Here is a 144,179-nt window from a genome sequence, read left to right on the forward strand (position 1 = left end):
ATCTAGAGGTCAGTATGACTGCAGGACAGTTAGTATGGCCACTTATAGCTAAATAGAAGCTGTAGACAAAAAATAACCCAAAATTTAAATTAAGACCATACTCAAAAGCTCATAGTATTTATTGCACAAGCCCACTCCTAGTATAGCTAAGGAACTGAATCTTCCGGAATATCAAGAATCAGCATTTTCCACCAACTTCCTCTATTCTTTCTACACATTATCTGATTTTTATTATTTTCACTGCTTACAGGAAGTCCGAGAGAGCAAATGGACATGGGATTGGGCATGTGATGTATTTGTGGTTCAGAGGTGAGCAAAATCCCTCATACAGAAGACAGTAAGTATCAGAGGAGGCATAGCGGGCTATCACTGGAAGCAATGAAGAATGTTTATGAGCACTCGTTGGATGAATCCAATACAGGTAACAAAAACTATATTTAAGAGACATGATTTTGATGTTGTGGGAACCAAAGGTAGAGTGAAAGGTAATAATAATAAGAAAGCCTATTATGTGGCTAACCAGAAGGATAGGACTAAACTACTCACAACAGACCATAATAAGACACATGATGATGGGACACGGTCTATCATCACTTTTAATAATGGTGCTAAGGATATCCGCTCTATTCTTGATAAATACTGGGCGATTCTTAAAATTTATAGTGAAATTGGTGACTGTATTGCTTCCTATCCCCAAATTACTTTCAGGAAAGGGAGATCATTGGGGGACAGAGTAGTGCACAGTCACTACACCTCTCCATCTGGACTCACTACTTGGTTGTCCTCCAATACCACTGGATGCTATAGATGTAGTGGGTGTTTAGCCTGTGCTTTCCTAAAAGTGACCAAAAATTGTCACTGGTAATCACTGCATTACCTGTATGCTATATAGTATATACAGAGCTCCTGTGTATAATGTCACTGGTAAGTCGCTGTATTACCAGTACACTTACACTATACACTGTATACTATGTACAGAGTTCGTGTGCATAATATCCCTTATGGTAATATCAGGATTGTGTTTTTTTATTAATGATCAGTATTGTAGTATTTGATCACTATGTGGTGGTAATATGTGATTTGGTCATGGTGTGGTGGTATTTGTTCCTTGTATGTGGTATTATTCGGTCACTATGTGGTGGTAATATGTGGTCTGGACATGGTGTGGCGGTATTTTTTCCTTGTATGTGGTATTATTCGGTCACTGTGTGGTGGTAATATTTGGTCTGGTCATGTTGTAGTGGTATTTGTTCCCTGTATGTGGTATTATTCATTATTTTAAAAAATGTATGTGACACATTCCCTTAAATAAAAATAAATAAAAATATGCCTAAAAAGAGTATTGGATATTTTAAGAAATATTTAATAGGTTAGAGTGGAGTGTGGCCCGGCCAAAAGAGTCTATCTTGTCGTGGTGGTGGCGTCTTAAAAAATCTTTTGTCCGAAACAAAAGCTGATGGCTATGTATATAATCTGGTGTTCAATGGAAACTGTTAATGTGTGATTGGTGAGGACGTGGTGCAGAAGTGGAGTTTTTCCAAGAATGGGCGGTGGCACTGTGGAAGGTTCGAGGGGTGAAGGTGTAGCTGCGGTGGAACCTTGGCAGAGTCTCAAGGGGGTCCAAAAATGGGGCCCTGAAATTTCCGTGGAAGGCCTTCTTGTTGGCACCTTTTTATGCATTTAAGCCAGCATACTTCATTTGTTTGCAAGATTTTATTATCCTGATGAAGGGGTCAACTCAATCCTGAATAGCGTAAATGTAGACTTAGTGAATAAAGACATTTAGGTTTCATATATTTTTCAAAAGGAACTACCAGCAGTGCAGAAACTTTAAGTCTGGTTCTTTATGCTGAGACTACGAATATTTCTGCACTACTATTAGGATTCCCACTAGTCTACATTTGACAGGCAACAGCAGCTGGATGCACTCTTTGTGCAGACATGTATTGTGTTCTCTACACAAGGCCGGCCTTAGCGATGTGTAACGCTTTGCAGTCGTACAGGACACCGGCTGTATTGTGGGGTTCTTCATACTGTGTAGGGTAGGGAAATTGTGGAGGTGCCATGTGTTGGACCCCCACTAAGGATAGATCATTAAGCACTGTTGGGGCTTCATATTGTGAATGGGGTATTGTAGGGGCTTCATACTGTGAAAGAGGCATTGTGGTGGGCTTCATACTGTGTAGGATAGGGATATTGTGGAGGTGCCATGTGTTGGACCCCCACTAAGGATAGATCATCAAGCACTGTTTGGGTTTCATATTGTGAATGGGGTATTGTAGGGGCATCATACTGTGAAAGAGGCATTGTGGTGGGCTTCATACTGTGTAGGATAGGGATATTGTGGAGGTGCCATGTGTTGGACCCCCACTAAGGATAGATCATCAATATCTAACTAAAGTGGCTATCTGGCCATACTAAAAACTGTACAGGCACTATAAATGGGATAAAAATAACAAATATGCACCATCATATTTCCTGAGTAGAAAAACAATGGGCTTGGGCACTCAAGTATAATTATAATGAGCTACCTTAGAGGGGGGTGATATACATTTATATATTCTTCACGCACCCCTTCCATCTGTGTTTACATACAGTATTGTCCTGAGAGCTTCCTCTCCTTATGCTCCAGTTTTTTCAGAGTCCAAGACAATGAAGCTGTTCACATTGATCGTGATTCACCCCCATACATTTATATCTGCACATCTGGTCAATTTTTTAATTTTTGAATCTGAGAAGACTCGATAAAAAAGTCCTGGGAGAAATCAAAAGGGTAGAAAGGGATGTAAAATTGCAAAGTAGAGCACAACTCAAGGATGCTATTAACTCCTTGAATTCCACCTCCATCATGGATGTCAGTGGTTTCCTTGCTGTGGGGCCAAATGTTCAGAATTCAACAGAACATAAATAGGAAATTCCTCTAACCCACAGTTTCCTTTCTTTTATCTCACAACTGCTATCACATTTTTTTCATACTCGAATTTACTTCATACTAAGTTTTTGGTTTTGCTGAGCGAAGTATTTACTCCTAAATCCAGAGATGCCATTGCAGCACGCACAATGTCCCAAAGGGCTCAGAGGCTGTCATCACCTTAGAAAGGAAATATCCGAGTTGCTTTTAGACGTTTAGATGTCAGGTATGGGGCGACACAATGTTTTCACGGGAAAAATGATCTCACGGTTGAGGATTCTAACGGATACAATCAAATGTATCAGATGCCACAGAAATTTTGACAAATTTGGCAAATCTGCATTAATTTGCAGGCTATGTTTGTGAATGCGGTTTCTGAAATAATTTTCACATGCATTGGAGGTTTTGCCTCTGTAGTAAAAAAAATTTGCTCAGGAAATAAGTGTTTTATATATTTACTGTGGTTTACTAGGTTGAAAAGCCAAAAATTAGTCCCATTCAATGACAATAGGGATAATTTTTGGGCGGAAATTATGTGTCAGATTTTAATCCAACACGTCTTTAGGAGTTGATCCGTGCAATTAACCAAATAGATGTTGGGGACTTCTGCTGCATGTGTCCATCCCGGTATCAAAAAGATAAAATAATGACCTAGAATTCGTTTGTGCTGAATCTTGGTTTCCGCACAACTTCTTGATTTATTTTTATTTTTGGGGAGTAAGATTAATTGTAGACACATCCTCTGTATCTCCTTCCGTCTGTAGATGACCAACCACACCAAGACTCCCCAACCAATGATCTTAAGATAAAAAGTAGACATGAGGGGAAAATCCAGGCCTGAAAGCCCTCTGTCCTAAACATCCCCAGGAGGATCCAGAATTTAAATTGTTCGTAAGCCTATACCAGTGGCATCACTAGTCTCAGTATTAGGATTACCACTTAGTCATATATTTCATATATGCAGAGACAATACATAAATAAGTAGATATCCTGATATTTGGACCTTTTTCTTTTATTTCACAGGGTCCACTTGATGCAAATGCCAAATATGCAAAATAAAACATAGTTGTCCCACCATAAGACTTTGTACCCACTGCTCCTTGTATATAACCCGTACCAAGTTACTGTTCAGTAAAAGTTTTAGAACAAGAGTCTCCTTTATTAAACTTTAAAACCTATGGTCTTGGCCGGCCAACATTATCGGACACAGGCGGCCTGCACAGGTGAAAGGCCCTCACATCACCAACATCAGCACCCAGTCAGGACCCCCTCTTTCATGTAGCATGCCAGGGCATAGTAGGAGAAGACCGGTGCCTCACCTGCGTCTACCACCCCGCACCGTGCTGCATAGTTTTAGTATAGAAAATAACGTGTATCTCAAAGAGGTTATTCCAGTATCCAACGGGGTTTAGAATTAAAATCTAATTCATTAGGTGCTCATACATATGGGCAAATCCTTTGGTCTGTAGGGCAGATTTAATGGCCTAATGAAAAGTTACAGTAACTAAGTCCCTGGAGATTCAGCAAGTCATTGTTTCCTCTTCTTTAGGGTCAGAGGTCTAGCACTCAACCTTAAGAAGTAGGAGTATAAGATAAGTTCTTATTCTCTAATGTAAAATTGTTCTATATTCATATTTGTCATCCTCTTTCCTTACAATCATTTCCACAATGCTCTTATCATCAGAGTTTCTAGATAGCTTGTATCCTTATTTTGCTTAGTATGTTATTTTTGGCTAAGAAAAGGGCAATCTTTCCTGACACAGACTTAAGACCATAAAACGTCTTAGATATGTTGCTGATCTACTTATAATGAAGCATCTGCTACACTCATGTTTCCTTCAAAACTTTAATATTTTCTTCTGCCATGTCATGTATAATAAAGTATCTAATAACCAATGTAAAGAGAAGTGTGTAATGAAACCTTAAGCACAAAATGTCTTTGGAGTTAGACTTTGTGCTGGCCAATCTTTTAGACACAGTCTAAGGAGTACCTTGACTGGGATCTGGACTTCACTTTATGAATCCTAAGTGTCACGATACTGTTGTCTGATAACCCGGGACCAGGGGCTCCTACCTTTTCCCTAACAATAGGGGCGCCCTAGCTATCCTTGCTCCGCAGGTTACTTCTGATGGTGAAAATGATCGGGCCACGTACCTTGCTGTTCTTCTGAGTCAGCCCTTATCTGTCCAGATAAAAAAAAAAAAGGATGTATAGGGATAAATTAAAATATCAAACAAACAAAATATGCCCTCACAGGCAACAGAGGGAAAACACCAAAGGGATTAGGAAGGTAAACAAAAATAGAAAAGGAAGGGACTACGCACACAGCCAAAACATCAAGCAACAGTCACAGAACAACTCTCCTTAAATGCCTCTACCGAACACCGAATCCTCCACTCCTAACCAGGCATTGCAAGACTTAACACTGTCAATCCAGATTGTCAGAGCAGAGACTGTATAGGAGAAGGGAGTGGCTGATACTGAACAGATGAGAACTTCCAGGAAGGAAGCTACAGAGACTTTATGCTAAGAAGTTTAACTCCTGCACTGCTGAACGAACCAGCACCATTTAATAAGAGGGAGAAGTGCTTCTATTCAATGCAGGAGTACGTGTATTAAGACACTGTGGTTTTCTGGCTCCTCTCTGTCATGGTAAACCCGTGATCCTAAGTTCCTGAAAAGAAGCTGACTGGTGCAGCCAGATGAAGGAAAAACTAAACTAGCCATCGTCAAACCCAAAGAATCAGTAAAAGGACAGAATAAGATCCTAAAGTGTAGTCAGGGATAGCTGGATCAGAATCCAAAAATTTCAGAAGAATTAAAACAGTCCAAGGCCCTATAAGAATGGGCATTTATTTCAGAGACATAGCTGGGTTACAACTTACAATACTAGGTCAAAACATGGCACAAGATAGTATAACAAATATACGAAAAAGGGGGATTAAAATAGTGTGCAAGAACCTCTGGCATATTAATGTAGGAAAAATTACCTTAACATAATTTTTATGTATCGCAATCACGTCAATGTCAAGTTTCCTTGTCCTGGTAGATTTTGAAAATAGGAAAGACCTTTCAGTATCAATTAATCAAATTAATTTTTTCTTTCCACTTAGATATGGACGCATCTTCAGCTAACTTCAACGAAACATTTTTTAGCCATATAGGTGAGAACAAAACCAGAACGTTACCTATATGTATATTTATAAATGTAGCCATTCAGATAATCTCTTATTCCCATTTTATAAAGTGTTGGCAGGTGTCCCAGAGGTTGGATCCCAAACGATGATCAAGTAATGGCATTATCTAGCAGATGCCGCTACTTTATAAGATGGGAATCCTCCTTTACATCTTATCAATATGAACCTTAGAAATCCATTCCTAATTCTGAATATTGTGACATGTTCCCCAAAGTGAAATCACTGCTACTCTCATTATCTTTCCTAAGCTCTGTTCCCTCTGATCTTATGTCTTCTATAAGGAATACAAAGGTTTTTTTCTAAGATCTGTTAGGGTCACGACATAGATTAAAAATCAGATCTTTATTGTGAGTATGGTCCGTTTCTTCTCATGTTTTAAACAGGAAGATATCCAAAGAAAAGTCATGGTTGGCTGTCCCTGGCTTTGATAGTTACATTGGGCATCATATTTATCATCTTGGGCATCCTCACCGGCATCCTGTTTGGTCATTGTAAGTATTGAAGATGCGTCACAGTGGTATGCATACCAAATATCTTTGGCTAAAAGATTTGCCCCTTATATGGCAGTTTTCTAGGCGGTTTGGTGTCCTATTCTTTTATGTCTAGTTTCCTTGGGCCACAGTTCCTAGGACGCAGTGTCCCATGATTTGGTTCCAGTTAAATAAAGCACTATGGACCCGATTCATTATTGCATTTATCCCTGTTTTTTTGGTGAGTATTTAGAGTTTTGCGCCTATATTTTGTTTGCGCCATATCCATCTTTCCAGTAGCGCCTGTTTTTGAAGTCTGTTCTATGTGTTTCATAGCTTTTAAGGTTCAAGGTAGACACAAGTCCATTGAGTTCAACCTATAACCTAACATGTTGATCCAGAAGACAAAAACTTATTGAGGCAGATTCTAATTGTCCCATATTAGGGGAAAAAATCCTTCCAGACTAGTTCCCTGGATCAATGCTTCATCACAGAATCTAATACCCAAAATCTGTAGTATTATATTTTATGAGAAAGGCATTCAGGCCCTCCTTGTACTTTTGTAGTGAATCAACCATTACAACCTCATGTGGCAGAGAGTTTCATAGTCTCAATGCTCTTACAGTAAAAAATCCATAGCCTCGCTGCTCGCACAGTAAAGAATCCATAGTCTCACTGCTCTAACAGTAAAGAATCTATAGTCTCGCTGTTCTTACAGTAAATAATCCATAGTCTCACTGCTCTAACAGTAAATAATCCATAGTCTCACTGCTCTAACAGTAAAGAATCCATAGTCTCACTGCTCTAACAGTAAAGAATCCATAGTCTCACTGCTCTTACAGTAAAGAATCCATAGTCTCACTGCTCTTACAGTAAAGAATCCATAGTCTCACTGCTCTTACAGTAAAAAATCCATAGCCTCGCTGCTCTTACAGTAAAGAATCCATAGTCTCAGTGCTTTAACAGTAAAGAATTCATAGTCTCACTACTCTTACAGTAAATAATCCATAGTCTCACTGCTCTTACAGTAAAGAATCCATAGTCTCGCTGTTCTTACAGTAAAGAATCCATAGTCTCACTACTCTTACAGTAAAGAATCCATAGTCTCACTGCTCTTACAGTAAATAATCCATAGTCTCGCTGTTCTTACTGTAAATAATCCAAAGCCTCACTGCTCTTACAGTAAAGAATCCATAGTCTCACTGCTCTTACAGTAAAGAATTCATAGTCTCACTACTCTTACAGTAAAGAATCAATAGTCTCACTGTTCTTACAGAAAATAATCCAAAGCCTCACTGCTCTTACAGTAAAGAATCCATAGTCTTGCTGTTCTTACAGTAAAGAATCCATAGTCTCACTACTCTTACAGTAAAGAATCCATAGTCTCACTGATCTTACAGTAAGGAATCCATAGTCTTGCTGTTCTTACAGTAAAAAATCCAGTCTCACTGCTCTTACAGTAAAGATTCCATAGTCTCACTGCTCTTACAGTAAAGAATCCATACTTTCAGTGATCTTACAGTAAAGAATCCATAGTCTCACTGCTCTTACAGTAAAGAATCCATAGTCTCACTGCTCTTACAGTAAAGAATCCATAGTCTCGCTGTTCTTACAGTAAAGAATCCATGGACTCACTGCTCTTACAGTAAAGAATCTATAGTCTCGCTGTTCTTACAGTAAAGATTCCATAGTCTCACTGCTCTTACAGTAAAGAATCCATAGTCTCACTGCTCTTACAGTAAAGAATCCAGTCTCGCTGTTCTTACAGTAAAGAATCCATAGTCTCACTGCTCTTACAGTAAAGAATCCATAGTCTCACTGCTCTTACAGTAAAGAATCCATAGTCTCGCTGTTCTTACAGTAAAGAATCCATGGACTCACTGCTCTTACAGTAAAGAATCCATAGTCGCGCTGTTCTTACAGTAAAGATTCCATAGTCTCACTGCTCTTACAGTAAAGAATCCATAGTCTCACTGCTCTTACAGTAAAGAATCCAGTCTCACTGTTCTTACAGTAAAGAATCCATAGTCTCACTACTCTTACAGTAAAGAATCCAGTCTCGCTGTTCTTACAGTAAAGAATCCATAGTCTCACTACTCTTACAGTAAAGAATCCATAGCCTCGCTGCTCTTACAGTAAAGAATCCATAGTCTCACTGCTCTTACAGTAAATAATCCATAGTCTCGCTGTTCTTACAGAAAATAATCCAAAGCCTCACTGCTCTTACAGTAAAGAATCCATAGTCTTGCTGTTCTTACAGTAAAGAATCCATAGTCTCACTACTCTTACAGTAAAGAATCCATAGTCTCACTGCTCTTACAGTAAGGAATCCATAGTCTTGCTGTTCTTACAGTAAAAAATCCAGTCTCACTGCTCTTACAGTAAAGAATCTATAGTCTCGCTGTTCTTACAGTAAATAATCCATAGTCTCACTTCTCTTACAGTAAAGATTCCATAGTCTCACTGCTCTTACAGTAAAGAATCCATACTTTCAGTGATCTTACAGTAAAGAATCCATAGTCTCACTGCTCTTACAGTAAAGAATCCATAGTCTCACTGCTCTTACAGTAAAGAATCCATAGTCTCGCTGTTCTTACAGTAAAGAATCCATGGACTCACTGCTCTTACAGTAAAGAATCTATAGTCTCGCTGTTCTTACAGTAAAGATTCCATAGTCTCACTGCTCTTACAGTAAAGAATCCATAGTCTCACTGCTCTTACAGTAAAGAATCCAGTCTCGCTGTTCTTACAGTAAAGAATCCATAGTCTCACTGCTCTTACAGTAAAGAATCCATAGTCTCGCTGTTCTTACAGTAAAGAATCCATGGACTCACTGCTCTTACAGTAAAGAATCTATAGTCGCGCTGTTCTTACAGTAAAGATTCCATAGTCTCACTGCTCTTACAGTAAAGAATCCATAGTCTCACTGCTCTTACAGTAAAGAATCCAGTCTCGCTGTTCTTACAGTAAAGAATCCATAGTCTCACTGCTCTTACAGTAAAGAATCCATAGTCTCACTGCTCTTACAGTAAAGAATCCAGTCTCGCTGTTCTTACAGTAAAGAATCACCTTCTTTGATTATGAATCTTCTTTCCTCTATACGTAGAGGATGCCCTCTTGTCACAGTCACACAAAAGATCATTATAAAGATCTCTGTACCGTCCTCTCGTATATTTGTACATTGTTATAAGATCGCCCGTAAGACTTCATTTTTCCAAACTGAGAAGCCCCAAGTTTAATTACCTGTCTTGATGCCTGCAGTTTATTAAACAGGATGCCTTAACAACCTTTGTTGCTCTGCACCCGCTCTAGTTCAGCTATATCCTTTTTATACACTGGAGACCAGAACTGTACACAGTATTCTAAGTGCGGTCGCACTAGTGACTTCTGTAGAGGCAAAACTATGTTCTTGTCATGAGCATCTATGCCTCTTTTAATACATCTTATGATTGTATCTGCCTTGGCAGCAGCTGCCTGGCATTGGTCACTAACATTGAGTTTGCCATCCAGCCATACGCCCAAGTGTTTTTCAGTGACAGTTTTCCCCAGTGGTCTACAATTTAGTACATAATTATACATTTTATTTCTTCTGCCCAAGTGCATGACCTTACATTTATCTACATTAAACTTCAATGTGATCTCCTGTTGTTTTTTTAGTTCGTCAATGTGAAAGGAGTTTAGGGTTTCTCAATGTTTTCATTAGATTGATTTTGCGACTTTTGAAAAAGTTGAAATTTTTTTCCCATTTGTACTCCAGATCCATCCTGGAGTGATTTTATGTACGTCAGTTTTTTTTTTTGCACAATTTTTGCGCCACTTGTGTCAAAGTGTAAAGACATGAATGAATACCAGTTTTGAGTTTCATGAACTTCGTGCCCCATTTTGAAGAATTTAGCTAAAAAAACTTAAACAAATATGGCCAATATTGAAAAGTGACTAACCCCTCCACCCCCACAAATGATGAATCAGGGCCTATGTCCCTGCACACAAGGCACCTCCGATGTCAATATTAAGGGAAGGCCATTGGCATTGGTGGCCTCGGCATTCAGATACTGCACCAAATCCCTAAGCTACGAAAAACCACTGGGAAACCTCACAGGCAGCTGCCTGGCAATGTTATTTTGGCACTTTATGGCAGTGTTAATGTATTGAGCAATGTATTGTTTGGCCATAATATGGTGCAATGTAATGGTGGTATAAATTACTATGCTGTACACCAGCCAACCTAAGCCTTCAGAGATGTTTCTATTAGAGATTAGCACTTTACGAGCACGCTTTGCTTTGTATGCAACATATTTTCCATCTATATCATAGTATTTCCATCCAACATTGTGAATGGCATTCTACAGAAATAGACTAACCTATTTTTTTTCACCTTTGGCAATGCAGCCCAGCATTTCCGCCATGATATCCACTGATCTTGCCTCTGCATATTTCACTGCGCAATTTCGGCCGTGATAAGTTCATGGCAGTCCATGGTGAAAAATTGACCAGTGCTGCGGATAGGAAATCTCAATCGATGCTGTGGATTTTCTCTGTGGATCCACTTAAAAATCTACATCCAAGAGTATTTGTAGCATATTTGAAGCAGTTTTTGATGTGGACTTTGAAGTGGATCTGCTTCAAAGTCCAGGTCCAAAAACTTAATGTGTACGTACTTTTACAGTAATGGAGACACCTGTATCCTATGTGTCCACCTCTCCTGACTTCTGATCCTTTATTTTTGAACTTTCAGGTTTGCCTTTTCATGTGGCCTGTAAATCACTTGATAGGATCTCACACTTTTCCTTCCTCCTCCAGATGCAACTCTGAGCAATGAACTCACAGTTCTGAAGTTTAATGGTAAATACTTTTCATTTGGTAAAACTTTTCACAGCATTGTAAAATAATATATGATGTAGAGAAACAGCATACGGCATGTAAATAAATATACGGGTGCATCTCACTAAATTAGAATATCATCAAAAAGTTAATTTATCAACATTAACAGAAATAAACACTTGAAATAGATCACTCTGTCTGTAATGACTCTATGTAATATATGAGTTTCACTTTTTGTATCGAAGAACTGAAATAAATTAACTTTTTGATGATATTCTAGAAATGAGAGTCTGCTAAGACACTTTAAATATTCCTTAAGAGAAAGGTCGGCTGAGATCTCTTATTGAACGGACATGCGCAGTGACTATTTAATAATGGGAACTACCTATTTGGACAGATGCCTTTTACAGAGTACAATAGGCAACCCTACAATGCTGTCATGGACAAGAGAACTGGAGGGGGGGGGGGCTTTTATTTTTTGCTCCTTGCCTTCTAGTCATATTTTTGCTATCTATTTTGATGGTTCAGGACCAATTTGAGTTGGTTTTGTTCTTGTCCTGTTGATATAATGAGTTTAAAATCTTTCCCTCTCTGGTGAAAGAGGGGAGGGGGGATGAAAAGAACCACTGCGAGATGTACGGATGTTAAATTTGAGCCCTTGGTGAAGGGCAAGGCGGTGGCGGGGGGGAAGAATATTAATTATATTAAGAATATTTGATACTTAAGATTTATGATACTGGTGGCAAAATTTATAGAAAGTACCTTTGGGAGCGGCGGGCGGGGGGGAATTATAAGTGAAGTAGTTAGGGGAATCTCTAACTTAGGAGCCCAAACAGGAATGGAGAACCCACAGCTTCTAGAGAGCACTCAAAGAGGGGAGGAGAGGTAGAAAAGGGGGGTGCGGGGGAGGGCACCGACAGCAAAGGAGAGAAACAGAGGAAAAGGAAACATTGTTAAGTGTATTTTATGGGTAGTTTTAAAGTTATAAGCTGGAATGTTAGGGGTTTATCGGAGAAAACCAGAAGAGCAACGATATTTAAAAGCTTGCAGGACCAAGGGGCATCGGTAATTTGTCTTTTAGAAACACATCTACTAAAGGAAACAACCCAGATTATAAATAGGAGGTGGATAAAGAAAGCATATCACTCTACATTTTCTAATTACGCCAGAGGGGTCTCAATTCTAATTAATAGGTCCACACCTTTTGAAGAATTGGATGTTTATATTGATCCAGAAGGGCAGGGAGTAGCAATTAAAGGGATCTTTTTTGGGGTCACAATGTGTATAGTGGCACTATACATCCCTCCCCCCTTACTCTAGCACCAAAATTAGACTAATGCGAGAATACGCTGAACGAGGAAGAATATTACCGTTTTTGATGATGGGAGACTTTAATAACGTAACTGATAATTTTTGGGACAGGAGTAAGAGGCAATCAAACATACAGGAAAGTACTAATACAGTTTTTGGCCACTTCATAAAAGAAATTGGAATGATTGATACATGGAGGGTTAAGAACACAGGGAAACGAAGCTATTCGTGCCACTCCACATCATATGGTACGTTATCACGTATAGACTTGGCATTGGCAGATGAACTAGCAGACTCCATGATAAAGGAGGTAAAATACCTCCCTAGAATAATCTCAGACCATAGCCCAGTTATGGTAACCATTGGGTACGGATCTCAAAAAGGAATAGTCAGAGTGGGATGGAAAATGCACCCTGTATGGTTACAACATCTTAATGTTCAGAGTATAGAAGAAGAATTGAAAGAATTTTTTATTAATAATGATGCTAGTACTGATAAATTAATAGAATGGGACGCGATGAAGGCCTTTCTGAGAGGATTATTGTTTAGGGACATTTGTAGGCGTAAATCACAAACCCAAAAAGAAGAAAAAGAAGGCCTAAAAGCATTGAAAAGGGTGAAGGAAGAAGCCACAAATAGTAATACTCCTGAGGTACAACGCAGTCTAAAAAATGCACAGGATAAGATAAATAAGATCCTAATTGATAAAATGACAAAAATGCAGGCGTTTCGGAAAGTTAACTTTTATGTTGAAGGGGAAAAGGTTGGGCATCTATTATCGGTTATAGCATCGGCACAAAGGAACAGTTCCTTTATCCATGAAATGATTGACGATAAGGGGAAGATCACTACTGAATTAGAGGGAATATTGGGAATCTTTAGTGACTTTTATAAAAAACTTTATTCACCGGAAGGGATGGGGACTTCTGAGGAAATAGATAATTTTGTTAATCCAATTACGCTCCCTAAACTAAATTCTGAAAACAGAGAAAGGCTGGACTCTCCCATTACTGTTGAGGAAATGGAGAACGCTCTGCATGGCATGGCTAGTGAGAAAGCCCCAGGTATAGATGGGTTACCATTAGAAGTATACAAACAATTTTCTGAACTTCTGCTGCCTAAACTGTTGAAAGTATTTGAAGAGTCAAATGAGGGGGGAATACTACCGGCTTCTATGAGGGAGGCGGTGATAGTGGTAATCCCTAAGGAGGGGAAAGACCCTAAAATACCTGAATCATACAGACCAATCTCGTTACTGACCGCTGACGTTAAAATTCTGGCCAAAGTCCTAGCTAATAGGTTAACCAGGGTAATTTCCTCACTAATACATCCAGATCAGTCTGGCTTCATGCCCAATAGATCCACTGCGGTTAACATTAGAAGATAATATCTTAATCTTCAACTTAAAACCAATAACCCAGGCCGTAGAATAATCACCTCACTGGACGCCCAAAAGGCATTTGATAGTGTACAATGGAACTACTTATGGACAGTTATGCAAAAATTCGGCTTTGGACCAAAATTTGCTGAATGGGTGCAATTACTGTATTCACAACCTACTGCCAAGATAAGAATTAATGGAGCAATATCACCCTCATTTCATTTAGGTAGAGGAACCAGACAGGGGTGCCCACTGTCGCCGGTTCTGTTTGCCATGGCAATTGAACCTTTGGCTGCAATTATTAGGGAAACAAAGGAGATCCAAGGGTTCAAATATGGAATATTAGAGGAAAAAATTGCTCTATATGCAGATGATCTATTATTATTTCTGAGTGACTCAGATAAATCATTGAGCCATGCCATGCAGATAATTGAGAGATTTGGGACGATATCGGGGCTGAAGATTAACTGGTCCAAATCAGTCCTATTTAAGGTGGATCAAGATGCTGAGCTGACAAATAAAGGGGAAGATGTTGATAGCTTGCAGAGTAAAAAAGAGTTTAAGTACTTAGGAATACAAATATCTTTACCGGTTACAGATTATCTTAATACTAATTTATCGCCACTACTTCAAAAATTGAAAACTAAAATAGATATATGGAATAAACTACATTTAACGGTGGTAGGGAGAATAAATCTTTTTAAAATGATTTTGATGCCCAAGTTACTATACATCCTACATAACGCCCCTATTTGGATATCTAAAATGAGATTTAAGTCCTTAAATGTAATAATCAGAGCCCTGGTATGGGGGAAGAAGCAGGCGAGAATAAAGCTAGAAACTCTCCAAAGACCCAAAGAGGAGGGTGGTTTGGCACTACCAAACCCGGAGATTTATTATTTGGCAGCGCAGAGTCAACAATTTAGAGGATGGTCATGTTTGGGATCTGGTGGATCTACAAAAAGAATTTTGGAACATTCCATTGGAGAAAGGCAAATACTTGAGGGATTGGAGGGAGGAGACATAAATAGGTTGGGAGAAAAAATGCCTACAATGGACCTTATTCATAAAACCTGGAACCTGGTAAAGAGAGTGAGGGGAATAAAGGGATTGACTAAATTTACCCCTATATGGAATAATAATAATCTTCCAGAGATGCAAAAGATTGGTATCATAAGAGAATGGACAGATAAAGGAATTAATTATATGTATCAAATAATGGAAGGGGAAAATGCTAAATCCTTCTCACAGCTACAGAAAGAATTCTTGTTGACAAATTCAGAATGGTATCACTATAGACAGATTAATCATGCAATCCAGACCCCAAAAATCAGGAAACGTATGGTAGTGGAAACAGGTCTAGTTATGGAATGCATCTGTCAAGAGGGGACCACCAGGGGAGTAATCTCGGGCACGTATAAGGACTTGATGCATACTTTTCTGCTGGAGTATCCAATAAAATCTAAAAATAAATGGGGAAAAGGAAGTAGGAATCATAGGGGATGATATTTGGGAAAACATATTGAAATATATACCTATGCTTTCGATGAGCGAACCTGCTAGACTGTCACATATTTATGTAATCCACAGAGTCTATAGATCTCCATTAATTATGCATAAAATGGGGTTGAAAGATAACTCGGAATGCCCAAGATGTGGAAGAGAGGAAGCGGGCATATATCACATGATATGGGAATGCCCTAGACTATTAAGATTCTGGTCTGTGGGCTTTGCCGAGACTGAAGGCGCGTATAGATGCGAAGTCCCAGGAGACCCTGTTACATGTCTGTTGGGCTATGTAGAAGAAATACTAGCTGATAAAAATATAAAAATAGCCATTGCTAGATTACTCTATTGTGCTAGGAAAGTTATAGCAAGAAAGTGGATAGGAGCTGATCCCTCTTCTGAAGAAGAGTTCCTTAGACAAATGGAATTTATTATACAAATGGAAAAGGGAATATACGAAAAAAGAGGGAAGTTGAGCACATTTGAAAAGATATGGGAGCCATGGATACAATACAAGGGAATTTGAGAACACTGACTCCAAACTTATAGAATACAGTACAAATTAACACTTAAATAATACACCACTGGTTTTCTACCATAACTGATTAATAGAAAAAGCTTCAAACAATAAAGAAATTTCTATTTTCCTCTCTACCGGTTAGGGGAAGGGGTGCTGTCGGAAAGGGGTGGGGGGAGGAGGGGATTGTTGGAATGTTCTTGTTCCTTGTTCACCTTTTTAAAAAAATTAATGCCTTGGAATTATTGTATGTCTAAATATGATCAATAAAAATGTATTTGATTAAAAAAAAATTTTTTTTTGATGATATTCTAATTTAGTGATGATATTCTAATTTAGTGAGATACACCTGTATATTGTGTATGTGTGTGGGTATATATTTATAGTCATATATTCATAGTTTATAGTGTTCCAATCTATTACTGAATATACATAATGTAATGCAGCGACTTGCGGCATTACGGTAATGGTCCAGGATGTGTTTTGGCTGACCATGTACCTCCCCCTCAGGTGACTGGTCACATGACTGTGACATCAGCACAGGTCCTGTGTGTGTGTACTGCAGAATATATAAACCCTGGTAGTCTTGAGACAGGGTGTGTAAGGCGTGAGGCTTGTTCCTGTGTGGGACACCGCTAGAGTGTGAGGCCTAGTGAGGCCCATTGAAGCCTGGTGAAGCCTGAAAGGCAGAGGCTGGATCCTTAGGTGTAAGCGATACCAGTAGCCTTGGAAGGCAAGAGTCCTGGAAGGCAGAGCCTGGGTGTTAGGTGAGACAACATACCAGTAGCCTTTGAAGGAACGAGGGCTGGAGACCCCCATCTGGGAAGCCGCAAAGCCACAGTGGTGGCAGAATAAGTCTGAAGCAGCTAAAACCCGGCGAAGGTAAAAACACTGTTGATGTGGACATTTCTATAAGTGACTTTGCTGGGGGCTGCAACTGGAGCCAAGTGGGCCTGTCTGCCACTTGAAAGGCTCCTGGACGTTATATGTAATATGTCGGCGAGCCACTGAGTTGGACTCTGTTATAGCAGTTAGGTTGTATAATAAACTGCTGGAGTGTGAAAACTGAAAAAACGTGGCTGGTGTGCTTTAATTGACCCGGTGCAGCGAGTGTCCCCCAGTATGATGACTAGCGCTGCCTTACAATAAAAAGAAAAAAAAAACAACAGCCTATGAAATGAAATCAGAACTATCTAAAAATGGTGGAAATATCTCAGAGCGGGACTACAATTCTTAACATACAGTATCCCCATCATGGAAAATAAAAATGGGAAACGGATAAAAGGGAGTTGGCATCCCTTTAAAAGTCCCAGTGGTCCAGAAACAGGTGAGCAGAAGTCGGGGTAAATCTGACAACTAGAGTGTAAAAGTAGTTCTGTCCTCGTCGCCTGGTAGCTCGGTCCGTGACTTCCACAGACAGGCTTTGGGCTAGCTAATCCAACTATCAATGTGGCGCCCCTGAGGGTTCAGTCGCCACAGAGGTACTGCACCTCACCCAGAGGTGTGGCATCTCCTTCTCTCAGGTAAAGATGGAGTGTGGCGCCCCTGAGGGTTCGGTCACCACAGAGGTACTGCACCTCACTGCTCTTACAGTAAAGAATCCATAGTCTCACTGCTCTAACAGTAAAGAATCCATAGTCTCACTGCTCTTACAGTAAAGAATCCATAGTCTCGCTGTTCTTACAGTAAATAATCCATAGTCTCACTGCTCTTACAGTAAAGAATCCATAGTCTCACTGCTCTAACAGTAAAGAATCCATAGTCTCACTACTCTTACAGTAAAGAATCTATAGTCTCACTACTCTTACAGTAAATAATCCAGAGCCTCGCTGCTCTTACAGTAAAGAATCCATAGTCTCACTGCTCTTACAATAAAGAATCCATAGTTTCGCAGTTCTTACAGTAAATAAACCAAAGCCTCACTGCTCTTACAGTAAGGAATCCATAGTCTCACTGCTCTTACAGTAAAGAATCCATAGTCTTGCTGTTCTTACAGTAAAGAATCCATAGTCTCACTACTCTTACGGTAAAGAATCCATAGTCTCACTGCTCTTGCAGTAAAGAATCCATAGTCTTGCTGTTCTTACAGTAAAGAATCCAGTCTCGCTGTTCTTACAGTAAATAATCCATAGTCTCGCTGTTCTTACAGTAAATAATCCATAGTCTCACTGCTCTTACAGTAAAGATTCCATAATCTCACTGCTCTTACAGTAAAGAATCCATAGTCTCACTGCTCTTACAGTAAAGAATCCATGGACTCACTGCTCTTACAGTAAAGAATCCATAGTCTCACTGCTCTTACAGTAAAAAATCCAGTCTCGCTGTTCTTACAGTAAAGAATCCATAGTCTCACTGCTCTTCCAGTAAAGAATCCATAGTCTCACTGCTCTTACAGTAAAGAATCACCTTCTTTGATTATGAACCTTCTTTCCTCTATACGTAGAGGATGCCCTCTTGTCACAGTCACACAAAAGATCATTACAAAGATCTCTGTACCGTCCTCTCGTATATTTGTACATTGTTATAAGATCGCCCGTAAGACTTCATTTTTCCAAACTGAGAAGCCCCAAGTTTAATTACCTGTCTTGATGCCTGCAGTTTATTAAACAGGATGCCTTAACAAGCTTTGTTGCTCTGCACCCTCTCTAGTTCAGCTATGTCTTTCTTATACACCGGAGACCAGAACTGTACACAGTATTCTAAGTGCGGTCGCACTAGTGACTTCTGTAGAGGCAAAACTATGTTCTTGTCATGAGCATCTATGCCTCTTTTAATACATCTTATGATTGTATCTGCCTTGGCAGCAGCTGCCTGGTATTGGTCACTAACATTGAGTTTGCCGTCCACCCATACGCCCAAGTGTTTTTCAGTGACAGTTTTCCCCAGTGCTCTACAATTTAGTAAATAATTATACATTTTAGTTCCTCTGCCCAACTGCATGACCTTACATTTATCTACATTAAACTTCAATGTGATCTGATGAATGAATACCAGTTTTGAGTTTCATGAACTTCGTGCCCCATTTTGAAGAATTTAGCTAAAAAAACTTCAACAAATATGGCCAATATTGAAAAGTGACTAACCCCTCCACCCCCATAAATGATTAATCAGGGCCTATGTTCCTGCACACAAGGCACCTCCGATGTCAATATTAAGGGAAGGCCATTGGCATTGGTGGCCTCGGCATTCAGATACTGCACCAAATCCCTAAGCTATGAAAAACCACTGGGAAACCTCACAGGCAGCTGCCTGGCAATGTTATTTTGGCACTTTATGGCAGTGCTAATGTATTTGAGCATGGTATTGTTTGGCCATAATATGGTTCAATATAAGGGTGGTATAAATTACTATGCTGGACACCAGCCAACCTAAGCCTTCAGAGATGTTTCTATTAGAGATTAGCACTTTACGAGCACGCTTTGCTTTGTATGCGACATATTTTCCATCCATATCATAGTATTTCCATCCAACATTGTGAATGGCATTTTACAGAAATAGACTAACCTATTTTTTTTCACCTTTGGCAATGCAGCCCAGCATTTCCGCCATGATATCCACTGATCTTGCCTCTGCATATTTCACTGCGCAATTTCGGCTGTGATAAGTTCATGGCAGTCCATGGTGAAAAATTGACCAGTGCTGCGGATAGGAAATCTCAATCGATGCTGTGGATTTTCTCTGTGGATCCACTTAAAAATCTACATCCAAGAGTATTTGTAGCATATTTGAAGCAGTTTTTGATGTGGATTTTGAAGTGGATCTGCTTCAAAGTCCAGGTCCAAAAACTTAATGTGTACGTACTTTTACAGTAATGGAGACACCTGTATCCTATGTGTCCACCTCTCCTGAATTCTGATCCTTTATTTTTGAACTTTCATGTTTGCCTTTTCATGTGGCCTGTAAATCACTTGATAGGATCTCACACTTTTCCTTCCTCCTCCAGATGCAACTCTGAGCAATGAACTCACAGTTCTGAAGTTTAATGGTAAATACTTTTCATTTGGTAAAACTTTTCACAGCATTGTAAAATAATATATGATGTAGAGAAACAGCATACGGCATGTAAATAAATATACAGGTGCATCTCACTAAATTAGAATATCATCAAAAAGTTAATTTATCAACATTAACAGAAATAAACACTTGAAATAGATCACTCTGTCTGTAATGACTCTATGTAATATATGAGTTTCACTTTTTGTATCGAAGAACTGAAATAAATTAACTTTTTGATGATATTCTAATTTAGTGAGATACACCTGTATATTGTGTATGTGTGTGGGTATATATTTATAGTCATATATTCATAGTTTATAGTGTTCCAATCTATTACTGAATATACATAAAAGGAAAAAAAAAACAACAACCTATGAAATGAATCAGAACTATCTAAAAATGGTGGAAATATCTCAGAGCGGGACTACAATTCTTAACATACAGTATCCCCATCATGGAAAATAAAAATGGGAAACTGATAAAAGGGAGTTGGCATCCCTTTAAAAGTCCCAGTGGTCCAGAAACAGGTGAGCAGAAGTCGGGGTAAATCTGACAACTAGAGTGTAAAAGTAGTTCTGTCCTCGTCGCCTGGTAGCTCGGTCCATGACTTCCACAGACAGGCTTTGGGCTAGCTAATCCAACTATTAATGTGGCGCCCCTGAGGGTTCAGTCGCCACAGAGGTACTGCACCTCACCCAGAGGTGTGGCATCTCCTTCTCTCAGGTAAGGATGGAGTGTGGCGCCCCTGAGGGTTCGGTCGCCACAGAGGTACTGCACCTCACCCAGAGGTGTGGCATCTCCTTCTCTCAGGTAAGGAGGGAGTGTGGCACCCCTGAGGGTTCGGTCGCCACAGAGGTACTGCACCTCACCCAGAGGTGTGGCATCTCCTTCTCTCAGGTAAGGATGGAGTACTGCCCGGGACCCCAACACTCGCATTCAACACTACACTACTCCAGGCCGGCTGGAAGGGCATTATGCACTGATTTTGCTGCCCTGTCCCTGGCTGGAGTGGGGGGAACCAAAAGTGAGAGGGAACCAGTAGTGGGTGTGGGTGGAGGACGTAGACCAGGGGAGCACTTGAATAGGAGGTGTATATAAAGGGGAGCCATCTTAGAGTAGCAGGTCAGTGAGTAGTAAGGAGAGAGAGGAGGAGAGGAGCAGAGTCTCTTCAGGAGCTCTGCTCCAGAGTGGGGCCTAGTGAGAGAGGCCCAGGAGTGAGAGGGGAGCAAGGGAGGAATGCTCCAGGAACAGAAGGTATCCCATGGGGTACGGCGAGTGCAAGACAGCACCCGTATGCCCGAATCTGCCAGGCGTCAGAGGGATCAGACCGCAGGAAGGGATCCGGTCCCTGGACCAGCCGTGTTACTCCAGGTCTCGGCTCGAAATACCGGAGGCTTCTGCACTTCCAAGGTGCAGTTGCCACAACCGCACCTAAGCCGCCGTGAAGGGCACCAAGTAGGTCCGGGAACTCCAAGTTGCCCAGAGGGATCTCAGAGTACCCGATCGGGACTTTATATGGCGGGGCGCAGGGCAGGAGGGAGAAGACCCAGCGCGGGAAGTCAGTCAAGTAAGGAACATAAAGAAAGGGGGTCCCGTTAAGTGCTTCTGATATACTTGAGGGAGTGCTGAACCCCGGCCTGGCAAACGCAGTGCGACGCGGGAGGCTGACACCTGGACAGTGTACCCGAGGAACCTAAAGAACTGTGAGTAAACTCGGATAACTGCACTCCACTGTCTCTGTCAGTTATTTCTACCACGCTACCGCTCCTGCACTACAACGCCCAGCATCACCATCTGCATCTACACTGCCCTGGAGCTGTGCTCTGCCTGTGGAGAGCGGCACCAACCCAGCGGCCCTAACATCTGCTCCAGAGGTCTGCTGCAGCGCCGGTACTCATTACCGGGAACCACAGGTGGCGTCACGAGATAAAAACTGTTAACAAACAAACCCCTTTTAAAGAGTGACCCCAGGGTACGGGCCCGGGAGCCGACTGCCGTGACATCCCGCAGAAGGTAAAGGCCCGGGTACCGAGTCTCCCCCATATTCCCCCTGGGCGTGTCAGGAGTACTGCCCGCGACCCCAACACCTGCACTCAACAGTACACTACGCCAGTCCGGCTGGAAGGGCATTATGCACTTCTTTTGCTGCCCTGTCCCTGGCTGGAGTGGGGTGAGCCAAAAGTGAGGGGGAACCAAGTAGTGGGTGTCCTGGGGCGATCCCCATGCTGTTCCCATGTCATTTGAGCACTGTCACTATTGTTTTGGGCACTTGTTAGGCTTTTAAAAGACTGCCGGGGTGCCGCCGCAAAAATGCTTGGGTCTCCCAAAGACTTACATTGGGCTCGTTGCTCGGGTCGAGCACCCGAGTATCACAGCGAGCTCGGCCCGAGCTTCGAGCACCCGAGCATTTTAGTGCTCGCTCAACACTAGTTGCTCGCTCAACCTTCACACATTACAGATAGAGGGAGCTTTAATGTGCTGAGCCACAAGCTCTAATGACATAATAAGCAGAATTTCATGTACTTGATCTATACTGCAGAATCTGACTAGGCTGATAGGGATACACTGCTGTGTACAATATATGTATTTTTATTCTACAGGGAGAATGAGGGTATGTGCCCACGATGTGTACCAGCCCGCGGGCCCGACTCTCCGGGATAGCCGCCAGCGGCTTCCGCTCAATATGTAAATGAGCGGCGCCATTTTTTTTCACCTGCGGACTTTCCTCATAGAGGTTAAGTCTACGGAGAAAGGCTGCATGCGGACCCGCAAGAGAAATTGACATGCTGCATGTCAGTTTCCGCGGGTGATCCGCAGGTGCACGGGGACGCACAATGGACATGGGATTTCTAGAAATCCATCCACTATGCTGTGACATCTGTCTGCTGCGGGTTTGACGCTGCATAACCCACAGCGGCTCTGGATCGTGTGCACATATCCTAACAGATTTTTTTCATCTTATAAAATTATTAAAAAAATAATAATGAAATACACTTGATAATGAAAAAAAAAGTTATTTTTAATGCATTTATTTTTAAATAATAAACATCACAAATCAGCAAATAACATGGACATATTTGGTGTTCCTGTAATCGTAACGACCTGCACAACACAGCAATCAGATTATTTACAGGGATCGGTAAAGGACGTAAAAAAAAATGGCGTAATTTATATTTTTCCCTATTAAATCCATAAAAATGCAATAAAATGGTAATGCTGAGGCCGTGTTCACACGTAGCGTAAATGCTGCGTTCTTTCTGCTGCTTTTTTTCTGCAGGTGTCCGCACCACACAGTAACAATCTTCTCTGATTATTGCTGGTTACTGCGTTTCTTTTATGCGTTTTCCTCTTTGATGCGATTTTGGGGCAGATATGAAGCAGAGTTTTTAACGCTTTTTAATAGTACAGAAAAGCTTTGATTCTTATTGTGGAGTTTGGGGCGGATCCTGCAAAAAAGAAAAAACACAGTATTTCTGCACTGTGTGAACACGGCTTAACAGACACAAAAAAGCCGGATGTCGTATAGTGAAGCTACATACAGATGAGAAAGTTCTGGCTGCTCTGACTGTGAACGAGGGAGCAAAAAATAATCCCCAACTAGAGATGAGCAGGACTCACAGATGACGTCGCGCTTCCCTGGGTGATCAAAAGTCTCCGGGGATGCCGGATGGTTAGAGATTCGTGGCCTCCTGTCCAGCCACCAGGTAGCACTGACCTGGTCGCTGGACTAGAGACTCGGGAATCCATCCGCTCATCTCTAGTCCCAACTGTCCCGGATACAGCCGACAGTCCTGGATTTGGGTCTACGCTCTGCAGTCTCGGGCATCTGCTGACTGCCCCTCATTACCAGCACCCCTCTGACAACTACTCCTGCCTGGGTAGAAAGCAAAGGTAACTGGGCGTGGATTGGGATGTGGCCAGGGCATGGCCAAAATTTGCCATGCGCGCCACATGATGTGTCTATTACACTCTCGCCGCTACGTTCAGATAGGGGTGAGACAGGTTACATGAATTCTTTGGAATCTTGGGGGAACCGTTACTCAGGGCGACCATAGGCTGCAGCTTCTCTCAGGCACACAAGAGTATTAACCCTCAGGCACAGACACGTAGGTTGTTTCACTTGCTGACCAGACACACTTGACAAGAGTCCTCATAAACGGTAGAACAGTAGCATTTAATAAGAAGCCGCACAGCCAGTGCAAGTTAAGTCTTATGAGCAACAGGCTCCAATGACAATCAGTACAGTTTCCTTAGCAGCACAGCAGTTCACAGTCTTCCCAGTAGTACAGGACAGCACAGTTCTAACGCAAAGGCACATTAATGAAAACAGCATTCTTTACAGCACAGTGAGATGGAGGAGGGGGGGGTTGCTGAGGGAGATGAGCCCTGTGACACTATTTTTTCCAGTCCTTGTCTTTATGCCTGACAATACTCTGCACAGCTAGTTCAGAAACTCTACCTGACCTGTGTTTAGCTTCACTCCTGACTTGAATCCTTTTCATTTGCAGGGGCGCTTCTGTGAGATACAGAACACACACACCACCTTTCTCTTCCACTCCAGCCAGACAGTAAACAACTTCCCCACAATCCCCTTGGGGCTCTGCTAAAATACTCCCCTTCTCCTGTGACTGTGTTAACCCCTCTAGTTGCTGGATGCTTTTAAAGCACCAGCACTACTTCTGCATGTCAAATGTCCCTCTTTCTATTCTTCAAAAGTAGGGAGGTATGGATATAGTGACAATTAGTTAGCTAGTTGCTAGTGGTCATAGCCATGGATACCTAAGGTCCTGCAATGCCCTGCACATGAGGAAAGAGACCTAGCAAATCAGAAAAACTGTACTACATGCCTATTTGGAGGTATTTGCTAATATTATTATTATTATACCTACTAAATATTGGGATAGGATCTTGGAGATGGAAATCTCCCTTTAAATCCAGGCTTTTCACATAGAAGAGAAAATCCTGTCCTGTAGGGTTGTGATCTGATTAGCTGCTAATGACAACCTCCCCAATTACCTTTTTCACTAGGTTTAATAAATTCCTCCATGTGCCAACTGTAATATTGAGCTTTAAGTCCTAAAATACAAAGCCAAAAACTGACCATCTCTCTCTTCAATGGTTCTCTCCTAGTTTCAGAGCCAGTGATGAAAAATGATGTCTCGGAGCTCTGGAAATCAGGTAATTCTCTAAGCACCAAGGCCTGTATGTATAATATATCATCATTATTGCAGGGGCAATGTATAATGGAGTTAGTGGAGATGGAAAATGTTGTTACATCGTTATAGGGGTTGCCAAGGTTTGGGGCTCAAGTTCGCAGTCACTCTATGTGACTGTTGACTTGTGAATCCGCTCAGCGTGCACTGTCAGGATTCTCCTGTGCCAGGAACGGCGGTCATGTTACCGCAAGTATGTGATTTGCATAAGTCCGGTCATATTCCGACTAGACGTGTCTGGCCTCACTCAATACCAATACACTTGTATTGAGCGAGGCCATGCACGTCTAGTTGGCATGTGACTGCATGTATGCAAACAAATCACATACTTGCGGTCATGTGTCCATTCACTCACGGCACCAGTGTGGCGCCCTGCTGCGCATGGTGCCACAGAACCCAGAAGGGTGCACGGACGGATTTCTCCACAAGAGGCCCTCACTACATGCAAACACCTCCACCTTCCACCTCATACCAGCAGAGGGAGCCTGATAGGGATATATAAAGGGAAGGTGGAGCCAGCGTGCAGTTAGTCTACAGAGAGTTTAGAGTGTGCTCAGAGAGAGAGCAGCACGTAGGCTGCTGTGTGAGGCAAGCTAGGCCTCCAGCAGCACTGAAGCCTAGTGAGGGCCCCGAGCGTGGCCGAAGGTGAGAGGAAGGAAAGAGTGACAAAAAGGGGCGCAGAGGAGCACACCAGGCTCACCCCAGTATATACACCGGACACCGGGTCCGAGCCTACAGAGACCATTTACACCCAGTAGGGATAACCGGAATCCCAGGAGGACTACAAGTCCCTGGCAAACCTGAAGCTAGACACATACAGGACCAGGAACCACGAAGGCCCCGACGTCCAGGGAAAGTGGTTACCAACCGGAGGTCCTACTTCAGAGCAACAGGTGGAGTAGAAAAAAAGCAAGACACATAAGCTAGGCACAGTTACAGGCTGGCCAGGAGCTTACACAAAGGCAGACACAGATCAGTAGGCCTTATACCCGCTCCCTGGGGAGAAGACCAAAAGTGCGTCCTTCACCTAGAGTACCCTGGATCGTATCTACCAGCTGTACCAGTAAAGGTAACGAAGCAAAACCCCCTGTCTCTGTCCGTTACTCCTGCTGCGTTCTCTACCTGCACAACAACGCCCAGCGCACCCACCATCTATCGATCTACACTGCCCTGAGGCCCGCTCCACCTGTGGTGAGCTGTAACATCTTTAGCTGCCTTGTCACCTGCCTCAGAGGACTGCTGCAGCGCTGATGATCTTCACCAGACACCACAGGTGGCGTCACAAATTTCTCTGAACTTTATTAGTAATCGCTACCCCTTTTGTGCACTGTCCGCCCTGAGCCAGCCACCGTGACATATATATACTGTCCCCTAACAGTAAGGCCCCCGGGGGCACGACACCAGCACCGGAGAATCCTGACAGCATGCACTGTGCGCTCTGCAAGGATTCACAAGTCTGCAGTCACATAGAGTGACTGCAGACTTGGGCCACAAAACTGGACACTTTATATTGGCGGTCATATACTGGCCTGTAGACAGATCGCGAAACAGTCTCTGCCCATAGAGTATCTTGTTATCGGCAGCACATTACCAGTTTTCATGGGGCGATGTGGTGCCATAACAATGACGTGGAAATCATTGTACTAACCGAACAAGCATTTTACTCTTTTATTGCGTGATTTCCAGCCTGCTTAGGGTATGTGCACACATTAACTATACACGTTAACTATTTGCTGCAGACATTCCTGCGCCAAAAACATGTCTCTTGATGCGTTTTTTTCCCCCATTCACTAAAATAGGTGAAAAACGCTTCAAAAACACAGAAAGAATTGACATGCGGCAGATTTAAAACTGCTTCAAATCTGCAAGGAAAAAATAAGCAACATGTGCATGACACTTCAGAAATGTCATTCACTTTGCTGGTATAGTTAAATGTGGTAAAAACGCAATGTGTGCACATACCCTTAGGCTATTTTCACACATTGCGTTTTTTCAGTTTTTAATTCCTGTTTTTTTTTCTGCAGAAAAGAAGCTGTTTTTCACAGTACCAGCAAAAGCTATGAGATTTCAGAAATCTCATGCACACATTTAGTTCTTTTTTCTCGAATAAATTAGAGAACTTCGGCATTTTTTAAATCTGCAGCATGTCGATTCTTTCAGCATTTTTGCAGTGTTTTTTCACCCATAGAAAGCAAGGAGAGTCCAAAAACCGCCGAAAACAGGCCTTGTTACTTTATTGCAGCGTTTTTTACTGCATTTTTGGTGAATAAAACAAACTTTATTAAACACGTATTGTAGACAAATCACACATGTAATCCGTGCCAAAAAGACACAGCGAAAACACTTCAAAACCTGTATTTTGAACGCAGCGTTTTTACTGCCTAGAGGGCAGGTTTTGGCTGCAGAAAAAAGCGCTTCAGAAAGGCTGCATGTGAACATAGAATTAGACTGGCTGACTGTCTGGAATGAGAGTTTCTACAAATGCTTCCTCCCCTAGTTTTTAGCTCATCCATAAGGAAAGTTGTTAGGTAGTGATAATCTCCTGCTGATAAAACACTGATTGTATTAAAACAGCAAAACACAGTCCAGTAAGTGACACCTCGTTGGAATCAGGCTCTATTCCACTACATTATGGTGCTCTCAGATTACATACACTCATGGCCAAAAGTGTTGGCACCCTTGATGGTGTTCCAGAAAATTATTGCAATTACACATGTTTTGTTATACACGTTTATTTTCTTTCTGTGTATTGGAACAACACAAAAAACTGAGAAAAAAAAGACAAATTGGACATAATTAAATGAAAAAACCCAACAATGGGCCGGAAAAAATTGTTGGCACCTTTCTAAAATTGTGGGTAAACAGCTCTGTTTCAAGCATGTGATGTTAGTTCAAACTTGCCTGTGGCAAGTAACAGGTGTGGGCAAATTACACCTGAAACCAGATAATAGGGGAGAAATTGACTCAATCTTTGCATTGTGTGTCTGCGTGTGCCACGCTAAGCATGAAGAACAGAAAGAGGAGGAGAGAACTGTCTGAGGACTTGAGAACCAAAATTGTTGAACAATATCAACAACCTCAAGGTTAAGAGTCCATCTTCAGAGATCTTGATGTTCCTTTGTCCATGATGCGAACCATAATCAAGAAGTTTACAACCCATGGTACTGTAGTTAATCTCCCTGGACGTGGACATTAGAGAAAAATTGAAGTTGAAACGTAGGATAGTCTGGATGGTGGATAATCAGCCCCAATCAAGTTCCATAGAAATTTAAGCTGTCGTGCAGGCTCAGGGTGCATCAGTGTCAGCGCAAACTATCCATTGACATTTGAATGAAATGAAACGCTATGGCAGGAAACCCAAGAGGATCACACTACTGACACAGAGACATAAAAAAGATAGACTGCAGTTTGCCTAAATGTACCTGAGTAAGCCAAATTTCTTCTGGGAAAGAGTCTTGTGGACAGATGAGACCAAGATAGAGCTTTTTGGTAAAGCACATCATTCTACTGTTTACTGAAAATAGAATGAGGCATACAAAGAATAGAACACAGTACCCACAGTCAAATATGGTGGAGCTTCAAAGATGTTTTGGGGTTGTTTTGCTGCCTCTGGAACTGGGTGCCTAGACTGTGTGCAAGGCATCATGAAATCTGAAGATTGCCAAAGGATTTTGGGGGGCAATGTGGTGCCCAAAGTCAGCAAGCTGGGTTTGCATCCTAGATCATGGGTCTTACAGCAGGACAATGACCCCAAATCTAAATCCCATTGAACACCTGTGGGGAGATTTTAAAATTGCTGTTGGGAGAAGGTGTCTTCAAATATGAGAGCCCTGGAGCACTTTGCAAAAGAAGAGTGCTCCAAAATTTCAGTTGAGAGGTGTAATAAGCTTGTTGATGGTTATAGGGAGCGATTGATTGTGATTATTTATTCCAAGGGATGTGCAACTAAATATTAAGTTGAGGGTGCCAACAATTTTGTACGGCCCATTTTTGGGGTTTTGTGTGAAATGATGTCCAATTTGACTTTTTTTCATCAGTTTTTTTGTTGTTGTTCCAATACACACAAAGGAAATAAGCATGTGCATAACAAAACGTGTAATTGCAATAATTTTCTGGTAGAAATACTTCACTTTCTGGAACAATTTCAAGGATGTCAACACTTTAAGGCAATGACTGTATCAAAACCCTGCTGACAGGTTCCCTTTAAAATACAATTTCAAAATTGCATTGTTTTTCCAGTAGCCTGATCACTTGCCTTCATATTTGCTGCTGCATTGTCTGGTTAAGCTTGCGCAAATATTTTCTGTGATAAAGGGGTTAAGGGTGCAGAGACCCACTGTGAGTTATGTGTGTTCCCCAGTCCTGCACCCATATCCCATTTATTACAGAAAACATTTTCACGTGCTCCTACCAGACCAAGTGGTCAGGCGTAAACCTGTAATAGGTAAACCTGTAATAGAAAAACAATGCAATTTTGAAAGTGAATTGAATTTCAAAGATTTATTGTTTTTCCAAGATATTTTGTTCAGAATGGATATACAATTATGGTAAAACCCCTATAACCTCCCGTAACATTGTGCTTGATGGCAGGATGTTTCGCCATTAGCTGAAACCTCTGCATACAAACATGCACTTAAACAAGTGAAGATGGGCAGTGGCTTCAAAAAGGGGGTATCGTTAAAAATTTACAAAACTCTCATATTTATCCTTGTAGGCAAAGTTGGGAAGCTTGACTACACTACGTAACGTGGTCCGGGGCAGTAGCTGTGTGTGAGGAACATGTGTTTCACGTCCTGGCATGCTACAGAAAAACAGGGTCTTCATTTGGTGTGTGCGGCGTTTCTGCTACAGACACCTCCCAATCCTGCTCTGCCATACTTTCCATGGCGTCAGTTCCCTTCGACCCCAAGATAAGGAAACCACATCAGTTCATAAAAACAAAGTTCTCTTTACTAACAATCTGGCTTGTGCACATAAAGTAGCAAGAGTTGCAGTTATCATGTTCTTTTATACAATATAGTGCTACACTTAAAATAGAAATGAATAGAGTCACCGTAGGAGAATTGCAGCTTAAGTCGGAACCTCCATCTTCCCAGTATAGTGCCACATGGGTCAATGTGTTGCGCTGTAACTACTACACTTTGGACAACTTCTAGGGAACCATGTAAAAGGTTCACCTCTGGTTGTCACCTCACTGAGCGTGTCCCCAACCTCGCTGACTCTCTTTCGGACCGCAGCTTCCATGGCCTGGCCCTGGCCGACACTATTCCGTCCCTTGTTGTCCCTTAGGAATAGTGTTGAGCCACCCCCGTAGTGTTCGAGTTCGGTTCGGTACGTCGAACACTCGTATGTTCGCCGAACTGTTCGTCGAACTGTTCGTCGAACACCTTCGAACACCGTTAAAACCAATGGCAGGCAAACAAAAACACATAGAAGCACATAGAAAACACCTTCAAAGGTGTCCAAAAGCTGACAAACTGCTCAGAAGACACAACTAACACATGGAAAAGTGACAAGTACATATAGTCATGCGAAAAGAAAAGAGGTGGAGGAGTAAAAGGAGGGGGAGACACAGATATAAGCATGTCATGCCCTTCTAAAACCAAAAAAGTGCGAAGCCGACACGGCCAGTCAGTTCCTGCCCGTGCGACCTCCGTGTCGCCGGGTTTGTGCCAGAGCCGCGGTGGACCCTGACGGCCAGCCCCCCTCTCCCAATACTGGTGCCTGTCCGCTGGTGGGTCGTGCGAGCCCCCCTGCGGTGGAGGCAGGTCTAATCTTTTTAATTTAAATTGTCTCTCTAATTTGAATGAATACACTTTAAATCCTTTTACAAGGATCTATTGAAGGGCAAGTCTCATGCCAGCAGCCGCGGTAATTCCAGCTCCAGTAGCGTCCACTAAAGCTGCTGCAGTTAAAAAGCTTTTATAAGGATCGAGCTTGGCGGTCCACCGCAAGGCGTCCTACCGCCAGTCCCAGCCCCTGTGCCTTGGGGTGCCTCCCCGATGCTCTTCACTGAGTGTCCCGGGGGCCCGAACCATTTCCTTTGAAAAAATTAAGTGTCCAAACTACAGGTGGTGTAGCTTGCTTAACAGCTGGGATAATCCACTGACTAGCAGACACTGCTACTAGGCACAAAGTATTTCCTGGGCTAGATGCAGTTAAAAATTTGTAATTAGATACTCTCGTTGGATGCTGAGAAAGCATTCCATAGAGTCTCCTGGCACGCCATATATTATTCTCTTAAAAAGCTTGGGGTAGGGGTCTAGGGGACCCTTTTATAGGCAAAATCACGGCCCTGTATCGCAATACGTCACCTAGGCTGAAGATAAATGGAACATTTTCATCACCTTTCATAATCACCAATGGGACAAGGCAGGGATGTCCTCTGTCCCCTCTCTCATACATCCTAGTGACGGAGCACCTGCTCTCATCAATTCGCCATAACCCCAATATTAGGTGGATTGAGGTGGGAGGCACCGAGTACAAGTGCTCTGCATTTGCTGATGATGTCCTAGTATATATCACTCAATCACATATATCCATCCCTGCTGTTATGGCTGAAATAGATCACTTTGTTACATGGTCAAATTTTAAAATCAATGCAGCGAAGTCTGAGGCCCTCGATGTCTCCCTCCCCAAATCCATACAGGATTCCATCCAGTCCAACTTTCCCTTTGCCTGGCCCTCACAGGGTATCAAATACTTAGGAATTCGTATTCATAGAGACCTCTCCCGTCTATTTTATCTTAATTTTGGGCCCTTTATTGAACAACTCCATACAGACCACGGTTGGCAAGTTAGAACTGTAAGATTCACTACGTGAACCACAGGTGTTTTGTGGAAAAGCACATGTACACTGTGTTCCAAATTATTATGCAAAAAGTGTTTAGGAGTGATAAGGTAAGAATTTTTTTGTTTGTCAGTTAAACTCATTGATGGTGATGTGTGTCAGGGCTCTTTATATCACTGTAAGCAATTGCAGACACCTGTGCTAATTAGTTTGGCAGGTTTGTCCAATGAAAGGCAAGACTACTTAAGAAGGCTGTCCCACATTATTAAGCAGCCTACATTTTCTGCCAAAATGGGAAAGAAAAAGGATGTGTCGGCTGCTGAGAAGCAACAAATTGTGGAGTGTTTAGGTCAAGGCATGACTACAATCAACATTGCCAAGACACTTCATCCTGATCATCGCACAATCAAGAAGTATGTAGCTGATTCACAGTACACATGTGTGCGTGCTGATAAGGGAAAATTGAGGACTCTTTCCTACAGGCAATTACGTCAGGTTAAAAGAGCAGCGGCAAAAAAGCCTTGTCATAGCAGCAGACAAGTTTTTGAAGCTGCTGGTTCCTCCAACGTCCCCCGAACAACAAGATGCAGGGTCCTTCAGAGGTTTGCAGCTGTGCGTAAGCCATCCTGTCGACCTCCTCTATCCACTGTACGCAAGCAGAAACGGCTCCAGTGGGCCAAACAATACATGAAGACTGACTTCAAAACTGTTTTGTTCACCGATGAGTGCCGTGCAAGGCTCGATGGTCCAGATGGATGGAGTGGAGGATGGCTGGTTGATGGACACCCCATGCAAACACGGCTATGGCGCCAACAAGGAGGAGGTGGAGTAATATTTTGGGCTGGAATCATGGGGAGAGAGATTGGAGCTTAGTATAGATGGCCTAATAGAATCAGTACTGCACACTGCTACAAGGCCCAAATTATTTTCCAGCCAAGATACAGATAAACATGATTAGTAATTTTAAATCTGGTGGAGTTTAGTATAGATAGCCTAATAGAATCAGTACTGCACACTGCTACAAGGCCCAAATTATTTTCCAGCCAAGATACAGATAAACATGATTAGTAATTTTAAATCTGGTGGAGTTTAGTATAGATAGCCTAATAGAATCAGTACTGCACACTGCTACAAGGCCCAAATTATTTTCCAGCCAAGATACAGATAAACATGATTAGTAATTTGAAAGCTTAAAACGGTTGGTGAGGTGATTTTAACAAATCATCAAGCTTTTACTCTCCCCAGGATGACACAGGGGTAGAAAAGTCGTTTTGGATCCATGATTAGTTCATCTTTATGAACGTGAGTCTGTCTACATTATCAGTGGAGAGCCGTGTGCGCTTATCTGTCAGCACACCACCAGCAGCGCTGAACACACGTTCAGACAGAACGCTGGCTGCGGGGCATGACAAGATCTCCAAGGCGTAAGTGGCGAGCTCCGGCCATTTATTAATATTTATTAATTTATTAATTTATTTATTAATTTATTAATACAGGAAATCGTTTGTTCCAACAGCTATGGGGGTGTTTAACAAATGTCTGAAAAGCAATGTCTAAAGCATTCCAAATGTTATGTTATTATATGTGTCATGTTCGAGATCTGTGTTCTGCTGCTGTGATACCGCAATTTCCTCCGGGATAAATAAAGTATATCTTATCTTATCTTATATTATCTTATCTTATCTTATTTATCCAGATTGGAAGCCCAAAAAGAGCAAGGGTCCAGTGACACAGTCATGGCTTCAATATTTACTTGGAGATACTCCTGTACCAACGTCTGTAGGCGTTGACTATGTGTCAGACTTCTTGTCTCCTGTGGCCTTGCAAAGGATGGGCTAAAAAAGTGGTGAAATGATTCCGCAAAATTGTTGTTACCAGCAGATACTGTGTTTCTGTTACGGTTTGAGTGCTGAACACTCGACGGTCCCACGGTTGGCAAGTTGGAACTGTGAGATTCACTACGTGCACCACTAGTGTTTTGGGGAAAAGCACATGTAAGATTCTGCAACAGTCTCTGCTGATACTCCTGCATGCGTGCATCTCTTTCTATGGCAGGAATAATTTCTGCAAATTTACTTTTGTACCGAGGATATAACAGTGTGGCAACCCAGTAGTCAGGATTATTTCTAATTCTCACAATTCGAGGGTCATGTTGCAGGTAGTGCAGCAAGAAAGCACTCATGTGTCTTGCGCATCCAGGAGCACCAAGTCCCTGTTGTGTTGGTGGCGAGGTAACAATCATGCTTCCTTCCTCTGTCCTCTCCCCCCAACCTCGCACAACAGAAATGTGATCAAGGTCTCCCTCATCTGATGAGTCTTCCATCAGTTTGTCCTCCACTTCTTCCTGGGCTCCTGCACCTTCCTCACTAGTTTGGCTGCTACCATGCGCCCTGGTAAAACCATCTCCCCCACCCTCACATGCCTGCCGCCTTGATGATGCCGACCGTCTGGACCTTGCAGATGTTAGCCCTTCCGCATACAACTCCTCCTCCTCTACTTCCTCCACCTCCTCTTGTGCCACCACCTGACTCCGAATTTTGTTTAACATGTGCTCCAGCATGTAAATCACCGGAATAGTCATGCTGATAATGGCATCGTCAGCACTAAACATCTTCGTCGCCATTTCAAAACTGTGCAGAAGGGTGCATAGGTCCCTGATCTGAGACCACTCCTCCAGCGTGATTTGCCCCACCTCTGGATCTCGTTGGCCCAGGCTATACGTCAGAACGTATTGCACCAGGGCTTGTCGGTGCTGCCACAGTCGCTGCAACATGTGCAGAGTTGAATTCCACCGGGTAGGCACATCGCATTTTAGCTGGTGAAGTGGCAGGCCCAACGACTTCTGTAGAGATGTAAGTCGCTGAGCTGCGGGATGAGAACGGCGGAAGTGAGCACACAGCGACCGTGCCCTCTGCAGAAGACCATCTAGTCCGGGATAGTGGGCTAAAAATTGCTGGACAACCAGGTTCAACACGTGAGCCATACAAGGCACGTGTGTGACATTGCCCCAGCGAAGGGCCGCACCCAGGTTTTCAGCATTGTCACACACGGCCTTCCCTGGTTTCAGGTCCAGTGGAGACAACCATTCATGAAACTGGTTCTCCAGAGCTGACCACAACTCCTCAGCTGTGTGACTCACATTTCCCAGACATTTCAAAGTAAAAACCGCCTGATGATGTTGAGCCCTGCTGCCAGCATAGTAAGGAGGTGTGCAGGATCCCTTCTGCGCAGTAAGAAAACTTGTGGCATGACCAGACAGGCTTTGGGTGCAGGTGGAGGACCGAGAGGAGGTTGAGGAGGCAGAAGCAGTGGAGGAACTTCGAGATAAAGAGGATTGACGCACAACTCATGGGGACGGCAAGACTTGGACAGCAGCCCCTTGTCCTGCTGTCACCATAGTTACCCAGTGCCCAGTCAGCGATATGTAACGCCCCTGTCCATGCCTACTCGTCCAAGTGTCTGTGGTGAAATGCACCCTGTCACACACAGAGTTTCTCAAAGAAGCGGTGATGTTGTGTGCGACATGCTGGTGGAGCGCAGGTACACCTTTCTTTGAGAAGTAGTGCCGACTGGGCATCTGGTACTGGGGCATAAGGTCTCGAAAATCCTCTGTGTCCACCAGGCGGAAAGGCAGCATTTCTGTAGCCAAGAGCTTGCAGATGGTGAAATTCAACCTCTTAGCTTTCTCAAGGCTAGGAGGAAATGGTCTTTTACTTGTCCACATCTGAGGGACCGAGGGCTGGCTGTTGTGCTTAGACGGGGTTGAGAAGGGTGTCCCCGGCAAACTGCCGGTCTGTGAGGAAGATGCAGGCGGACATGTTAGGTTGCCTTGATCCAAAGGTGGTGCTATCGATGTCGGACAGCGCTCAACACCAGCTGGTGTTTCCACCTCCAAAGAAAATGATGACCTACCAATCACGCTGGCTTTTGCGGGTAAAGAGGTGGCAGGTCTGTGTCCCTAAACAGGTGTGACTGCTGTCCCCCCTGTCACAGAGGATGAAGAGGCCGCGGATGCACAAGATGTGGCAGACGGTGGTTGGCCCGGCCGACTAAGCCGCATTGTAGCACAGTGAGCTTCCCACTGCAACTTATGCTTCATATCCATGTGCCGGTTCATGCATGAAGTACTCAAACTATGTATTTTTTGGCCTCTACTTAGCTTTTGCTGACAAAAGTTACAGATAACACGAGTTGGGTCATCTTTATCGATCTGAAAAAGTGCCCAGGCTATGCAAGGCTTAGCACCCATGCGACCTGGAGAGCCACCACGACTTGTGGTCAGAGGCAGAGTTGTGTTTGAGAATGCAGTTGTTGACGTGCTTCCAGTACTATGTCTCTGTCCAGGAAGGCGCAACCTGACCTCATCATCACTAGCATCCTCCTCCACCTCCTCTGCTGACCTCATCGACTGGCTGACTGTGGGTTGACAGTAAGTGGGATCTCCAACCTCGTCATCAGCACCTTGTGTGTTATCGCACCCGTCATCCTCAGAGCCAACCTCTTCCTGCCCTGACAAAAAACTAAAGTTGTCGCTCCAATCAGGTATTTGAGTCTCATCATCGTCTTCCTCATTGTCTCCACCAACAGGAGTTACAGTTTGGGAACAAGGGTCTACATTATGGTCAGAACCTTCTGAGTCTGGTCCTGGATCTGACTCATAAAGATTCTGGGCATCAGTGCAGATCATTTCCTCGTCTGGATTCACAGAAGCTCTGGAGCCGACCTCTGATTCCCAGGCTATAGTATGAGTAAACAGCTCTGCAGACTCAACCATCTGTTCTACCCCATACTCAGACGGGCAGCTGGAGACTTGGGAGCTGTGAGGAAGCAAGTGCGATTGGGGTGACACCTCTGAGGACTGGAGTATTTGTGATGTTGAAGTTGAGGTGGAGGAGAGCCCACTTAAAGGAGCACTTGATATCCGTTGAAGCACCTGCTGTTTTTGTGCCTCATCTGGAATTTGTAACGATTGGCGTGGCCGTAAGAAAGTGATCTTATCACATTGTCCGCTAAAAGAAGTAGACATTTTAGTTTGGCTGGAAGATGGTCTTTCTTCTGCAGATGTTACTGTTGCTTTTTTTTTTCAAATTCAAGTTTTTTTTTATTTTTTGTGTTGAAAAAGTACAAGAAAATACAATATACATAGTAAAAGGGGTAACGTAACTATAAATCTATGCATAACTACAGTACATTAGGGGGGTACAGGGAGGGTTTTCCATCAATATCCAGATCAAGCATGTATTTTTCCATATGATAGAGAGAGAGGGAGCGGACCACGGCAGACCACCAATCAATAGAGTGCGATTATGATCATTGTTGTGACGACATCCCGGATAACTTTAATTGGGGGCTAGATGGTAGGCGTCAGAGTTTTGGAAATCCATCCAATCCCTCCAAATCACACAGTATCTATCAACATCAGCCGGTGAGATGGCAATCAGATGCTCCATCCTATTAAGGAGGGAGATCTCCGCAAACCATTCCTCCACAGTGGGTGGGTCTCTGCTTTTCCAGTGTCGTGGAATGACATTCTTAGCCGCCTGTATTAGGTAGCCTATTGATGACCTTTTATAACTACGTTTACTTATTGGTAACATTGATAAAAGGAGGGCTTCTGGCGTATTAGGGATAGTCAAACCAGTTATTTTCTCAATCATGGGAACCACCTTTGCCCAAAATGCATTTATTATAGGGCACCCCCACCATATGTGTGACATTGTCCCTTCCCCCTCCCCACATCTCCAACATCTGTCTGAGACCACTGGGTACCATCTATGAAGGACTGCTGGTACCCGGTACCATCTAGAGATAATTTTGAAGGAGGTTTCCTGAGCTTTGGACCCTATTGAGGTTTTATGTGTTAGGAAGAAACATTTATCCCATTGTGAGCCAGAGAAGGACTTCCCCAGTTCCCTTTCCCATGCACCGCAGAATCCTGGCCTATTGTCAGCTACCTGGGCAATGAGTAGATTATACAGTAGGGAGATGGAGTGTGTAGGGGGTGACAATGATAGGCACAATTTTTCAAAGTTTGTGAGATCTCTATGAAGATGTGTGCACTTCTTCACAGTTGAATAGAAGTGTTGTAATTGACTATATTCAAAATTAGCCTTCGGGGAAGTGGCTCTTCTCTGTAACAAGTCATTGAGGGGGAGCAGCGAAGTGTTGGAGATGACATGAGAAAAGAATATCGGATGGGATTTGTTTGAACCGAGAAATCTATTTGCAGATAGTCCTGGTGGGAAATCCAGATTATCTGAAATCGGGAGCAAGGGGCCCTGGGGATCGATTAAGGATAAGCTTTTTTTATGGGATCTCAAAGCCAGAGCAGTGGCATAAGTACTATATGACATAAGGCCAAGAGAGGGGACAGTTAAATGGGCGCACCATGGGAGAGTGGTAAGAGCTTTAGGACAAATGGATTGAGCTATTTTGACCCATAACTTCCCCTTCGAATAATGGAAGAAGTCCAGGATTCTAGCGTGTACTGCTGCCATGTAATACCTTCTACAATCCGGAAGGCTAAGGCCCCCCTTTTGTTTGTGTCTGATCAGAACATCTCCCCGAATGCGTGGACGCCCACTTGCCCAGATAAATCTGCAAAAGCTACTGCGCAGTCTTTTCCAAAAATTTGAGGGAATTACCACGGGAATGGTTTGGAAGAGGTATAAGAGTTTAGGTAGGACGTTCATTTTTAGTATATTTATTCTGCCGAACCAGGAAAAATCCTTCACCGTCCAAGAAGTAAGATCTCTATGGAGTTGTTCAATAAAGGGCCCAAAATTAAGATAAAATAGACGGGAGAGGTCTCTATGAATACGAATTCCTAAGTATTTGATACCCTGTGAGGGCCAGGCAAAGGGAAAGTTGGACTGGATGGAATCCTGTATGGATTTGGGGAGGGAAACACCGAGGGCCCCAGACTTCGCTGCATTGATTTTAAAATTTGACCATGTACCAAAGTGATCTATTTCAGCCATAACAGCAGGGATGTATATATGTGGTTGAGTGATATATAGCAGAACATCATCAGCAAATGCAGAGCACTTGTACTCGGTGCCTCCCACCCCAATCCCCCTAATATTGGGATTATCGCGGATTGATGAGAGCAGGTGCTCCATCACTAGGATGTATAAGAGAGGGGACAGAGGACATCCCTGTCTTGTCCCATTGGTGATTATGAAAGGTGATGATAATGTTCCATTTATCTTCAGCCTAGCTGACGGATTGCGATACAGGGCCATGATTTTGGCTATAAAAGGGTCCCCTACCGCAAGCTTTTTAAGAGAGTAATATATGGCGTGCCAGGAGACTCTATCGAATGCTTTCTCAGCATCCAAAGAGAGTATCAGTAGAGGGATACCTCTTGATTGGGCATGATGAATAATGTCAATTGTCTTTAAAGTGTTGTCCCGAGCTTCCCGCCCAGGGAGGAATCCCACCTGATCCAAGTGTATGTGTGCAGTTAAGAAAGGTTGCAGCCTATTCGCCAATATTTTCGCGTAGATCTTCAGATCCACGTTCAGCAGAGAGATTGGTCTATAGCTAGAACATAAGTGTGGGTCCCCACCCTTTTTTGGGAGAACAGTGATATGTGCCTCTGTAGTTTGGGGAGGGAAGGCGTTTGTGCAGGATGCGTGATTAAATCCTCCCAGCAGGAGAGGTGAAAGGAGCGGAAGGAATGTTTTATAGAATTTGACTGTATATCCATCTGGGCCTGGACTTTTTCCACTCGCTAACGACTGGGTAGCTAACTGCAATTCGGACTCTGTTAAGGGTTCATCTAGAGATGTGGCGGGAGACATTTTTAAAGGGTTCTGTGCTTGTGTCTCAGGCGTGTCTGTCCCAATCAAGGAAGTATTAACAGGGGATGTGTTGTTTGGTATACCATCGAGATTGTATAGTTGAGTATAATATTTATGGAATTCAGTTGTAATATCTTCCGTTTTGTTTAGCATTTGACCCGAGTTGTCTTTTATCTTTGGGATGTGATTTTGGGCTTGTTGGGATTTTAGAGCTCTCGCTAGCATGCGTCCACATTTATTGCTATATTCATAGAACTTACTGCTACAGACCTGGAGATAGCGCCTATATCCCAAGTCTAATAGTTTTTTGGCTTCCTGTCTGGCTGCTAATAGGTCTCGGAGTGTTGCTGTGGAGAGGGCATGTTTGTGGGCTACCTCAAGGGTTTCTACTTCACGCAGAGCGAGATTGAGGTTATGTGCCTTCTCTCGCTTCAATCGGGAGCCATGTTTAATAAATAGACCCCTAAGAACGCATTTCAGTGCCTCCCATTTGATTGTGGGGGGAGATACGTCAAATTTGTGGTCTTCCTCAAAGTTTGATATTGTGTTGGTTACATCCTGGGTGCACACCGGGTCCAGTAACAAGGATTCGTTTAGTTTCCACGACCCTGAAAGCTTGGGTAGATTGGGAATAACGAGAGAACAGAATATGGGAGCATGGTCAGACCAAAGCATAGTCCCTATCTCCGTCTCCGGCTGCCAAGATAGGGCTCGGTGTTGCACCAGGATAAAGTCAATTCTGCTGTAAGAATCATGAGGGGAGGAATAAAAGGTATAATCTTTGACAGTCGGGTGTGTGAGGCGCCAAACGTCACAGAGCTGTAGTTGTAGAAATGCCCTCTTTACTTTTTTGATAGCTGAATAAGATAGAGATGCTTTACCTGTTGAATTATCTAATGTAGGATCTAGTGTTAAATTGAGGTCTCCACACAGAATGACTGTACCCTGGACAATGGGAATGGCTTTGTCTATTAGGTCGAGAATGAACTGAGTTTGACCCTGGTTAGGGGTATAAGCATTGATGATTGTGAAAAGTCTGCCTTCAATTTTTAAAATTAGGAGCATATATCTTGCATTTGGATCTTTAATGCATTCGACAAACTCGTGTGTCAGGCTTTTGTGAATGAGGATAGCAACTCCCTTACTCTTAGATTGGGTGTTATTACACAGGTGCCAGTGGGTATAATATTTGTTTTTAGGGGTAGGGGTATGATGTTCTTTAAAGTGTGTTTCCTGTAAGCACGCAATCTGTACCTTTTTTTTTGTGAAGTAATCTAAGAATTTGGGCCCTTTTTTCCGGGATGTTAAACCCCTTCACATTGAAGGAGGCATACTTAAGTGTCGCCATTGGGTTGAATCTCTCGGCGGTCCGCTCCCCTCAGAGTGAAATGATTGCAAGCATCGATGGACATTTGAAGAAACTGTGGGAAAAAGACAACAGGGTGAAACAAACATAACAAAAGAAACAGTAAGTAAAGAACTACTGTTCGGGGTATAAGTAACCATTTTAAGTAGAACCAAGCGTATGGGGGTACCCGATCGCCTGGCGGTGTCCCTTCAGGGGGAAAGTGACAGCTAAGCATCGTGAACACTAACACTCCTTTTGAGAATTGCGTTGCAGGAAAAAAGACTAACCAACCGACTATGAAAAACATTACTGAAACTTACTGAAAGGCAAAACCATTAAACTCCCACAGGGTTACAGTGGGGTCAACAAATCTAGGTGAATATTCTGTTGATAGGTGCTAGCAAGGTTAAGGCATTAAGACCTATACATTTAATCAGATATTTGTATGTGCTCCCCAGTGGAGCTACCCGTTTTTCCCTCCTGACTCCTTTCAGGAGAAGACGTTAGGCTATCTTAAGACTAACAGGTAGTTCAAATGAAGTACACCACTAAACATGGGCCTCCAGGTTCAGGGTCCTTTTCTGGGCATCTGCGGCGGTCGCTGGGAGCGCTTGGTGACTCTCTGGGGGAGATTAATAGAAGATGAAGCCTCTCTGTCCCGCCTACGGCGAGTTCCGCCGTCCTCTAAAGCCGAAGACAGTGTGAAAAACTGGAACCACTGTGGGATCGATATTTGTGGGAGATTGAGTTGTTTTAAAAACTCCGGCAGGTCACCCGGGGTGAGTAATCTCGCCGAGCGTCCATTGTGTCTAACTTGAAGGGAGAACGGGAAACCCCAACGGTAGGGGATATCCCGTTCCCTGAGTGCATCTGTGAGTGGTTTCAAAGCTGCTCTCATTGATAATGTCCACCTAGACAAGTCAGGGAGGATCATCAACTGCTTGCCTTTGTACATTGTTGCAAAGCTGTCCCTGGATTTGAGCAGGATCTCCTCCTTAGCTTTGTAGTAGTAGACTCGACAGATGACATCTCTTGGTTTATTGGGGTCTAAGTCCATAGGGCGTAATGCCCTGTGAGCTCTGTCTAGCTCTATCACGGAGGAAGGGGGGGCCCCTAGTATTTTGTTGAATATGTGATTAAGAGTGGAGGGTAAGTCCGCAGTAACCACCGATTCCGGCAAGCCCCTGATGCGTAGATTGTTTCGTCTTCCGCGGTTCTCCAAGTCGTCCAGGTGAGATTGGAGGTTGATGATATGGGCAGATTGGACGTGTATTGTATCCTGGAGCGTTGTGATAGTGGCAGAGGTAATAGTCATGTTCTGTTCTATGGTGTCCACTCTCATTGTCAGGGTAACCACATCAGATTGCAGTTTTGCAAATTCCTGTTTGCACTCCTCTACAATGTATTTTGCAAATGAGGTCATATCCTCTTTAGTTGGGAAAGATTGCAAAAGTGTTTGAATGTCAGCCAAAGTCACTGGTCGTGAGTTCGCGGCCCATGATGGTGCTGGTTGTGGTGCAATTGAGGGTTCTGTGGAAGTAGGATATTTAGTGGCATCAACCATGGATTGTTCGGTTTGTGTTCTTAGAAGTTGTGGAACCCCTGTTAGAGGCTCTGAAGAGAGATCCATGAGATTCTGAGCAGGCTCCAAAGGGGTTAATATATGATCCTGAGCACACAGTGAGCTGTGATTAAATGCTTTTTCTAAGCCAGCTGTATTTCCCTGTGTGGATAGTTGACTCAAAAGGGCCCTCTGTGGAGGTATGTTATCAGGAGGGATAGGGTTAATTAATCTTCTATGAGGAGCTGCTAGATCCTGTTCTGTTTCAGATGTACAGACTCCACTTTCACTTTCCACTGTATCTCTGTGTAGGGGCTGGTCTGCATTCACTCCCTCCTGTGTCCTGCCCCCTCTGTGCCTGTCTGTCTCTGACTCCACACAGGAGGCCAGCGCCATCTTGGACATAACATGTGTACTTGTAGGAGATGTAACTGCAGTAGTGATTACCCTGCAGAAGCCACGATCTTCTGCAGAGTGCATACTGTGGCTGGAGTGAGTCTCCAAAGCAAGCATTTGGGAGGGGGAGGCAGGAACTGATTGCATATTACCTCCATGTGTCCAGGTCTCTGTTGTTGTGGTAACTGTTACAGGTGCTGATAAGCTGCTGCGCAGGAGATAAGCTTGGATATTTTCCTGCACAATGGCTGTTGGTGATGCAGAGACAGTACTCCTGCCTTTTTTGGCTTTTCCCATGCCTTGTAGAGCCGGTTAATCAGATCTTTTCACAACTGATGTGGAGGAGCTCTGGTGTGTGTGTCTTCACAGATCCATAGCTGGCCACGCCCCCCGTTACTGTTGCTTTAACACCTACCCCATGGACACAACCTTTTTTTCCCTTCCAAACACGCCTATTCCCCTTTCCACCAGCAGCAGGCCTTTTTCCACTCATTTTGGTGGTTAACTAATTCACAACTCTGGAGTTGTTTGCACAAAAAACAATGGATGGGAACCGAGCAGAGCTGAGTGGCCAAACTGTGGTATTAGCCCAAAAGTATTGGCTGGGTTAGATGCAGATAAAAATTATTTTGAATTTGCAACCTGGTGGAGGTTAGTATAGATGGACTAATAGAACAAGTCCCACACACTGCTACAAGCCAAAATATTTTTTCAGAGCTAGATGCAGAAAAAAATTATATTGATTTGCAACCTGGTGGAGGTTAGTATAGATGGACTAATAGAACAAGTCCCACACACTGCTACAAGCCGAAATATTTTTTCAGAGCTAGATGCAGAAAAAAATTATATTGAATTTGCAACCTGGTGGAGGTTAGTACAGATGGACTAATAGAACAAGTCCCACACACTGCTGCAAGCCAAAATATTTTTTCAGAGCTAGATGCAGAAAAAAATTATATTGAATTTGCAACCTGGTGGAGGTTAGTATAGATGGACTAATAGAACAAGTCCCACACACTGCTACAAGCCGAAATATTTTTTCAGAGCTAGATGCAGATAAAAATTATTTTGAATTTGCAACCTGGTGGAGGTTAGTATAGATGGACTAATAGAATGATGCTATGCCCAAAAGGTTTTACTTCACTAGGTGCAGTAAAAAAATTTGTATTCTACACACAGGTGGTGTAGCTTGCAACACAGATAGGCTACTCCACTGACTAACACACACTGCAAGAGGCCAAAGAGGATTTGCTTTGCTAGATTTAGCCAAATGCTGTGAAAAAAACTTGCTCAGCACTAAAACAGACCTGCCTGGCAAAAAGTCATAGGAACTGATGTAACCTAGCCCTCAAAAGGACTGCAATTACAATTAGTCTTTACTCCCAACCTATCTATTTAAGAGCACAGATCTGCCTGATAAAAGACATATAGGAAATGTTGTAACCTAGTCCTTAAAAGGACTGCAATCACAAGTATAGCGCACACAGCAACAGCGGTGCCGTCTAACACGCAGCTGCAGCAGTGAAAAAATGGTGGCGACGGGGAAAATGGCTGGGTCTTATAGGGCAAGGACATGTGACATACACTGCCAATGACACATGCCCTTGCTTGTATGAAAAAAAGCAGTTCGCTCCGTGTGTGCGCTGCTGATAGGCTGACAGATTGCACCACCCCACTGTAAATGCGGGAAAGAGAAAAATAAATGGAGATCTTCATTATTTCTGCAGAGATCCATCCCCTGCCCCCCCCCCCGCCCCGCTGTACACTCAAACTGCGTATTAACATTAATTTTCAGCATTACTGAGAAAAAATCCAGTTATGATTTTGGTGCACGAACAGTTATCAAACATAACCTCGAACAGCCGAATTTTTTTCAAATTGTTCGTGTTCGCCGAACGTCTCGAACACCGCCCAAAACAGCTCGAATTTGAGATTGGCGAACAGTTCGAGTCGAACACCGCTCATCTCTACTTAGGAACTCTTCTAAAGTTACTTACTGTAGGTTTTTCCCTGACTCGCCTGCTTATAGTAGACTGCTGTCACCAATGGGATTCTCTTGCGTCCTGTTCTCTTCGCCCACACACATACTCTGTTCTGAGCACCTTTTTCTGAGCATGTCCTCACTTCTTCTTTTCTCTCTCTTCACTCTCTAACTACTCCTCAACTCAAATTAAGCCTCAGGTCCCTATCACTCTACCCCAACCTTGGGCCGGTCGTACAGTTAACCCTAACATGCCTGAATAGAAGGAACTGCAGCTTCCAGGAGGATAACACCTAAAAACAGTACATTTTCCATACATTAAAATAACAGGAGTTTTCCAGAGAGGTGAAACGTCATCCTCTCCACCCTTACAACTACATCACACATTTTTACGTAGGGTGGATAAGGCATTTGTAGATAATAACCTGCAGGCAGCATTTAGGTCTATGAAGAGGATAATGTTGATATCCTCTATTTGTGGTGGTCTAGGGTAGGCACATAGGTTAATACTCAAATCAATTAGCAGATGGCTGCTTATGTTGCCTTTCTCTATATTCAAGTTTCTTGAGGTTCCCTCCATTTACATGGAGAGAGCTATGCCTGCCCAGCTGCTGGTCATGTCGTGCCCCCGGGGCTGTGGGGTACTAGGCAGCCGGGCCCTCAGATGCTTGGGGGATATCACGGTGGCTGGCCCCGGTCCGTGGCCCAGGGCGGACAACTGAAAAGAGGGGAATGTATATTGGGATAATAGATTTGTAAATGTTCGTGACGCCACCTGTGGTTTCTGGTGAGGACCACCAGCGCTGCAGCAGTCCTCTGAGGCCGGTGTTCCGGCAGCTAAGATGGTGTAGCTCCCCACAGGTGGGGCTGGGCCTCAGGGCAGCGTAGGTATAGGGAATGCAGGGATGCAGGACAGAGGTGACCCAGCCGGGTCAGAGTAAGAATAGGGACAGAGACGATAGTCACTTCAGTACCTTTTACTGGTGGTATTCAAGGCACAATCCGGAGCACTGTAGGGTGAGGGGTGCACATCAGGACTCTCCCCAGTGAGCGGGTATAGGGCCTCCTGTTTCCTTTGTGCAGTAAGTTTCTAACCTGCTTGGAGCTAGGCCTAACTTAATCTCTGTCTTGCACCTGCTGACCTTTGTGGTAGGGCCTTCTCTTGGAGTACACACTCCCAGCTTGCGGGGCCTCCGTGTCTCCTGGCTCTGGTACGTATCAGCTTCTGGTGAACCTGGGACCTGTAGCTCACCAGGAATTCCGGTTGTTTCTTACTGGGTCATAGAGATCCCTGTAAGCTCGGACCTGGTGTCCGGTATATGCTTTCGGGGTGAGCTGGTTAAGCTCCTCTGCCCCCTATGTTACTCACTTTCCACTCACTTTCGGACGCTCGGGGCCCTCACTAGGCTTCATGGCTGCTGGAGGCCTAGCTTGCCTCACACAGCAGCCTGCGTGCAGCTACATCCTGTCTCTCTGCAGACTGAACACTGACTGAGCTGCCTGGCTCCACCTTCCCTTTATATATCCCTATTAGGGCTCCCTCTGCTGGTATGAGGTGGAAGGTGGAGGTGTTTGCATGTAGTGAGGGCCTCTTGTGGAGAAATCCATCTATGCACCCCTCTAGGATCTGTGGCACGAATGCGCAGCACAGGCGCCACATTCCCTCCTAGCAAAGCTCAGCACTCCCGGGCTGAAGTACATTTTGAAACAACAATAACATTTCTTCCCTTTATGGGAGGCACTTTTCTTGAACATTGCAAAAACATAATCAATAATACACATATATACAATAGTTAAAGTTTTTGAGCAAATGTCAGCGAGTGCCCTAACAGGGTGTCCATTTCACTGCATAGGTAGCTTTAGAGGCACTCCAGGGAGTGCAATTATGTACAAGGAAACAGTTTGTGGGCTGCACATGCACATTAGCAGCAACACAACTTTACGTTCTGCAATGACCAGTTTTGATGAGATCCCTCCTCGGGTGTGTCCCTCTCATCCGGGTAAGCTGGCTTGTGGGGGACCTGCTCCAAACCCCCAACGAAGGTCCTGGGCGGGCTGCAGGACTGGTGTAGGACCACTGGTTTGGCCACGCCAAGCAGGTTTTAGTGGTGGTGGTCTTGTGAAAACCACCAGGGGGCACCTCAGGAGGTGCATACTATGTACAATGGTGGGACCGCTCATAGTTCACGGACTCCAAGTTCAGGTTACATGAGAGCTACCGGGGAACTAGTAGCTCAAGGGCGCCCCCTCCTGGGCTGCGCCTGGTTATGGGAGGTGGGTGACCCGTCCTGGTCATCCTCCCGTTCAGTCAGGGTGTCCTGTTCCAACAGTTCCCTCACCCTCTGAACATTTAGGGCATGCTGTAGAGCCATGGGCAACATCCGTGCCACAGCTCCTGCTGGTGCGGCGACTGCTTCTGCCTGAGCAGCACCGGACGAAGTTACTCCTGCGGGGGCGTTGTCGAGGGCCGCGGCGTTCTGCTGGGCTTCGGACATCGTTGCGCCCCCCTAGTGAACCGTGGCCTACCTTCTTTACTTTTCTTCCGGTAGGCCGCAGCTGCGCAGGTGACGGTCTCCTTCCAGGACCTTGCGTCGTTCGCGTCTGACGTCAGGGCGCTCACTGGACTCCTTCCAGGACCTTGCGCTTCCTGGTTCGTCGTCGCGGCGTGGGGCGTGTCCTGGGCTTCGCGCGCTTCAGCAGGTACGCCTCTCAGTTTCCCGCGGTTACGCCTTTCTTCCCGCGCGGCAACACAGTAATGGCGGCGATCTTCGCCACAGTCAAACACACAGTTCTTATTAAAGGTGCACAGTACCTGGTGGCAATGGGCACAACTCTCCATCGTTGCAGCGGGCACGGAATCCTGTTCGTGACGCCAGAAGTTGTCGCGCCCCCGGGGCCGTGGGGTACTCGGCACCGGGCCTTCAGAAGCTTGGGGGGTATCACGGTGGCTGGCCCGGCCCGTGGCCCAGGGCGGTCAACTGAAAGGGGGATCGTTAGATGGATAGGGAATAGGAAAAAGGGGAATGGAAATGTCAAAGTTCGTGACGCCACCTGTGGTGTCTGGTGAGGATCACCAGCGCTGCAGCAGTCCACTGAGGCTGGTGTTGTGGCAGCTTAGATGGTATCACTCCCCACAGGTGGAGCAGGGCCTCAGGGCAGTGCAGGAGGGGGGGGGATGCAGGACAGAGGGGACCCAGCCGGGTCAGAGCAAGAATAGGACCACACACGAAAGTCACTTCTGTACCTTTACTGATGGAAATGCAGGCACATCCCGGGGCACTGTAGGGTGAAGGGTGCACGTCCGGATTCTCCCCAGTGAGCGGGTGTAGGGCCTCCTGTTTCTTGCCTCTCTGTAGTAAGTTTCTGACCTGCCTGGAGCTAGGCCTAACTTTGTCTCTGTTCTGCACCTGCTGACTTGGTGATAGGGCCTTCTGTTGGAGATCACTCTCCCTATTCTTTGGGGTTTCCGTGATTCCTGACCTTGGTACGTATCAGCTTTTGGTGATCCTGGGACCTGTAGTTCACCAGGGATTCCGGTTGTTTCTTACTGGGTCATAGAGATCCCTGTAAGCTCGGACCCGGTGTCCGGTATATGCGTTCGGGGTGAGCTGGTTAAGCTCCTCTGCCCCCTATGTTACTCACTTTCCTCTCGCCTTCGGCCGCTCGGGGCCCTCACTAGGGTACACACACTGCAGCCGGGACGCTGCTCTTCTTCGCTGCTCTCAGAGTGTCAGCACACTCCTAGCTCTCTATCCTGAGTTCTGTGAGTTCTAGTCTGGACTCACTCTACAGACTGTACTAAACTCTTTCTGCAGGAACTGCTAGGCTCTGGCTCGACTGCACTGACTCCTTCTGTGTCTGACCAGGAACTGCTGAATCACTGCGCTGCCTAGCTCCACCTTCCCTATTTATATCCCTATCGGGCTCCCTCTGGTGGTCTGAGGTGGAAGGTGGAGGTGTGTGTATGCTGTGGGGGCCTCTTGTGGAGGAATCCGTTAATGCACCCCTCTAGGATCTGTGGTACCAAGCGCAGCTGGGCGCCACAGTCACCCTGCTGCATACATGGCTCTGGAAGTCCTACTGATTACCAAAATGAGACTTTTCCTGGAAGTAACGCTCTACTCATAATTTTTGGTTCTGTTTTTTTAGCACTTATATACACTTCAATTTTCTGATTTCTCTTCTCAGTTTCCAACATCATGGGTGATCTGTCAAAATTAAAGGATACAGGTAATGTACACACATAACATTCTTCACTGCTGCTCAGAAATTAGGGAATATATCAGCTTTATTTGTAAGAAAAGGAAGTTTTAGTTCCATACTAAGGTGTCTCTTATTCCACAATCCATGACAATCCTTTGTAGAACTAGCTCCTGAAATTGTCAGGTTACTGGGTCCATATTAGCCTCCAAATATATCCCTAGTAGGTTTCTATAACTCCTACTGCTATTAAAGCATTAGGAAACCTCTATACATCAAAAAAGACATATATGGGATGGGCTAATCTTACATTGCAGGTATTCTCTTGTATTTTTCGTTGATGGACTTTCCTTTTGAACTGCGTTTGGTTGGGGTTTCTTCCAAGACTTGTGTAATTGGGATCAACTAGACCATACTTGTCAACTGTCAAAATCTTTAGGACACTGTCAAATCTATATTTACATAAGCTCAACCTTTTCAGCATATTCCACCTTATCAATGCGCCTTTCCCATCTCTGAACGTGCCAATTGGTCTGGACCTCAAGGTGAGTGCTCCTTTCCACACAATTCTAGGAGGCTTTTACCAGTCCCATGAGATTTTCCCCCAAAAAAGTTGTGATCAAACAGGTAGGTGGCACACCCAGCGAATTACAGTTTGCTTATGATGAATGCTAGTTCCTCTGGAGCCAACCACTGAGCTCCTGTAGACCAATAGTAGAAAGAGTGAAGGAACTGCACATCTAAAGGACTTGGAGATGTTACAAATAGGATCTATTGACAATATTTCACATCCTTTGAATTGTACCACTGTAAGTGGAGTATTTTGTAAAGTTTCAGATGAAAAACCCTTCATCAGACATATAGGTTAAGTTCACTGCATATAAGTGAAGGGGATCCAGGGTGTGAGGTGGGCTGCCTTTAGGTGCGCAGTTCCTTCCCTTTGTCTACTATTGCCAAAAAAAAGGTCTTCCTTTGTTTCTGGAACTTCTTGGACATTCCAGATGAGTGGACAAGTATGACTTAGACATGTTTCCCTATCACTTTATCTTGTACACCAACTGAACGTTATTCATGGAAATGGGCTGAGCTGCGGTATCAGACACAACTACTTATGTTTGGATTTCGCTGTCAGATACCACAGAAACTGCCGAGGCTCCCTGGTTATTTTGTTGAGTAAGTCTTAGGGATGGAACCCCAAGCAAACACAATTCAAAAGGAAAGTCCATCAACGTAAAATATAAGCGAATGCCTGGAAGATGAAGTTAGCCCCATTTGTGTCTTTTTGCATCAGTTAATCATCATAAAATATGAAAACGCCTTGCAAAAATTTGGTAACAAGTTCATGTCCTAGACCATACTCTATCCATATCCTTTACGGTGTTGCTTATCATGACCTCCACTTCCCATGTTATTCCTACATCTCATCTTTTCTCTCTCACAGTGGACATCTCAGAAGGCTCCTGCAAATCTTGTCCTCATGGATGGACACTGATTAGATCCAACTGTTATTTTTTTTCATCGAATAGTGAAACATGGGAAAGGAGCAAAGAGCTTTGTGCCGAGAAAAATGGGATCCTCATTGCAATTAAAAATGAAATTGAAATGGTAAGTCATAAAAACCAACTCTTCTTAGGGGATGTTGCCATCCGCATCACCCTTGCGAGTGTTTGAATCAAGAGCTATATTTTCAGTAAAAACAATGGAATCCTCTGCATTGGTTTCCAGTTGGTATTGATGGAATCCATGACACAGATGTGGACTTAGACTTAGGCTAAGTGCACACTGCGCTTGTAGCTTAAACGCAAATTATACATAAACCTGACAGTGGTCACGGTCAGGATGAATGCCTCAGTATTCACCCATTGCAAAAAAACACCATAAAATATATAGTATACATTTTTGCATGGTTACCATCTGTATACGACTAGTCTCCCATGCCTCTTGGACCCCAGTGGCTTTCAAAGTATGTTTTTCTCTGTAATGCCACAGCATTTCAGGGTCAAACAAACAGTACACGGCTGAGATTATACAGCCAATATCTGATACATGCTGCCTGTGGATTGAGCAGCATGTATCCGCTGTCAGGTTCCCTTTAAAATACTAGATGCCTACGACTCTGGACTAACTGTAGGGGTGCAGAGATTGCAGGGGCTATGGTGTCTGATGGCACTCAGTACACTTTAAAGACCCCTTAGATTAAAGTCATCAGAACCTGCTGATTTTGGTGGCACTGGCTGACCATTTGACGTTTATGGGGGCTTCCTTACTATGACAGATGATATAAGGAGAGAGGAGGGTTGAGCATGAGGAATTCAAATGCCCAATCTTTTTGTTTTCATGAGACATAAGCCACTGCCAGATGAGTTTGTCCGTAACTCCCACTCCCCTCTCCCCGTTGGAAACACATGAACTTCCAGAACAATTTTTAACCTCATGAGGTAGTTGGGAGAGAGAGCTGTCTGTCAAACAAGGGAGTGGCTGACAAATATCTTATGTGATTGGGTACCTTAAAAATACAGGAACACGGGACCTTTACCAAAATTTGTAATTTTGTACTTTAAGCACAAAATCACATAATTCAGTGCTGGGTTCACCGTTTATTTAGGGGGCTAAAACGCTGAGCTCCCTTCACACTTGGTAGATGCTAATGACGCGCCCCCTGGGCCTGTGTTGTGCAGGGGATACCCAGAGCCGGATCGCTAGGGGTTGTAGTCTCCGTGGCGCTGACCCGGTCCGTGCCCAGGGTGGTCAATTCAGTGGCAGTTTTAGTATTGTGATAATTGTCCGACTACGCCACCCGTGGATTGCGGTCAGTGGGGACCGCCGCTGCAGGGCAGACCGCTGAGGCTGGTATTATGTGTGCAGCTTAGAATGGGATGACTCCCCACGGGAGGAGTATAGCCTCAGAGCAGTTAGTGTGATGATGGGAGTGATGGTGCACGAGCGCAGCAGTAATAACTCAGAGTCCGTGCAGTGCAGTTCAGGGTCTTTACTGGTATTATGAAGCAGACCCTCCCGGGAGTACTGGTTAGCAGTAGGGGCCTGGTCAGTCTGTGAGCAAGCAGGATCTCCCCCTGGCCAGGTGGAGTTGTAGGCCTCCCCGTCTATCTGCACTCTTTCCTGGCTACCTTACTCTATGCGGGTAGAAGTAGACCACGTCCCTGAGTATACCGTGTGGTGCTCACCCGTATGGCCGGTGACTTAGGGCCTTCTGTTAGCCTCCGCTCCACGACGGTGGTGCTGGTCCCTTGCTTGTGACCGTGCCTCCGGGCTTCTAAGGCCAGAGGACCTGGAATCCCCTGCCGGTAGGATTCTGCTGCTGGACCTGGATGTCCCCACAGCCTCGGACTCCGTGTCCGGGTTTAGTGTCTTCAGCCAAGGCGAGCTATCTAGCTTCCAGCCTCTGGCACTCGTTCCTGCTCCTACAGAGCTCCTGCTGTCACTTTCCCTGTGTCTGGAACTGTCTCCAGGCTGTGACTGACCTAATCCCGCCCCAGACCCAGTTTAGAAGGGCAGATTCCTCCCCTCCCAGGTCTGGGCGGGCGGTGTTGCATGCTTAGGGCTCCTGACCAGAGAAACCTCCCACTTGCTCTCAGATATAATATTTCTATTACTGTGGCAACCAGACCCCTGGGGTGCCACATTCCCCCCCTAGTAAATTTTAGTACTCCGGGACTAAACACATTTTCAAGAAAATACAAATACAAGGGTACAAACAATAATACAACAACATATATACAAGTAGCTTTAGTCTGTAGAGGTCACGGCGTGTCCGTAACCGGGTGTCCATATCACCCAAGGTGAAGCTTTAAGTGAGGTAAGGGACCTGTCCAAAGCAAACCCCTTGCGTTGGCCTTGAGCGTGGCTGCAAGGCTGAAGCTAGCTTCTTTGGGCCGCAAGAAGGCCACGCCAGACAGGTTTTCTCTTCCGCGGCCGTCTTCGCAAGAGGCACCAAGGTGCAACTATCTACAAGAATTGTTCCGGTTATCCAGTGTCCATAACCTGTTAGTCCATAGAAATCTGCAGGGTAACTGAGAAACATAATTAATAACAGGCAACAACAAAAACCGTAAACATCTTCAAGAAACAGGTAAATTTACAGTGCATTACTTTATATTCTCCAGCGAGCGGGCATCTGACCTCTAGTGACTCTAGTGGACCTACGGAGCTCACTAACTGGTCCTGCACTACAGGGTGTAGGAGGTGTTATGGGCAAGCTGGGCAGCTGTCTGCGTACTCTTTGGCTCACTAGGGGCACGGCAGGCTCACTACTAGCAGAGGGTTGATCCTCCTGCGCTGCTGGTGTGGACTCTTCTGCCTCCTGGGCCGGCTGCTCTTCCAGCTCTACCTGGTCTTCTGTAGGCACTTGAGGGGCTGGCTGGAGAAAGGTGAGGACGGGCACCACAATAGCGTTGTTTACTTGTGTCCAGGACCGGGGAAAGTCTCCGAGTACAGTGCTGATCATTTCCTCCTTTTCCTCTACGGGTTGAGGGTCTTCTTGATCTTCATCCGTGCTTTGCAACTTCTCGGGGCACTTTTTCAGGTGGTCTCTGGAGACAGTGGCTGTGGTCACTCCTCCATCCTTGCTGATGACGTACACCTTTGGATTATTATGGCTTGAGGGCAGTACGGTGTACGGGTCCTTTTCCCACTGGTCGTCCAACTTATGGAGCCGCCTTTTTCTTTTCAAGACCTGCTCTCCAGGTACCAGGGGAACAGCGGGAGCATGTTGGTTATAAGTCCTCTCCTGCCTTTCTCTTGATTGACAGAGACTTTGCTCGACGCTCTCCTGTACTTTCCGATACTGCTGCTGCCGTTCTGTATCCCAGTCTGCCTCTGGCGAGGTGTCCTCAGGTGTCAGGACTCCCATATCCAGGTCAACAGGCAGCTTACCAGGTCTTGCTCGCATTAGGTAAGCCGGGGTACAGTTGGTGGAACCTACCGGGATGTGGTTATACAGGTCCACCAGATCGGGCAGTTTCTCAGGCCACAGACTGCGTTCTTCCAGGGGCAATGTTTTTAGCAGATCTATCACCACCTGGTTCATCTTCTCACAGAGTCCATTGGTTTGGGGGTGATAGGGCGTTGTTCTTATCTTCTTGCAGCCATACAGGTTGCAGAACTCCTGGAAGACCTCCTCTTCGAAGGCTGGTCCTTGGTCTGTCAGCACTTGGTCCGGGTACCCGTGTGGGCGGCAGAAGTGCAGCTGGAAGGCTCTAGCTGCTGTCTGAGCCGTCAAGTCTTTGACAGGGACCACCACCAGGAACCGAGAGTAGTGATCCACGATGGTTAGGGCGTAGACATACCCGCTTCTGCTTGGAGCCAGTTTAACATGGTCCAAAGCGACCAGTTCCAGCGGCTGCCTGGTGAGGATGGGCTGCAGGGGAGTCCTCTGGCTGGCACGGTCCCTCCTTCTTAGATTGCACGGGCCACAGTCTCTACACCATCTCTCAATGGCTCCTCTCATGCCTATCCAGTAGAACCGTTCACGCAGCAGGAACTCCAGCTTCTTCCATCCGAAGTGCCCTGCCCCATTGTGGTAGGCCTCCAGCACCATAGCTGCGTCCCGTCTCGGTACCACAACCTGCCAGATCAGTTCATGTGTCCGGGAATTGACCATTGTGCGGCACAACTTCTCCTTGTAGAGAAACAGTCTGCTTTTTTCCGTCCACAGTTGCTTGGTCTCTTCCGGAGCATCTGGGTCCAGGCAGGCGTCAGCCTGGGTCAGCATCTCCTTCACCAGACGGACTGCGGGGTCACTGTCTTGCGTCTCCGCCCAGTTGTAGTGGGGTAAGGGGTTGAACGTAGCGGATCGCTGGCCCCTCACACGGTGGGAATACTGGGTAATCCCATGACGGTGGAACGCAGGGAGTTCGACCTCTTCCAGTTCTTCTGGATCTTCCCCTCCGTCTGGTAGGTTTGGCATCCTGGACAGGGCGTCCGCGTTGGTATTAGAGCGTCCTGCCCGGTATTTGATCGTGAATTCATAGTTGGACAGGCGGGCCATCCATCTCTGCTCCAGGGCACCCAGTCTTGCAGTGTCCAGGTGTGTCAACGGGTTGTTGTCCGTGTACACGGTGAACCTGGAAGAGGCAAGGTAATGCTTGAAACGTTCGGTTACTGCCCACACCACTGCCAGGAACTCGAGCTTGAACGAGCTGTAATTCTCAGGGTTTCTTTCCGTGGGTCGCAGTTTTCGGCTGGCGTAAGCAATTACCCGTTCTCTCCCCTGCTGGATCTGGGACAGTACGGCTCCTAGCCCGATGTAGCTTGCGTCCGTGTGGAGGATAAAGGGCTGGCTGTAATCAGGGTACGCCAGGATTTCATCCCCCGTGAGGGCCATCTTCAGCTGGCGGAATGACTCCTCTTCCAGCTTTTCCCATTTGAAGGGTGGTTTCTGGTTTTTGGCCTTCCTGGACTGGCCTATCAGGAGGTCCTGCATAGGAGCTGCCTTCTTGTTAAAACCGGGAATAAATCTTCGGTAGTAGCCTACCAACCCGAGGAACTGCTGCACTTCCTTTATGCTGGATGGGCTTGGCCAGTGCTTAATCACGGTGATCTTGTCAGGGTCGGGAGCCACTCCATCAGTGTTAGAACCTTGCTGTTAGGTTTTTTTTCCTTTGCTGGTCACATGACCTTGTTGGCCTATTTAATCCTGCTCCGCCCTTCTGGCTTTGCTGGACTTCATTGTATATCTACTTTCTAGCTAGCCTGTGCTCTGTATCTAACTCTGTTAGTTTGCTTGGTCTACGGACCTCTATGTTCTATCTATTTTGTTTGTTCGTCTGTCTTCTACTATTTCTGTTAGGAGGTGTCCCATATTCCTCCCAGTCCTTAGTACTTGTAGGGATTCCCTCCTCACATCTATAGGTCTCCGTACAGACTAGATTAGGACTTTAGCAGGTCTGATCGCAGGATCAGGTTCCCTGTTACATCGTAGGGATTCAGCTGAGTCTTATAGTAGGGACAGATCTCCTCTCTTTCCTTAGCTTTGGTAGCAGAACATAACAGTAAGTCCAGCCTGAAAATTCTCTAAGGAAAGATTTTTTTTTTTTTTTTTTTTGTTCCATCATGGTGTCGGTTCAGGATTTGGCTAAACACCTGCAGGGACTCTCTCTGGAAGTGGCCGAGCTCCGTCAGCACGTGAGTAACTGTCCTGGAGCATATTTCTTGGAGCCTAAGGTATGTTTGCCGGATTTATTTTTTGGTGAACATCGAGAATTTTTTTCATTTAAAAATGTTTGCTTATTGTATTTTCGTTTGAGACCCAAGTCCTCTGGGGATGAATCCCAGCGCGTAGGGTTCATAATGTCACTTTTGCGCAAAGAGCCTCAGGAGTGGGCCTTTTCTTTGCAACCTAGTGATACATGCTTCAGATCAGTGGATAGTTTTTTTTCTGCTTTAGGACTATTATATGATGATCCTGACCGTGTGGCATCAGCTGAGACTGAGTTGAGACGTTTAAAACAAGGGTCAGGTAATGTCGAAAAATATTGTACTCATTTTCGTCGTTGGTCCACTCAAACAGGGTGGAACGATTCTGCTCTGAAAAGTCTATTTCTTGCTGGGCTCAGTGAAAGGGTTAAAGACCTGCTAATTGCTTATCCTACACCTGAGGATTTGCAACAGGCTATGCAATTAGCTATACGGGTGGATAGAAGACTGCGTGCTAGGGTTAATGAGAGCAAATCCTCTGCTATGTCAGTTTCTGGTTATGATAATGTGTGTACTAACAGTGGTGAACCGATGGAGATTGGATCGGTGGCACCTCGCTCTCAAGAAAAAGACCGTCGTTTTTCAGAAGGCTTGTGTTTCTATTGCGGAAAATCTGGTCATTTGATTAAAGGCTGTGAGCTTCGTATGAAGAAAGAAAAAAAAAATGGTCAGTCACGCCCGTATTGCCTGTTTAAATTCCAAGGGTATATTTTTAGCTGCTTCCACGATTGCTCAGGAAAAATTAATGGAATTTCGGGTGTTTGTTGATTGCGGGTCTACACTGAATGTAATTGATGGGGGATTCGTGGAAAAACTCAATTTAAAACCTGAACCTTTATCATCCCCCATTGCTGTGGTTTCTGTGGATGGCTCCCCTTTGAAGAATATTACTCTCAAGGTCAGTGAATTTCCTCTCACTATTAATGGTGTTCACCATGAGAAATTGGATTTGGTAGTGTTGAATAACTTGCCTTCTCCAGTAATATTGGGTTTGCCCTGGTTAAAATTTCACAATCCTGTACTGGATTGGTCTACCAGTGAAATTAAATCCTGGAGCCATAAATGTTATGACAAGTGTTGTAACGGGCGTATTGCAGCTTTGGATAGGGGAGAATTGCCTGTTCCTATTCAGGATTTTTGGAGAGTTTTTTCTGAGAAGGAATCGCAGGTTTTGCCTCCCCATAGAGACTATGATTGTTCTATTGAATTTGTCCCTGGAGCGACTCTTCCTAAAAGTCGTTTATTTAACCTTACCATTCCTGAGAGGAAGGCTTTGGAGGAATACATACAGACAAGTTTGGCCGCCGGTCACATTAGGCCCTCTAAGTCTCCTGTGGCGGTTGGATTTTTTTTTGTAAAAAAAAAGGACGGCGGTTTACGTCCTTGTCTGGATTTTCGTGAGATTAACAAAATTACGGTACGCAATCCTTACCCACTGCCATTGATTCCTGATCTGTTTAACCAGTTATTGGGGGCCAAGTGGTTCTCTAAAATTGACCTTAAGGGGGCATACAATCTGTTGCGCATGAAGGAGGGTGATGAATGGAAGACTGCTTTTAACACTCCTGTGGGTCATTTTGAGAATCTGGTTATGCCTTTTGGTCTTACTAATGCTCCTGCATTTTTTCAGAATCTGATTAATGACATCCTTAGACCTTTGATCGGTAAAAATGTGGTTGTGTATTTGGATGACATTTTGATTTATTCGCCAGATCTGGAGTCTCATTGGCGGAGCGTGCGTGAGGTATTACAGTTATTAATGGACAATTCGCTTTTTGCTAAGCTGGAGAAATGTGAGTTCGCTGTACAGAGAATTAGTTTTTTGGGCTACATTATCTCCAGCAAAGGTTTTGAGATGGATCCGGTTAAGGTTCAGGCTGTGCAGGAATGGCCTAGGCCTATTGGTTTGAAATCGATACAGAGGTTTTTGGGTTTCGCCAATTACTACAGAAAATTCATAAAAAATTTTTCTAGTATTGTCAAACCTCTGACTGATCTCACCAGGAAAGGTGCTGATGCGGTTCAGTGGTCTTCTGAGGCCATTGAAGCTTTTGTGTATCTCAAGGAGAGGTTCACCTCTGCTCCCATCCTTATGCAGCCTGATGTTACTAGGCCGTTTTTGGTTGAGGTTGATGCTTCCTCTGTGGGGGTTGGCGCAGTATTGTCTCAGGATAACGGGGATGGATTACATCCCTGTGCCTTTTTTTCAAAAAAATTTTCGGAGACTGAACTGAATTACGATATTGGTAATCGGGAATTATTGGCTATTAAACTCGCATTTGAACACTGGCGCCACTTCTTGGAAGGTGCGGAATTTCCCGTTCAGGTTCTTACGGATCATAAAAATCTGATATATCTTGATGCTGCCAAGCGCCTGAATGCCCGTCAGGCTAGGTGGGCACTGTTTTTCTCGCGGTTTAATTTCTCCGTTACTTACATCCCTGGTACTAAGAATGTTAAGGCGGATGCCTTGTCTCGCAGTTTTTCTCCCATAGTCGGTGCTGAGAAAGAGGAAAACATTTTACAAGAAGGTGTTGTGATAGCTGCTTTAGACTCCGTTTTGGAAGATGAGATTCTTAAAGCTCAGGAGAATGCCCCATCTAACACTCCTCATGGGAGGTTGTTTGTGCCTGGGACCTTTAGGAGAGATTTGTTTGTTGAGTGTCACGAATCTCGGTTGGCAGGTCATCCCGGAATCTCTGAGACCAAGAAACTGGTGGGTCGCAGTTTTTGGTGGCCTGGATGGCAGAAGGAAGTCATTAAGTGGGTGCGCCAATGTACTATATGTGCTAGATCTAAGTCCTCACATACTCCTGCTGCGGGGTTGCTTTGTCCTTTGGAAGTCCCCAGTGCTCCTTGGACACATTTGGCTATGGACTTTATAACTGACCTTCCCTCCTCTGAGGGTTTTACTGTCATCTGGGTGGTCGTGGACCGTTTTAGCAAGATGTGTCACTTGGTTCCCTTCGTCAAACTGCCCTGTGCTAAAACTCTCGCTAAGGCCTTTGTCAAGGAAATTGTCAGACTTCATGGCGTTCCTACTGACATTGTTTCTGATAGGGGTCCTCAGTTCGTGGCTCGTTTTTGGCGTGCCTTTTGTGACAGGTTGGGAATTCATTTGTCGTTTTCGTCCGGATATCATCCTGAATCTAATGGCCAGATAGAAAGGAAAAACCAGGATGTTGAGCAGTTCTTGCGTTGTTTTGTGGCAGACAATCAAGAGGGGTGGTCTGAGTTTCTGCCACTTGCCGAATTTGCTCTGAACAATCATACATCTTCTTCTGCTGGTTGTTCGCCTTTTTTTTGTTGTTCTGGGAGACATCCGTCGTTTGGGTCGTTCTCCAAGTTGGGATCTACCGTGCCTGAGGAGGAGAATTTTTCCGGTGATTTGGAAAGAGTTTGGACGGATGTGCGTGGTAATCTTCAGGAGGCCAACAGAAAATCTAAAGACTACTTTGATAGGAAACGACAGGAGGTTTTGTTCGCTGTTGGTGACATGGTTTGGTTGTCCTCTAGGAATCTGCGGTTGAGGATTCCTTCTAAGAAATTGGGTCCCAAGTTTGTAGGGCCCTTTAAGGTGCTTCAGGTTGTCAACCAATCTGCTGTTAGGTTGGAGGTTCCTACCTCCTGGAGAATTAATCCGGTCTTTCATGTCTCTCTGTTAAAAAAAGCTGTTGTGTCGGATGGTGACGCCTCTGCCTCTGTTCCTCCGGTGGTGGAGGACGGGGAATATGAAATTTCTCGCATCCTTGACTCTAGACGGTATAGAGGTAGTTTGCAGTATCTTGTGGCCTGGAAAGGTTTCGGACCCGAGGATAACTCTTGGGTGAGGTCAGATGATGTTTCCGCGTCCAGACTTATCAGAGCGTTTCACAGGAGATTTCCTGATAAGCCTGGTCCTAGGGGATCCGGAGGATCCTCTTAGAAGGGGGGGTACTGTTAGAACCTTGCTGTTAGGTTTTTTTTCCTTTGCTGGTCACATGACCTTGTTGGCCTATTTAATCCTGCTCCGCCCTTCTGGCTTTGCTGGACTTCATTGTATATCTACTTTCTAGCTAGCCTGTGCTCTGTATCTAACTCTGTTAGTTTGCTTGGTCTACGGACCTCTATGTTCTATCTATTTTGTTTGTTCGTCTGTCTTCTACTATTTCTGTTAGGAGGTGTCCCATATTCCTCCCAGTCCTTAGTACTTGTAGGGATTCCCTCCTCACATCTATAGGTCTCCGTACAGACTAGATTAGGACTTTAGCAGGTCTGATCGCAGGATCAGGTTCCCTGTTACATCGTAGGGATTCAGCTGAGTCTTATAGTAGGGACAGATCTCCTCTCTTTCCTTAGCTTTGGTAGCAGAACATAACAATCAGCACTCACCACGTGTCTCAGGTACTGTACCTTTGGCTTCAGTAGATGACACTTTGAGGGTTTTACTTTTAGGCCATAGTTTGCCAGGGCTTCAAACACTTCTGCCAGGTGTTCCAGATGGTCCTCATAGGTCTTGGAATAGACGATGACATCGTCCAGGTATAATAGGACTGTCTCGAAGTTCCGGTGTCCCAGACAGCATTCCATCAACCGTTGGAAGGTTCCTGGTGCGTTGCAGAGCCCGAACGGCATACAGTTAAATTCGCTGAGACCCATCGGGGTGGTGAATGCTGTCTTCTCCCGGTCCGCCTCTGCTACTGGAACCAGCCCATACCCGCTAGTGAGATCCAAAGTAGAGAAGAAGTTAGCAGATTTTAATGCAGCTAAGGACTCTTCTATCCTTTGTAACGGGTACGCATCTTTGTGTGTGATACGGTTGACCTTCCTGTAGTCTACACACATTCTCATGGTGTTGTCTTTCTTTTTCACTAAGACTAGTGGAGCTGCCCAGGGGCTACAGCTGTCCCTAATTACCCCAGCCTCCTTCATGCCTTTTAGCATCCCCTTGGCGTGTTGATAGCGTGCAGGGGGTACGGGTCGGTATCTCTCCTTTATGGGAGGATGGTCTCCCGTGGGGATGTGATGTTCTACCCCCTTTACTCGTCCGAAGTCCAGCGGGTGTTTCCTAAACACTCTCTCGTACTCTTGAACCACCCGATAGACCCCCTGTTTTTGGTGTGAGGGAGTGGAGTCAGTACCCAAATGCAGTTGCTGACACCAGTCCTCCATTGGTTTCTTAGAGAAGTTACCTTCCTCTGGTTGAGATGGAGGCAAGGGTTCCACGGCCTGTACAGAGTTCTGGTTGATGGTGAACAATTTGGCTAGCGTGGCATACCGGGGCAGGTATACTTCTCTCTCCCTGATATTTATGATGCGGACGGGCACCCTCCCATGGCGTACATCGACCACCCCCCGTGCTGTCAAAATGGTGGGCCTACTGTCTGAGTAGACGGGTTCTACCATTGCTTGGTAGTCTCTACCTCTTAGACCAATAGCTGCCCGGCACCAAATCATCATCTCACTTTTCGGGGGCATGGCAACAGGGAACGGGTCACACATTCTCACGCTAACTATCTCACCACCATATAGTTCCACTTGTTGCCGCTTCATCAGTGTCCGGATCTCTTTTTGGAGGACACGCTGCTGGCTGGAACTGGGGTTCTTGCAACCTGTTGCAAAATAAGAATCACCTCTGCAAGACAGTTTTCGATTACGTTAGTACCTAGGGTTATTTTTGGGTGACTCTCGCGACGGTCAATGTCCTCAATGATCAGTCCTTGTACCGACCTTGATGGTCACCTCTTTAAATCCTATCTGTGGCACGGGCTGACCATTGCTGGCGATGATGCTCAGGTCGTCATCTGGGTAGCGGGTTATGTCCGAGTCATTCCAGTACCGCTTGAAGAGCACGTACCGGTTGGTAGTCACCTGTGACCTAGTGTCTAGTAGGGCACTCATAGGAATGTCATCCAGTACCACAGGCAAGACCGGTCGTCCCCCTGCGTATTTATCACGCCAGTTCGATGGGCCTGATGATCTTATGCCTGGGGGTTGGCCCTCTACCCCAGGTTGTGCCCGTTTAAATGACAGTACCTTGCCATATGTCCGGGTTGATTGCAGCGGCGGCAGATGGGTCGTCCGTCCTCGTTGTATCGGTCGCTGGGTCTTCCTCTGGCCGGTGGGGTCCTCCTCAGTCGGCGCCTCGGGACGTCCTCCGGTCCAGATGCCAGCTGGATCTTTCCTGGAGAAGAGACCTGTAAAGACTGCACAGTTCTGGTTAGCGCGGCAACGCTCTTAGTCAACTCTTGGACCTGATGGTGCAGGTCTGTAGCCGGGTTATTGTTCAAAGCCTGCGCATCAGCTCCCACAGGCCCTGCAGACAAGGGCGCCGCGTCCTGGTGATAAGTGATAGCAGGGCGCCTGTGGGTCACAGCGCCACCTGGTGCCGGTTCTCGGAGCACCCGGATGGCTCTGTCCTTGAACTGTGCAAAGTCCAGGTCAGGGTCCTGTAAGGCCATTGCCCGCAACTGGGTTTGGTGGGCATTGCACAATAGACCCTCAATAAATTGTTCTGTCAACAGCTTGTCTTCATTTCCCACGCTGTCAGGGTCTGCCTGCTTAATGGCTCTCAGGGCCTCTTTTAGGTTTAGAGCATAGTCTCTTATACTTTCATGTGCCCGTTGTTTGTACCCGTAAAATCTGAGCTTTATTTCGGCTGAGGTTTGGGTATCAAATGTGTCTTTCAGCCGGGCTAGTAGTTCTCTGACAGTCCTCTTCTTCCTAGGTGGCCAGGACTTTACCTCCCTTTGGGCTGCCCCGATTAACTGGGCCACCAGGATGCTCACTTTTTGCTCTTCCGTGAGGGGGTATACCTGGAAGAGGCTATCCAGTCTTTCCCTAAAGTCACTTAGGGTATGTGACTCCCCTGAGTACTGGGGTAGCCAGGTTGCCCCCGGGATATAGGGCATGGTGAATGGCATGACCGCAGCAGTGGTTGCGCTGGCGGCCGGTGTGGCGGTGGAGCTCCCCTCGGTATCCGACATCCTCCTTCCCCCCTAGTGGACCGTGGCCTACCTTGCGATGCTCTTCTTCCGTAGGCCGCGGCTCCGCAGTCGATCATCGAGGTCGAGGATCTTGTGTCGCGCTCCTGTGAAGTCAGCGTCGCTCTTCCTCCCTTCCAGGACCTTACGCAGCGTCAGTGCGTGGGGCGGAGCTTCGGATCTTGCGCGCTTTCGGCGTCCACGCCCCTCTTCTTCCCGTGCGGCGTCCTGAAGATGTCGTCCGATGGCGGGAAGCAGCTGCGGATGGCAGGAAGACGGCAGAATACGGAGGGAAACGACCCAAGATGGCGTCCGATGGCGGGAAACTTCTCTCAGGTAAGTGCAAAAGTCTTTTTTCAGGCACGCAATATCCATTGGGGCGGGTTGGTTTGAATCCTGCCGACTACGCCAAAGTTGACGCGCCCCTTGGGCCTGTGTTGTGCAGGGGATACCCGGAGCCGGATCGCTGGGGGTTGTAGTCTCCGTGGCGCTGACCCGGTCCGTGCCCAGGGTGGTCAATTCAATGGCAGTTTTAGTATTGTGATAATTGTCCGACTACGCCACCCGTGGATTGCGGTCAGTGGGGACCGCCGCTGCAGGGCAGACCGCTGAGGCTGGTATTATGTGTGCAGCTTAGAATGGGGTGACTCCCCACGGGAGGAGTATAGCCTCAGAGCAGTTAGTGTGGATGATGGGAGTGATGGTGCCCGAGCGCAGCAGTAATAACTCAGAGTCCGTGCAGTGCAGTTCAGGGTCTTTACTGGTATTATGAAGCAGACCCTCTCGGGAGTACTGGTTAGCAGTAGGGGCCTGGTCAGTCTGTGAGCAAGCAGGATCTCCCCCTGGCCAGGTGCAGTTGTAGGCCTCCCCGTCTATCTGCACTCTTTCCTGGCTACCTTGCTCTTTGTGGGTAGAAGTAGCCCACGTCCCTGAGTATACCGTGTGGTGCTCACCCGTATGGCCGGTGACTTGGGGCCTTCTGTTAGCCTCCGCTCCACTATGGCGGTGCTGGTCCCTTGATTGTGACCGTGCCTCCGGGCTTCTAAGGCCAGAGGACCTGGAATCCCCTGCCAGTTGGATTCTGCTGCTGGACCTGGATGTCCTCACAGCCTCGAATTCCGTGTCCGGGTTTAGTGTCTTCAGCCAAGGCGAGCTATCTAGCTTCCAGCCTCTGGCACTCGCTCCTGCTCCTACAGAGCTCCTGCTGTCACTTTCCCTGTGTCTGGAACTGTCTCCAGGCTCTGACTCCCAGACTCTGACTGACCTAATCCCGCCCCAGACCCAGTTTATAAGGGCAGATTCCTCCCCTCCCAGGTCTGGGCGGGCGGTGTTGCATGCTTAGGGCTCCTGACCAGAGAAACCTCCCACTTGCTCTCAGACATAATATTTCTATTACTGTGGCAACCAGACCCCTGGGGTGCCACACTAACTATGTTACATGTTACATATGGAATTGCAATATTTAGAAGTGATCAGATGATCGCAGTTTCAAGTCCCCTAATAGGGCTAAAAAATAAAATAAAAGTTAAAAAAAATAATTTTTTTTTAACCCCTTCCCTACCCAGCCTGTTTTCACCTTCCCGACAGGCCAAATTTTACAATTCTGTCACTTTATGTGGTAATAACTCTGGAATGCTTCAACTTATCCCAGTGATTATGAGAATTTTTTTCATGACTTAATGTACTTTATGTTAGTGATAAATTTAGATTGAATTATTTTGCATTTATTTGCCAAGAATTTTGAAAATGTTGCAATTTTCAAACTTTTAATTGTTATGCCCTTAATCCAGAGTGATATGTTACACAAAATAACATTTCCCACATACCTAATTTGTATCAGCATAATTTTTGAAACATAAACTTTTAACCCTTCTAACTTGCTAGCCAAAAAAATTATCAGAAGTATAATATCTATTAAATGCTTCACAGGAATTAAAGCAATGTGGAAGTAAAAAAATGAAAATGTAACTTTTCCCACAAAAATGTTGCTTTAGCCCCAAATTTTGCATTTTCACAAGGGTATCAGGAGAAAATGGACTGTACAGTTTGCTGTGCAATTTCTCCTGAGCATATGTGGTGAAAAACTACTATTTGGGCGTATGGCAGGGCTTGGAAGGGAAGGAGCACCATTTGACATTTGGAACGCAAAATTGGCTGGAATCAAGAGCAGACGCCATGTTGCGTTTGCAGAGTCCTTACTGTGACAGTGGAAACCCCCCACAAGTGACACCATTTTGGAAACTATACCCCTCAAGAAATTTATCTAGATGTGTTGTGAACACCTTGAACCCCGAGGTACTTCACAGACTTTTATAATGGTGAGCCGTGAAAATAAAAAAATCACATTTTTCCAACATAAATGTTGCTTTAGCCCCAAATTTTTTATTTTCACAAGGGTAATAGGAGAAAATGGATCCCAAAAGATGTTGTGCAATTTCTCCTGAGTACACCGATACCACATATATGGTGGAAAACTACTATTTGAGCGCACCGCTGGTCTTTTAAGGGAAGGAGCACCATTTGACATTTGGAACGCAAAATTGGCTGGAATTGACAGTGAACGCCATGTTGCATTTGCAGAGCCACTGATGTACCTAAACAGTGGAAACCCACATTAGTGACACCATTTTGGAAACTACATCTCTCAAGGAATTCACCTAGTTGTGTGGTGGCCACATTGAACCCTCAGGTGCTTCAAAGAATTTTATAACGTTAAGCCGTGAAAATAGAAAATCACATTTTCCCACAAAAATGTTCCTTTAGCTCCAAATTTTTTTTTATTTTCACAAGGATAACAGGAAAAAATGGACTATTCAATTTGTTGTGAAATTTCTCCTTAGTACACTGATACTCCATATGTGGTGCAAAACAACTGTTTGGGTGCATGGCACAGCTAGGAAGGGAAGAGACGCCATTTTGGCTAGAATAAATTGCGGACACCATGTCACATTTGAAGAGCCCCTAACATGCCAAAACAGCAGAAACCCCCCCAACTGACCTGATTTTTGAAACTACATTTCTCGATGAATTTATCCTAGGGAGTAGTGAGCATTTTTAACCCTCAGGTGATTCACAGAATTGAATAACATTGGACTGAGTAAATTAAAAATTACCATTTTTGCACTAAAATGTTTTGGTTTGGCCCCAAATTTTTAATTTTCAAAATAGGTAATAGAAGAAAATAAACAGTATAATTTGATACGCAATTTTTTCTGAGTATGCCAATTCCCCAAATGTGGTTGAAAACCACTTTTGAGACACAGTGCAAAGCTCAGAAGGGAAGGAGCACCATATTGTAATGCAGATTTTGCTGTTATGGTTTACTGGTGCCATGTCACTTTTGCAGAGCCCGTGGGGTGCCAGAACAACAGAACCCCCCATAAGTGAACCCGTTTTACAAACTACACCCCTCAATGAATTCATCTAGGGGTGCAGTGATCATACTGACAACACAGGTGCCTCATAGAATTTTATACCATTGGGCGGCAAAGAAAAAATAATTACATTTTTACCACAAATATTGTGTTTTTGCCCCAAATTTTACATTTTTACACTTACACAATTTCTGTTGAATGTGGCAATATCTCTTATATGGCTATACAGTACTGCTTAGCCTCACAGCGAAATTCTGGAGGGAAGGAGCGCTATTTGACTCTCGAAGAACAAATTTTTGTTGAATAGTTTGCGGACTCCATATACAGAGCTCCTAAGTGCCAGAAGAGCAGAATCCCCCTCAACTGACCTTATTTTGGAAATTACACCCATCTGGGAATTTATTTACAGGTATAGTGTAGATTTTGACTCCATGGGTATTTATCAGAAACAAGCAGCAGTGGATGTTGCTGAGCGAAGATTGCAAATCTGACATTGTAGTTTCCAGTTCATTGTCGTGCCCAGAACATTGCAGTGCCCAGCTTGTGCTTCTGGAGACACGCACCCCGCAAATTAAGCAGGCTCTCATCACTACAGAGATGCCAAACATGTGGATTCTAAATATGGTTTAGACAAGCTGTGGGTCATTTGGATTTGGGAATGCAGATTTTGCTGGATTTCTTTTTGGGGGTGAAGAGCCATAGTGCTTTTCCAGAGCCTTTGTGCTACCAGTAAGGAGGAAGCCCCCTATATTTCCGTTAACAAATGATAGACTTGAGTGTGAACATGTTTTATTTGTGGACTGAGTTGAAGCTTTTATTGGGAACATTTTACATAAAATTTTGGATTAAATTTATCCTGTGCTCTCCGCTGAGCACTTACATCAGGGTTTCAATCTAACTCTCCGAATGACATGATTCAGATGAAACCACCGAGGGATCCATTCACTATAATGAGGCAGCAGAGTTACTCTGGACTCCCTTTGGCCTCTGTTCATCAGTGTCTGTCTTTTCAGAAGTGCACAAAACTGTGGTCAACTGTGCTTTTATGCACTCTTAAAAAGATGGACACCACCATAGGTTAGACAGATTCCAAAATATATCCATCTGTATCATTATAGGGAATCTTCCATCAGGGGTTCCGTCTGAAATACGTATATTAGAGATTTGCATGGAAACCCCCGATGTAAGCGCTCAGCGCAGAGCACAGGATAAATGTGAGCCGAGCCTTAATGCGATCTTTGTGAGGCAGAATGAACAAATCAACAGCAGGTGAAGAACTGGTTTTATTTATTTTACATGCCTTTCTTAGCACGGTATAAGTCATTGGACGACTTTATTCTTCTGGTCGGTGCAATTACAGCAATACCAGATTTATATCTTTTTTATGTTTGGCTGCTGTCACACATAAAAAAATGCTTTCTTTTTACAAAAAAAAGGTTTTGCATCGCCATAGTTTGAGAGCTATAATTTTTCCATATTTTGGCTGACAGAGTCATGTGATGGCTTGTTTTTTGTGGGATGAGTTGAACCTTTTTTAGGTACCATTTTCGGGCACACATTTTTTGATCGCTTTCTATTCAGATTATTGGGAGGCAGAATGAACAAAAACCAGCAATTTAGGAATTGTTTTTTTTTTTAATGCCGTTTACTGTGTAGTAAAAATTATAAGGGAGCTTTACTTTTCCGGGCAGTACGATTACAGTGATACCACATTTATATAAATTATTTTATGTTTTTTCCGCTGTTGCACAAGAAAAACTATTTTATAGAAAAAATATTTTTTTTTGCATTGCTTTATTCTGAGAGCTATAACTTTTTGATTTCTCCGATGATTGAGCTGTATGGCGGTTTGTTTTTTGCGGGACAAGATGACATTTTCAGCAGTACTATTTTTATTTACATTTGTCTTTTTGATCGTGTTTTATTCTACTTTTTTTTTTCAGTGGTATGATATAAATACTTTTTTGCCACATTTTTTAAATTTTTTTTTATACGGTGTTCACTGAAGAGGTTACGTAATGTGACAGTTTTACACGTTGGGTTGTTCCGTACGTTGTGATACCAAATATATGTTCTTTTTTTATTTTTGTTTTTACATAAATATATGTATTTATTGGTATAATATTTTTTTGGTTCTTTATTTTGTTATTTTTAAAAAAGATTTTTATGATGTCGCAAGGATGCCGATCACATGGGAGAGGGAACCCCCTCCTTTTCCCAGCCTCCTAAATGTTGTGATTGCTATTGATCGCAGAATTTAGGGATTAAACAGCCCGGAGCAGTGCGGGCACTACCTCTGGCTGTCACAGATGGGTCTTGGCTTTCATTTAGTGCAGGTACAGCTTCTGTGCATCGCACGATCGCCATGACGTACCTATACGTCATAGGTAGGGAACCCCTTTCGAACCATGACGTATAAGTAGTGAAAAGGTTAAATGAAATGAAAAAAAATATATAAAAATTTGAATCACACCCGTTTTCCCCATTAAAAATAAAAAAAATAAAAAAAAACTAGCATATTTAGTCTCATTGCTTTTACATGTCCTATCTATTAAAATGTTAAATGAATTAACCCTATCGATAAACACCGTCAAGAAAAAAAAAATCAAAACGCCAGAATTGTTTTTCTGCCATCACACCGATCAAAACATCACGTGTATCTCAAATTGGTATCCATAAAACGGTCAAAAAATAAGTCCTGACACATCTCCATTGACAAATTTTTTTTTTAAAAGTGTTCTAGGAAAATGGTGACACAAAACCCGTATTTTCTTTTCTTACAAAATTCAGTCATGTCTCAATGGCCGTTTTAACAATATAATAATTACCATTAGAACAAAAACAATGTCAGAATTGCATTTTTTTCACCATTTCACATAACTTGGAATTTTTTATCTGTTGTTTAGTACATTATATGGTAGAGTGAATGGTGTCATTCAAAGGTACAACTCATCCCAAATGGCTATATCGACAGAAAAATAAAAAAGTTATGGCTCTAGGAAGAAGGGGAGGGGAAATAGCAGCAGAGGTTCTCTAGTAAAATTATTTATCTAGTGAATGATTGCAATAGTAAAGCAGTGTACTTGCTGTTTTGGAACTTTTTCCACCCCCACTGTCTGGAAGTTGGTGACTGTAAAGTTATTTCCAGCAGAATGCACGATGCAACCAACCACACCACACTGATTTTTAGGGATCTGACTGTAGGTCGCACAGCGCATTTTGGATCCACCATCAATACCTAAAATGAAGATTCACCATGATTTGTAAAGAGCCATAGCCCGTTTGGCTCACCTGAGAGTACCACTTAATTTGTAATTGGTCCCTTGCTAGAATTCTGGGTGCTGGGTGGGGTAAAAAGATGGCATCAACGAGATAGTCTACTAATTGTTCTATGACTTTTCTTGATATCTTGCTTAGTTAGGCAGATTTCTCATTCACAACTCAGAAGACAATATATTAGTAAAATACTTTTATGTATTTCCAGTTTTCTTTATTGAAAAATATAAAACAGAATAATTACTGGCTTGGACTGAAACGAAATCCTGAAGACATTGAGATGTGGGAATGGACAGATGGATCACCTCTGACATTCAGGTAAATGAATGCAATTAATCTTCATTACATAAAATAACACAACAGATGCAACATGCCAGAGCTGTGAATAAATTCATTTAAAGGGGTTGTCTTATGTTATGGCTCCTCCTATGAAGAGCTGCAATCCCCAGAGGATGTGTCATCTGTGTAATGCATGGGCAGACCAGGTCCACCAGGTCAAAAGCTATTGTTTGCAGGCACTGCTTTGTCTGTTCTTCTCATGCCACCATCTCACAGCTGTAAATCGTAATCCCCCATTGAATGGATGCCCTAGCCGGCTGCCATCCAGTGCTCCTTTGTAGCGCCGGCGTCCCTGCCCTCTGCTAGGCAGGGACGCTGTTCCCCTCACCTCCCTGCTCCGTGCCCGGCGTCCTCCTCCCGCTCTGCTGGCAGTGCGCGCTCCTTCCCGTCCACTGTGCTTAGGGCGCGCGCGCTCTCCCTCCCTCTTAAAGGGGCCGCGCGCGCCGTCCTAAGGAGTCCCCGGCCAATGGCCGGAGGACTTCACCATATATAAAGCACCTCCTCCAAAATGGAGGTGCCCGAGCAATGTTGTTGCACTGTTTACTACTCTGCTTCAGCCCTCAGGTCCCGTTGCCAGTTACCTGCCAGTTACCTGCCAGATTCCTGCCTGATTATCCGCTACCTGCCTGCTAGTCTGAGGTCCGACGGTCTGCCTTACTACTCCTGTCAGTCTGTCTAAGGACCAGTCTGCCTGCTCACCTGGGAGCGCACATCAGCCACCTGCCTGCTTGCCCGAGGTCCGACGGTCTGCCTTCCAACTCCTGTCAGTCTGTCTATGGACCAGCTTGCCCACTCACCTGGGAGCACACACCTGCTACCTGCCTGCTAGTCTACCTGGAGGCTCCGCCGTCACGTGCTGTGACCACCTGCCTGTCCAGTGACTCCTGCTCGCTCACCTGGGAGCGCTCATCTGCTGCCTGTCTGCTAGTCTACCTGGAGGCTCTGCCGTCACGTGCTGTGACCACCCGCCTGTCCAGATACTCTCGCCTGCTCACCTGGGAGCTCACGTCTATCATCAGCCGCCACAGGTCGTACCAACCCTTTACCTAGAGACTGCCCCGGTCACTTGCCGTGACCATCTGCCCGTTCATTCAGAGACTGCCCCGGTCACTTGCCGTGACCATCTGCCCGTTCATTCAGAGACTGCCCCGGTCACTTGCCGTGACCATCAGCCCGTTCATCCAGAGACTGTCCCGGTCACCTGCTGTGACCTCCTGCCCGTCTTCCCTGGTCGCCACCTGCTCCCTTACAAGGACTGCCCCCTTGTATAGTAGCTCAGAGGTTCCGCCTCCCAGACCCGTTACAGTTTGCTCGGGCCATGGAACCCGGTGGCACCCAAGCTCCCTCGCTCTCGGACCTGTGTCATGAACTGTCCCGTCAAAGGTCCCAACAGGAGTCCATCCTGGGTCACCTGCGGAATGTCAATACTCGCCTGGACACTCTGACTGCTCCACCAGCAACCTCCGCCAGTGCCATGTCTCGCAATCCGGCAGCTCCGCTGCCCACTAATACCATGGTATCCTACCCCGGACCCCGGCTTTCTGCACCTCCTCGCTTCGGAGGCGACTCCGCCCAGGCTCGGGGCTTCATAAATCAGTGCACCATGCACTTTGAACTATTGTCCCACCAGTTTAACTCCGACCGGGCCAAAATTGCATTCATCATGTCCCATCTCACCGGGGAGGCCCTGGCCTGGCTAAATCCTCTATGGGAGAGAGGAGACCCCCTGGTGTCCAACTTGCCTGCTTTTCTCACGGCTTTCCGGAAAGTCTTCGACGAACCCGGACGGAAGACCTCATTCGCATCATCACTGCTACGCCTCCGTCAGGGAAGTCTCACCGTGGGCCAATATGCCATACGGTTCCGTACCCTTGCCTCGGAGCTGGCCTGGGATAACGACGCTCTGGTATCCGTCTTCTGGGAGGGTCTGTCCGGCCGTATTAAAGATGAACTTGCCGGTCGGGACATTCCTACCACTCTCGATGACCTAATAACTCTTGCCACCCGGATTGACCTACGGTTCCAGGAGCGTGCCAAAGAGGTCACCCGTGAGAAGAGGTTACCATGTCTAGCTCCTACTTTTCAGAAACCCGTCACTCCCTCCGTCTCTACCCAGGTACACTCTCCTGAGTCTATGCAGGTCGACCAGACCAAGATGGTCAATACCCGTCAGGACTTACGCCGTGCCGAGGGGAGCTGCTTCTACTGTGGCAGTAAGGAGCACCGGATCCGTGCCTGCCCGGAGAGGTCGGGAAACGCCTGTGTCTAGGTTCGCTCAGAGAGGTCAACCTAGACAAGAATAAATCCTCTCCATCTCTGCTGCTGTCAGTCTCAATCGTCTGCGGGGAGAACCGTTATTTCGAACTAGCCCAACTTGACTCTGGAGCAGCCGGGAATCTTATTTCACAGTCCCTGGTAGAGAAATACCGCATCCCCACCAAACCTCTGGCTGTACCCTTGTCTGTTGCTGCCGTGGATGGGGGCCTGTTACCACGCCCCATCCAACTCATCACCGAATCCATTACTCTGCAGGTGGGAATGCTGCATTCTGAGAGTATCTCCTTTCATGTTCTGCCTGGACTCTCTCACACCCTCTTGCTAGGCCTATCTTGGCTCCAGAGATATGCACCCGTGCTTGACTGGCAGACCGGAGAAGTCCTTCGCTGGGGACAGGACTGCCATAAGACCTGTCTGGTTCCCGTCCATCCCGTCCGTCCTTCTCCTACCCCAGCTAATCTACCTGGACTTCCGATTCCTTATTGGTCTTATGCTGATGTCTTTAATAAAAAGGAAGCAGAGACACTACCTCCTCATAGACCATACGACTGCCCTATCGACCTGTTACCTGGTACTACTCCTCCCCGTGGGCGTATTTATCCTTTATCTGCTGCTGAGACCCGGTCGATGTCCGAATATATTGAGGAGAATCTGGCCAGGGGATTCATCCGGAAATCTACCTCCCCGGCGGGAGCAGGCTTCTTTTTCGTCAAAAAGAAGGACGGCTCTCTCCGTCCCTGTATAGACTATAGAGGCCTTAACCAGATCACGGTGAAGAATAAGTACCCCCTTCCGCTCATTCCGGAGTTATTTGATCGTCTGAGGGGGGCTAGAATCTTCACCAAACTGGACCTCCGTGGGGCGTACAACCTGGTTCGTATCCGTCAGGGGGATGAATGGAAGACGGCATTCAACACCCGGGACGGCCACTATGAATATCTGGTAATGCCCTTTGGTCTCTGTAACGCTCCTGCCGTCTTTCAAGAGTTGGTCAATGACATCTTCCGGGACCTTCTCTACTCCTGCGTAGTGGTGTACCTGGACGACATCTTGGTCTTCTCTCCGGATCTCCAGACTAACCGGAGGGACGTTCGTCAGGTCCTGCTCAGGCTCAGGCAGAATCACCTCTTCGCTAAATACGAGAAGTGCCTCTTTGAGCAGTCCTCGCTTCCGTTTTTGGGCTACATTATTTCTCAGACCGGCCTACGAATGGATCCAGAGAAACTGTCTGCCATCGAGAAATGGCCTCGACCGGAGGGGTTGAAGGCCATTCAGCGATTCCTGGGCTTCGCCAACTACTACCGCCTCTTCATACCACACTTCTCTTCCCGGACTGCCCCAATTTCCGCGCTCACCCATAAGGGTACTAATCCCAAAGAGTGGCCGCCCGAAGCAGAGGAGGCCTTTCTTTCCCTAAAACAGGCCTTCTCTTCCGCCCCGGTGCTGCATCGCCCGGACGGCAACAAGCAGTTCTTCCTGGAAGTTGACGCCTCCTCCTCTGGAGCCGGAGCGGTACTTACTCAAAAATCATCTTCCGGGAGAATGGTAACTTGTGGCTTCTTCTCCAAACTCTTCTCCTCTTCTGAGCGCAACTATTCCATAGGAGACCGAGAGTTATTGGCCATCAAACTGGCATTGGAGGAGTGGCGTTACCTACTCGAGGGGGCTCTTCACCCGGTAATAATTTACACTGACCACAAGAACTTGGCTTACCTCCAGCATGCCCAGAGACTTAACCCGCGCCAAGCCCGGTGGTCCTTGTTTTTTGCTCGCTTTGATTTTGTTCTTCATTTTCGCCCGGCTGACAAAAACGTCAAAGCAGATGCCTTGTCCCGATCCTTTCTGGTGTCCGATCTCGAGGAAGAACCTAAACATATCATCGATCCCGCCAGAGTAATGCAGGTGGCTCCCGTGAGCCTAAATCGTCTCCCTCCCGGTAAGACGTTCGTATCAGTACCTGATCGGGAGAAGATCCTACACTGGGGTCACTCATCTAAACTAGCTGGCCACGCCGGTCAGAAAAAGACCCTCCAGCTTATTGCCCGGCACTACTGGTGGCCTACCCTGCACAAGGACGTAATAGACTTTGTTTCTGCCTGTGTGTCCTGCGCCCGCAACAAAGTCCCGAGACACCTGCCAGCCGGACGCCTTCTTCCGCTTCCTGTGCCTGCTGCCCCCTGGCAGCATATTGCTATGGACTTCATAACTGATCTCCCCGTCTCTGCCGGTTGTACGGTCATTTGGGTGGTCGCTGACCGCTTTTCCAAGATGGCTCACTTTATTCCCCTGCCTCTTGCTAGGCCTATCTTGGCTCCAGAGATATGCACCCGTGCTTGACTGGCAGACCGGAGAAGTCCTTCGCTGGGGACAGGACTGCCATAAGACCTGTCTGGTTCCCGTCCATCCCGTCCGTCCTTCTCCTACCCCAGCTAATCTACCTGGACTTCCGATTCCTTATTGGTCTTCCGTCTGCACCCGAGCTGGCTAAAGACTTTATCCGCCACATCTTCCGTCTTCATGGCCTGCCCCTCCACATCGTGTCGGATCGTGTGGTACAGTTCACCTCACGTTTCTGGAGAGCCACTTGTAAACTGCTAGACGTCACCCTGGACTTCTCTTCCGCTTACCACCCACAGTCCAATGGTCAAGTGGAGCGGATCAATCAGAACCTGACCAGTTACCTCCGGCACTTCGTTAATGCCCATCATTCTGACTGGGTGGATCTCCTACCATGGGCCGAGTTCTCCTATAACAATCACGAGAGCGAATCCTCCTCCAAATCCCCGTTTTTTGTAGTCTTCGGTCAGCATCCTCGGATTCCTTTTCCTGTCTCCACCTCTGTGGACAACCCGGCTGCGGAATCTCTCGTTAGAAAATTTTCCTCCATTTGGGAGAGTACCCGATCCGCACTCCTCCAGTCGTCCGAACGGATGAAAAGACACGCTGACAAAAAACGCCTGGATCCTCCACAATTTCGTCCTGGAGATAAAGTCTGGCTCTCGTCTAAATATGTCCGACTCAAGATACCTTCTTACAAGTTAGGGCCTCGGTTCATCGGTCCTCTGGAGGTCATCAGTCAGATCAACCCGGTGGCCTATAAATTAAAACTCCCGGCCAACTTACGGATCCCTAACTCCTTCCATGTATCTCTCCTCAAACCTGTGGTACTTAACTCTTTTTCCAAGTCTACAGGTACGCCTCCTGCTCCGGTTTCTGCTGAGGACGAGTTTGAGGTAGAGAACATTCTTGCCACCAAAAGGGTAAGAGGAAAGACCTTTTTTCTAGTAGATTGGAGGGGGTTTGGTCCTGAGGAGAGAACGTGGGAGCCCCGGGAGAACATCCATGCCCCTCTTATCCTAGCTAAATTTCTGTCTGGCCTAAAAAAGGGGGGGCCTAAAGGGGGGGGTACTGTAGCGCCGGCGTCTCTGCCCTCTGCTAGGCAGGGACGCTGTTCCCCTCACCTCCCTGCTCCGTGCCCGGCATCCTCCTCCCGCTCTGCTGGCAGCGCGCGCTCCTTCCCGTCCACTGTGCTTAGGGCGCGCGCGCGCGCTCTCCCTCCCTCTTAAAGGGGCCGCGCGCGCCGTCCTAAGGAGTCCCCGGCCAATGGCCGGAGGACTTCACCATATATAAAGCACCTCCTCCAAAATGGAGGTGCCCGAGCAATGTTGTTGCACTGTTTACTACTCTGCTTCAGCCCTCAGGTCCCGTTGCCAGTTACCTGCCAGTTACCTGCCAGATTCCTGCCTGATTATCCGCTACCTGCCTGCTAGTCTGAGGTCCGACAGTCTGCCTTACTACTCCTGTCAGTCTGTCTAAGGACCAGTCTGCCCGCTCACCTGGGAGCGCACATCAGCCACCTGCCTGCTTGCCCGAGGTCCGACGGTCTGCCTTCCAACTCCTGTCAGTCTGTCTATGGACCAGCTTGCCCGCTCACCTGGGAGCACACACCTGCTACCTGCCTGCTAGTCTACCTGGAGGCTCCGCCGTCACGTGCTGTGACCACCTGCCTGTCCAGTGACTCCTGCTCGCTCACCTGGGAGCGCTCATCTGCTGCCTGTCTGCTAGCCTACCTGGAGGCTCTGCCGTCACGTGCTGTGACCACCCGCCTGTCCAGAGACTCTCGCCTGCTCACCTGGGAGCTCACGTCTATCATCAGCCGCCACAGGTCGTACCAACCCTTTACCTAGAGACTGCCCCGGTCACTTGCCGTGACCATCTGCCCGTTCATTCAGAGACTGCCCCGGTCACTTGCCGTGACCATCTGCCCGTTCATTCAGAGACTGCCCCGGTCACTTGCCGTGACCATCTGCCCGTTCATTCAGAGACTGCCCCGGTCACTTGCCGTGACCATCAGCCCGTTCATCCAGAGACTGTCCCGGTCACCTGCTGTGACCTCCTGCCCGTCTTCCCTGGTCGCCACCCGCTCCCTTACAAGGACTGCCCCCTTGTATAGTAGCTCAGAGGTTCCGCCTCCCAGACCCGTTACATCCTTTAAGTTGAGTGCTCTAGAAATTAAAGATTTAGGCTATGTGCCCACGATGCAGAAATGAAGCAGAAAATTTCTGCAGCATTTCTGCATCTCCCTGGCAGAAAAAACGCATGCAGATTGTGCATGCGTTTTTCCTGCAGAATACATGCGGATCCACATGCGGATTCACATGCGTTTCCGCATGCAGATTAACAAGCGCTTTCCAGGCGATAGCATCACTTGGAAAGTGCTTGACAACTAGGTCACACTGTATAAATCCATGCAAACAGCATGGATTTATACAGTGTGAACCGTAAAAATAAAAAAATAAAGCTATACTCACCCCCGATGCCCCGGCGTGTGCTGCAGCGCTGCTTCCTGGCTGGTTCCTGGCTGCCGGCATATCGCGAGACAGAGCGGTGAAGGGCCTGCGGTCACATGACTGTGACGTCACCGAAGGTCCTTCAGCGCTGCCGGCATTCAGAGAGAAGCCGCCGGACAGGTGAATATAACTTTATTTTTTATTTTATTCTTTTTTTTACAGGTACAATGGTACCCAGGTCTGGATGAGAGTCTCCTCTCTTCCAGAACTGGGTACCATCTGCACATAGAGACGCATAAAATCCGCTTGTACAAATGTACAGACACAGATGCAATGCAAGTCAATGGCGGCCATTCCGCTGCGCTTCCGCAAAATTAATGAACATGCTGCGGATTTTTGTACGCAGCATAAACGCTGCGGAAAAATCCGCAGCATGTGCATAGAACATGCGGAATCCCCTTGGGGACCATGGGGTGCGGATTACCTAGCGTTTCACAAGCGTTTACGCTGCGGAAATTCCGCAGCATAAACGCTTGGAAAACGCTACGTGGGCACACAGCCTAAGAACAGCCTAAAAATAAGTTTAAAGCAGTTGTCCGGGCATAATAAAACTTTTCTAAGGAATGGGATATGTAAAAAATAACAAAGACACTTATACACACGTGGTCAAAATTGTTGCTACCTCTCGTTTAATGAAAGAAAAACCCACAATGGTCACAGAAATAACTTGAATCTGACAAAAGTAATAATAAATTAAAAATCTATGAAAATGAACAAATGAAAGTCAGACATTATATTAGTGCCAGCCAATACTTAAATGCCCAGGGTTATATAGCCACAAACATAAACCATAGATAACTTGTGTGTCATAAGCTCAAATCCCTACTGGAGTAGGGTATTAACGTGTTAGCTGGACAGAGCGCTTTATGCTCTAGTCGCACCTGGGCTAGAGTGCACAGATCATATTCCAGCTTGTATCATTACTGCGATATGTATCCGTTAGTGCATTGGACTTAGGGGTACAGGTGGTCACGTTAGGGTGGCAATAGTGTCAGAGAGAGATATGATCCGTATGATAGCGGGTCATATCATTCATATGCCTCCGTCGCCACTCCTATCACATGCGGTCAGCGTGCCCAGCCGCATGCAGATGCCAGCACAGCTGACCGCTGCAGGCACGTTCTCATACACCCAGTGGCTGTCCACATGCACTGTATGGACGGCGTGTAAGCTTTGCACAGCTTCATTGTATATGTTGCCACATTTTTATAGTCTCATTCGGATATAAGAAAAATTCCTAACTTGGCTACCACTGGCATAACTCGGGACTAAGTCTCTGACGCACATTTCGCCGGTATACCGGCTTTTTCTAATGGCATCCTCTTCACTATTGCTGTCACTGATGGGTAAATGATTGGCCTGCCAGAACAACCCCTGGTTGTGCAGTGGGGTGCCAACTCTCCCTTCCTTGACTGCAATTTGTGTATGGTGCATCGCCCCGTCCTTCTTCAGTTACTGGCAATTCATTTCCTTTGGAGGGAAGGAGCTATCTTTTGATCTCATGTATGCACTGCAGCTAAACAAGCCCTGTCTTCTGCCTGCACTAGGCCACATATTGGTAGACAGCATTTCTAACCAGGGCAGGCCTTCCTCCTGTGCCCACTCTTAGCCCCAGGTTTGTGGGCAGGACCATCTGTTTCGGCCCAAAAGCTGTAAAGTGTTCGCAGCTATTGGAAATACAACACACCATTTTCCTGGACACTAAATAGTAGTGGAATAGCCAGAAAGCTCTCCACCTCTATCTCCATCTCCTTTCCTCTGCTTAGGTCTTCCATTCCAGTCCTGCATCCCAATTCTTCTGATGAAGACACTTCTGAATCAGGTAGACTTTGCCCTACGCAGCGCTCACATACCCTTCTCTGTTTCCATTTTCCAAACCCTCTGGCTCAAGTGTTAGTCTGCGGATGTAGCTTCCAAGAAGTCCCTAACTGCACTCTTCTTCTTAGCCACCTGAATAATATATTTTTGAGGCCATAAATGGCAAAAGCACCTACCACAAATTAAGGCAGGTCGATCTGGTGCTCTTAACCCCTTCACCACTCGGCGATTTTCCATTTTTTGCGCTTCCGCCTTTTCCTCCCCTTCTTCCAACAGCCATAACCTTTTTATTTTTCCGTTCTCATAGCCGTATGAGGGCTTGTTTTTTGTGGGTTGAGTTGTACTTTTGAATGACACCACTCATTTTATCATGTGATGCAATGGAAAGCGAGAAAAAAATTCCAAATGCATTGAAATTAAAAAAAGAACTGCAATTCCACAATTGTTTTGGGGTTTTTAATTTACCATGTTCACTATATTGTAAAACTGATCTGGCAGTCACCAAATGCAGATACCAAACATGTATATGTTTTTGTTTATATAACTGGTGAAAAAAAATTCAGAAATTTGTCCCCTCCAAAATGTTTAGTTTTGTCGCCATTTTCAGAGACCCGTAAAGTTTTCATTTTTCGGGATCTGAGGCTGGGTGATGGATTATTTTTGGCGTCCTGAGCTGAAGATACGATGTTTTGATCACCTCTTATTGCATTTGATTTTTTTCCTCGTTTATAGATCGAATTAATTTATTTTTGATTTTGATAGATCGGACATTTCTGAACGCAGCTATACCAAATATGTGTATGTTTATTTTTATTTTTTAATTGTTTTATTTTTAATGGGGCAAAAAGGTTTTGAACTTTTGTGTTTTTTCTATTTTTTTAAAAACTTTTTTTTTTACTTTTTACTGTAATTAATAGTTTCTATAGAGGACTTGAAGCTGCGATCGTCTGATCGCTTGTACTATAACCTTGTTCTATACAACCCTACATCAGTAAGGCTATGTTCACATGTCCAGTAATCATAGAATAGATTCAGCAGCAATCCGTTAACTAAAAAGTTGAAAAAGTTGTGCAGACACAATTTTTTTTGTCCACCTAAAGAAAAACTGATTTCAGTTGGGTCTGTTTTTTTTAACATTGTGGTCTATGGAAAATGGATTCTTTAATCAGCCATCCGTTTTGCTTTGATTTGAAAAGGATTCATATTTTGCTTACTGGATCATTTTCAAATTGAACAGAACTGATGGCTATTTAAGGGATCCGTTTTCCATGTTGGAAAAACGGATCCAGTTGAAATCAGTTTATTTTTTAGCTGGAGAAAAGAGTTGTGTCTGCACAACTTTTTGTTAATGGATTGCTGCTGGATCCGTTCTAACTCATGATTACTGGACATGTGAACGTAGCCTAAACTCTTCACTGTGCCACCCGGAGTGTTCGATCTTAATCTTTTCAGTGCCCTAGACCAGCAGGTATACCGCCATAAAGAAGCAAGATTAGATCCAGCTCACCGTAGGAGACACCTTAAATTTGTTCGGAGCATGACTAAGGTGGGCTGTCACCTGAAACGCGTTGATATTGAATTTCTTCTAGCTGTACTGCTCATCTTGTCCTCTGTTATGCACTTTGTACGAATAAAGGCCTATTCACAGTTCATTGAGCTGGATTATCTTCATTTTAATACCACCATAAACCCTTTCACAGGGATGTTGGCATCAACACTGGCATAGACCAATGGATAGAGTTGCAGGTTTTCTCTGATACTGTACAGAAGGGCTGGGGAACCTTTTTTCTGCCAAGGACCATTTGGATATTTATACTATCCTTTGGGGGCCGTACAAATCACGTGCTAACTCCGCCCACAAGGTACGTCCTGACTCTGGCACTGGTGTCAGGATATGTTTCATTGCAAAAGCCTCAGCATTCAGTAGTGAACACTGTGTGAACATCCACACAGAGTAAGAAGAAATTAAAGGGCTGGCGGCCATCGAAACAAAGCTGCCGGCTCAAGCAGTGCAGTCCCCGGGAGTCTGCCCAGGGGCTGGATAAAAGATCATCGAGGTGGGCCTGAGGTTCCCCACCTGTGACGACACAGCTTTTCTTCTTAATTATGCCAAATTCGGTAAGCCAGGAGCTATATGCTTTTAACTTCATGTTGACTTTTGCATTGGTGTTCTACTTTGGTTAACAGGCTATTGTTTGAATAATCCTGAATGTTGACACTTGAGTTGAGATGTACTGTAACCTATTGTCTGAAAATCTTGCAAAATAGAGACATGGAGCAATAATGTGATAATATGCTGATTACATATTATACCAAACCATGCAAGTTGATTAAATGCTCGAATAATGAGTCATGGGCCCCTTCCACCTTGATCCCTGACCCTTGACCTGTGAATGATGGCTGCAAGGACAATAGTTATCTATAAAAAATATGGGTCTCTGCCTCTATTCGGTGTTATTCTACAGCATGTCAGCTTAGGGGACTTCAGCCCCAGCTGGAGGAATACAGATCGGCTCCATTGACAATTGCTGAACCCTCAGAGATGTCTTGAAGAATCCAGGTTGGACAATCAGGCCACCTGGCCCCAGACCTCACTGCTCTCGGCTAGTTTCCTAAGCTTGTCGTTACCTTCTCTCTTTGGGGGCCCACCAAAAGCTGGGTGCCGCTGGTGGGGGTAGTCGGACCTGGAAGCCCCAAAATCGCAGCTGTTCTATCCCAGGCGGGCCAGTGGAAGGGTAAGGACTGTGTAATGTAGCACCATTTTGGGTACTTGCTGGGACTGTTCTATATGTTTATTGTTCGCTTTGTGGTTCAATAAAGTATTGCCACGCTGTTTTACCCACACCCTGTGTTACGCCCACGGAAGACCCCGGGTATTCACACCACCCCTGGTGTACAGCTTCATGCTATGAGAGAGGAGGAAGGGATGTACAGTCATGGCCAAAAGTATTGACAATGAGACAAATAGTAATTTTTCCAAAGTTTACTGCTTCATTTTTTGTAATGGCAATTTGCATACACTCCTGAATGTCAAAGAGTGATCAGCTTAACAGCAATTACTGTACTTGCAAAGTCAATATTTGCCCAGAAAATGAACTTTAACCCCCAAAACACATTTCAACATCATTGCAGTTCTGCCTTAAAAGGAGCAGCTAACATTGTTTTAGTGATTGATCCATTAACACAGGTGTGGGTGTTGATGAGGACAGGGCTGGCAATCAATCAGTCATGATTAAGTAAGAATGACATCACTGGACACTTTAAAAGGAGGCTGGTTCTTGGTATCATTGGTTCTCTTCAGTTAACCATGGTTATCTCTAAAGAAACACGTGCAGCCATCATTGCACTGCACAAAAATGGCCTAACAGGGAAGAGTATCGCAGCTACAAAGATTACACCTCAGTCAACAATCTATCGCATCATCAAGAACTTCAAGGAGAGAGCTTCCATTGTTGTCAAAAAGGCTCCAGGGCGCCCAAGAAAGACCAGCAAGCGCCAGGACCGTATCTTAAAACTGTTTCAACTGCGGGATCGGACTACCAGCAGTGCCGAGCTTGCTCAGGAATGGCAGCAGACTGGTGTGAGTGCTTCTGCACGCACTGTGAGGCGGAGACTCTTTGAGCAAGGGCTGGTTTCAAGGAGGGCAGCAAAGAAGCCACTTCTCTCCAGAAAAAACATCAGGGACCGACTGATATTCTGCAAAAGGTACAGGGAGTGGACTGCTGAGGACTAGGGCAAAGTCATTTTCTCTGATGAATCCCCTTTTCGATTGTTTGGGACATCTGGAAAACAGCTTATTCGGAGTAGAAGAGTTGAGCGCTACCACCAGTCTTGTCTCATGCCAACTGTAAAGCATCCTGAAACCATTCATGTGTGGGGTTGCTTCTCAGCCAAGGGAATCGGCTCACTCACAGTCTTGCCTAAAAACACAGCCATGAATAAAGAATGGTAACAGAATGTCCTCCAAGAGCAGCTTCTCCCAACCGTCCAATAGCAGTTTGGCGCCCAACAATGCCTTTTCCAGCATGATGGAGCACCTTGCCATAAAGCAAAGGTGATAACTAAATGGCTCATGGAACAAAACATAGAGATTTTGGGTCCATGGCCTGGAAACTCCCCAGATCTTAATCCCATTGAGAACTTGTGGTCAATCATCAAGAGATGGGTGGACAAACAAAAACCAACAAATTCTGGCAAAATGCAAGCATTGATTATGCAAGAATGGACTGCTATCAGTCAGGATTTGGTCCAAAAGTTGATTGAGAGCATGCCAGGGAGAATTACAGAGGTCTTGAAGAAGAAGGGGCAACACTGCAAATATTGACTTGCTGCATTAACTCATTCTAACTGTCAATATAACCTATTGGTACTCATAATATGATTGCAATTATATTTCTGTATGTGATATAAACATCAGACAAACACTAATAAAAACCAGAGGCCAGCAGATCATGTGAAAATATAATTTTGGTGTCATTCTCAAAACTTTTGGCCATGACTGTAGAAGTAGAGTGACGTCGGATTGTCTCAGTGCAGAACACATCAAATCAAGAATATTTTGCCCCATTAGCAGGCATGGAGAGAAAAAATAGCATTTGAAATGTAATGTAGTATGTAAAAAAACACAGTTCTATATATATATATATTTAACCTGATTGTAACAATTTTTTTGTGACAATGGTTAATCTTTTGTTTTTTTATAGTGCCTGGAACACAGGTGAACCCAACAATGACAAGAATAACGAACACTGCGGAGAAATTATGGGACCAGTTCAATTGTGGAATGACCTCCCGTGCACTCAAAAGCGGAAATTCTTATGCAAGGGTGTATGGAGTTGTTAAAAAGGGGGTCTCTGCTTTGAACAATCCCATTTCTTGATGAATGCCCCCTCTATATAAACCATGCTGACTAGACATTTATTTCCTATACTAAGGACTCATTCCTAGAGCTCAATTGTTTACATAATCACATTTTTCTTCTTCTAAAACTAGACTCTTGACACATTGTGTACATGCCACCTAATACTTAGACGTATGGGAGTCTTCATGCAATTTCGATTCAAAGTGTAACATTTTGTAAAAAAACCCATTCGAAAAAAAAAGAAAAGAGTCAACCCCCTAAATGTGATGTGAGATATGATGGGTAAAGAGGATGATAACATAAAGAAAAGTTCCTGTATCCCGCTTCTCCACACCATGTCACTAGAATGTGGTTCAGAGGGGGTGATGACAGTAATGAGCTGTAATAGGTAAGAGGGGTGATGACATAAAGAAAAGTCCCTGTATCCCACTTCTCCACACCATGTCACTAGAATGTGGTTCAGAGGGGGGTGATGACAGTAACAAGCTATAATAGGTAAGAGGGGTGATGACATAAAGAAAAGTTCCTCTATCCCACTTGTCCACACCATGTCACTAGAAGGTGGTTCAGAGGGGGGGTGATGATAGTAACAAGCTATAATAGGTAAGAGGGGTGATGACATAAAGAAAAGTTCCTGTATCCCACTTCTCCACACTATGTCACTAGAATGTGGTTCAGAGGAGGGTGATGACAGTAACAAGCTGTAATAGGTAAGAGGGGTGATGACATAAAGAAAAGATCCTGTATCCCACTTGTCGACACCATGTCACTAGAATGTGGTTGGGGGGGGGGCAATGTTGGTAAAACGCTGTAATAGGTAGGAGGGGTGATGACATGAAGAAAAGTTTCTGTTGTTCCACCTAAGATCACTGGACGCAATACAGGGGGATAGATGATATTAACAGGCTGTGATCTCTCTTCTTGCTATCATATTCTGTTTTCCCCCTTGTTCTACTTCCCTACTCAGATGTAATAAAAAATGTCAGCCTTCTCCTTATTTTTGAAGTAGTCATGTGCCCCAAATATTGCATTTAAGGCCCAATATCATTTGAAAAACATCACTCTAGGCTCTTAAGGAGATTGTCCGCTACTCAGCAACCCCCTGCAATGACAGCAGGGTGCTAGCTTAAGTAAATAAAAAACAGCTAAAATTACCTCCTGCACCAGCACCGCTCCTCCGTTCTCAACTCTTGGGTTGAGAACAGAGCAGAGGTGCTGGTCCGAGATGTAAGTATAATTTTTTTTTTATCTTATGCATGGGGAGATAAGTGTCTTTTTTCTTCCTATGTACAGTAAGTGTCTTTTGCACATTTGTGCACTTGATTTGCTAATGTAATAACCATGAACATGTCAAAGGATAGAAATCGTAACATAGCCCTGTGTGCAATAAAAGTAAAGGATAATCTGCTTTCTCTGACTTTTGTTCTTTGGTTTCCTGATACCTTGGAATTTCAGAAATTGCTTTGCTAAGTATATTTTAGATTTAGTTTGAAAAGCACAAAAACAGGAAGTTATTGAAATCCTCTAGAAGCCATTTCCATTGTCCATCAGGAAGATAAATGGATTTTTGAAGTAATGTCATAAGGGTCCTTTATGTATCTCATACATTGTCTTGTATGTCTTTGTAAATTTCCTGTTTGTATGATCCTTTAGAGTATTCTCATGAAGCCTGTATGTTGCAAGTGGCATCCAATTCCGAGGCAAATTGTGAAATCTGCCCAGCTCAAGAAAATAACACAGGGACGAGTGCTATTCACCAAAATGATGGACAACACTCGTCCCAGTTACATGGTCATCTGTACCTGCCATTTGAGTACTGATTTTTGGAGGTAAAAGTCCTGTAAGTAGAATTTGTACCTATAAGACATTTATGGCATATACTTTTTATTTGCCACAAATGTCACAATAGGTAATACCCCTATAATTTTAGTGTAGCCCCTGGATTGGTTCAGTATGACAATTTTGCCCTTGGTCAAAAAGAGGTTGTGCACCCCTGCCCTCGAGAGAAATTAAGAAAGTCAAGATCCTACATGTTGTTAAGGGCTTACCTTGTGAGGTGGATTCTCTTAGCCCAGGTCCGGGTTTGCACATGGATCCCGGGTGTTGATGCAGCAGCAGGTAGGCACGTATGGAGGGAGGACTTGAAGCACTGGAAGACACATGAAAGCCCAAGACAATGTAGGTAGAAGCAGGCCAGGAGCAGATAGTGGTGCACAGTAAAACAAACAGAACCAAGAGTCTTAATACCAAGACACAGGTGTGAGTCTTAGTGGGCTTATATAGACCTAGGCAGATGATGACATAAGAGTACACCGGCCACTTGTAAAGCCCAGTGGGAAGCACAGCTGAGGGCAACAACCATAGGGGAAGGTGATGAAGCCCTGCTGAGCCGAGGCAGATGCGTAACACATGGAAGCATGGCAAATCCTATAGAATCCTACTAGACCCCAAACCTGTGATCAATATTTTTTGTTTATCATGGGAATTTTTAATAGATATATTAAATTTAAAAAAGGAATATAGAAATATCAGAGGTGGACATAGAGTAGCAGGAGCTGATTGACGTCATTGCACCCGTTAACAGCTGTAACTGAAGGTCCTGGTGCCCCATCTCACTTCATGACGTCAGTATTTATGTCTTCATTCTTAGCTAACATTGCAAAACCTGTAGAGACCACGTAGAACCCATGTCAGTCTAATCCTGCAGTTATACTTTTTTCAATCTGTTGCCTATCTACATTCTGTACATAGGAAACACCTTTTCTGCCATACATTTATCTCAATGAGAAAAAAACATTGTCACTCTCTCTATTGATCCTGATGATTATGTGAATATCTGGAGATAAGGGCAATGTATATAACATAAAGGAAGACCATGTGACTGCTCTAAGAGCCTTGGAGAGAAGGACTGAACCCTGTTTGGGTGGCAAGAAAATCTATAGACCTAGCATGCCTCTATTTGCAACATTGGTAACTTGAGATGACTGTAACCGAGAATATTTTTATTCATCCACTTTTTAGTGTTTCAAATGTGTCCTTTAAGTGGGTTGTAAAAAAAACGCATTTTATGGATGTGATAACAAATATCACTTGTCACACAGAATTGGTGATAAATGTATGATTGCTGGGAGCCTAATGGCTGGGAACTCCATTAATCACAAAACAGAGTTCCAAAAATCCTTTCTGTGAATAAAGTGATTGCGAGCATGTGTGTGACCTTTGCTCAATTCACTTTCTATAGGAATGGTGGTTCCACATGCTCACTACCATTCATTCATGCAGGGAACTTTTGGCTTCCTACTATCAGGATAGGTGGGGAAACCCAGTGTGGGTGGAGACTAGTGATGGGCGAGCACTAAAATGCACTAAAATGCTCGGGTGCTCGTTGCTCGGGTCGAGCACATTGGAATACTCTGGTGCTCGACCCAAGCAACGAGCCCAATGTAAGTCTAAGGGAAACTCGAGCATTTTTCAGGTGGCTCCCCCGGGCGGTCTGCAGAGGGCCTAAAAATTGCCAAAACCGATGAGAACAGTGCTCAAATGACATGGGAATGACTCGCCCCCTGGGCCGTGGGGCACTCGGAACCGGGCTTCAAGGCAATGCTGGGCGTAGTAGTGGCGACCCGGTCCCGTGGCTCAGGGTGGTCAGACCAGTGGTAGTCTATCATGTGTTTTAGGTAATGTCCGACTACGCCACCCGTGGATTGCGGCTATTATGAACCGCCGCTGCAAGGCAGTCCACCGAGGCTGATGGTGTGTGCAGCTGAGGTAGTATAACGCCCCACGGGAAGAGTGTAGCCTCAGGGCAGTGTAGAAGATGGTGGGGGTGATGGTGCAGAGAGTCCCAGTGCCGTTAGTGCTGGAGGGGCAAGGAATACACAGACAACGTACTTCAGTCCAATGGCTTTTACTCACAGTTCATATGCTCCGGGTCACTTCAGCGCCAGCAGTGACCACCCAAGCCGTGCGGTGTCCACCAGGTGAGGGACTCGGTCAACCCCCAGGCACTTCAGGAGTATGGTTCAGAGCTCCTTCCTATCCTTCCTTCGGCTCATGCCCCGCCAGTGACCAAACTTTTGTCCAGCTCCCGCGGGTCTATGCGGGCAGACGTGGGCCCCGTTTCCCGCTACCCTATATGGTATGCCTTCCTAGCAAGGTTTAGCAAGGGGTCGCACCAAGTGATGGTCACGACCTCCGGTTCTTGGCTGAAGATTATTAGCTTCCACCAAATTGGGATCCGGTACCCTCGTCTTGCCTGACCCGTCACCCGATTCACGTTGGTCCTTAGGGTCCCTTCCACCTTCTTGTTCCTGAGCCCTTCTGTTTCTTGGCCACTTCTTTCCTTTTCCTGTTCCTTCTCTTCTCCTCCGTTCCTTCTCCTCTCAGGCCCCGGCCTTTTCTCTAGGCCTGCCTCTGAGCAGAGCTCCTACAGAGCCTCAGCTCCCTGTCTTCTTCTCTGACTGAACTCACTCCAATCTAAGATGGTGCCCACCTTATATACTTCCCCCTAGAACATGAGCCCAGGTGACCAGCAACCAATGGGCTCCTACCTACGCTCAGGAACCGTCCCCTCCTGCTCTTACATCACCGGGTTTTCCTCCCCACTCCCCACTCCAGCCAGGGACAGATTCTGTCGTGCCTGCATTACTGTCTAATTGGAGCACCGTTGATCTGTCCCTCGGAAATGGGGTGTGTGTGCTGCATGCAGCTACCTGAGCCCTGGCCCATACTCCATCCTTACCCGGGAGTGGAATATCACACCTCTGGCAGAGGTGCAATACCTCTGTAGCGACCAAGCCCTCGGGGCGCTACAGGAACAGCATGGGGAAGACCCCTGGAAGCATTTCTTACTCCCAGGTCACTGCTGTCAACAATGTTGTCAGAGGTATTACGCCACTTTTACGGACTCACAATAAAACATACAAATGACGAGCCCCCTTGGCCGTGGGGTACCCGGGGCCTGTAGATGCTGGGGGTTGTAGTCACCGTGGCGGTGACCCGGTCCGTGACCCAGGTGGTCAATCCAAGGGTAGTAGATGTATACAGGTTATATAATGTCCGACTACGCCACCTGTGGAGTGCGGTTAATAGAAACCGCCGCTGCGGAACAGTCCTCTGAAGCTGGTGGTATAGCAGCAAAGGTGGTATAACTCCCCACAGGAAGAGTTAGCTTCAGGGCAGTGTGTGTGGATGATGGTGGTTGTGCAGGGTGTCGCGGTGCAGAAATAACCACAGAGTCCGTGCAGTGCAGTCCCAGGGTCTTTACTGGTAGCAATTAGACAGGCCTGGACTGGAGTTCTGGCTAGAGATAAGAGTCTGGTCAGTCTGGGAGCAAGCATAGAGTCCTCCTGGGCAGGTGGAGTTGTAGGCCTGCCGTGCTCACTATTCTCTTTGGCTATTCTGCTTGTAGCTGTGATGTAGCCCACGTCCCCGAGTGTAACGTGCTGTGCTCACTCGTATGGCTGGCAGCTCGGGCCTTGTGGATGCCTCGCTCCTCCATAGCGGTACTGGTCCCTCGGTGCTGCTGAGCCTCCGGGCATCTGATGGGGCCAGGAGACCTGCAATCTCCTACCCTGCGGTATCTGCTGCTGGGTCTGGAATCCCCCACAGCCTCGGACTCCGGTGTCCGGTTCTTTGTGTAGCTCCAGCTAGGACGAGCTATCTGCAGCTCCAGTCCCTAGCTCCTCTCTCTTCAATGTCCTAAACTCGACTCCTGCACTGACTAAAACTAACCCCGCCCCAAGATACCAGTTGCCAAGGGGAGGAACTCCCCTTGCTGGCCTGGGGCCAGGAAAGTGTTGCATGTTTAGTGTACCTGACCAGGAAACCCCTGCTTGCCTCCAGACATGGCATTACCTCTTTTAAGGGAGGCAATACCACTGTGGCAACCAGACCCTCTGGGATGCCACATTCCCCCCTAGTTAATTTCAGTACTCGGGGACTAAACATATTTTTGCAAAATACCAGGTAACATTAACAATAGCAATAACAAGGTACATTAGAATATTTACAAGCATTACAGTCCTTGATGGGTTACAGAATAATCTGTAACCAGGTGTCTATTCCACTGCGCAAGGTGTAATTTGAGGGACCCGTCCAAAACCCTCCACGGGGGCCCTGAGGTGGCTGCAGGGCATAGATGATCCAGGTGTTGGACCACGTCTTCGGCCACCTCCAACGGGTTTTTGTTCAGTGGTCTTTCAATAAGGGGCACTTTAACAAGTGCAACTATTTACAATGGAGAGTTCTTTGGTTATTCACTGTCCATAACCTAAAAGTCTTTGTACCCTTTTCGGGTAACGGGATAAACAGGTTAAATGCACACATATAAAACATTTCAAAATTTTTCTGTACTTTAAACTTTGGCATTTTAAATTCTCCAACGAGCAGGGGGCTGATCTTTTGTACTTCTGGTGGATCTACGGAGTACACTATCTGTCAGTGCTCTACCCTGGTCCCTTGTGTCTACCCCTGGTGTGGTGGGTTCAGTGTGAACTGTATTATTAGTATTTTGAGGTGACACTGGTAGGTTGGGCAACTTCCTACGGATTCTTTGGCTAACCGTGGGTACGACAGGTTCACTATTAGCAGAGGGTTGATTCTCCTGGTCTGCTGTCGATGAAACTTCTGCCTCTGGGGCCAACTGTTCTTCCAACTCTTCTGGGACTTCTGCAGCTTCCTGAGGGGCTGGTTGGAGAAAGGTAAGGACTGGCACAACAATTGCATTGTTCACTTGTGTCCACGACCGGGGAAATTCTCCGAGCACTGTTTTGACCATTTCTTCCACTTCCTCTGTGGATTGAGGGCTATCCTGGTTCCTATTTAGTGTGTTGTAACTGCTCGGGACATTTCTTCAAGTGGTCTCTTGAAACTGTTGCTGATGTTTCTCCTCCATCCTTACTAATGAGGCACACCTTGGTGTTATCATGACTCGAGGGTAGGATGGTGTACGGCTCTACCTCCCTCTGGTCATCCAATTTGTGGAGTCGCCTCTTTCTCTTAAGGACCTGTTCTCCAGGTGACAATGGAACAGCAGGTGCGTGTTGATTGTAAGTCTTCTCTTGTCTTTGTCTTGCTTGGGACAGACTTCTTTCAACACTCTCTTGCACTTTGCGGTATTGTTGCTGCCGCTCAGTGTCCCAATCTGCATCTGGTGAGGCCGTCTCTGGTGTTAGGACTCCCATGTCCAGGTCGATGGGCAGCTTACCAGGTCTTGCTCTCATCAGGTAAGCAGGTGTGCAGTTAGTGGAGTTTACTGGGATATGGTTGTATAGGTCCACCAGATCTGGTAGCTTTTCTGGCCACAGGCTGCGTTCCTCAAGGGGCAACGTCTTCAGCAGGTCTATCACCACCTGGCTCATCTTCTCACACAACCCGTTGGTCTGGGGGTGATACGGCGTTGTCCTTATTTTCTTGCAGCCGTACAGGTTGCAGAATTCCTGGAACACCTCCGCTTCGAAGGCTGGACCTTGGTCAGTAAGTACACGTTCTGGGTATCTGTGCAGGCGACAGAAGTGCTGTTGGAATGCTTTGGCTGCTGTCTGAGCCATCTGGTCTTTCACTGGCACTACTACCAGGAACCGGGAGTAGTGGTCTACGATGGTGAGAGCGTAGACATAGCCTGACCTGCTTGGGGCTAGCTTCACGTGGTCCAAGGCTACCAGTTCAAGTGGCTGTTTGGTGATGATGGGCTGCAGGGGAGCCCCCTGGCTCTCACGGTCTTTTCGCTTCAGGTTGCATGGTCCACATTCTCGACACCACCTCTTGATTGCTTTCCTCATGCCAGCCCAGTAGAACCATTCACACAGCAGGACTTCCAACAAAGTGTCCTGCTCCATCGTGGTACGCTTCCAAGACCATTGACGCATCCCGCCTCGGGACTACCACCTGCCAGACCAATTCATGTGTCTGGGAGTTGATGGCTCTTCGACACAGCTTCCCTTCATAGATGAATAGCTCTCTTCTCCTTTCACAGCTGTTTGGTCTCCTCTGGAGCATCTGGATCAGAGTACGAGTCAGCTCGTGTCAGCAACTCCTTGACTAGGTCACTATCTTGTGTCTCTGCCCATCCATGGTGGGGCAATGGATTGAACGTGGCCTCTCTGTTGGCGTAGCACCCGTTCTTCACACAATGGGAGCACTGGGTTACTCCATGACGGTGGAAAGCGGGGATCTCTATCTCCTCCAGCTCTTCCGGGTCTTCTCCCCCATCTGGCAAGTTAGGCATTCTGGACAGCGCATCAGCGTTTGCATTCTTGCGCCCAGCCCAGTACATGATGGTGAACTCATAATTAGACAGTCGGGCCATCCATCTTTGTTCCAGGGCACCAAGTTTCGCAGTGTCCAGGTGCGTCAGCGGGTTATTATCCATGAAGACGGTGAATTTGGAGGAGGCGAGATAATGATTGAAGCACTCTGTCACAGCCCAGACTACGGCGAGGAACTCTAACTTGAAGGAACTGTAGTTTTCGGGGTTCCTTTCTGCGGGCCGGAGCTTCCTGCTGGCACAGGCAATCACTCTTTCTCTGCCTTGCTGTATCTGGGACAGCACCCCTCCTAGCCCCACGTTACTTGCGTCTGTATGGAGTATGAAGGGTTGGCCATAGTCAGGGTAGGCCAGGATCTCGTCTCCTGTGAGAGCCATCTTAGCCTACTGAAGGATTCGTCTTCCGGCTTATCCCATTTGAATGGAGGCTTCGGGTTTTTGGCCTTCCTGGACTGGCCTACTAGGAGGTCCTGCATGGGTGCCGCCATCTTGGTGAAGCCTTGGATAAATCTTCGGTAGTAGCCCACCAACCCGAGGAACTGCCGCACTTCCTTGATAGTGGAGGGTCTTGGCCAGTCCTTGATTACTGTGACCTTGTCAGGGTCTGGTGCTACACCTTCAGCGCTTACCACGTGACCTAGCTACTGTACCTTGGGCTTCAACAGGTGGCATTTTGATGGCTTCACCTTTAGGCCAAAACCAGCTAGGGCTTTAATCACCTCTGCCAGGTGCTTCAGGTGATCTTCATAGGACTTGGAGTATACTATGACATCATCCAGGTACAGCAGGACTGTCTCGAAGTTCTTATGTCCTAGACAGCACTCCATCAACCGCTGGAAGGTTCCTGGGGCATTGCAGAGCCCGAATGGCATCCCCCACAGCCTCGGACTCCGGTGTCCGGTTCTTTGTGTAGCTCCAGCTAGGACGAGTTTTCTGCAGCTCCAGTCCCTAGCTCATCTCTCTTCAATGTCCTAAACTCGTCTCCTGCACTGATTAAAACTAACCCCTGCCCCCAGATACCAGTTGCCAAGGGGAGGAACTCCCCTTGCTGGCCTGGGGCCAGGAAAGTGTTGCATGTTTAGTGTACCTGACCAGGAAACCCCTGCTTGCCTCCAGACAAGGCATTACCTCTTTTAAGGGAGGCAATACCACTGTGGCAACCAGACCCTCTGGGGTGCCACACAAAAACAAAACCAAAATGGATTTTCCAGGGTAATGACTTGTATATAAGGCAAGATAAATAACCAAAAGCAAAAATACTCCTTCACACCTTGGGCTATGTTCACACATAGCATTTTTGATGCGTTTTTGCACTTTTGCACTTTTGCTTTCAACCGTGACAAACGCATTCACCGGGAAATGTTATTTTAACATTTTACAACCTTATTTGGCCATGGGGTGTGTGAGACATGATTAGACACATCCTGTTTCATTTATGAAGGAAGGATTCTGAAAGTCACAAAGCCATCAGGTGGCCTTTACTATTCTTAAAGGGCCAGCAGTCGGCCCTCGCTATTCTGAGAGCCATCAGCCGGCTATGCTTTGTTGTTCCCATTACTAAAGAGTGGGTCTCCTATACTGTTAATGCGTATGCAGTGAGTGGCAGGTCTGCCCAAAATTTGGACGCAACCCAATACCTCTTTGAAAATTTGGATGCACCCCAATACCCCTTTGAAGAGACTTAGAGGAGGGCCTCCTGAAAACAATGTTCCCATTATTAGAAAGTGGGTCTTCCATACTGTTTGCCTATGCAGTGAATGCAAGGGCTACCAAAAATTTGGACCTACGTCAATGCCCCTTGGGAGAGACGTAGAAGAGGGCATCCTGAAAAAAAATGTTCCCATTATTAGGAAGTGGGTCTCCCTTTGTGTTTGGCTATTCAGTGAATGCAAGGGTTGCCAGAAATTTGGAGGCATTCCAATGCCCCTTGGAAGAGACGTGGAGGTCAGAGGGCCTCCTGAAAACAATGTTCCCATTATTAGGAAGTGGGTCTCCCATAGTGTTGGCCTATGCAGTGAATGCAAGGGCTGCCAAAAATTAGGAGGCACTCCAATTCAGCTTGGAAAAGGCGCCTCATAAAACAATGTTCCCATTAGAAAGGAGCGGGTCTCCTATACTTGTAGTGCCCATGCACTACGTGTATGGGCCGACAAACATTTACCCCTGGGGGGTATACATGAACATACTGTATAATTTTTTTTTTTTACGGGCATCATAAACACCCTTTAAAAAAATTATGTGGGTGTTGCACCACGGACCACAGTCACCCTGGTGATATGGTGGTGGAGGATGAGGATGAGAAGAAGGAGGAGGACAAGAGCAAATAGACAAAATCAGGAAGCGTATACCCATGTGTGGATGTGAAAAGGTGCATGGGAATACACCTCCCAAAAAAAGACACTGGATTTGAGTTTATGTTACGCTGCTATCATTCAGTGGTGTTGAGAAGCCTGACCCAATCCAGCCCTTGTTCATTTTTATAAGAGTCAGTCTGTCAGCATTTTCAGTTGAAAGGCAGATGCGCTTATCAGTTATAAATCCACCAGCGGCACTAAAACCCCGCTCTGATGAAACGCTAGCAGCAGGGCAGCCCAGGACCTCCAAGGCGTAGAGAGCCAGTTCATTCCACGTATCCAGCTTGGATACCCAACAATTATAAGGCACAGAGGAATCACGGAGGACGTTGGTATGGTCAGCAAGGTACTCCCTCAGCATCTTCCCAAACTTTGCACTCCTTGTGAGAGAACCCCGCGCATCAGAGCCTGTGCGATGGGAGGGGCTGAGAAAACTCTTCCAGAACTTTGACAGTGTTCCCCTGCCTCTGCTGGATTGGAGATGTGTCTCTCTCGCCTGTACTCCTTGGTTGTCCAACAAAATAGTTCCGCAACAAGGGCCTTCTAGTACTGCCCCATTTTTGTAGACCTGTCCGCCTCAGGAATAAGAGATATAAAGTTCTCCTTGTAGCATGGGTCTAGAAATGTCACCAATGAGTAATGACTGTCACCCAAAATTTTGAGAACGCGAGGGTCACAGGAAAGGTAGCGTAACATAAACTCAGCCATGCGTGCCTGACTACTAACAGGCAAGACTTCCGTGTCATCACCAAGATGACTGACCATGCTCTCCTCCTCTTCCTTGTCCTCAGGCCATCCACGCTGAACAGACAGTATGGCAGCTGTGCAGGTAGTACCGTCTATAGCGCATGAAACTAGCTCCTGTTCTTCCTCCTCCTCCTCTTTCTCATTGTCACCCAATCCACGTTGGGATGAGATAAGGCTGGGCTGTGTGTAATCACCCTGTTTGGTTCCTTGCTCCATGTCATCGTGCTCCGCCTGCAATGCATCGTCTTTGATTGTGAGCTGAGAGAGTTTCAGAAGACAGAGAAGCGGGATGGTGATGCTAATTATGGTGTCATCGCCGCTCACCATCTTGGTGGAGTTCTCAAAGTTTTGGAGGAGGGTACATATGTCTGAAATCCATGTCCACTCCTGAGGTCTTATGTGTGGAGTCTGAACTGAATACCGACGGCCTTGTTGATGCTGATAGTCAACAACTGCCCTCTTCTGCTCACAAATCGTTCCCAACATCTGCAGTGTAGAGTTCCAACGTGTGGGGACATCACACAGCAGTCAGTGAGCCAGAAGCTGCAAACGCTGCTGAAGCACGGCAAGGGCGGCGGAAGCTGTAGCTGACTTTCTAAAATGGGCACACAGGTGGCGTACTTTAACAAGCAGATCCAGCAGCTCCGGGTGGGTTTTGAGAAACCGCTGAACCATGAGGTTAAGCACATGGGCCAGGCATGATACGTGTGTGAGCTCACCTCGCCTCAGAACCATCACCAGGTTCCGGCCATTGTCACACACGACCATGCCTGGCTGTAGGTTTAGCAGTGTCAGCCACAGATCTGCCTGCTCTTTCAGAGCTGTCCACAACTCTTCAGCATTGTGCGGTTTGTCGCCTAAGCATATTAGCTTCAGCACAGCCTGTTGCCGCTTGGCTGAGGCAGTGCTGCAGTGCTTCCAGCTTGTGACTGATGTGGTCATTTCGGAGATGGAGGCTGAAGAGGAGGAGGAGGCTGAGGAGGATAAGGTGCACGAGCTGTAGACTGTGGGGGCAACCCTGATTGACCTAGGGCCCGCAATCCTCGGCGTCGGGAGGATGTGTTCCGTCCCAAGGTCCGACTGGGTCCAGGCTTCCACTATGTCAACCCAGTGTGCCGTCAGCGAGATGTACCGTCCCTGCCCACAAGCACTTGTCCACGTGTCCGTGGCTAGGTGCACTTTCCCAGTAACTGCATTGTTGAGGGCACGGCTAATGTTGTGGGACACTTGCTTGTGTAATGCGGGAGGAATAGTGGTGGCTGTGGACCGAGTACCGAGGAATGGCCGCCGCCATCAGGTTGTGGAAAGCTTCTGTCTCCTCGAGCCTAAAAGGCAACATTTCGAGGGCAACCAGTAGTGAAATTTGGGAATTTAGTAGTGTTGCCTGTGGGGCATTGGCGATGTATTTGCGCTTGCGTTCCAAGGACTGGGGTATGCTAACTGAACGCTGCGCTGGGACAAGGACGTGCTTGCTGATGGTGCTTGTTGAGAATGTGCAACTGACTCGCCCCCTAGGCCATGGGGCACTCGAGAACGGACTTCAGGGCAATGCTGGGAGTAGTAGTGGCGACCCGGTCCCGTGGCTCAGGGTGGTCAGACCAGTGGCAGCCTTTTATATGTTTTAGGTAATGTCCGACTATGCCACCCATGGATTGCGGTCAGGGAGGACCGCCGCTGCAAGGCAGACCACTGAGGCTGTGTTGGGGATGCAGCAGGGAATAGTACAACTCCCCACGGGAGGAGTGTAGCCTCAGGGCAGTGTAATAGGATGTTGGGGGTGATGGTGCAGGCGCCGCAGTAATCACACAGAGTCCAATAATGCAGTCCAGGGTCTTTTACTGCAGAACTTATCTCACAGACCCACCAGGAGTACAGGGTAGGAATGGACCTGGGTGTCTGAGGGCATTCGGGTGAGCTCCACTGGCCAGGGTGAGTGGGTAGGCCTACTGTTCTCTCTCTGCCCTTGCTGACTATCTCCCCCGTTAGTGGTATGATAGCCCACGTCCCTGAGCTTGCCGTGTACTACGTCTGTATGGCTTGCGACTCGGGCCTTAGGTACCTGTAGCTTCTCCGTGCTGTACCGGTCCCTCTGTGTGGCGGAGCCTCCAGGCTTCTTAGGCCAAGGGACCTGAAATCCCTTGCGGGTTGGTTATCTGCTGCAGGACCTGCAACCCTGACAGCCTCGGACCCCAGTGTCTGGTTGTGTAGTCTCTCTCTGCCAGGACCGGCTCTCGTCGCCTCTGTCCCTGGCTTTCTGCTCCTCCTTTGCCTGCTGGACTCCTCAGCTGCGGCTGACCTGTCCCTCTTTTCTGGGAACCCAGAAGTGGGTCCTGGTCTCTCCAACCCTGCCCTCAGTACCAGTTTTTATAGGGGAAGCCTGCTCTCCCTACTGGCCTGGGACAGGAGGTGCTGCATGCAAATGGTCCATAACCAGAGAACCTCCCTCCTGCTCTTACAAGATTGTGGCATCCAGGCCTGGGGTGACACATTCCGCCTTAGGAAAGCTTAGTACTCCGGGACTAAACAAGAAACACGATACAGGGTATAAATTATAACATAAACATAACAGAGAAGAAAACAACAAACAACACCACATATTGAGTTCATTAGGTCACAGTATGGCCTGTGACCGGGTGTCCATTTCACCCAATAAGGCGAAGTCTCAACCGGTGCGGGGACCTGTACAAAGCAAACCCCAAACGTTGGCCCTGGGCGTGGCTGCAAGGCGAAGCAAACTACTTTGGACCACTCGGGACCACGCCAGACAGGTTTTTCTTCCGTGGCCGTCTTCGCAAGAGGCACCAAGTGCAACTATTTACAAGGTAGTTCCAGTTATCCAAAGTTCATAACCTGTCAGTCCATATATCTAGACAAACTGGAGAAAACACCATTAGTTACAGGTAACAAACATATTAAATATATACATGGTACATTTAGATCTTGTACCTATATCCTCCAGCGAGCTGGTGTTTGACCCCTAGTGCTCCTGGTTGACCTCCTTAACCCACTGTCTGGTGGTGGACCAACCTGGCTTTCCCCACTATCATTGAGGGTACAGCTACTAGCTGGGTGTACAGGCAGGGCAGGCAGCTGTCTGCGGGTCCTTTGGCTTACCGCAGGCATGGCAGGCTCACTGTCAGCAGAGGGCTGACTCTCCTGGGCTGCTGGCGTGGGTTCTTCCACCTCTTGGGCCGCTTGCTCTTCTTGTTCTTCCCGTTCTCCTGTAGGCTCCTGCTGGGTAGGCTGAAGAAAGTATAGGACGGGTACCACTATTGCGCCATTTATCTGAGTCCAGGTCCGGGGGAACTCTCCGAGAACTGTGCTGATCATTTCTTCCTTGTCCTCTGCGGGTTCAAGGTCATCTTGATCTTCACTTGGACTCTGTAGTTGCTCGGGGCACTGTTTTAAGTGGTCTCTGGAGACGGTGCTAGTGGTTTCTCCTCCATCCTTGGTAATCACACATACCTTCGGGTTGTCGTGGTCGGACTGCAGTACTGTGTACAGGTCTCTCTCCCACTGGTCATCCAGCTTGTGTAACCTTCTCTTCCGCTTCAGGACCTGCTCACCAGGTTCCAGGGGACCAGCAGGGGCGTGTTGGTTGAAGAGCCTCTCTTGCTTTTCTCTCTCTTGAGCCAGACTCCTCTCCACACTCTCCTGTACCTTCTTGTACTGTAGCCGCCATTCCGTATCCCAGTCCGCGTCTGGGGAGGTATCCTCAGGTGTCAGGACTCCCATTTCCAGGTCGATCGGCAGCTTAACTGGTCTTGCTCGCATCAGGTAAGCCGGGGTGCAATTTGTAGCATTCCCCGGGATATGGTTGTACAAGTCAATCAGGTCTGGCAGCTTCTCCGGCCACAGGCTGCGTTCTTCCAGGGGTAACGTCTTGAGGAGATCAATGACGATATTGTTCATCTTCTCACACAGCCCGTTGGTTTGCGGGTGGTAAAGCGTTGTCCGAATCTTCCTACAGCCGTAGAGGTTGCAGAACTCCTGGAATACTTCAGCCTCAAACGCTGGACCTTGATCTGTCAAGACCTGTTCTGGATACCCATGTGGATGGCAGAAGTGTTGCTGGAAGGCCCTGGCCGCTGTTTGGGCTGTCAGGTCTTTAACAGGAACCACTACCAGGAACCGGGAGTAATGGTCCACAATCGTCAGGGCATAGACGTAGCCCGACCGGCTTGGAGCCAATTTCACATGGTCCAGAGCTACCAGCTCAAGAGGCTGCCTGGTGACGATGGGCCTCAAGGGTGTCTGCTGGCTGGTACGGTCCTTCCTTCTGAGGTGACATGGGCCGCAGTCCCTGCTCCACTTCTCGATGGCCCTTCTCATGCCGACCCAGTAGAACCGCTCTCTCAGTAGGAACTCCAGTTTCTTCCACCCGAAATGTCCCGCTCTGTCATGGTAGGCATCCAGGACCATTGCTGCCTCTCGCCTTGGGACCACTATCTGCCAGGTCAGCTCGTGTGTCCGGTGGTTGACAAGCCTTCTGCACAGCTTACCCTCGTAGAGGAATAGCCTACTTTTCTCCTTCCATATCTGCTTGGCTTCCTCTGGAGCGTCCAGGCCAGGGCTAGCGTCTTCCTGGGTTAACATGTCTTTCACCAGGCGTATTGCAGGGTCGCTATCTTGCGTTTCAGCCCAGCCGTGGTGGGGTAAGGGATTGAACATGACGGTAGTTAAGTCCTTGTCTCTTACCCGGTGATAATGCTGAGTGGCCCCATACCGGTGGAACGCAGGGAGCTCTATTTCCTCCTGCTCTTCTGAGTCGTCTTCTCCTTCAGGTAGGTGGGGCATTCTTGATAGGGCGTCTGCGTTGGCGTTGGTTCTGCCCACCCGGTATTTGATTGTGAAGTCATAATTGGATAGCCGTGCCATCCACCGCTGTTCTAGGGCACCTAGTCTTGCATTGTCCAGATGTGTCAATGGGTTGTTGTCCGTGTACACGGTGAACTTTGCGGAGGCCAGGTAATGCTTAAACCTTTCTCTGATGGCCCATACCACTGCCAAGAATTCTAGCTTGAAGGAGCTGTAGTTCTCTGGGTTTCTTTCAGTGGGCCTCAGCTTCTGGCTGGCATACGCGATCACCCTTTCTCTGCCCTGTTGGTTCTGTGACAGTACGGCTCCCAGCCCCACATTACTGGCATCTGTGTGGAAGATAAAAGGCTGGCCATAATCGGGGTAGGCCAGGATCTCATCCCCCGTGAGGGCCATCTTCAACTGGCGGAAGGACTCCTCTTCCGGCTTGTCCCACTTGAAGGGTTAGCTTGTGACTTCTGGATTTGGATTGACCTATCAGGAGGTCCTGCATTGGAGCTGCCATCTTAGTGAACCCGGGGATGAACCTTCGGTAGTAGCCTACCTGCCCGAGGAATTGCCTCACTTCCTTGATGTTAGAGGGGCTTGGCCAGCTCTTGATGGCTGTAACTTTGTCGGGGTCGGGGACTACTCCCTCTGCACTCACCACGTGTCCTAGGTATTGGACCTTCAGTTTTAACAGGTGGCTTCACTTTCAGGCCGTAGCCTGCCAGGGCTTCGAACACCTCGGCCAGGTGCTTTAGATGGTCCTCGTAAGTCTTCGAATAGACGATCACGTCGTCCAGGTAAAGGAGGACCGTCTCGAAGTTTCGGTGCCCTAGACAGTATTCCATCAGCCTCTGGAAGGTCCCTGGTGCATTGCAGAGCCCGAAGGGCATACAGTTGAACTTGTCAGCCTCTGCCACAGGAACCTGCCAGTACCCACTAGTAAGGTCCAAAGTAGAGAAGAAATTAGCTGATTTTAGAGCTGCTAAAGACTCCTCTATCCTAGGTAATGGGTACGCATCTTTATGGGTGATATGATTGATTTGTCTATAGTCCACGCACATTCTCATGGTACCGTCTTTCTCTTTTACCAAAACCAAGGGAGCTGCCCAGGGGCTACAGCTATCTCTAATGACCCCAGCTTCTTTCATTTCTCTCAGCATACCTTTGGCGTTCTGATAATGTGCAGGGGTTACAGGCCTGTGTCTCTCTTTTATTGGTAGGTGGCTCCCCGTGGGGATATGGTGTTCTATCCCTTTTACTCTGCCGAAGTCTAGCGGGTGCTTACTAAAAATTCTCTCGTACTCCTGAACCACCTGGTAGACTCCTTGTTTTTGGTGCAGGGGAGTGGAGTCAGCACCCACATGGAGTTTCTGGCACCAGTCCTCCTTTTGTTTCTGGGAGCCATTACCCTCCGCCTGTGGAGATGGAGGCAACGGTTCCACGGCCCTGATAGCTTTGTGCTCAACAGCGAACAGTTTGGCAAGTGTAGCGTACCTGGGTAAGTGTACCTCCCTCTCCCCAATATTGAGAATGCGATCGGGCACCCTCCCATGACGGACATCAACCACCCCCCGGGCTGTCAAAATGGTGGGCCTGCTGTCTGAGTACACGGGTTCTACCATGGCTTGGTAGTCTCTGCCTCTCAACCCTATTGCAGTCCGACACCAGATCATCATTTCACTTTTGGGAGGCATGGAAATGGGGAATGGGTCACTCATTCTTACGCTACCGATCTCACCACCAGACAGTTCTACCTGCTGCCGTCTCATCAGGGCTCTTATCTCTTTCTGGAGGACCCTCTGTTGGCTGGAGCTCGCATTCATCGCCACCTGCTGTAAAATCACAATTACTTCTGAAAGACAGTTTTCAATTACATTAGTACCCACAGTTATTTTAGGGTGACTTTCACGACGGTCAATGTCCACAATGATCACTTCCTGTGCCGGCAGTTCCACCTTACCAATCTTGATGGTCATCTCTCTGAACCCCACCTGCGGCACGGGTTGGCCATTGCTGGCAATGATGCTTAAGTCATCGTCTGGGTAGCGGGTTATGTCAGCGTCACTCCAGTACCGCTTGAAAAGTACGTAGGGGATGGTAGTCACTTGAGACCCGGTGTCCAGCAGTGCACTCATGGGGATACCGTCCAGCACTACGGGTAAGACCGGGCGTCCCCCCACGTACTTATCACGCCAATTAGACGGGCCTGATGACCTTATGCCTGGGGGTTGGCCCTCTGCCCCAGGTCGGACCCATTTAAAGTACAGTACCTTGCTATGTGTTCTGGCTGACTGCAACGGCGGCAAATCGGCTGTCCATCCTCAGTGTTGCGGTCGGCGGGTCTCCCTTTGAACGGCGGGATCCTCCTCTGTCGACGCCACGGGACATCCTCCGGACTGGAAGCCAGCTCGATTGGTCTTGACGGTTCCACCTGCAACGACTGTACATTCCTGGTTAATGCAGCCACACTCTTTGTTAGCTCCTGGACCTGATGGTGCAGGTCTGCAGGCTGGGATGGATTTAGGGCCTGTGCATCAGCCCCCACAAGGTCTGCGGGGTAGGGCGCTGCCCCCTGGTGGTAAGTGATGGCAGGGCGCCGGGAAGCTACAGCGCCACCTGCTGCGGGTTCTCTGAGCACCCGGATGGCCCAATCCTTGAACTGCGCAAAAGTCAAATAGGGATTCTGTAGGGCCATGAGGCGCAGCTGGGTTCTGTGGGCGCTGGACAGCAGACCTTCTATGAACTGGTCAGTCAACAGTTTATCAGAGTCCTGCACGCTACCAGGGTCAGCTTGTTTGATAGCTCTCAGGGCTTCTTGTAGGTTCAAGGCATAGTCTCTGATACTATCCTGGGCCCGCTGCTTACAGCCATAGAACCGCATTTTGATTTCTGCCGAGGTACGGGTATCAAAGGTACTCCGCAGCCGGGTCAGAATGTCCTTTACTGTCCTTTTCTCTTCATCTGACCATGATTTCACTTCCCGCTGGGCAAAACCTGTGAGCTGCCCCGTCAGAATGCTCACTTTCTGTTCTTCTGTCAGGGGATAAACTTTGAATAAACTGTGCAGTCTTTCCCTAAAGTCAGTTAAGGTATGGGGGTCCCCTGAGTATTGGGGTAGCCAGGCTGCTCCGGGGATGTAGGTCATAGAGAACGGCATCACCGCTGCTGCAGCCCTGCTGGTTGTAGAAGGCCCCTCCATGTCCGTCATCTTCCTCCCCCCTAGTTAAGTGTTGCCTACCTTCCGTCGATCCTCTTCTGTAGGCTGCGGCTCCGCTGGTGCTGCTCCGTGTGAGGACCTTGCGTCGCGTCCTGGTGACGTCAGCTTCGCTCTCTCTCCCTTCCAGGACCTTGCGCAGTGTCGGTGCGTAGGGCGGGGCTTCAAGTCTTGCGCGCTTTGGACGTCCACGCCCCTCTTCTTCCCGCGCGGCGTCCTGAAGATGGCGTCCGTTGGCGGGAAAATGGCTGAAGATGGCGGGAAAACTGCTGAAGATGGCGGGAGACGGCTGAAAACGGCGGGAAATGGCTCCGGATGGCGGGAAACTTCTTTTTAAGGTACGTGTGCAGTCTTTTTCAGGCACGCAATACCCGCTTGTGGCGGGTTGGTCACAATCCTGCCGACTACGCCAAAGCTGACTCGCCCCCTGGGCCGTGGGGCACTCAAGAACGGACTTCAGGGCAATGCTGGGAGTAGTAGTGGCGACCCGGTCCCATGGCTCAGGGTGGTCAGACCAGTGGCAGCCTTTTATATGTTTTAGGTAATGTCCGACTACGCCACCCGTGGATTGCGGTCAGGGAGGACCGCCGCTGCAAGGCAGACCGCTGAGGCTGGTGTTGGGGATGCAGCAGGGAATAGTACAACTCCCCACGGGAGGAGTGTAGCCTCAGGGCAGTGTAATAGGATGTTGGGGGTGATGGTGCAGGCGCCGCAGTAATCACACAGAGTCCAATAATGCAGTCCAGGATCTTTTACTGCAGAACTTATCACAGACCCACCAGGAGTACAGGGTAGGAATGGACCTGGGTGTCTGAGGGCATTCGGGTGAGCTCCACTGGCCAGGGTGAGTGGGTAGGCCTACCGTTCTCTCTCTGCCCTTGCTGACTATCTCCCCCTTTAGTGGTATGATAGCCCACGTCCCGGAGCTTGCCGTGTACTACGCCTGTATGGCTTGCGACTCGGGCCTTAGGTACCTGTAGCTTCTCCGTGCTGTACCGGTCCCTCTGTGTGGCGGAGCCTTCAGGCTTCTTAGGCCAAGGGACCTGAAATCCCTTGCGGGTTGGTTATCTGCTGCAGGACCTGCAACCCTGACAGTCTCGGACCCCAGTGTCCGGTTGTGTAGTCTCTCTCTGCCAGGACCAGCTGTCGTTGCCTCTGTCCCTGGCTTTCTGCTCCTCCTTTGCCTCCTGGACTCCTCAGCTGCGGCTGACCTGTCCCTCTTTTCTGGGAACCCTTCTGGATGCTTCAGAAGTGGGTCCTGGTCTCTCTAACCCTGCCCTCAGTACCAGTTTTTATAGGGGCAGCCTGCTCCCCCTACTGGCCTGGGACAGGAGGTGCTGCATGCAAATGGTCCATGACCAGAGAACCTCCCTCCTGCTCTCAGACACAGCCTTACAAGATTGTGGCATCCAGGCCTGGGGTGACACACAACGACAGTTGCAGGGCAGGAGGCATCTTTGCATGCACAATGGACAGGGGATTGGCTTGCACGCACAACAGCGGAAGTAGTGTCACCCGCAGACACTGTTCCTGGACCCTGGGGTTCGGCCCACAAAGTCGGATGCTTTGCTGCCATGTGCCTGATCATGCTGGTGGTGGTCAAGCTGGTAGTTTTACTACCCCTGCTGATGCTGGCCTGGCAGGTGGTGCAAATGGCCTTTTTGGGGTTATCGGCAGAGTCTTTAAAAAACAACCAGACTCAGGAAGACCTAACAGTTGTACTGACAACTTCCGTCGTGTTGGTGTCACGGAGAACGGTTGCCCGCCTTCTGTCTGCGGCCACCACACTGCTTCTTCCTGCCTGTTTGGGTGCTCTGCCTCCCTCCCCCTGTGTGCTGCTGTCCTCGCTCTGCATGTCCTCCTGCCAGGTTGGGTCAGTTACTATATCATCCACCACCTTGTCTTCCACTTCCGCACCCTGGTCCTCCTCCTGACTTTCTGGCAATTGTGTCTCATCATCGCCCACCTCTTGTGACACTTTTCCACCATCGCCTTCGTATAACCGTGGCAGCTCAAATATTTGTGCATCGCTACATGCGATCTCCTCTCGCCCCGCTTCAAGTGGACCGGGCGAGAGGCCCGAATCTATAAATGGAAAAGTGAACAGCTCTTCGGAGTGTCCAAGTGTGGGATCAGTTGTCTCTGGACACTGGGCATGGTGGGAGGAAGGAGGATCAGGGTGAGGAATACGCGGTCCAGACTCACGGCTACTGAGACTTGACCGTGTGGAAGACAAGGTGGAGGTGGTGGTGGCCAAGTGACTGGAAACATTATCTGCTATCCAACCAATAACCTTTCCACACTGCCCTGTGTTCATTAGTGGTGTTCTGCGGTCCCCTATTAATTGGGACAGGAAGGTCGAGCGAGAAGATGTGGGTGTTTGTTGTGGCACACTTTCAGCTTGCCCACGGCCTTGGCCTCTGCATGCACCATCACCATCACATCTTGTTCCCCGTCCCTTGCCACGTGCCTTGCCCATTTTAAATGGAGGACAATATCTTCCACGCTCACTACAAATGGCTGAATTTGGAGTGAACTTATATGTGATCCGTGTGACAGACAAACCACAGTTTTAAATAGCTGGCCTGTAGATAACTATTTTTAACAGCAAACTGGTGTCAATAACTTCGCTGACACACTGAAACAAAATTTTATTGGAGGCCAGAAAAGAGAATTTTCAGCGCAATTATATGTGATCCGTGTAACGGACAAACCACAGATTTAAATTGCTGTCCTGTAGGTAACTATTTTTTAACAGTGCCGACCTTGTGTCAATAAGTTCACTGACACACTGCAACAAAATTTCAATGGAGGCCAGAAATGGCAATATTTTCAGCGCAATTATATGTGATCCGTGTGACGGACAAACCACAGTTTTAAATAGCTGGCCTGTGGGTAACTATTTTTATCAGCGCCAACCTCATGTCAATAAGTTCACTGACACACTGCAACAAAATTTCAATGGAGGCCAGAAATGGCAATATTTTCTGCGCAATTATATGTGATCCATGTGACGGACAAACCACAGTTTTAAATAGCTGGATTTTTAGCACTGTAGTAGGGAAAGGACCTGGATGTATTCTGCAGTGCCAACAAGCAAATGGCTCAGAAACACGGTGTTCTCTGGATTGCTTTTTAAGCAAATAATCAGGATTAAGATAAAAGAAAAATTATTCCTGGCCCCTGATGCCTGGGCCTATTTCTACAAATATCTGTAAAAGCATTAGCAGACAGAACTGGAAAGAACCCTCTTGCTATGTGCACTGCAGTCTGCTATATACGCTGCCTGCCTGTCTAGCACTTATATCTCTGCAGCTGGATTAGTCCTCAGAAGAACTGTCAGCTAAGCAGCAGTTCTCCCTACAGTGCCTGATTGCGGAGTCGACTGTGACGAGCATGGCGGCGCCAGGTCTGATATAGACCTGATGACTCTCTGAGCAGCCAGCCAATCACAGTAATGCCACAACCAACATGGCTGCGGCATTACAGTGTGTGGCATAGAATCCCTGCATGTTGATTGGCGCTTTAAAGAGCACCAAACATGCAGGGAGGGGACCCGAGCTCCCGCCGAGCAATCCTGGAAATACTCGGCAAGCGTGAAGCATCTTGACCAGTGAGTCATCACTAGTGGAGACTTTAATTCACTTTGACCATACAGACCCACGAGAACTGTATCATTATGAAGTTCTCTTAATGATCTGGCAGAGCACTTTGTAAGTGCTCTGCCAGATCATCTAAAAGAAACTTGTGAGAGGGTTGCAAATTGGTTCACTGCCCTCTCAGATATCACAGACTGTATTCTATACGCATGAAAATATATCAACCAGAACCTGGAACAATCAATGAAGCTGGCATGGGTTGAGAACTGGAATCCAAAGTTATTTCCCCAAAAAATAACTATAAAAACATTGAGACAGCTCACCGATCTACATTGTCACATAAACTCTCCTGAAGTTTCCCTGTATAATTAGGATTTTTATTTTCTTCACCTTAAGAAAATGCTCTTAGAAAATGCTTGCTCGTTCTCTCTCTGGTTACAGTCACTTGTTTGATGGACTCTACTTTTGTGCTGCTTCACTTTCTTTCGTTATTTTCATGGGAAATCTATGCAAAGCTCAGTTACTGATGTACATGAAGCATAACCATTACAAGATCCAGATTCCAGCAAGGTTCATTCAATATTCTCTCAAAGATTAAAATCCAAATTCAGCATGCAACATTAAAACAGTGGTACACCTTGCAAAAGCCTGAGGGTTTCGCCATATGGCTTCTTCTGGAGCCTACTGGGTCTGGCTTATCAATGGTGAGACTTAAAACCACAGATGGGAGCATGGAAACTTATTTCTGTGCATAATCAGTGTTTCTGCAAACAGGACAAAGATTACAGCTCATAAGAGCAAAGATTAGACACAGCAAAGGGGAGCATAGAAGCTTATTACTAACTGTGAGGATTGCCAGACACATAGCATCTGAGCGCTGGGACCTGAGTGTGAAGAGAAGCACCACATCAGAGACAGCCAGAGTCAAGTGCCTGTGTATGAGGCACTGTGATGTGGTAACTGAGTTGGCCACAAGAGTGAGTAAGTTGCCAGACTGAACCTACTGCACAGTACTGCTATAAAGAGAGATGACTGTGACATGGGGCGAAGACCAGCACTATTGTTACGCTCGCGCCCGGACTGACTGGTGTGAGCGTGATTAGTGATCCCACTGGCCCATGAACCGAGGAGTGCCTGGAGGGGCGTAACTAAGTATCAACCCGGTCCGACCAAGGTCGCACGGCGGCTCAGTCGACTCCGTGAACCAGGGAGGAACCGAGCAGAGGGACCAGGTGCTACTCCAGGTCAAACCCCGGTCACAGCTGTTGACCCACACCGGGGAATGCAGGAACAGGCAGGTGAGCTGGTATGCAGACAGGTGGGTACTGGCAGGCACGGCTGGTATGACGACAGGTGGGTACTTAGCAGGCACGGCTGGTATGAAGACAGGTAGGTACTGGCAGGCACAGCTGGTATGCAGACAGGCGGGTGCTGACAGGCACGGCTGGAATGCAGACAGGCAGATACTGGCAGGTATGAACGCAGGCTGGATAGGGACCAGTACAGACTGGGATACAGGAACAGAGCCGCAGGTGCGGCGGACTAGCAGAGCAAAACCGCAGGAGCGGTGAACAAGCAGAGCGGAGCAAAACCACAGGAGCGGTGAACAAGCAGAGCGGAGCAAAACCGCAGATGTGGTGAGCAAGCAGAGCGGAGCAAAACCGCAGGTGCGGTGAACAAGCAGAGCGGAGCAAAACCGCAGGTGCGGTGAACAGGCAAAGCGGAGCAAAACCGCAGGTGCGGTGAACAAGCAGATCAGAACAGAACCGCAGGTGCGGTAAACAAGTGGAACAGAGCAGAACTGCCGGAGCGGTGAACAAGCAGAGCAGAACAGAACCGCAGGTGCGGTAAACAAGTGGAGCAGAGCGGAACCGCTGGAGCGGTGAACAAGCAGAGCAGAACAGAACCGCAGGTGCGGTAAGCAAGCGGGAAGAGCGGAACCGCCGGAGCGGTGAACAAGCAGAGCAGAACAGAGCAGAAGGTGAAGACAGGCAGGACAGGGCTCTGTTCACATGGAATAGACTGGAAAATACAGAAAGATGGTAGAACACAGGAGGTAGATACGGAGGCAGGGAAAGGGGAGAAGCAGAACCAGATACACACAAGCTACTTACAATGAAGTAGCGAGTGGACACAAAACTCACAAACAGAAGTACAGAGACAACGAGTTGGAGTCAGGTGCAGGTTCAGACACTGCAGGAAAAGGGAAGGTACGGATATAGAGAGAAACAAGTAACGGGCTAGGACACTGTTCAGACAGGAACTGAACCGGGAACAAGATACAGGTAGCGGGAACAGACTAAAAGTCAGAGGTACAGGTAGCAGCCCTGGGTACTCAGCCCCCAGGGTGGCAAAACAGACTAGATACAGGACAGGACCTGGCAACTCAGTTGCAAAAGACAAACTGAGTGAAAGTGTTGCTCAGGCACCTCCTACTGGGTGGAGGGAGTTTAAGTATCCAGTGACTCACAGCAATAGGCTGGGGGCGCATTAGGACTGTGCACACAGTAGCTATAAGAAACAAGCAGAAAGCCGCGCCGACGCCCTAAGCAATCAGACAAGAGACATGGACACAGCAGGTACTGGAGCAAAGAGTGCAGCATGGACTGACAGGTAAGATTGCGGTCTTGCATGGTGGGAGGTGGTGCACCATGCAAGCACGCCGCCAAGGATGTTACAACTATGTATGTGAGCTTCGCTACAGCGTGACAGAGACAAGCAGGCTGTGTCAAAGTGAAGGAATTACTGCTGAAGTGTTTGCCAGCAGTCTGTGGCAAGTACAAGGAAAGTGTTGACAGCGTTGTTCTGTTATGAACTAACCATTTACCTTTTTCAGCCCTGTTTTAACCATCAAGCTTGTAGCCTCCCAGTGAGTAAAAGACAATTGCTCTGTTGCTGGTGTCAGATTACATTCCTTTTGCCATCACTGAGTGGGGAAACCAACATGGGCCAGTATATCCATTATCATTATTTTTGCACTGTGCGATTTATCCATTTACTTCCAGTTACTTGGGTATTTTGCTTGTCTTTGGTTTTTCTCTGTCTAGTGGCCCTATGTGAACATGCATTTACATTTTGCATGCACATCAATTTACGTTTCAGTTCAGACTCCCAGGTTTTTTCTTTGTAGTTTAGTGTGCTTTAGTGCATATAAGGGTGTGGCCGCCCTTTGTCTGAGCTGAAAGGTTCATTCTGCCTCTCAGGTCTATGTTTCTACTAGGGGTTCAGTCTCCCTGCCCTTATCCATATGTATGTCACTTGACAAATGGTAAGGTTTCAATATTAGAGTTAGGACTGTCCCATAAGGGTTACCGTGACGTGGTGGGATGGCTTTTACATTATTTTGATCAAAATTATGTTAACTAAATACCCTTTATTATTTATCATTATTTTTGCACTGTGCGATTTATCCATTTACTTCCAGGTATTTTGCTTGTCTTTGGTTTTCCTCTGTATATAAAAAGTGTTTCCTTAAAGGGAAAGGGGTATTCCCATATTCAAGATCCTATCCCAATATGTAGTAGGTCTAGTAATAATTCTAATATTAGCAAATACCTCCAATTAGAAATGTAGTATAGTTCTTCTGATTCGCTATGCCGCTTCTCCCATGTGCAGGCATTGGAGTAGCTTAGGTATCATTGGTTATGACCACTCATATAGTGACAGTTAGTTAGGAGAGATAAGCAAACCCGAACTTGCAAGTCAGCGTTCGTACCGGACAGCTAATGTCCGCTGCAGAGAGAGAGAGAGAAATAAATATTTTGCTCAAAAGTCGGGGTTCTCACTGTTTTTAATGGGGTTTGGGTTCTGGTTCAAGTTCTGGTGCAGTTCTGGTACCCAAACTGGACTTTGGAATAAAGTTAGGGTCGGGTACCAGAACCCGAACTTCCACAGGTCCGCTCATCCCTATTAGTTAGCTGTTAGTTGTCATAGTAACCATGGATACCTAAGTTCCTGAAATGCCTTGCACATGGGGTAAGCGACATAGCGAATCAGAAGAACTATACTACATTTCTAATTGGAAGTATTTGCTAATATTCTTATTATTACACCTACTACATATAGGATCTTGGAGATGGGAATACACTTTTAAGTCTGATATATGTTTTTATTATAATGTTGTCAATTATCAAATTATTGTTTTTCAATCTCAATTTTTTTATAAGACAGATGACAACTTTGCTGACTTCTTCAGGCTTCTCTATTTCTGGTGATATTTTGTCACGCATTAGCAGCGAAAAAACATTTTCTCATTTCTATCAAAACCACAGGTTCCTCCTTGCGACATATCAATACCGCAAAGAAAAAAAAATTAGTAAATTTTCTCCATTTTCTCTCCAAACCACGAGTTCCTCCTTCCAGTTCCTCCAGTAACCAGAACAGTTTATGGACAGAGTTGGCATTGGGCCACTTTATAGTACATAACACCTTGACCTACACTCACTCTCTGAATCCCTCCTCCCTCTTACAGACATTAGTTCCTTACATTATGCAGATGTTGCTGCCACTTTATACAACACCACAACACCTGCAGCTCTCGATTCGATCGCCCCTCTCACACATACCAAGGCTCGCACAATCAACAGACAACCCTGGCATACCAGCCTAACTAAAGAACTGCGACGGGCCTCCAGGGTTGCTGAGCGTAGATGGAAAAGGTCCCACTCCCATGAGCACTTCATCGCATTCAAACAGTCCCTCACTACCTTCAAGTCCACACTCACTGCAGCAAAACAAACATACTTCACGTCTCTCATATCCTCCCTGTCTCACAACCCCAAACAACTATTCAACACCTTCAATTCTCTCCTCCGTCCCCCAGTGCCTCCTCCCTCTCCTTTTATTTCAGCCGAAGACTTTGCCACATTCTTCAAGAAGAAGATTGACACCATCAGACAAAGCTTTTGCCTAAAGCCCCCACATCCCCTCCCCACACCTACTCAACCCTCCTCCTCCAAAACTACATTCTCCACCATTTCTGAAGATCAACTTTCCTCCTGACTCTCCAAATCACACCTCACCACCTGTAAACTTGACCCAATCCCGTCCCACCTCATCCCAAACCTTACCACCATCTTCATCCCAGCTCTAGCCCACCTCTTCAACCTGTCACTAACAACTGGTGTCTTCCCCTCATGCTTCAAACATGCCTCAATCACACCCATCCTCAAAAAGCCTTCCTTTGACCCATCCTCCGTGTCTAGCTATCGCCCCATATCACTTCTCCCCTATGCCTCAAAACTACTGGAATCATAGAATCATAGAATGGTAGAGTTGGAAGGGACCTCCTGGGTCATCTGGTCCAACCCCCTGCTCAAAGCAGGATTCACTAAATCATCTCAGACAGATGTCTGTCCAGCCTCTGTTTGAAGACGTCCATTGAAGGGGAACTCACCACCTCTCGTGGCAGCCTGTTCCACTCATTAATCACCCTAACTGTCAAAAAGTTTTTTCTAATATCTAATCTGTGTCTCCTCCCATTTAGTTTCATCCCATTGCTTCTAGTCTTTCCTTGTGCAAATGAGAATAAAGATGATCCTTCTACAATGTGACAGCCCTTGACATATTTGTAGACAGCTATTAAGTCTCCTCTCAGTCTTCTTTTTTGCAAGCTAAACATTCCCAAATCCTGCAACCGTTCCTCATAGGACATGGTTTGCAGACCAGTCACCATTCTGGTCGCTCTTCTCTGAACTTGCTCCAGTTTGTCTATGTCTTTTTTAAAATGTGGTGCCCAAAACTGTACACAGTATTCCAGATGAGGTCTGACCAAAGAGGAGTAAAGACCGATAATGACTTCACGTGATCTAGACTGTATGCTTCTGTTAATACATCCCAGAATTGTATTTGCCTTTTTTGCTGCTGCATCACACTGTTGACTCATGTTCAGTCTATGATCTATTAGTATACCTAAGTCTTTTTCACATGTACTGTTGCTTAGCTCTATTCCTCCCATTCTGTATATGCTTTTTTCATTTTTATTGCCCAGATGTAGTACTTTGCATTTTTCCCTGTTAAAAACCAGTCTGTTGGTTGCTGCCCACTGCTCCAGTTTATTTAGGTCTTTTTGAATCCTCTCTCTCTCTTCTCTAGTATTAGCTATCCCTCCTAGCTTTGTGTCATCAGCAAATTTAATCAGTTTACCCTCAATTCCTTCATCTAAATCATTGATAAAGATGTTGAACAATACAGGTCCCAGGACGGAGCCCTGTGGTACCCCACTTGAGACATTCATCCAGCTGGATGTGAAGCCATTTACAACCACCCTTTGAGTCCGATCACTAAGCCAGTTATGAATCCACCTAACAGTTGCCTGGTCCATTGCATACTTGGTCATTTTTTCAATAAGGATGGTGTGAGATACTTTGTCAAATGCTTTGCTGAAGTCAAGATATACTATATCTACAGCATTTCCCTGATCCACCCAGTCAGTGATTCTGTCATAGAAGGAAATTAAGTTAGTCTGACATGACTTGTTAGTTACAAACCCATGCTGACTCTGGTTAATCACTTCATTCTTATCCATGTACTTACATACATGTTGTTTAATAATTTGTTCAAAGATCTTTCCTGGTATAGAAGTCAGACTCACCGGCCTATAGTTCCCTGGGTCCACCTTCTTCCCCTTTTTGAAGAAAGGAACAACATTTGCTCTTCTCCAGTCTTCTGGGACTTCTCCTGTTCTCCAAGAATTTTCAAAGATTATGGAGAGTGGTTCTAAAATTTCTTCTACGATCTCCTTCAGTACTCTGGGGTGTAATTCATCTGGACCTGGAGACTTGAACTCATTTATGTTAGCTAAATATTCCCTCACAATCTTTCTGTTTACAGATAACTTGGATTCCTCTATTCCTTTAAAAGGACAGTGAAGATCAGTTGATGTTACATTTTCTTTCTGAGAGAAAACAGATGCAAAATAGGAATTAAAAAGTTCGGCCTTCTCAACATCCTCTCTTACCATTTCTCCATTTTCATCCTGTAAAAATCCTATAGCATCTTTGACTTTTCTTTTACTTTTGACATACCCCCAAAATCCTTTTTTATTGCTTTTGACATCTCTTGCAAGCCTTAATTCATTGTCAGCTTTAGCTAACCTGATACGTGCCCTACAGGATCTGCAGACTGCATTATAATCTTCTTTAGATATGCCTCCCTCTTTCCATTTAATAAACATTTCTTTCTTTCTTTTTAGCATGTGTTTAAGTTCTGTGTTCATCCATCCTGGTTTCCTTAAATGCTTCCCATTCTTCCTACTTTTCGGGATTGTTAACGATTGTGCTTTGAGAATCTCATTTTTAAAAATTTCGAATGGAACAACATGTCCATTCTGAAGTGTCCTCCCACCTCTCCTCCTGCTCCCTCTTTGACCGCCTACAATCCGGTTTCCGACCACACCATTCTACTGAAACTGCACTGACTAAAGTCACCAAAGACCTACTAACCACCAAATCTAAGCGACACTACTCTGTACTCCTCCTCCTAGACCTGTCATCTGCCTTTGACACAGTGGACCATTCCCTCTTACTACAGACTCTCTCATCTATCGGTATCACAGACTTGGCCCTATCCTGGATCTCCTCATACCTAACAGACCGGACATTCAGTGTCTCCCACTCACAGACCACCTCCTCATCTCGCCCCCTATCTGTCGGTGTCCCCCAAGGTTCAGTTCTAGGACCCCTGTTCTTCTCCATCTACACCTTCAGCCTGGGACAGCTCATAGAGTCTCATGGCTTTCATTATCACCTCTATGCTGATGACACACAGATCTATCTCTCTGGACCCGATATCACCTCCTTACTAACCAAAATCCCACAATGTCTGTCCGCTATTTCATCATTCTTCTCTGCCAGATTTCTAAAACTTAACATGGACAAAACAGAATTCATCATCTTTCCGCCATCTCATTCAACCCTCCCAACTGACCTATCTATCAACGTCAATGGCTGCCCACTCTCCCCAGTCCCTCGCTGCCTTGGGGTAACCCTGGACTCGGAACTCTCCTTCAAACCACATATCCAAGCCCTTTCCACTTCCTGCCGACTCCAACTCAAAAATATCTCCCGGATCCGCACATTCCTAAACCATGAATCTGCAAAAACACTAGTGCACGCCCTTATCATCTCCCGCCTTGACTACTGCAACCTCCTGCTCTGTGGCCTCCCCTCTAACACTCTCGCACCCCTCCAATCTATCCTAAACTCTGCTGCTCGACTAATCAACCTGTCCCCCCGCTATTCCCCGGCCTCTCCTCTCTGTCAATCTCTTCACTGGCTCCCCATTGCTCAGAGACTCCAGTTCAAAACCCTAACCATGACATACAAAGCCATCCACAACTTGTCTCCTCCATATATCTCCGACCTAGTCTCCCGTTACATACCTGCACGCAACCTCCGGTCCTCACAAGATCTCCTGCTCTACTCCTCTCTTATCTCCTCCTCCCACAACCGTATACAAGATTTCTCCCGTGCTTCCCCCCTACTCTGGAACTCTCTACCCCAACGTATCAGACTCTCGCCTACCGTGGAAACCTTGAAAAGGAACCTGAAGACCCACCTCTTCCGACAAGCCTACAACCTGCAGTAACCACCGCTCCACGACCAGCTCTACCCTCACCTACTGTATTCTCACCCATCCCTCGTAGATTGTGAGCCCTCGTGGGCAGGGTCCTCGCTCCTCCTGTACCATTCGCTGTCACATTGTGTTCAAGATTATTGTAATTGTTCTTGTATTATACCCCTTTTTCACATGTAAAGCGCCATGGAATAAATGGCGCTATAATAATAAATAATAATAATAATAAAAAAAATAATAGTAACATATAATACACAGATACATTGCTATACAGTGCCACTACCACTACACACTATGCAAACAATATATTATACACAGTGTACACATTACTGCCATATAACGCTGACATAAGTATGTTTTATTGCTCTTAATAAGAGAAATAAAATAAAAATCTAATAGATATGAAACCTTTTTATCTAAAGATTTGTGAGTCAATTCAAGGTGAATTTAATTTGCTTCGAATTTCTCCCACATTTTTATTTGCCCAAAATTTTTTATTTGGCAAAAAAATTTTTTTTTTAAATTCCATTCATTCCAATCTGACTGCCATTGCTTGGCTCTTTTAAGAGTTAGGAAGCCATAATAGTCCTCCACTGGCTCGCTTACTTCCTCTGGCTCCAGTCTTCTTTTCTGTTTTCACTCTTTGGCACCTCCATCGCTCACTAGTCCTCAAGTGACGTCTTCATGAGGTTTAGTGTGCCCCGTAAGTGCTGAATAAAGAAGACTGAAGAAGGAAGAGACACCTGAGCTGGATGGAAGAAGCACATTAGCGTCGGGCCAGACAGGGAGCCTGTTTTGCAAGCCATGGGAGAGCCAGTACCGACACCGCTACAATGACGCCGGCACCGGAGGTGAATATGAGGGCTCATACTCCTCTGCAAGAAAAAAGACGGTCCGATGTTGTTCCTGAAATGTAGGACGAGTGTCATGCTAGTACAATGTGATTTTTATCTCACATAGCATCTGTATGCCATCCGTATGACATCTGTATGACATCTGAGTGCCGTCCATTTTTCTTCTCGCACCCATTGACTTGCATTGACGAGTCTTGTCCAATATACGCGGCAATAATCAGCATGCTGCAATTTTTTTCTCAGCCCTATTTCAGCCCGATTTTTTATCGGATTTCTCGCAAATGAGTATGAGCCCTAAGTGTTATTATTTTACTGTGGACAAACATAGGGATTCAGAACGGGTTGTCCGAGTAGTGGACAACGCCTTTAATAATTAGCGCTGAAGACATTTCTCTCTAAACAAATGATTAAAAATACACTTCATAACAGATACATGATAGTGTCGCTCACAACAGTTTTCTCTTCACACATATTCTATGTATTATTTTTTATTGTTATTCTCTCTGTATGTAAGACCTTGATGAAATTCTTACAAACCATTCTCATTATCAGGTTAGACCAAGGTGCTTTACAGTTGGATTGTTACTCTTGGCCCCTTATCAAGCTATTTTACCATTAGGCTGGGGTCATGCGAGCATATACGGTAATGCGGCCAAGTGCTATGTGATGTTTTTTTAGATAGCACTCGGCCCAGTGTTATACTATGGGGCAGCGCAGATCAGCGATTATTTTCTCATGCCAATTCGGCAGCGAGACTCGGCTCACACGCACCCATACAAATCTATGAGAACGTGTGAAACTTCGGACTGCACTCAGATGTCATCCCAGTGCAGTCTGATGTACGCCGAGACAGGGAATGGAGGAGTTGGAGAAATTAAAATCTCTGTCTCCTCCGCACCAGTCCTGCGAGTCTATCATGTGAGAGGATCGGAGCACAGAGCACTGACACTCGGCTCACGCTCACAATAGAGATTGAGCCAAGTGTCATTAGCATATCGCATCCAATGCTCTCACATCGGATGTTATACGCTCATCTGATTCCAGCCTTACAATCACCTTTCTTTTCAGCATTCTTACCTTTTCTGCAATCACAGTGTAACCCTGCGCATGCTAGATCAGAGTTTCCTAAACTCATGTCCTCACGGCCGCCAACAAATTTTCTGATCAGGCATCAGAAATTTCCTTATGTTCACTCACGTGTGCAATACTAAGGAGATCCTGAAACCCTGATCTGTCGGGGGCCATGAGGACTGGGGTTTGGGATGTCGCAGAGTGCATCTTCTTACAGTCACCACTGTACTTACGAGAGCTTCAATCAGCAAGATATCTTGAGTAAACAGTATTTCCTTCATACTGGATAAACATGAGATACAATTCAGTGTCACACAGTCCGTGTGCTGCTGACATAACACATTCAGAAAAAATGGAAAACAGGAAGTAAAAACAACCAACAATTGAGAGCTTCCCTCCCCACATTACAGTAAGCATATAACTTTACACACTATCGCCATCTGCTGTCTGGTTAGTATAAAGTCCTCCTTTCACTTATAATAAGTCCTAATCTGTTGCATATGCCAACACCCTTTCTCAACAGTAAGGACTTATTCAATCAAACCCAACTTTTTTATTAGTCTCTGGTGTTTATCAGCATTCAACGCCTTCGTGAAGATGTCTGCTGTCATTTCTTCAGTAGAACAATACTCTAACTTCAAAACTCCTTGTTCCTGATGATCTCTCAAAAAATGATATTTCACATCAATATGTTTGGTTCTTTGATTGACTCTTTCCATCTGAGCAAGAACAAGACATCCATGATTGTCCTCTTTCAGTTTTGTTGGTTCCAACTGTGGTTGTCCTAATTCTGGCAACAATTGTCTTAACCACAGTACTTCTTGACTCGCATGTGCTGCGGCAACATATTCTGCTTCTGTTGAAGACAGTGTCACAATTGACTGTTTCTTACTTGTCCAACTTATTGGTCCACCTGAGAGAAAAAAAATATGTCCACTGGTAGATCTTCTGTTAGTTGCATCTCCAGCCCAATCTGCATCAACATATCCTGTTAAAATGCAATTATCGCTTGTGAGTAATTTCAGCTTAACATTGCTAGTTCCTTTCAAATAACGCATTACTCTCTTCACGGCATTCCAATGAGCTTTATTTGGTTTTGATACCTTTCTACTAAGGATTCCTACTGCTGCTGCGATGTGTGGTCTTGTAACGGTCGCTAGATACAGTAGTTTTCCTATTGCTGTTCTGTATTCTTCATTATTTGGTAGCTTATTTTTTTCACTGTTCATCTCTTTGAGATAATTAGTTTCCATTGGAGACTTTACTGTTTTTGCATCCTTTAATCCAAATTTTTCTGTTATGTCTTGAATCATGTGATTTTGATTCAGTAGGAAACTTCCATCTTCTTCTCTTTCTACCTGTATTCCTAGGTACTGTTTCACATTTCCCAAGTCTTTGATTTCAAAATGTTGCTTCAGGATTTTTAGAATGTTTTCTTTCTCCCTTTCTTGTTTAAAACAAATCAAAATGTCGTCTACATATATGAGTACATAAATCCATCTATTAATCAGCCTTTTTGTGTACAAGCATGGATCAGCTTTGCTTCTTGAAATTTTTCATTTGTAAGTACTTCCATGATTTTGTCATTCCACGCTTTAGCTGCTTGCTTTAAACCATATATGCTTTTCTGTAGTTTGCAAACTTTGTTTGGATTTCTTTCATCTTTGAATCCTGGAGGTTGTTCCATGTAAATGTCTTCTGTTAAATCTCCATTCAAAAAAGCTGTCTTTACATCCAGATGTCTCAGTTCCATCTGTTTCATTGCTGCAACTGTAAGTAAAGTTCTTATTGTAGTGTGTTTGATAACTGGAGCAAATGTCTCATCATAGTCTTCTCCATATTTTTGAGAATACCCTTTAGCTACGAGTCTTGCTCGGTATCTTTCAGCTGTGTCATCTGTTTGGTATTTTACTTTAAAAATCCATTTACATCCTATGGCTTTTCTTCCTTCTGGCAAATCTTTTAGTGTCCATGTATTTGAATCATGCATGGATTTAATTTCTGTTTCTGTTGCTTCTATCCATTTATTAGCTTCTTCTTCAGGAAGTTTAGATATGTCTTCCCAAGAGGTAGGCTCATAGATTTTTCTTATGCTTGTCTTGTATGAGAGACGTTTTGGTGGTTTTCCTTTGTTCTCTCTCATTGAACGTCTTGGTTCTGTGTCTGTTTGTAGTTGTGATTCTTCACTTTCAGTATTTTGTTCTTCATTAATTTCTACTTCTTTCTCATCAGATATTTCTCCAGTTATGTCACTATTGTTTTTCTCATTTTTTGTTTCAACTGAAATCATAATGTCTTCATTTAAATCTTCAATGAATGTCACACTGTTACTCACTGTAACTCTGTCTGTTTTGGGATCTAGGATTTTATATCCTTTGCAATTTTCACTATATCCAACGAATATTCCTTCCATGGATCTGTTTTGAAGTTTGGAACGTTTTTCTGTTGGAATGAATATAAAAACTTTACATCCAAAAACTTTTAAATGATTGACACTTGGTTTCATACCTTGCCACAGTTCATATGGAGTTTTCGTCAGTTTTCTGGAAAAAAGTCGGTTCTGTAGATATGTAGCTGTCATTGCTGCCTCACCCCAATATTTCTCTGGTAGTTTGGAATCTGTCAGCATACATCTTATCATTTCTGTTAGAGTTCTGTTTTTTCTTTCTGCTACTCCATTTTGTTCAGGTGTGTATGGAACAGTTTTCTGGTGTTCTATTCCATTTTGTCTTAAGTAGTCTTCTATTCTGTGACCTGTAAATTCACCTCTATTATCACTTCTGATGACAATTGGCTTCCTTTGAAATTTGTTACTTGATCTTGTTGCATAGTCTACAAGTTTATCAAAAACTTCACTTTTGTTCTTAATTAAGTATGTGACTGTGTATCTTGAGTAGTCGTCTATAAAAGTCAACATGTATCTATTGCCTCCTGATGTAGTCACTTTCATGGGTCCACATACGTCAGTATGCACCAAATCAAGTGGTTTTTCGCTTTTCATCTCACTTTCTTTTGGAATAGATATCCTTGTGGCTTTGAATTTTATACAACATTCACATATTACGGTAATTGAGCAATCTGATATCTTTAAATCTTTTGTCAATTCTTTTCTCTGTAGTTCCCTTATACTGTCAGGGTGTCTATGTCCTAGACGTCTATGCCACATGTGAATACAGTTTTTGTGATCATGTGTACATACCTTCATCTGTTCCTTTGGTGTGTCAAAATGATATAATTGTTCATCTGCCTTGACTTTGGTGATCACCTTGTTTCCTGCAATAATTGCACACTCATGGTCCTTTAATTTTACTGTAAGTCCTTTTGCTGTTAAATGTTTCACAGATAATAATCCGCCTTCCAATTTTGGAACATACAACACATCCTGTACAAGTATCTTTGAATCTTGTCCGAACTTGTTTGAACAATTTAGCATACCTTGTCCGATACCATCTGTGGTTATTTTGCTTCCATCTGCAAGATAAATGGCTTCTTTCTTATCTAAATGAAGATCAGTAAAGAAATTCTTGTCACTTGTCATATGACTCGTTGCTCCTGAATAAATAAACCAACCAAGTGATGATTTCTTGTCTGTTACTTTAAATGTGCCATTCCAATTATTCTCACATGAATCGGAAATTGTGTTTTTTACTTTCTGTGTATGCTTTTTATGTTGTAATTTTTGTTGTTCTGCTTTCCATATGGTACAGTCTTTCTTTAAATGACCTTTTTTCTTACATCTGAAGCATTCTCTTGTCTCTTTATTATAGGGTTTTTTAAATTCTGTAGCTTTAAGAGCGTTTTCACTCTCCTTTTCAGTAGAAGAATCATTTCTTTGTTCTTTTCTTCTATGATATTCATCTATTAGTCTTGTTTTCACAAAATCTAATGTAATGTCAGTTTCTGGTCTCGTCTCAAGGGCATTTATCAAGGCTGTATACAAATCTGGTAAACTGCACAATAATATAGCTGCTACATGACTTTCTTTAATGTCGTCACCAATAGATCTTAGCTGTGATATCACTTCCATCATTGAGAATATGTGCTTCTGCATGTCGTCATTTGCACTCAATCTCATACTGTAAAGCTTTCTTAATAAAAATAACTTGTGATTCAAGCTAGGTCTTTCATACAGTTTTCTTAATGCTTCCCACATTCCTTTCGCTGTTTCTTCATTTCTTATATGTATTAATTGAGCATCATCCACTAATAAGCTAATGGTGGCTCTCGCTTGTCTATTCTTCTTATCCCATGTCTGATTATCTTGATCTGGTCTTTCTGTAACAATTACATCCCATAAATCATCCTTAGATAACAACATCTCTACTTTGAATTTCCATAACTGATAATTTTCACTATTCAGTTTAGCTACTGTGAATTTCAGTTCTGTGTTACTCATCATCTTTTTATAGTCTTACTTGTTTAGAGAGTTGTACTGAAGATATTCTCCTGTTTTTTTCTTGCTGATAGTTCCTGTATGTCCTGCCTGTGTTGAATTCTCTGTAATTATATCCAGCTCCTGGGATCATGAATTCCTTTGTCACTCAGTATCTGGATTTATTTCCTTCTGTTTACAGAGCTTATCTGTGTGCTCCGTTACCTGAGGTTATAAACCGGGATCCTGCTGCCTGGGCTTGTAGCCTGGGCCTGTAGTGTATGGGCCCATAACCTGTCGCAGAGTGCATCTTCTTACAGTCACAACTGTACTTATGAGAGCTTCAATCAGCAAGATATCTTGAGTAAACAGTATTTACTTCATACTGGATAAACATGAGATACAATTCAGTGTCACACAGTCCGTGTGCTGCTGACATAACACATTCAGAAAAAAAGGAAAACAGGAAGTAAAAACAACCAACAATTGAGAGCTTCCCTCCCCACATTACAGTAAGCATATAACTTTACACACTATCGCCATCTGCTGTCTGGTTAGTATAAAGTCCTCCTTTCACTTATAATAAGTCCTAATCTGTTGCATATGCCAACATGGGAAACACTGCACTTGATGATTTTTCCTTCTAGCTGCATGTTCTGTTATATACTTGGCTTTATTAATAATTTGCAACACATATGCTAACTTTAGATATGTCCTTTTCAGATTATAATGCATGGCAACTAAAACACAGTCATATCTTACCTCCAAACTATCCCGGATCCAGCAAAACTGTTAAGAATTTGGGGAGCTGTCCTGCTCTGTGGGGTGGTTGGGGGTGATGTCCCAACTTCAACTGGCTCCTAAGAGCAAGGAGAGAATAAAGGTGCAGGGCACAAGCTGCTTCAGCAGAATTAATAATTATCTCTCCTCTGTTTTGCAGGAGAGATAGTTATTGTGTCCATTACATGGCAGAATCGCCATGCTGCCTCCAGTTGGTGTCATAACCCAGAATCTGGGGCCAGTAGTGTGATTAGTCTTTCCTGTTGAGGGAGGAGAGAGGAGGAGAAGTCTGAAATCGTCCTCCTTCCCTCCTTACAGCCCAGTGACCAATATAAAGGGACTCCTCTGTGGGACTGAGATGTCTACACAGGTCAATTACTTGGTTTTCTTAGTAACTTTACAGAGAGGTCATAAAAATCCTGTCTCCCCGTGTTTTGTACAGGTTAATGCTTCAGTGAAATCAGTGTTTCAATGTCCCCTGCCCCACTCAAAAGTCCCTGTCACCCAGTGTCTCCCTTTAATCCCCACGAAGACCACCTGCTCACTAGTGTCTCCTTCTAATCCCTACCAAGAATCCCTGCCACTCTCCCTCTAGAGCTCCATCTCCATCAAGAGCCCTTGCACCCATTGTCTCCCTGTGATCCCGCCAATAGACCTATGCCACCCAGGCTCACCATCTAATCCCCATCAAGAGCCCTTGTCACCCAGTGTCTCCTTCCAATCTCCATCAACAACCCCTGCCACCCTCTCCCTGTAATCCCAGCCAAAAACCCCATGTAAAGGATTGGACTAGTTTCGAGTACTGGCTTAGTGCAAAATGAAAATTGTCTCTGCCCCTTGTCGAAGTACGAGTCCCATTTTCTTCTTCAAAGTTGAGAGGTATGGTCATATCCATTACAACACACAATATATTAAACCACGAAGAAAGGTATGGAATCATTCCATCCACACATTTCATGAAGCTTCGTACAATATGGGGGCTGTGGGGGACCATCATACTGTATGGGGGCTGTCAGAGAATATCATAATATATGGGAGCTGTAAGGGAACATCATACTATATGTGGGTCCAACCTACTATACTGCGGCACATCATACGATATGGGACTGTGAGTAAATATCTTACTTTAAGTGGGATGTGGGGGAACATACACTGTGTTCCAAATTATTATGCAAATAATATTTTCTCAGATTTTCCCAAATTACCTCTATGAATTGCAGTCATTGTAATTTTCCAGTCAAATAACTATTAGAGTACAATTGAAAGGTTTTTGTACAAACTGCCTATGATAACAGTATATTTTAAAAAAAATAAAACACTCAAACTGCACTCAAAATGCATGTTCCAAATTATTATGCACAGCAGAGTTTTCAACCTTTTCATTTTAATAAAGAACAAAAAAATGGTCATTTTTGAAATTATAAGCATTAGCAGGTTATTACAAACTGAAATCAAACAGTTTTCAACTCAAAACTTTATTCTAGGTGATGTTACATTTGCACATAGGACCGCTTGTTCGAAAGGAGCTTCTGAACTCTCTCGTCCATTGAATTTGTCAGGTTTTGGATGGTTTCTGCTTTAATTGTTTTGCATGAGGACAGAATACCCTCCCAGAGCTGTTGCTTAGATGTGAACTGCCTCCCCCATCATAGACACTCCTTTTGATGATGCTCCAGAGGTTCTCAATGGTGTTGTGGTCAGGGGAGCATGGGGGCCACACCATAAGTTTGTCCCCTTTTATGCCCATAGCAGCCAGAGATGCAGATGTGTTATGTGCAGCATGAGACGGGGCAATTCATAGAGGTAATTTGGGAAAATCTGAGAAAATATTATTTGCATAATAATTTGCAACACAGTGTAGTACTAATGTATATGGGGTCTGTGGGAAAGCATCATACTATGTGGGGCTGTGAATTAACATCAAACTATATGGGGACTGTAGAGGATCTTCATGCTATATGGGGGCTGTGGGTGACCATCATGCTATATGGGGGCTATGGGGGACCATCATGCTATATGTGGGCTGTGGGAGACCATCATGCTATATTGAGGCTGTAGGGACCATAACAATACAGTGAGGGAAACAAGTATTTGATCCCTTGCTGTTTTTGTAAGTTTGCCCACTGACAAAAACATGAACAGTCTATAATTTTAAGGGTAGGTTAATTTTAACATTGAGACATAGAATATCCCCAAAAAATCAAGAAAATCACATTGTATAAATTAGATACTTTTTTTTGCATTTTGCAGTGAGAAATAAGTATTTGATCCCTCTGGCAAACAACATTTAATACTTGGTGGCAAAAGCCTTGTTGGCAAGCACAGTAGTCAGACGTCTTTTGTAGTTGATGATGAGGGTTGCGCACATGTCAGGAGGAATTTTGATCCACTCCTCTTTGCAGATCATCTCTAAATCATTAAAATTTTGAGGCTGTCGCTTGGCAACTTGGAGCTTCAACTCACTCCATAAGTTTTCTATGGTATTAAGATCTGGAGACTGGCTAGGCTACTCCATGACCTTACTGTGCTTCTTTTTGAGGCACTCCTTTGTTGCCTTGGCTGTATGGTTTGGGACATTGTCTTGCTGGAAGACCCAGCCACGACCCATCTTCAATGCTCTTAATGCCCTTTGGAAGTGCATTGAGGTGAAGGGTGCATTGCTGGAAAAGGGAAACAAAAACAAAAACAAAACTCTTTAAATCTCTTAGTTTGCGAGTGTGAACGAGCTGCGTGTGTCCGGAGCGTAAGTGCGAACGAAAGTAAGTATGTGACTTGTTTTTCAGTGACTTTGTATTCAGGGAGTTGGGAAGGGAGGACTTTGTACTGAATTGCTGACTGTATTTCATTAATTTCTATACTTTACTTTTTACTTAACATTCTGTATATTGCAATCCCCATTAGGAAATGAGCTCCATTATTGACAATGCTATCCAGTGTACATCTTGCCACATGTATGTATTCCTTGAACAGCCGGTCGAGGTTGCTTACTGCTGCGCGAGATGTGTGCACGTTGTGCGTTTGGAAGCCCAGATACTGGATCTAAATGAGCAGCTGGCAACACTGAGATCCATTGACAACATGGAAAGGAGTCTGCTGCTCACTGAGCAGCAGCTCACTGGGGTAGATGTGGGGTAGGGTGGTAGTCGGGAGCTGCAGGACAGTGAGGTCGCTAGTTGGGTGACAGTTAGAAGGGGTGGTAGAGGGAAGAGTGCCAGGGAGGCTAGTCCTGATCTGGCACACCCCAATAAGTTTGCAAAGTTGGCAGATGAGGGGAGTGATGGTACAGGGGTAGCACTACTGCAGCAAGGCATGTCCCCTGAAAGCCGGAGGAGTGTCAGCTCCAGTAAAGAGGGAAATAGAAGAGTAGGGCAGGCCAGGCAGGTGCTGGTAGTGGGGGACTCAATTATTAGAGGAACAGATAGGGTAATCTGTCACAAAGACAGGGATCGTCGAACAGTGTGCTGCCTACCTGGCGCTCGAGTCCGGCACATCGCTGATCGGGTTGACAGATTACTGGGAGGGGCTGGTGAGGACCCAGCGGTCATGGTGCACATTGGCACAAATGACAAAGTTAGAGGTAGGTGGAAGGTCCTTACAGATGATTTCAGGGAATTAGGCTGCAAGCTGAAAGCAAGGACCTCCAAGGTGGTATTCTCTGAAATACTACCGGTACCACGTGCCACGCCAGAGAGGCAACGGGAGATTAGGGAGATAAATAAGTGGCTCAAGAACTGGTGTAGGAAGGAGGGATTTGGGTTCCTGGAGAACTGGGCCGACTTCTCAGTTGGCTACAGACTCTACGCTAGGGACTGGCTGCACCTTAATGGGGAGGGTGCAGCTGTGCTGGGGGAGAAAATGGCTAGAAGGTTGGAGGAGTGTTTAAACTAGGGATTGGGGGGGAGGGTATTCATTTTATAGGTGGGGAAGATAGTGCAGATAGTGACCTGGGCACAAATAAAGAAATTGGGGGTGGGGTTAGAACAGTCAATAAAGTAAGAAGGAATAGAGGAACAGAGAGATACATAAAATGCATGTACACTAATGCCAGAAGCCTCACCAACAAAATGGAGGAATTAGAATTAATTTTGTTGGAAAATAATTATGACATGGTAGGGATATCTGAGATGTGGCTGGGCGAGAGCCATGACTGGGCAGTTAATTTACAGGGCTATAGTCTGTTCAGAAATGACCGTGCTAACAAGCGAGGGGGGGGGGTGTTTATATGTAAAATCATCCTTAAAACCTGTCTTGCGGGAGGATATATGTGAATCTAATGAAAATGTAGAGTCCCTGTGGGTGGAGATAAGGGGAGGGGGAAAAAATAATAAATTACTGATAGGAGTTTGTTATAAGTCTCCAAAAATAATGGAAGTAGCGGAGAATATCCTCGTAAAGCAAATAGATGAAGCAGCGACTCAAGGAGGAGTCATTATTATGGGAGACTTCAACTACCCTGAAATACATTGGGGGACAAAACATGTAGTTCAAGCAAAGGAAATAGGTTTTTGACTACTATGAGAGATAATTACCTTTCACAACTGGTTCAGGACCCAACAAGAAGGGGGGCACTGCTAGACCTAATATTAACCAATAGGCCAGACCGCATATCAAATATACGAGTTGGCGGTCACTTGGGTAATAGTGATCACAAAATAATACGTTTTCATGTAACCTTTAATAAGATGTGTAGTAGAGGGGTTACAAGGACACTAAACTTCAGGAAGGCAAATTTCCAACGGTTAAGAGATGATCTTAGTGCAATAAACTGGGACGATATCCTGAGACATAAAACTACACAAAGTAAATGGGAGACATTTATTAACATCCTGAATAGGACCTGTGTACAATATATACACTATGGGAATAAACATGCTAGAAATAGGAGGAAACCACTATGGCTAAATACAGCTGTAAGGGGCGCAATAAGTGACAAAAAGAAAGCATTTAGAGAACTAAAGCAAGTAGGTAGTGATGAGGCATTAAATAAATATAGAAAATTAAATAAATTATGTAAAAACCAAATCAAGGCAGCAAAGATTGAGGCAGAGAGAATCATTGCCAGAGAAAGTAAAAATAACCCCAAAATATTCTTTAACTACATAAATACTAAAAAACTAAAAAATGATAGTGTTGGCCCCCTTAAAAATAGTCTGGGTGAAATGGTGGATGAGGATGAGGAAAAAGCCAATATGCTAAATGATTTTTTTTCAACCTTATTTACACAAGAAAATCGCATGACAGAAAACATGATTAGTGATAAGAAAAATTCTCCAGTAAATGTCACTTGCTTAACCCAGCAGGAAGTACGGCGGCGTCTAAAAATCACTAAAGTTGACAAATCCCCAGGCCCGGATGGGATACACCCGCGAGTACTGCAGGAATTAAGTAACGTCATAGATAGACCATTATTTTTAATCTTTAAAGATTCCATAATAACAGGGTCTGTACCACAGGACTGGCGTATAGCAAATCTGGTGCCAATATTCAAAAAGGGGACAAAAACTGAACTTGGAAATTATAGGCCGGTAAGCTTAACCTCTACTGTGGGTAAAATCCTGGAGGGTTTCCTAAGAGATGCTATACTTGAGTATCTGAAGAAGAATAACCTCATGACCCAATATCAACATGGGTTTACGAGGGACCGTTCCTGTCAAACTAATCTGATCAGTTTTTATGAGGAGGCAAGTTCTGGACTGGACCAAGGAAAAGCAGTGGATGTTGTGTATATGGACTTTTCAAAAGCTTTTGATACGGTCCCACACAAAAGGTTGATAAATAAAATGAGAACAATGGGGATAGGGGAAAATATATGTATGTGGGTTAAGAATTGGCTCAGTGATAGGAAACAAAGGGTGGTTATTAATGGAAAACACTCAGACTCGGTCTTAGTTAACAGTGGGATACCACAGGGGTCAGTATTGGGCCCCCTTCTTTTTAACATATTTATTAATGACCTTGTAGGGGGCATACAGAGTAATATTTCAATATTTGCAGATGACACTAAACTCTGCAGGGTAATCAATACAGAGGAGGACAATTTTATATTACAGGAGGATCTATGTAAACTAGAAGCTTGGGCTGATAAATGGCAAATGAGCTTTAATGGGGATAACTGTAAGGTAATGCACTTGGACAGAGGAAATAAAATGTATAATTATATGCTTAATTGTAAAATACTGGGCAAAACTGTAACTGAAAAAGACCTGGGTGTATTGGTGGACGACAAGCTCACGTTTAGTGGCCAGTGTCAGGCTGCTGCTGCAAAGGCAAATAAAATAATGGGATGCATTAAAAGAGGCATAGATGCTCATGAGGAGAACATAATATTACCTCTATGCAAGTCATTAGTGCGACCACACTTAGAATACTGTGTACAGTTCTGGTCTCCGGTGTATAAGAAAGACATAGCTGAACTAGAGCGGGTGCAGAGAAGAGCGACCAAGGTTATTAGAGGACTGGGGGGTCTGCAATATCAAGACAGGTAATTACACTTGGGGTTATTTACTGTGGAAAAAAGAAGGCTTAGGGGTGATCTTATTACTATGTACAAGTATATGAGGGGGCAGTACAAAGACCTTTCTACTGATCTTTTTACTCTGAGGCCTGAGACGGGGACAAGGGGGCATCTTCTACGCCTGGAGGAAAGAAGGTTTAAACATAATCACAGACGGGGATTCTTTACTGTAAGAGCAGTGAGACTATGGAACTCTCTGCCGCATGATGTTGCAATGAGTGATTCACTGTTAAAATTTAAGAAGGGCATGGATGCCTTTCTTGAAAAGTATAATATTACAGGTTATAAATACTAGATCCCTTGATAGGGCGTTGATCCAGGGAACTAGTCTGATTGTCGTATGGAGTCGGGTAGGAATTTTTTTCCCCAATGTGGAGCTTAGTGTTTGCCACATGGTTTTTTTTTTCCTTCCTCTGGATCAACAAGTTAGGCTATGGGTTGAACTAGATGGACTTAGTCTTCCTTCAACCTTAAAAACTATGTTACTATGTTACTGAGGGAAGGAGGTTGTTGGCCAAAATCTCGAGATACATGACCCCATCCATCTTCCCTTCTGTACGGTGCAGTCGTCATGTTCACCTTTGCAGAAAAGTACCCCAAAGTATAATGTTTCCTCCACCATGCTTCACGGTTGGGACGATGTTCTTAGGGTTGTACTCTTTCTTCTTCTTCCTCCAAACATGGTGAGTTGAGTTAATGCCAAAGAGCTCACTTATTGTCTCAGTTGACCACAGCACCTTCTCCCAATAACTCACAGAATCATCCAGGTGTTCAGGAGAAAACTTCAGATGGGCCTGCACATGTGCCTTCTTGAGCAGGAGGACCTTGCGGGCACTGCAGGATTTTAAACCTTTAAGGCGTAATGTGTTACCAACGGTTTTCTTGGTGACTGTGGTCCCAGCTGCCTTGAGATCATTAACAAGTTCCCCCGTGTAGTTTTAGGCTGATCTCTCCCCCTCCTCATGATCAAGGATACCCCACAAGGTGAGATTTTGCATGGTGCCCCAGATCGATGTCGATTGACAGTCATTTTGTATTTCTTCCATTTTCTTATTATTGCACCAACAGTTGTCTCCTTCTCACCCAGCGTCTTACTTGTGGTTTTGTAGCCAATTCCATCTTTGTGTAGGTCTATGATCTTGTCCATGACATCCTTAGAAAGCTCTTTGGTCTTCTTGACCATTGTTATGCTGGCGTGTCCGTGGACAGGTCGGCATCCACCGGACTGCAGAGGAGCTGCAGCAGCTGAGTCCCAGAGGAATGTTCAGCTAAGCACAGAGAAAGAAATGAACTAGTGTGTTAAGTGCACACACTAGTAGTAACTAAACAAGGTACAATGCTGGGAGTTAGCAACACTCCAAAAACGAAACTAATAAACCTCTGCACTGCAAGACACCGCTGTGCAGAGCAGGAAGGATTTGGCAGCATGAAACGCCTGAGCACTAGATGGCGGCGAATAGAGCCGCAGATAGCTGCAGGCCAGGAAAGGCCTGGAACCTAAGTTCCAAAAGAGGAGGAGAATCTCTGCAGCACCCAACACATGGGTGTAAAAGCGGCAGTGTGACCCCACATACGATGGTGGACCCTGGAATACTGGATCGGTAGCAAGGACGCCTCCGTGGCGTGGACACCAACCGGTGAACCGACACGGTAGAGTGTGCTGCTCACAGCATTCCCCTAGCCCTAATTGATGGCTAGGATGACTAGGGAGCTCTCAGCAGGAACCCTTGACAACGACTCTCACACACTGCATTTACTGCCAGAGACCTCACCCCAGGTTAGAAAGAGATAGACTAGGCCCACGGAGCCCTTAAATACACTAGAGACAGCCCCAGCCCCCCCAGGACAACCAACCACGCTGTACCAGACAGCAGGGGGCGTGGCTTAGCGGCACATCATCACAAGTGGGCGTGGCTTAGAGGGCACATGATTGCAAGGGGGCGTGGCTTAGCAGCAGATGACAGCAAGGGCGTGGCTTAGTGGCACATGAGCAGAAACCACACTTAGAATCCCTAGAACGGAACCTAAATGCTGACAATTACTGACCAGCAGGAAAGGACCTGGCCGGACGCCGCGAGGAAGCCCTTTTCCTGCGTACCGGCCAAACATTACCCCCCTCTCTAGGGCTCCCCCCCTGGAATTATGGATATGCTCGAAAGCGGCAATAAGATCCGGAGCGTTGATGTTGTCTACCGGCTCCCAAGTCCTACCCTCCAGATCATAATCCCGCCAGTCCACCAAATAAAACTTCTTGCCCCTAACCACCTTAGAAGCAATGATCTCATTTACCTCAAAGTCATCCTGTGTGGATTCCAATTCAACCGGAAAGGAACCAGACAATTCATTGAGAGTAACCGGCTTGAGTAAAGAAACATGGAAGGTGTTAGAAATTCACCAAGCGACCGGCAATTTCAGCCGATAGGCCGCATCATTCACTTTGGCCAAGATTTTAAATGGCCCCAAATACCGGGGAGCAAATTTAGTCGAACCCACCCGGAGGCGAATATTGCGTGCAGAAAGCCACACCAAGTCCCCAGGAGCATAACTTGGAGCAGGACGCCGATGCCTATCGGCCGTGACCCTCATACGCTCCTTAGAAGCACGCAAAGACTCCTGAGTCTGATCCCAGATATCCCTGGCATTCGTTGTCCAATCCTCCACAGCGGGAAGAGGCATAAGAAGCCCCGCCGACTGTTCCCTAGACGGCTTATTTCGCGCACAAGAGACGCAGGCGGCGACAAAATGGGAGATATCAGTAGACATCTTGGGCCACTAATTGGACCAAGAAATTAGCTCTTTGGTCCGTTTGTCCCCAAAGTGCCCTCCAATCTTGGAGGAGTGACCCCAATGGAGAACCTCTTGCCTATGAGACTCTGGCACAAAGGTCCTCCCAGGCAGAAGTCCCTGCAAGGTGACAGGGTTTACAGAGAGTAAACTCTCGGATGGGACAATAAGCCGCGGTTCTGACTCTTCACCCAAGGGGTCAAAAGAGCGAGACAGAGCATCTGTCCGTGGATTAGATTTACGGATAAACCCCCTTGCCAGATTATCTGCAATGTATTCTGACATTGCTTTCGTCTCAGGACCGCCAAAGGATATACCCTGCCTCTTGGGGATTCCGAACCCAGTAGTAAATTTATGGCGCAATCATACGCCCAGTGAGGTGGTAGAGTCTCTGCAGCTTTTTTGGAGACAACATCTGCATACTCCGCGTATTGAACGGGTGACACTGACAGCTCCTGAGGTAACTTAGAACGAGAAACCGGAAGCGTCGGACGAACACAATTCCCCTGGCAGGAAGAGCTCCACTGGATAACCTGACCAGTCGACCAGTCCAGATGGGGGGAATGCCTCCAGAGCCAGGGCAGGCCCAAAAGTACCAAATCCAGCCCCTCCTCCATTACTAGGAACAAAATAGATTCGTATAGTCTCAGTGCGATGGGTAACCTCCTTAGGCAGAACAAACCCGTTAACTACTTGGATCTTAACTGGATTAGGAAGTAAAATGAATGGAACTGAGTGGCTCTGAGCGAAAGACGCGGACATAAAGTTTGCCTCAGCTCCCGAGTCCACACAAGCTCCTATCTCCACAGTCTTCTGATCAAGAATGACTGAAGAAGGCAACAGAATTTTGGAGGAAACAAATTCATTTTCTAGTGACTCGCCTCCAACAGACACTAGAACTCCCTGTTTAACATGCGGAGAGCGACTGGCACATCGCCCAGACCCCAAAGGGGTGTGGGACAATAGACCGGATTTTATTGACTGTTTGGGAGGACAAAGACCCTCCGTGCGTGACACCTCCATGGGCACAGAGGAGTCGAAATTGCCCGAACCCTCACTCAGAGGCACTGAGAAGGTTGGAGCAGAACGCTCTCGTAGATTCTCAGCAGTCACCTCCAGTCATCTCTCGGCAAACCGAAGGTCAATTCTAGTAGCGAGATTAATCAATGCCTCAATCGTTACCAGCATCTCTCAGGTAGCCAACGCATCTTTTACATGGGAGGCCAGACCTCTCCAGAAAATGGGAATCAGAGCTTTGTCTGGCCAATCCAACTCAGCTGCTAGGGTGCGGAAACGCACCGCATAGTCGCTTACGGACGACGTAGCCTGACTAATAGCGAGAAGACGCATGGCAGTGTCATTGGTGACCTCAGGTCCCAAAAAGACCTGTTTGAGGACTGTTGTGAAACTGGCTACAGTCTGCACAACTGGATCCGATCGTTCCCAGAGTGGAGTAGCCAACTCCAGTGCCCGCTCGGAGACCAAGGAAAATATAAATCCCTATCAGTGGGGTACACCTGCGGTTGCAACTCGAAGTGCACAGGGGACAGGGGAGGGTATTAGGGCAGCTACCGTCTGGCCCACAGCCTGAGCAGTCAGAGTCGGCGCACATTGTTCTACTCGTTGCAACCGAGACTCCAGCTGCTGGATATAGCGTTGCATCGAGGATGAGCCGTTCTGACTCTGTGCAGTAGCCGACATACTCAGCCAGACTCTGGCCTAGTCTAATGTTATTGATGTGCCTCCTGGGCTGTGGGGTACTCGGTGCCGGGCCGGTAGATCCTGGGGGGATGTCACAGTGGCAGTGACTCGGTCCGTGACCCAGGGCGGTCAATAAAAAGGCGTTATTGATAGGGGATTTATAATGATTGTATAAAGTTTGTGACGCCACCTGTGGTATGCGGCTAGGGGAGCCGCCGCTGCGGAGCAGGTCCTCTGGACCTGATGTTACTGCAGCAGGGATGGTGTGGCTCTCCACAGGTAGAGCTTAGCTCCAGGGCAGTGTAGATATTATGGGTTATGCTGGGCGTTGTAGTGTAGGGTCTGATGGCCCAGCAATAATCAGTCCACAACTTAATGGCGGTTTCCTCTTATCTTTACTGGCGGTGATTAGGCAAACCGGGACTAGGGTACTGACTAGAAGTGGAAGTCCGGGCAGCCTGGAAGCAAGTAAAGAATCCTCCTTGCCAGTTGAAGTTTGAGGCCTACCCTTTCCACTAAACTCTTTGGCCCTGCAGCTTGTAGCTGTGCGGTGGCCCTCGTCCCTGAGTGCAACGTTTCTGTGCTCACCCGTATGGCAGGCAGCTCGGGCCTTGCTGGTGCGTCGCTCCCACGTGGCGGTGCTGGGCCCTCTGTGCTGCTGAGCCTCTGGGCGTCTGATGGGGCCAGGAGACCTGCAGTCTCCTGCCCTCCGGTTTCTACTGCTGGGCCTTCGGTGCCCCACAGCCTCAGACTCCCGTGTCCGGTTCTTCTGTGCTGGTACTTCTGGGGTAAGCTGCCGCGCAGCTCCAGTCCCCAGCTCCTCTCTCCTCGACGTCCTGACCTCAACTCCTCACACTAAGTCTCACTAACCCCGCCCCCAGATCCCAGTTGCTAAGGGGAGGAACTCCCCTTGCTGGTCTGGAGCCAGGAAAGTGTTGCATGTATGAAGCCCAGCTGTGCTTGGTATCACAGATCCTAGAAGGGTGTATTGAAGGATTCCTCCACAAGAGGCCCCCATAATCATTCACACATCTCCACCTTCCACCTCAGACCACCAGAGGGAGCCCGTATGGGAGATATAAAAGGGAAGGTGGAGCCAGGCAGCAGTTAGTCTATTTTGGTATAGCAGTGAGTCCAGTACAGCCTGAGAGGAGTTACCTCAGAGGACAAAAGTCTGTGCCAGCTCCTGCAATTGCTATCCTGCAGTGGAGCTTATCCAGATCGAGACTCGGTGTAGCTCAGTGAGGTGAGCTTTAGGTGTGCCGGCGCCATAGGATCGGTGAAGAGCGGCACGCTGCCATTAGTGTGAGTAGCCTATTGAGGGTCCGAGTAGGCCGTAGGCGAAGAGTAGGGAGTTAGTTCATAAGGGGGCAGAGGAGCTTAACTAGCTCACCCCGAAGAAGAAGCAGTTACCGGACACTGGGTCCGAAGCTTACCGGGATCTCCATGACCCAGTAAGATAAACTGGAATCCCTGGAGAACTACAGGTCCCAGGATCGCTAAAGTGCTGATACGTACCAGAGTTAGGAGACACATAGGCCCCGTAGGTCGGGAGCGTGCACTCCAAGAGAAGGCCCTACCACAAGGTCAGCCAGGACAGAGACAAAGTTAGGCCTAGCTCCAGGCAGGTCAGAAACTTATTACGCAGCAGCAAGAACCAGGAGGCCCAAAACCTGCTCATTGGGGAGGATCCGGACATACACCCTTCACCCTACAGTGCTCCGGGGAGTGCCTGAATTTCCATCAGTAAAAGGTACTGAAGTGACTTTTGTGTCCGTCCCTGTTCTTGCTCTGACTCGGCTGAGTCTCCTTGTCCTGCATCCCCATTCTTATACTGCCCTGAGGCCCAGCTCCACCTGTGGGGAGCTATACCATCTAGCTGCCTTATCACCGGCCTCAGTGGACTGCGCAGCGCTGGTGAATATCATCAGAAACCATAGGTGGCGTCACAAACTTTTATAAACTTGATATCTATCAACGCCTTTTTAAAGAGAGACCCCAGAGTACGGGCCCGGGAGCCGACCACCGCGACCTCCTAAAGGCTAAAGGCCCGGGTAACCGAGTCATCCCCATCCCCTGGGCTTGTCATCTCTTCCTGGCGTTACGAACAGGATTGCGTGCCCGCTGCAACGACGAAGTGTTATGCCCGTTGCCACCGGGTACTGTGCGCCTTTATTTTGAACTGTGTACGTAAAGTTGTGGTGAAGATAGCCGCCATTGTTGGGCCGTTGAGCGAGAAGAAGGGCGTAACTGCGGGAAAATAAGGGGCGTACCTGCAAAAGAGCGCGAAGTCCCGGACACGCCCCACGCCTCGACGTCAAAGCGGGGAGCGCCAGGTCCTGAAAGGAGCATCGCTGAACGCTCTGACGTAGGACGCAAGCGACACAAGGTCCTGAAGACAACCGTTGCCTGCGGAGCTGCGGCCTACCGGAAGAAAAACCAGAAGGTAGGCCACGGTTAACTAGGGGGGCGCTAAGATGTCCGTCGAACAGCAGAACGCCGACCTACCGGTCAACGTCCCTGAAGTTCAGCCCGCGCCCGATAATGGACAGGCAGAAGCCGCCGCTCCACCAGCAGCTCCTGTAACACCTGTCATTCCTATGACTTTACCGTACATTCCTGGAGCAAAGTGGCTCCCCCAGTACAACGGCAAACCAGATACCCTGTCTGGATTCAAGCGGAAGATATGTGGTATCTTGGATATGTACTCTATGACCGGCAAACAAGGAGCCGCCGTTGTATTAGGACAACTGACCGGTGCTGCGGAGCGGGAAGTGGAAACATGGTCAGCCGCAGACCAGGAGTCAGTGTCCGCAATATTCCAAAAACTACAGACTGTCTTTGAGGACCTTACTGAGGCGGACCTCCGGATGAGGTTCTACAGCTGCTCCCAACAACCAGAGGACAATGTTCGGGACTCCGCCTGGCGTCTCCAAGGGGCCCTGCGGGCTCTGAACCAGGTTAGTCCAACCAGCGTTGAGAATGAGAACAGAATACTGAAGGAACAGTTTGTCCGGGGACTGAAGTCTCCAGAGGAGAGCAGGACTGTGCGTTGGTGGTCCCTGGATCATCCAGATGCCACCTTTGACAATCTCAAGGACATGGCTATAAAAGGACTGCAGCCCCTGGAAACAAATGCCATCCAACGTTACCAGGGTGGGGTTGCCCCAGAGCCTGCAACACCCACCTTATCCCCAGTGACTGCTGAAGCTAAAGTCCCAGCAACGTCCCCTAAAGAACTGGACAGTCTGCGTTCTGAGGTGCGTCAGTTGAGCAAAACTCTGACCACTGTGCTGAGTGCTCTGCAGCTGCGGACGGAGCCCGAGGAAGGAGGGAAGATCCTGCTAGCCGACAGCCCTGAGGATGTCCCCTGGATGCGGAGGAGAAGGAGGCCAACACCACCCTCGCTGAGGACCAGTGACCAACGCCGTCCACCGAGGGAACCAATCTGCTACCGATGCCGTAAGACCGGACACATCGCCCTGAATTGTCCTTTAAACGAGAAAACCCTGGGTCCGAGGGCCGACACCCAGGAGTAGATTCACCAGGCCAATCAGACTGGTACAACAAGTTCGTCGGAGGAAGACCTTTCCTGTCCATTGTACTGGACGGGATCCCGACGCATGCCCTGCTGGACACATGATCTCAGGTAACCATCATGCCTGAAGTCCTCTACAAGAGGTTCTGGTCCATGGACGATCTACGTCCGCCAGCTCCAAATTTGTCTGTATATGCTTCAAATGGACTCCCCCTTAACCTACTCGGGGTTAAGAATGTGACTGTAAAGGTGGGGAGAGTGGAGCTGAAGGACCAGGGACTAATTGTAGTAAAGACCAATCCTGATGACACTAATCCGTACATGGTACTTGGCACTAACATTGTTGGTAACTGTTTGGGAGAGGTTGTGTTCTTACTCCAACAGATAGCTGACACTGCCAAACCAGGACAGAGGAGGGCGCTACAGAAGGAGATCCGAGTCCTGATGTATCAACAGCAAGTAAGGCTAACAGACGGTGAAATCGGTAACGTGAGGGTAACAGACCCCATACCCATTGTCATCCCCCCAATGAGTGAAATGCTCATCTGGTGTAGAGCTGCCATAGGTCTTAGAGGACAGAGCTACCAGGCAGTAGTAGAACCCCTTTGCTTGGAGCATAGACCCACGCTCTTAACCGCCAGGGGAGTGGTAGATGTACGTAATGGGAGGGTGCCCGTCCGTCTTCTCAACTTAGGGGAAGATGAGCTCAAACTGCCACGTTATGCCACTGTTGCCAAATTACATGCTGTCAATAATAACAGCATCCATGAGGCGGAGTCCTTAACCTCACCAGACGAAGTAGAAGATAATGACCCTGCAACCCAGGTGGAGGATTGGTGTCAACAGTTCCATGTTGGGACAGACACCACTCCTGCCCATCAAAAACAGGGTGTACACCGGGTGGTACAAGAATACTCGCAGGTGTTCAGTAAACATCCACTAGACTTCGGGAGGATTAAGGGGGTTCAACATCATATCCCCACAGGCAGCCATTCCCCAATCAAAGAACGTTATAGGCCTAAACCCCCAGCTCACTACCAGAAGGCAAAAGAAATGCTGCATGACATGAGGAAGGCGGGAGTAATTAGGGATAGTTGTAGTCCCTGGGCAGCTCCCCTAGTGCTGGTTAGGAAAAAGGACGGGAGCATGAGAATGTGTGTAGATTACCGTCAAGTAAATCGCATTACACATAAAGATGCATACCCTTTACCACGCATAGAGGAGTCCCTAGTTGCCTTGAAGTCTGCAAATTACTTTTCTACCCTTGACCTCACTAGTGGGTACTGGCAAGTCTCTGTGGCTGAGGAGGATCGGGAGAAGACGGCCTTTACCACCCCGATGGGACTCTGCGAGTTCAACAGCATGCCGTTTGGACTCTGCAATGCCCCCGGAACGTTCCAGAGATTGATGGAGTGCTGCCTGGGACACCGCAATTTCGAGACTGTGTTACTTTACCTGGATGACGTAATTGTGTACTCCAGAACGTGCGAGGACCACTTGAAACACCTGGCAGAGGTATTTGAGTCACTGTCCCGGTATGGGATGAAGTTGAAGCCCTCAAAGTGCCACCTGCTCAAGAAGAAAGTACAGTACCTGGGACACATTGTCAGTCTGGAAGGCGTAGCACCAGACCCGGAGAAAGTCACAGCCATCCAGAAGTGGCCGGAGCCGAAGAACCTCAAAGAGGTGCGTCAGTTCTTGGGACTAGTAGGATACTACCGGAGGTTCGTAAAGGACTACACAAAGAAAGCAGCTCCTCTGCAAGACCTCCTGGTAGGGCAGTCCCCCAAAGGCAAAAACCCTCCATTCCACTGGGGAAAGGAGCAAGCCGAATCGTTTCAGGAGATGAAGGAGATCCTGACAGGTGATGAGATCCTAGCCTACCCTGACTACAGCCAACCGTTCCTGCTGTATACGGATGCCAGCAATGAAGGCCTGGGCGCTGTCTTAAGTCAGAAGCAGAATGGGCAAGAGAAAGTCATCGCATACGCAAGCAGGAAGCTCTGTCCGACTGAGAGGAACCCAGAGAACTATAGCAGTTTCAAGTTGGAGTTCCTGGCCTTAGTCTGGGCCATCACTGAAAGATTCAAGCACTATCTGGCTTCCAACAAGTTCACTGCCTTTACTGATAACAACCCCTTGACCCATCTTGAAACAGCTAAGTTGGGGGCTCTGGAACAACGATGGATGGCTCGGCTGTCAAACTACCAATTTACAATCAAATATCGGGCGGGCCGCAAGAACGCCAACGCCGATGCCCTGTCTAGGATGCCTCACCAGTCAGACACGGATGAAGAAGTGGATGACCTGGAAGAGATAGAGCTACCTGCCTTTCACCGGAGTGGGATGATCCATGAGCAACGAGCCTCCAGGAGGCAGCGTGAAAAGACGTTAAACCCCCTTCCTCACCACAGCTGGAAAGAGACCCAGGACAGCGACCCGGTTGTCAGCCGCATCAAACAGCTGATAACCCAAGAAGGTGCCTCCCTGGAGAAAGATGCGTCTCTGCAAGCAAAGCAGCTGTGGAACGAGAGAAGCCGGCTGTTTATCTACCGTGAGAAGCTGTGCCGGAGGTACGTTAATCCAAGAACCCATGAGATGGTATGGCAGATAGTAGTCCCTAAGACAGACATCCAGATGGTATTGGAAGCTTACCACGATCAGGCGGGGCACTTTGGCTGGAAAAAGCTAGAGACCCTGCTGAAGTGTCGATTCTACTGGGTAGGAATGCGCAGCTCCATCGAGATGTGGTGCCGGGATTGTGGACCCTGCGGCCTAAGAAGGAAAGACTTCAGCAGCCAGAAGGCACCCCTGCAACCCATCAAGATGACTCGCCCTCTGGAGATCGTGGCCCTGGACCATGTCAAGCTCTCCCCCAGCAGGTCAGGGTACTCCTTTGCTCTGACCATGGTAGATCACTACTCACGTTTCCTGGTGGTCGCCCCCGTCAAAGACCTGATGGCAGAGACAGCAGCAAAAACGTTCCAAGCGTATTTCTGCAGACCCCATGGCTACCCTGAGCTGGTGCTGACGGACCATGGCCCGGCCTTTGAGACTGAATTGTTCAAGGAGTTCTGCCATCTCTATGGTTGTAAAAAGATAAGAACTACACCTTACCACCCACAAACAAACGGTCTCTGCGAAAAGATGAACAACATTATCATCGACCTGCTAAAGACCATACCACTTGAGGAGAGAAACCAGTGGCCAGACCTACTACCAGACTTAGTGGATCTGTACAATCATATACCAGTCAGTTCCACCAATTGCACTCCGGCATATCTCATGCGGGCAAGGCCAGGAAAGCTGCCCATGGATTTGGAGCTTGGTGTTGTTGAACCTGAAGCTGATATGACCACTGAGGACTGGGACACCACCAGACAAGAGCAGTACAGAAGGGTACAAGCTTGTGTCAAGGACAGTCTTACTCGGGTGAGAGAAAAGCAGGAAATGCACTACAACAAAAACGCACCAGTAGAACCTTTCACACCTGGTGAAACAGTACTAAAAAGGAAAAGACGCAACCACAAACTCGACGACCAGTGGGAAAAAGACCCCTACACTGTGTTACCGTCAAGGTTTGACAACAAAAAGACCTGCGTAATTAGTCATGATGGAGGAAGAACATCTGCTACAGTGTCCAGGGACCATCTAAAATTGTGTCCACATCTACTAAAGACTCAGGAAGAAGTGTCTCTCACAACCCAGGAAGAACCTGAATAAGCGGTGATACACACTGACCTTGGAGACTTCCCAGCTGATTGGCCTCAAGTAGGAGGTGCAGTAATCATTCCAGTACTCCAATTCTATGCACAGCCAAAAAACCCTCCATAGCAAGTTGAACCTGTAAGTGCTGCAGAAGAACCAGCTCAAGAAGTATCCCCGGATGAAGGATCCCCGGCAGGAGCAGAGCAAGATGGCCCAGCCAATGGTAGACTTGCCAGTCCAAGAGAGAGGTTAAGGCAGTTTTACAACATGGTTACACGTAGAACTGATAGAGTAACTGAGGATACAGACACTGACACTCCACCAACCACAGCACTACGCAGATCAGTACGTAGCACGAGAGGTAAACCCCCTGCTAGGTACATGCAGTAGATGGTCAAAATTTCTGAAAGTGTAGATAGTTACCCCTGGGGTATTATATATTAAATTGTAATGTACTGCATAGTTGTATAATTTCATGCATGCTTATCAATTTGTGCTTTACCTCATTAATTACAGTCTTATTTACCAAAGAACTTCGTGGCTGAGGACTGTGTGCAGCCCAAAAACTCTTTATTATATATAATTGCTCTCCCTGGAGTGCCCTTTAGGTGACCTCAGAAGGAAAACCTGTCTGGAGTGGCACGTGTGGAGGTCCAACTCGGGATCTTCATGCCCTGCAGCCACCCCAGGGCCTACGTAGAGGGTTTAGGACAGGTCCCTCTAAATCACCAAAGTACTCTACCTTGTGAGATGGACATCCTGTATGGGACCCTCACCATGGGAGACTTGGATTCTGAGGATACTCTGCTTTGTTATAGTTATGCAACGTTTAAGATTCGTGCCTCCCATAAAGGGAAGATTGTCCTTATTGTTCTTGTATTGCTTATGTTTCCTATTGTTACTGTTTTTATAAAATGTACTTCAGCCCGAGAGTGCTGAGTTTAACTAGGGGGGAATGTGAAGCCCAGCTGTGCTTGGTATCACAGATCCTAGAAGGGTGTATTGAAGGATTCCTCCACAAGAGGCCCCCATAACCATTCATACATCTCCACCTTCCACCTCAGACCACCAGAGGGAGCCCGTAAGGGAGATATAAAAGGAAAAGTGGAGCCAGCCAGCAGTTAGTCTATTCTGGTATAGCAGTGAGTCCAGTACAGCCTGAGAGGAGTTACCTCAGAGGACAAAAGTCTGTGCCAGCTCCTGCAATTGCTATCCTGCTGTGGAGCTTATCCAGATCGAGACTCGGTGTAGCTCAGTGAGGTGAGCTTTAGGTGTGTCGGCGCCATAAGATCGGTGAAGAGCAGCACGCTGCCGTTAGTGTGAGTAGCCTATTGAGGGTCCGAGTAGGCCGTAGGCGAAGAGTAGGGAGTTAGTTCATAAGGGGGCAGAGGAGCTTAACTAGCTCACCCCGAAGATGAAGCAGTTACCGGACACCGGGTCCGAAGCTTACCGGGATCTCCATGACCCAGTAAGATAAACCGGAATCCCTGGAGAACTACAGGTCCCAGTATTGCTAAAGTGCTGATACATACCAGAGCCAGGAGACACATAGGCCCCGTAGGTCGGGAGCGTGCACTCCAAGAGAAGGCCCTACCACAAGGTCAGCCAGCGCAGGACAGAGACAAAGTTATGCCTAACTCCAGGCAGATCAGAAACTTATTACGCAGCAGCAAGAACCAGGAGGCCCAAAACCTGCTCATTGGGGAGGATCCGGACATACACCCTTCACCCTACAGTGCTCCGGGGAGTGCTTGAATTTCCATCAGTAAAAGGTACTGAAGTGACTTTTGTGTCTGTCCCTGTTCTTGCTCTGACTCGGCTGAGTCTCCTTGTCCTGCATCCCCGTTCTTATACTGCCCTGAGGCCCAGCTCCACCTGTGGGGAGCTATACCATCTAGCTGCCTTATCACCGGCCTCAGTGGACTGCGCAGCGCTGGTGAATATCATCAGAAACCATAGGTGGCGTCACAAACTTTTATAAACTTGATATCTATCAACGCCTTTTTAAAGAGAGACCCCAGAGTACGGGCCCGGGAGTTGACCACCGCGTACCGGGTAACCGAGTCATCCCCATCCCCTGGGCTTGTCACATGCTTAGTAAAACCTGATTAGGGGACCCCTGCTTGCTTTCAGGCATGGCATCACCTCTTGTGAGGGAGGCAATGCCACTGTGGCAACCGGACCCCTGGGGTGCCACATTATGCTGGCGTGTCCTTTAATAAAATAAAATAAAACTTAAAGGACAGGTCAGGGTCCACCGGACTGCAGAGGAGCTGCAGCAGCTGAGTCCCAGAGGAATGTTCAGCTAAGCACAGAGAAAGAAAGGAACCAGTGTGTTAAGTGCACACACTAGTAGTAACTAAACAAGGTACAATGCTGGGAGTTAACAACACTCCAGAAACAAAACTAATAAACCTCTGCACTGCAAGACACCGCTGTGCAGAGCAGGAAGGATTTGACAGCATGAAACGCCTGAGCACTAGATGGCGGCGAATAGAGCCGCAGATAGCTGCAGGCCAGGAACCTAAGTTCCAAAAGAGGAGGAGAATCTCTGCAGCACCCAACACATGGGTGTAAAAGCGGCAGTGTGACCACACATACGATGGTGGACCCTGGAATACTGGATCGGTAGCAAGGACGCCTCCGTGGCGTGGACACCAACCGGTGAACCGACACGGTAGAGCGTGCTGCTCACGGCATTCCCCTAGCCCTAATTGATGGCTAGGATGACTAGGGAGCTCTCAGCAGGAACCCTTGACAATGACTCTCACACACTGCATTTACTGCCAGAGACCTCACCCCAGGTAAGAAAGAGATAGACTAGGCACCGGGGCGGAGCCCACGGAGCCTTTAAATAAACTAGAGACAGCCCCAGCCCCCCAGGACAACCAACCACGCTGTACCAGACAGCAGGGGGCGT

The 144,179-nt window shown here is 46.3% G+C and overlaps 1 protein-coding gene across 4 annotated transcripts; it reads left to right on the forward strand.

Moving 5' to 3' along the window:
* The first annotated feature begins 231 nt into the window (after positions 1–231).
* LOC141166814 (C-type lectin-like) lies at positions 232–85,794 on the forward strand. Of its 4 annotated transcripts, XM_073653880.1 has the most exons (11): positions 236–421; positions 6,026–6,076; positions 6,493–6,600; positions 11,380–11,421; positions 20,059–20,100; positions 25,242–25,289; positions 49,394–49,435; positions 50,847–51,010; positions 56,492–56,548; positions 70,441–70,550; positions 84,220–85,794. In XM_073653880.1, exons 1-11 carry the CDS (start codon positions 379–381, stop codon positions 84,356–84,358), a joined length of 846 nt encoding a protein of 281 aa, XP_073509981.1. In that variant the 5' UTR covers positions 236–378; the 3' UTR covers positions 84,359–85,794. The 4 variants fall into 4 exon arrangements, with proteins under 4 accessions (XP_073509984.1, XP_073509981.1, XP_073509982.1 ...); XM_073653881.1 differs by lacking the exon at positions 11,380–11,421; XM_073653882.1 differs by lacking the exon at positions 56,492–56,548 and having other exon boundaries at positions 240–421.
* Positions 85,795–144,179: the final 58,385 nt, after the last annotated feature.

This window comes from Phyllobates terribilis, unplaced genomic scaffold (genome assembly GCF_046119375.1).
Source record: "Phyllobates terribilis strain yellow unplaced genomic scaffold, ASM4611937v1 Scaffold_11__3_contigs__length_659146591, whole genome shotgun sequence".
Lineage (NCBI taxonomy): Eukaryota > Metazoa > Chordata > Amphibia > Anura > Dendrobatidae > Phyllobates > Phyllobates terribilis.

Bases quoted from the DNA above. Each gene is read 5' to 3' on its own strand.
- LOC141166814 (XM_073653880.1), top strand. From the start codon at position 379: ATGAAGAATGTTTATGAGCACTCGTTGGATGAATCCAATACAG. The intron at 20,101-25,241 runs GTAAATACTTTT...GTTCTCTCCTAG, and splicing joins CACAGTTCTGAAGTTTAATG to TTTCAGAGCCAGTGATGAAA. The intron at 56,549-70,440 runs GTGAGTAACTGT...ATGTATTTCCAG, and splicing joins TGGCCGAGCTCCGTCAGCAC to TTTTCTTTATTGAAAAATAT.